The following is a 126,041-nucleotide window of genomic DNA, read 5'->3' on the forward strand; positions in this document are numbered from 1 at the left end:
TGAGGAACAAGAACCCAAGAACGCTGAAAAGACGGAGCGATCAAGATGAGAGGAGATACAGCAGTGGTGAAGCGGCTAAAACACAAGCACAGTGTTCTCCAGCAATGGCTGGTGAGCTAAGGAACACAAAATCAACACACTCCTCTCTCTGGAAGACTAAGGTTGAATTTAATCCCACAGCCACACCCGGGCAGTGCTCAGTGTCGAAGCTCTTTCCAACTTTTCCCTCTGGTGTAAGAGCGCTTTGGCTGTAAACAATGAGACACCTCCTGAGGCCTCTTAACAGGGGCAAGGTATGGTATCTACTTCAGTTTAGACAGGCCTCCACACAGTCTCATCTCCTTCTCTGGTTTCTTTCCTTACACAGAGAAAGACTCTTTCAAAGACTCTTCAAAGTCTCTTCAAAGACTTCTCAACTGGTCTTGGGCCCACGGTTCCCCTCAGTCAGACTTCAAAGTTCCACTTGAAAGAAAGCTCTATTGCCCAAACTTACAATTTTAATCTAAGTCAGTTAACATTTAGTGCTCCTAAAACCCCTGCTTCTGAAGGAGAAAATGATTAGACATTAATCTCAGTTTTTACTGAGAAAAAAAAAAATTTGTTACTTCCCTTTGCGTTTTGGAAAAAAGCTTGAGAATAACAAAGATGAAAATTCTAGGCTCTAAACCAAATAACACACAACATTATTATTTCAAGATACCATTTTTAAAGACCAACATTTCACTCATCTCATGACTTTTGCCCAGAGACTTGGCTGAGGATTTGAGTTTCCCCTCCATCGCACAGGAGTGGACAGGAGGGAGACACCTCGAGGCAGGGACTGGGACCCCCAAAACGCCCAGTGCCTTCCGCCAGCCTGTCCTTGTGACAAACGTGCCCCAACTCTCGACATCCCTGGAAGGTGTCCGGCAAAAACACCGTTTTCCTCCTGCTTCCGTGCCAACACGTGCAGCAACTACAAAAGACAAGACTGGCAGGGGGTCCGAACCCTTCCAGTAGCCAACTTGGGCAATGACAAGATGTGACTTCGTTAAGTATTTAAAAAAATAAAATAAAAGCCAGATCGCTTCAGGAAATTACCGTAACCCTCCTCCGCCCGGTCACCTCCGCCACACTGAAGGGACGGCCAGTCCCACCGCGCCATGCCGAGGCGGTGGGTGCCCACCACATGCCGCGGCCCACGTCTTTGCACCTCCGCGCCACGGAGCTCCCGCCCGAGGACCCACGGACGTGGGGCACAAGGCGGGACCCACCCGCGGGACCCCCACCCCCACTAACCCCCTCTCTCCCCGCCCCGGGCGGGACGCCCGCGGCCCCACAGGCCCGCCGGTGGAGCCGTGCCCCTGAGGCCGGGCGGCGGCGACCCCGGGAAGGCCCCGGCGGCGACCCCGGGCCCTGGCGCGCCGCCGCCCCCCGGCACCTATAGCGCCCATACCCCACCCCCAGCCCCGGGCGGCGGAAGTGTGTGTAGGGGGCAGTATAGGAATTTCCTGTGACGTCCCGGCCCGGACTCCATTAGGCTGCAGCTGGGCTGAGAGGAGACAAACCCAGCGGGCAGCGAGCGGAGCGGGCCGGGCGCCTGGGGCTGCCGGGCGGGGGCTCAGGGCAGCGGCGGCCGCCATCGCCAGAGGGAGCCCCGAGCGGGCGGCGGCGCTGCCTCCGGGACCCCCGGGGGGCACAGAGCCCCGCTCCGCCTCCCCTCACCCCCGCCGCCCCCCCCCCCCTCCCCCCCTTCCTCGCCCCCCCGGCTTCCCACCACGGCCGCTCTCGGCGAGGAAACTCTGGCCTCCGCTTCCTCCTCCTCCGACTCGGACACCGGCGGAGCCTCCCCGCCCCCGCGGAAGAAAGCCCGGGCCTCCCCGGCGGCGGCGGTGGAGGGAGCAGGAGAGCCCGGGGCTTCCGCGGGCAGAGCAGGCCTCACCTCGTCCCAGTCCCCCTCGCTCCCCGCCGGGCTCGCCCCCGCCGCCGCCCCGCTCAGAGGCAGCAGCAGCGGCAGCAGCAGCGGCGGCGTCGGCAGCGCCATGCAGGCCAACGGGGCGGGAGGGGGCCAGCAGCAGCAGCAGCAGCAGCCGCCGCAGGGGCCGGCGGGCCCGGAGCTGGGCTGCCTGGGCGCCCAGAACGGCGAGGCCTCGGCGGGCACGGCCGCCGGCGACCAGCTGGCCCACGCCAACGGGTTGCTGCCCTCGGCCAACAGCGGCGGCGGCAGCCCCGGCGGCCTCAGCGTCAATAACGGGGTGCCCGCCGCTGGGGGCCCCGGCCCGGCCGCCGCGGAGCTGGGGGGCGGCGGCGGCGGCAGCGCCCTGAAGAAGAAGAAGCGGCTCTCGCAGTCCGACGAGGACGTGATCCGGCTGATCGGGCAGCACCTCCACGGCCTGGGCCTCAAGTAAGTGGCCGCGGAGGCCCTGGAGGCCGCGGTGGGCGAGGGGGGAACGCAGCCGGGGGTGGGGGGTGGGGGCTTCTTCCTTTCCTCCCCGGGGGCGACCGGAGGGGCCTCCGTGGGACCGGGGGAGGCCCCGCACCCACGCCCCGCCGCCCTCCTCTACGCCCGCGGGGAGGGGACGGCAGGGTCCGGCGTGGGGCCGCGGGAGGCCGGTCCCCGCGGAGGGGGAGGGCAGCCCGATGCGGGGAGCTGGGGCGGAGGGGGGGTGGCGTGTGGGGGGGTGTTGGTGGCAAAAACTACCCTGTCGCAGCCTGGTAGTCCCTGGCGAGGAGCGACTGGTGCCCGGGTGCGAGGAAGAGCAGTGGGGCAGGCCCGCTCGCAAAAAAAAAAAAAAAAATGGAGCCGGAGATAATGTTTTCCAAGCCTGTGCTGGTCAGCTCGGTGTTTCTGCGAAGGGACAGGCCGGGAGCTTCCTCTGCCAGGGATGGCAATATGGAAGTCGAGTTGCACACCGATAAGGGTAGATCAATACAAATGTGTTAGTGGGGGAGAAGTTATCTGGTAAACATAATGGAGCCCGCAGCTGGGCGTGGGGGGGCGGCTTTTTGCAGATGAGCTCCAAGATTCGGCTTGTCAGCTGGGAGGAAGCGAGCACAAACTGAACTGCCACTTAAATAGGCTGTTTGGTTTCACTCTGAAAGCCTTAGTCCCTGTAAATGGTGAAGGCCTCTGCAGATTTCTGCTGGACACATGATTTTGATAATAATTCTATCTGTGGACTAGGAGCGAGTATGTTGGCTCTCTCTTAAAATCAGAATAGGGAGAATAATTTGCCAGTGGAGTAGGAGAAGTCTCAGAATTTAAGCACAACACTCACTTTGTGAGTAAAGCTAAAGCCAACATGTCATAATTTTGGAAGGAGGCTAGAGAAGTCCTGTAGAGTCTTCATGTAGCAACCACAAGAGAAGTCTTCAAAACACTGTGGAATGGGTCAGTTAGAAAGAACTTAGCACATAAAATAAATTGCCTCTGACACAAGAGGCAAGTTTACAGCAGCAGGCAACTCGTGACTGTTCATAGACGACACCACAGTAAATAAGCTATTTTTAGTGTAAAAGGGGGAGGGCTACAGGTTCATGAGTTTGTTTATTTTATTTTAAGGAGCCAGACTTTCAATACACGATGAAGAAGTAGTAGTTAGGCCTGTTGCAGATGTAGTAGCTCTCTGTGTTCTTTGGGGGGTGGCAGGGGAGGGAGCAGGGGATAGTAGGCAGCAGCTAACAGCTTTCTAGTCTGTATCTTCCTTCATGAAGTTTATCTTCTGTGCAGGGATTGCTGTTTGTGGTGGCTGGTAAGTCACGTACTTTATGGTACTTCAGCAAAGCTTTCAAGCTCGTTGACAACTTGCTTTAGACATAGGTAGCTGTTTACATGTCTCAGGTAACTGAGATGAGTCTTTTTGGACAAGCATCTGAATCTGGTCATAGTATTCTTACTTTAATAAAGTTACTTTTAAATATGGTTAATTGTTATCATAGCAGGCGGTATATTTGTGAGGGTAAAACTGGTCGGGTTTTTTTACACTGTATCTCTCCTGCAGCCAGACTGTTGATCTTCTCATGCAAGAGTCAGGATGTCGTTTAGAACATCCTTCTGCTACAAAATTCCGCAATCATGTCATGGAAGGAGAATGGGATAAGGTAACGTAGGGCTTATAGGACTGTATTAACCACTGTTTATAGTATCTGTGAGAGAATTCAAAATCCACTGTCCTTATATACTTTTGTGTTGTTTTTTTTTTTTGTTTTTTTTTTTTCTTTCTTTCTTTCTTTCTTATGCTGATTTCTGCAGGCTGAGAACGACCTGAATGAACTTAAGGCCTTAGTGCATTCTCCGCATGCAATTGTGGTAAGAGGCACACTTGAACTCTTTCAGAGCTGTATAGTTGGACTAATTGTAGTGGTGTAATCTTTCGCTATGGTTGGTTGTCCACAGTTGTTTTCTTTTTTTGTTTACTTTAAGCAGCTTGCATGCTATCTCAAACATCATACTAATCTGAACGGTTTTTTTTTCTTTTTTTTAATGTGAGATAGGAAGCCCAAAAGTACTGAGGCTAATATTTGATGTACTGAATATTTAAACTTTGTTAAACATACTTAACTGATAAAATATCCTGTAACAGTCCTAAAATAGGTCAGTTTCTGTAGAAACTGCCTATGTTGAATACTAATTTCAAACTTGAAATACTTCTCCCAACCTCTGTGTTCATGGGAGTCAGGTTTTCTTGAAGGAAGAGAAGTTTAGAAATAAAATGCACTGATACTGATGTGGAGTTGGCATTGTAATAGCACATTACAAGAATATAGAGACTGCTATAGACCATGAACAATACTGTTGCTTTTCCAGATGGCTTCTAAAGAGCAAATGCATTTGTATTGCTGTTTGGGATTTTATTTAGAGATTTTTCTCTTTGGCTGGCTGTTTTTTTTTTTAAAGGTGAACCTAGAAATAAAAGGTTGCTAGATCCTGTGATTTGACAATTACAATATGTGTTGTTATGATTTCAGTGACTTTGAGGAAAGTGTTCCTTGGTTTGATTTTTCTATCTCGAGATGAAAATCATTACTTAGCTCTTCAAAAGTCTTGTTCTGTTGTGTTTAAACGTTTATTTTAACAAAATGAAGTTATAGCTACTACAGTCACTTAGGAAGAAAACAGTAGCAATGTTTTTTGAAGTGTCTGTGACTGTAAACAATGAAGAATCAGCTGATGGCTGCTTAGCTCCACTTCTAGCTGATTCATTTGTTGTCAAGACAATTTCCTGTCTGGTGGGGGAGGGAGAGAAAGAGAGAACAGGAAGTGAAGTAGGGAAAACAAATGTTTTAACAAAACATCAGATTACTTCAGAGAAATATACATTCTGTTCTATTAATTTGGTCAAAGTTTGGCACCTCTTAATTACACTAGTAGTTCACTTTCTCTTTTCTCAAAGACTCAACACAAGATTTACCGTTCAAATACTTTAGAATATTGCATGAAGCGTTCAATAGTTTGGGGAGACTGAAAGTATGAAACCACTGTATGTGAATATGAATGGTCATTTGAAGCAAATTTTCTCGTGTTTCTAACTTCTGAAGTTACCAACTTTCTCTGTAGTATTGAAGTGTGTTACGTGTCTGGGAGTCAAGAGGTTTAACTGAGTATTAGCATTGTACTTTTTGGAGAACTTAATTTGAGGAAAAAGGGGATGTTTTCCTTCTGCTGTTTTGGAGGGCTCTGAAAGCATGCACTCTTTAATGCTGCTGTCTAACTGCTTGAATAAAACTTGGTGCAATAGAAATACTTGGTTGAGACAGAACTTTACCTGAACCAAATATTAACTATTTTCTTTTTAAAGTTGTTCTTCTTTACGTAAACTTCTTAATTTAGAACAGGCACCAGCATTAAATGTCTTACGTGTGTGTGTTAGTAAGACAATACTGATTTGCAAGGATAAGTTGAGCTCCTGCATGCTCCATCGACTGCACACTGTCTCCACCTCCTTCCCCATCAGGCTTTTTTTGTACATGGTTGAGATTATGGGTGGGTGTTAGTATAGTCAGCACTTGGAAAACTAGTGAAAGATCATTACAGGTGAGAAGGGATGCTTTATGCTGTGTAGATCATCCCAGCTGCAGCAAAGTCAGAGCTGATGAAGATGATAAATGTCTTGATTAGGGAAAGTCCAAACAAGATGCTGCTGCAGGTAACTCTTTAAAAACAAAAAATTAGATTTTTGGGTTTCCTGAATCCTGACTTGTGACTCGTACTGAATGACTAGATGTTTCAAAAATATGTGCATACAAGAAGAATGGGTACCTGAAAGTTTAGATGACACAGAGTATTTAACAAAGTAGGGTGTGTGTGTGTGTGTGTTTGGTTTGGTTTTGGTTTGTGGTTTGTTTGTTTTTTTCTTCCTTATAGTTAATATGACCCGGACAAAATAACCAGGATACATAGCTGCTTTTGAAATGTCTGGTCAGTGAAGGGGATACATAGGTATTTGAAAATTCTATGCTTGTTTTAATTTATTTCTGCAAAATGTAGCTAACCTCAATCTGTAAACCTTTGATGCTGTGTGTTGGTATGTTGGGGGAGATAATGAGGAGAGTCTGCTGTTTTTGTGTCGGTACAACTGAGTGCTATATAGTGTGCAATTAGTCATGTTTACTTTTCCAGCATGTAAGATACAGCTGTTTTGAGACAATCTGTAGGAAAACTTCATAGCTGATTCAAGCATGTTATTCTGTCTTGAGTAACACTTAGAAAATATCAGCTTCAAGCCACCCTGAGGTTTTGCTTGCTTTAGGGCTACTCAGGCATGTTGTGGCATCTCTCTTGGGTAACTAGTTGAACCTAGGAAGATACCTAGAGATTATTCCTCTATAGTCATGTGGAATATATTTTCAAATCGTCCTCTTTTTATTTTCATTTACTTACATGGGGCTTTCCCCCAGTTCTGGAGATACACAGCCCACAGCAGGCAGTAGAAGAAAAAAAAAAAGCAATTTATGTCTTGTTGTTTGAGCAAAGTGCTCCACCTGCCTGTATGGTGTCTCTCTTGCTACCAGCATTAAGGGCAGTTCCCTACTGGAATGAATTACTCTTTAAGTGACAGGATTTGGTATGGTTGAAACCTTGTTAAATTCTGTAGGCTGGAATATTTTCTGTCCTTTACATATTGAATCTTATATTTATGTTTTGGATGATTTTTAAGTGATTTTATCAAAGTAATAAAGACTACAAAGTAATGAAAACTGGAGTCTTAGTTCTGCAAGCTATAGACAGATAGCTACTGTGTTGAGTTTGTCTTGAAACATCAGCTGATAATTTCAGCATGTCTTTTAGTTACCCTCTTAATTTCAAAGAATAGTTGTTTCAGTAGTGTTTACTTATTTATTTTGAACTCTTAGTATAGTAATAAAACTGTTGTGGAGCTTGTTAAGATATGCATGTCAAAAATAACACCATAAATCTAATCCTAAAATTAGGTTGTTATACGTTTTATTCTTCAAACTTCTGCAGATTTGCTACTGTAACCAGTGATCAAAATGGCCTAATTTCTTGACTGTGATGAGGTAGTGGTAACTGAACAAAACCAGCCAGACTACAGTGCTGAGACTGTTGTGTTGGACTCTTTCATGGGTCCTAGAGAATGGAGAATCTTTGCTGTAAGCTCAGTGATAATGGTGTGTGGATTTAAATTGTTCAACAGTAAAGAGTATAATGATGTTGAGTTTACATTGCAAGCACTGAGATGATAACAACAAATCCTAGACACTCCTATTTGTCGTACATGGTATGATTTAGATTCTGATAATTTTTATATCCTTTATTTGGAAGGTGGCTGAAGAATATGGAGAATGAGTAAGCTGTTCTTGTGGGTGCCTTGCATAAGATTAGTTTTATACTTGTTCTACTTAGTGGGGTTCATGCTTTTACTTTACAGTTGCCAATATTATAAACAGTTCTCTTTCCTCCTAGAACAGGTTGTTTGGGCTCTAGAAAAGATGATGTACTCAAAATAGTCTTGTCTACCATGATAGTGGTATTGGAAGTAATTAGTGGTACTATTAGTAGGGCATATAAGTAGCCGAGAGAAAACAAAGACAAAATTCAGTTGTTAAAGAAAATCTATTTGTCAGCAAAGTCATTAGTTGCACAGAAATAAGTAGTAGGAGGCTGTGAGTGTCCTGATGTAAAACAATTACTTGAAATATGATGTCATTGGAGTGTGACTTTTGCCTTAAGGAGTCTGTATTCGTGCCATTGTTTGAGTATGCTGTAGGGCAAGTTTTGGAGCAGTTATCAAAATAGCTTAGAAAATCAATTTAATTTCCCTATCAACACTTTAGTCCTTGCCTTTTGCTATAGATAAGTTACAATTTAAAACTGCTTATCTTTTATTCTTATTCTCCATTATGTTAACAGTAGACTCTTTCATGAACTGTACAGTACTGTGGCATATTAGGAATATAAAAGCCTCCAGAACAAAGTCACACATGGCACCGATTACTTTTTTTGAAGTTATACTTTCTAACCCACAACTGAAGTTACACTTCTTTGGATAACTTGGTGACAGCATTCTGCATGGTAGTGTTCCTGTAATGCTTCCATAGAATTGTGACTGGTGTTACAAAAGCTGTTTTTTAGGGTTTTCTGTTTTTTGCTTTTTTCCCTAAATTTAATTAACATGCCAAGTCCTGAAAGTAGGGAGGGAGAAAGAGTAATTGGATACAGATATGGTTATTACATTTAAGGGAAGGATTATATAAATTTAATAACTATTACATGCAGTGAGTGGAGAAGGACGAGTTGGAGGGATTGTAGTTTTTATTACAAACGGGAAATGTCAGACTATTTTTTATCTGGTGCTGCTCATCAGTGTGAGGTGACCAAGAAGAGTGAAATATGGTATGTGACTGCTACCTGAGCACCTCCATGCATCCTTGTGAGCATGTGCATAGCTGGGAGAGGAAGCTCTTATCCCTCCTGCTGCTAGTATATAAACAAACAGCGTGAGGTCTGCTGGCCTACTGCATGGAACCAACCACTGAGGTTGTAAATAATTGGGATATCTTTCTTTTGGTTTTCTACATGTCAGCATGCCAAAAAATGTCTCATCTGGAAAAACTGTACAGTGATGCTCTAACAATTCCAAATTCAAATAAACTAAAGAGCTGGACAGGAAATGTAATACGGGTTTGCCTGTCACATGCAGGACAATAGAGTACTAAAGACCTGTTTGAATGTAAGTCATCTTTACTATGTAACGTTTTATGCTTCACAAAGTTGTGTGTTAAATAATAGCACTGGATATGGAAACCATTCTTTCGAAGAACTGAATATCTCTGGAAACTAAAACTGCTTTATGTTTTAACTTTGGATTTTACATATAGTAAGCCATAAACTTTTATGTAAGCTTTACTAGGATGGGAGCGTCTTAAACTTCCCAATTATCCCTCTACTTAAGGAGGCTAGCAATGTGTTTGAAACTAAGTAAACATTGACCAAATATGAGCATGTTAATAGTGAAGTGCACAAGGTCTGACAGAGCAGAGGAAACTGGTGATTGAGCTGGTGGTGTATTTGTTAGAAAAGCAAATGTAATTTGCTACACCTAATTTTCATTCTGTTTCTCACTGATATGCCTAAGAATGTACGTTTTCTTCTAACCTGCTGACTCGTGAACCAGATATGTCTTTTCTCTCCATTAACTGATAGTAGTAAAGATGATGTGCAAATGCGGAATAGTTGGTTTCATCCAGAAACAAACAGTGTTTCTACTAAGTTGGTGTTAGAAATTTCTAGGACTTCAAGTTTTTTGACATAGTAAATGAATGCCTGGTTTTCTTTTTTTATCCACAGACATTTGTTGTTAGAGTAGCAGGCTTGATTATTTTTTTTAAAAGAAAACAACCAAGAACTGTTCAAGATTAAAGGAACACTATGAAATAGCTGTAATTAATTCTGAGAAGTGATTCCTAAATATAGGAATTTTTTTTCTGTAATCTTGAAAAATGATGCAACACCCAAGGAAGACAATTTAACATGGAACTACAAACCAAATCCTCAGGCAGTGTGAATTTGTTATTGCTACATGTTATGCAGCTATGCAAACAATCCATGTCAGCTCCTATGTAAGCAGTATGAGAATTTGCTGGCCTATTGTGTTCAGTGCTGTCATGCAGTCTTAAATATGTTATTAGCTGCTTTTGGGCGCTGTCTTGCTAGAATGTAAGACTGGAAAGCCTGTCTAATTCAGGGTTTGAAGAATGGTGACTGAAAGGGGAGTGAATATGAAAATGAGGCAAATTGAAGGGGGGATCTGAGAAATAAGGTAGAAAGGTACTTGGAGCCCCATAAGTCAGGCAAGAAATTAATGGATAACTTAATTGCTGCAATGTTGTTGAAAACCCAGCAGACAGAAATTGAGTAATGAAACGTTACATGTAGCTGTATTTCTGAAGGGCATAGTAGAATGGTTTCTACTGTTCTGTTTAGGCTCAAACGTTTTCTGAAACTTCAGTCAACCTTTTTCCCCTGACTGCTGCTTTCTGTCATGTCAGAGGATGAAGTTTTTGCTGCTGCAGCAGAAGTACCTGGAATACCTGGAGGATGGCAAGGTCCTGGAGGCACTTCAAGTTCTACGCTGTGAACTGACGCCTCTGAAATATAATACAGAACGCATTCATGTCCTCAGTGGGTAAGTGTTTGGACTTAGCTCTTTCGGTGATACTTTCTAAGGAATTCTATAGCTTTTGATAGCTTACATTGTAAAAACTTAAACTATATTAAAGCTATTATCCTGTTGATTAATAAGTTATAGTGAGATATGCTAAAATGGTGAGTAAAGTCAACTATTCAGTAGATAGTGTTCTGTTTCAGATGCTTGAAAACAACCTGATTATGATTTACTTTTGTAGTACTAGAACCCAAATTAATGCATATGTATGGTCATCTGATCTAGAGAATTATTAGCCTGTTATAATTGAATAAGTAGGTGAATATAGTCTGGTTTATTCTTAGATGAAAATAAGACATTTCTACCTTTGCTAAAATCAGTTTGTTTTGTTTTCTTATACTGCCAATTTGTAGACGTTTGTTCTGAGGCTGAGTGTTTGCGTGGAATAGTTCTCTGCCCTTTTTTGTATCAGTCTCAAGCTTAAATCACCTGTTTCCAGTTCCTTAAGAATGTTATGATATATAGCATGCTTAAAAGTTAAAAGAATGATTCTAGAAAGACTTGGTCTGTTGCTGTGTGTACGCTTTTTTAAACAGGTATCTGATGTGTAGCCATGCAGAAGACTTGCGTGCAAAAGCAGAGTGGGAAGGGAAAGGAACAGCTTCCAGATCTAAACTTTTGGACAAACTCCAGAGTAAGATGTTCTAGTGTTTAGAATTTATTCCTACCTCTGTAGATCCAGTATGTATTACATGACATATCTCAGGGAATTGACGTTAACTGCATTTGCCGGTTGTTGTTTTTGTATTTCTTAGTTAATGGGGATGCCTTTAGCTGCCTTTACCCTTTGGTCTTCTGTATCTAACCTTTTGCTGTCTCTGATAAACTATTTGTAATAGGAGCTCTTATTTCTTAGCTCTGCTGCATGCAGTAATGGTGATTAAATGTGCGGTTCAGAGGAGGGGGTGGGGAGTGCTTTGTAAATGCCAGCTGTACTGAGAGGTTGAAACGAAGTGTGGCCTATAACCACTAGTACTGGTTGATAGTGGCCTCAGACTTTGCTATGAATTATGGTGTCTTTTCTCTTTTTCTTGTGGCCGGTGTAATACTGTGTATCAGAGTTGTAAAACCCATGGTATTACTTATTTTGATAGTGTTCGAGAATTTCTTAAATGAATACTTATACTGTTGTTTCTGCAATTTTACAGTTTTGTTAAATGCTGGCTTTTGAGTTAGCTCGTGTAAATGGTGCTTGTTGGCCAGGACAACATATACTACAACTACGAATACCTTGCATGCAGCTCTGCTTTCCAGAAGTTCATGCTTGTAATTACATATGTATAGCTGTAAATTTGACAAACCGTAGGCATTCTTTTCCTGTACCTTTTAAGCTTTGTTTACTAAGGTCTCTTCCAAAAACACTCAAATCAAAATATGCTCTTACTTGTAACTTGGTTTTGATATATATATATATATATATTTTTTTTTTTTTTTTTTTTTTCTTAATAACTCTTTTAAAGCATACCTACCCCCATCAGTGATGCTTCCTCCAAGGCGTTTACAGAACCTGCTACGTCAGGCTGTGGAACTACAACGGGACCGGTGCCTATATCATAATACGAAACTAGATAGTAATCTAGATTCTGTCTCGCTGCTAATAGATCATGTTTGTAGTAGGTAAGAAACCCTTGCAACTTTTAAGATGGGCAACAGTGTCTTGTCTTTGTCTTTTACAATTAGCTTATTGTACCTACTGTTAAAAGGAACATGAAAACTATTCTGAGTTGGTTTAACAGGAGTTGACTGGGAAAATAACATTCTCATTAAATGAGTAGTGTGGGGGCATAGAGAAGGTGTGTATAGGAGGCTTTGGTTGCTGGACATGGGGTAATGGGGTAAGACAGAAGCTTTAAAAATTTAACCAGATGGGTATGAATAGAATATATTACTAGGCTAATCCTTAGCCACTAGTTTCTTGTAATTTTGGAACACCAGTCTGTTTATTCATCAACATGTGATTGCTGTGTTTTTTTCACTGGAGAATCACTAGTATGTTACTTATCTGGAGTGTCTTCAAGATTACTGGCATGCAGAAAGCCTACTGAACCATACTTCATGAAGTCAACTTTCAGCTTCAACTTTTAATAGTGTGCAGTGAGGTGCTTTTAGACACAAAGGTTCAAACAAACTAGAAATGTTCAATAGACATTTCTGTTTTACACAATATGTAATACGAATGATTTAAAGAACTGTTTTCTCAGAATTGTAAGGTAGTAAGAATTGAATGTCTCTTACCTATATATTGGCTCCTAAGACTATGTAGATAACTTTTAACGATAGTGATGCTGCTTCTGAATCTTCAAAATGCCATACTCTGCTAGACGTGAGGCAGGAAGATGTTTGTTTTTAACAAATGGCTGACTTGAGTGCTTTGTCCTCATCAAGCAAAACTCTGCTAAGGACCTAAAAACTCAGCATAGCTTTTATGGAAAACTGCTGTGCATTGTGCAATAAAGCAATGAGGGCTGGGACACCTAGAAAACAAAGGCTGCATGTGTTGCCCTTATTTTTGTTCATGTAGCAGCCTAATTCTTGGGCTTATAGGGGAGTTCTTTTCATGTTGAGGTTAACTCATCTGAGGAAGTAATTAAGTACTGATAAACTTGCTTATAGCAACTTTTTGAACTCAACTGCTTTGACTTAAATTCTTGGGTTACTTGGAATCTCCTTTTAAGACGCAGACTTCCATGATACTTCACTGCAGCCATCTTAAGGTTTAAAAATTAATATCTTCAGCACTGCGTGTATTCAAGTAACTATTTTAGACTGTTGTCTAGCTTGCAATTTTGCTACATCACATTGTTTCAGCGGTTTTGTGTGTGTGTGTGCACATGTGGACATTTGACTATTCCTCGTTTTAAGAGCTACTGGAAATGATCAGATACTGGAGTTGTGGCTTCCCTACTTCAGAAGTGAGTCTTAAATCAGCCTAACAGATTTAATTTTAGTCTTTACACAAGTCTATAAGTAACACTGGATGTTCTGTAGGGGATTTGATGTGATTAATCAAACACCAAAGAGCATGGTTTACTGAAGGCAGACTAGGTAGATCCAGATATAAAAGATACTATATGCAACAAATCTGGACTTCAATTTCAGCCAATCTGAATCTGTTTGCTGACATAAAAGTATGACCATAGTTTGTTTTGTTTTGTTTTTTACCTAATGTGGTACTTGCTAAGTTTGCATATTTGGTATGTATACATACAAAGATACTGACAACTACTTCAATTAAAAAAACCCCACCAACGAACCACTTCAAAATAAAGGCTTCCATTCTGTCCTCAACTCAACCTATTGTACCTACCTATTGCAGGGGTCTGAGATCAGTATGTGGTGCGCTGTACATGCTGCCATGCTTGGGCATAATGAGGTGAGTTAAAGACAGTGGAAGCCAAATTTTCATTAAACTGACAGAAGTAACGGTAGTCTAATAGCTTAGACAATTTAAGTTCTGTGCTACTTGAATGATAGAACACTGACAACTTTCCCTTTTTTAGTTGGAACTAATCTGTTTTGGACTTCTGGCAATATTTTGATCAAGCATGCTTAAATTGCACTAATAGGTAAAATGTTTAACTAAAACTTAATCACTTCATAAGAATGGGAGGTAAGAGGGAGAAACTTCTGGGAGTGAAAGTGAGGGATTTCATCTTACTGTGCCTGAGATTTGATGATAGAGAATTGATGCTCTTGGGGGTGGTCATTTTTGGTTTTGAGAGCCTTTGGCCTAGTTGGGTGTTTTTTTGGTTTTGTTTTCCCCCCCCCCGTAATTCTTTTGTCCTGTTTTCATGTAAATAAACTTTAGTCTGAGTTTGCAGACAAACAGTGATGCCCAAATGAGAGGTGAATGCTGCTGTTTTCTAGGTATTAGCTTAATGAAGCATTTCCGAAAAAGAACCGTGTGGAAGCCATTGTATATAAAGGGAATAAGAAAGTAGCCGTTTGGTGTTATATTTAGAATTTTGAACTTCTGTAGATACAACAACAGATACTTTTATTAGATACTTTGTATTAGTCTTTGAACAACATTATTCAAGTGTGTTGTGCCAAACAGAACAATTTGTAATGAATCGAAGTTATTTAATATATGCCTTCCTATCTGTGAAGTCAAACTTGCTGGATTGAATGTTTCATTAGTTAGGAGAACTTTCTGCGAGAGTGCTCTGATCTGACTGGACTGTGAATAACATAATTCAGTACCGGGCTGTGTCTGCAGCAGCTGTATTGACTGTGCCTGTTACCCTTCTGAGGAACCTAAAGGCCACCTTACTATGAAAACTGTGTACTCCAGCATTATACTACTTGCTTTTCATGTCTACAAAACCTTGGCTGCTTTTCTTAAGCTTTAAAATACAACAGTTATTGTTCTATAGAGTATTTTTTTAAAAAATTAGGTATGCTGAAAGGGCTTTCCTGGGACACAGTGTGCCCCTTGTACTTTGTATGAGTTATGGATAAAAACTCTTTAACCTTTTAAAGCAAATTGCTGCTCTGAGGAAAAACATTAACTATGGCTAAATAATAATGAAACACTTTTCCTGTAGGCACACATATCTGTGTAAGGGTTGCCTACTTCCCTCTAGACTTCAAGGAAAACAAAGTATTCTTTCAATGGTGGGGGCTTTTTACCTTGGGCTCAGTGTTGTTCCAGTGGCCAGTAGACAGCTCCTGGGCAGCTTAAAGCAGGAGCAGAACAGACTTGTGTTTCTCTATAAACGAGTAAGTAGACATACCCAAGGAAGTCAACTACAAGTATGTATATGTACGTTTTGTTTATCCTCTTTCACCATGAGATAGGAAATGAGGGACTGTATGGTTGTTTAGTGCTGCTCAGTAGTCTTTAAGTATGGACTAGGAAGCATTTTAGTCTAGAAGAAAGTAGACTGAGAGGATACAGACACTATATTAAGCATAACTTTTTCTAGCTTCTGGTAAGTATTTTTTCAGGTGTCTGTCAGCCTGGCTACCACCAAACTGTATTTTTAAACAGTAATGTAAAGGAAGTAAGTTGTTGTGTGGGGTTTTTTTTGGTTTTTTTTTGTTTTTTTTTTAGGCCAGTTTATCTCCAGTGATAATTACAACTGTACATTCACAGAGACTGTTATTGTTACATTAGTACTGTTGTGTCCCATTAGAGTTGTGTTGCCCTGTTGCACTGGGCACCATAAAAACTCAACATAAGACTAAACCACTTCAGGATTCCTGAAGTTCAAGAAAAAATGTCTGTAGTTAGAGGCTACCTTTTAGTGCATCTGAACAATGAACTTGTAGTTACTGCGGTATTACTTATAAAAGCAGTCATCTGCTGTAAAAGCGTACATTTATTTTATCTTCACTCTCAAATTCGTATACAGTAGTCAAGCTATAAATAAAATAAAACTTGTCTCCAGTTCCTACATAACTTAATATTTTGACTGCTGGCTTTTCCTCGGTGTGTAACTAGAATATTAAATGTTAGACTTAAAGGAATCTTTGACTCTTCTACAGTAGTTTATCATATAATATTTTGTTTGATTAAACACTTAACATTTTACAGAATAATGTAGACGTTGAGGGAAAACAAAGTTTTCAAGTTGAAAGCTCATAATGGTATCATGTTAGTTATACTTAGGTATTGTATGTGGTACCCTGCAAAGAAAATGAAAAATGGCACAAAATGAAGGCAAAGGAACATCTAACTTACTGCAAGATCACATTCAAGAAAATTAAATAAGACTATTCTTTTACTCAACTTTTATGTAAGAATCACTCCTAAAGATTTGACAAGATTGGAATCCAAACCTCTTTGAACCCTGTGTTTTCTATACCTCGTAGTAGTGTATTGTAATAAGCTGTTACATACCTGATGAGGTCAGTTTTATTCCAAGTTACTCCACTCACCTAATTTGTTATTTTTTCATATAAGGATAGTTCTACATTCTTAAGATTAGTTATGATCACTTGGTGGTTGTGAGCTTTTTAACAGATAAGATATGTCACTGTGTACTTATTTGAAGCAGCTGTTAATAGATGAATTTTCTAAGTTGTCTAGTCTTGCATTTAAATAAGTTTTTATTTTTACTAGCTTGATTTTTAAAAAAATCTCTTACTCCCTTCTTATTAATCTGTGATTACATCCCTTTCTTTTCCCAGGAAACAGTTCCCATGCTATACACAGCAGATACTAACGGAGCACTGTAATGAAGTGTGGTTCTGTAAATTCTCCAATGACGGCACTAAACTAGCAACAGGATCTAAGGACACAACTGTTATTATATGGCAGGTTGATCCAGTAAGTGTGCAACGTGTTAAGATGTGTATGACTTGTCTTTTCCTTCCCTCTCCTGTTTCTCTTGTTAGGATGGTTTGATTTTTGTAGGACATGTCCTGTAGCCTGCTGACTAGGGTGTTTCCCTGGGATGTTAGAGACTGAAGGTCACGGTCAATGTAAGTTAGCGGAGGAGGACACTTGAAAACATGATGCCTGAGTGTGAGGCTTGAACTGTTGGCTGCTTTGGATCAGGAACTTTGTGCCCCTAACCAGTACCATGGGGTAGAGCCTGCTGGTACCTTCCAGGGAAGCTTCTGAGCTTGGAAGGCCTTAAGAAGCATTGGATGAGAGTGAAGGGAGTATGGCAGTGAGGAACTGTTCTTCTAACTTACTCTTGATAGGAGTACTGATCTATGTATGTGACTAACCCCTTTCTGTTATCTTGTTACTACTAGCAGACTTGGATTTAAATACTCTATCCCTTTCACCATTTATTACTTTATTTCTGAGTAATGAAGTGGTATGTGCTAAACTGAAGTTGTATCAGCATACTGCTTCATGCTAGTTGCTGCTGTAAGATTTGCCTTGGCTTGAGATGAAGATTTAAGTATTTGTCAGAATCCACTGTCACATAGAAGCATACCTATCCATTTTCTTACGGACTGTGGTTTTAGGTTTTGATACTAATATGTGGCACTATTTCTTTTATCTTAAATATTCTACAGCTACAAGATTTATTTTTCCTACCCATATCTATAGTTATGTAAATAAAAAGATTGAGCAGTGAATCTGTTTTAATTTACTTGTAGGAGTGGTACAAAAATATGTCCATATATTTTATAACAATTGAAAACTGAATAATATTGAACATATGCACACAGTATTTGGAGGAGTTAATGCTTGTAAAACACTATCAGAAATAAGATTCTTACGTTTTTTTAACCACACAACTGCAAACTGGTATGCTAAATGGAAGGTGAAATGTTTTTGCAGTTCCATACTGGCTTTCAGTAGGATTTGAGGGCTGAACGTAGTCCTTTTCTTCCACTACAGGTTAGGAAGCCATATAATTTGAGCCCTTTTTGCTCTTAAGAAGATGGGAAAACTTAAAACCGTGTTTCATGTGCATAGTTGTTACATAGCCCCTGAAATAATAGGAAGTGCTGTGGATTTTTCAGGCACAGAACTGTTGTGGTTTGTTTGGCCCAGAGCGTACTGGCTGCAGTAACAAGAGATGCATAGCAGTTTAAGCTGACTTTGTTACTTAGTTAGGAAATGATCTGGGTTTTTTTTTTTTTTGTTTGGCTCTTTTTTTTTTAACAGTAATTATACGTAAATTACGGATCAAATTTTTGCCTCTGACCTGTCACTTGGTTGTAGAAGCACATTTTCCTTTTATATTGATGGGTTTTAATACCCAACATCTTGATTAGCACACTTCATAATGGATTGTTAGCTAATATCTTGTTAATCAAGCCAAATAAATGTTTTGTGTTTTTAGACTAACCCTTTTGGCCAAGGGTTGCTAAACAAAATCTCTAAATAGTTAATGGGGAAGTAGCTTGGTAGAGTTTAACCTTCTGTATTTAAGTATTTAAAAAAAAAAAAAAAATAAACCTTTTCAAGGAGATGGATGTCTAAATAACATTAGGCCATATAACTCAAATAGTTTGTTTTCGTATTTGCCAGAGCATGCTTCTCACACTTCCTATAGCACTTGACCATGTCTTTTGAACCATAAGTTTTATCAAGTTTTCAAGGTTTTAGGTATTTAAAATTATTCTAATTTGTATATATAAACTACAGGGAAGAAACATCCATCAGATTCTGTCTGGGCAAGTGATAAAGGAACACTGCTTTAACAGTATTTCTTTTTCCACACACATTTCATGTGTGAATCCTTCATTTCTCCTTTTTCTTCATCATGCCTCTTGCAGTATAATGACACTGTTTCATGTATTTTCTTCATTTCATACCATGAATTTATTATTTCTTTTCTAAGACTCAGCCACAGGTCTAAGATGTCTTCACCCATGCTTCTGTTCCCATTTTCATTTGTTCATTTCAAAGTTCTTATTCAGACTCAGCAGCACTAAATAATGCCTTGTGTGAACTAGGTTTGTGTGTGGAATGCATTATTTGACTGTTACTAAGTGTGGCAGAATCTCTAGAGCACAGAGGATAAGCACAGTAGGCGGATCACCTTGTCTGGCATGCATCATCTTTGATAGAGCTCTCCCTTAACTTGTTCCTTACAGAAACCTTCATTTTTTCTGCACTTTCTGAAAACTGTTGACAGGTTTTTGGCTTTTCAGCCAAGGAGCTCTGCATACTTAAGTTGATACCTGAATAGTTGTTTCTTCTACATAACAAAAATCTGGGAAGATTTATGTAAGGGATAAAAGTGCTGAGATTCCTTTTGGTGGTGGGTGGGAAGCAGATTGACTAAATTTGTGGACGTTTCCTGAAATACCATTGGCTGCTGTTTTAGAGCAAAAAATGGTATAGCAGCTTTGCTGTATTTGGAGAGAAGTATAGGAGATAGTAACAGCCTATAACAGTAGTCCTAGTAACAAGGTCCTATCATTAGCAGAGGAATATCCTATGTATCTTGCTCCTCATGAGTCTCAAATGTGATGCAGAAGTGACAGACTAATCCTCGTGTAAAAAGAAATAAATCAGTTGCAGGCAAGCTCCAGGATGTGAGTTGATGTTAGACATGACTCAGTTTCCTTGCAGATCAGTTTAGCTACAGACACAGCAGTGTCTAATGCAGACCAGGAACAATAATTAGAATGGAAAAGGGGCCTTGAGGAGGTCCATTCATTTGCCCCTTTTTCTCTGTGCTTTGAAGATTATTCTTAACCCACTTACTTTTGAGGAATTTAGTTTCCCTAGTGAGCAGAACCACCAAAACTGCAGGCTAGCCGATAGTCACCATATCCCTCGCAGCTGACCCTGGGAAACAGTCCTTCATGTCACTGTGTTCCTCTGTTGACCGTGTCCTTTCTCTTTAGAATCAAGAGGTGCTCTGCTGATTAGTACTAAAACAAATGAAAGAGAAGGGGCAATTTGAGAAATCAAGATAGATTTTTCCAAATGAGTCATTCTTTTTCAGTCTTTTTGAAGAGAAGTAGGAGGTATAAACATCCCCCATGCAGGAAAAAAGGAAGGGGAGAAGAGGAAAATCCACTTGCCCTTTTCCAAGAAGCTTCACAAAAATTACTGTCAGCAGTTTAACAAGTTCGGTTCTACCTTCTGTATATGCATGTTGTTGTCAAGAGTCAGTGCTAATACTGTACTGAAGCATGTTTCTGGGTTTAGGAAGCCAGTGTATGATTGTTTCACAGTATCTAGATGTACTATTTATTTTAATAAAGTGCTTGAAAGTGAAGTTCCTCTGACAAGGCAACAGTAGAACAGTTGTAGCATAAAGGTGATGCAGGGTAACTTTGTGTGAGTGAAGTATGCCTCATTCACTAAATCTGGCAGAAAAGATGCAACAGCTTGCTGCAGGCAACACTTGTGAAATAAGAATACCTCTCAAAGAAGCTTTTAAAAATATCTTTCGGTAAAACTTCTTTCTTGAGCAGCACACACAAGATACATTCAAGTTTATAAAAACATTGGCACTTAGAGGTTTTCCCTTCTCAGTGTACATGAAGGGTTTGGTTCTCTGTTTAACCACAACAGGCTTCCAGCATGTCTTTACTTTTTAAAAGTAACTTAATTCTGTAAAATATGGATAATAGTACTTTTCTATTCTAGTGGATGTAGAGAGACTTGATACTAAAGAAATCTATACTAAAGCAAGTGTAATGTAACAACTCTGTACACAATGGTATTTTGTGAGTTCCACATTCAGAATCACGGAAGTTTAGAACAAAAATACCTAAAAATACCTACAAGGGTTCTTGCTCTGTACACTGAAATTTAGAAGCTTTCATTTTATGGTCCTACTCTGTAAACTAGCAACTGCTTTTCCAGTAAGAACCTATTCATATGTCTTGTAAAATGCAGGTGCCAAGTTGCATAAAGCAAACGTGCCATGCTGTACTTGGACACACTGTATATGTGAAATCTAGTAGGAGTTAATTTGCATTGTCTCAATAGAATCTCTCTTGTTTCAGGATTCTCACCAGCTAAAACTACTTAAGACGTTAGAAGGTCACGCATATGGTGTCTCTTATATTGCTTGGAGTCCAGATGACAACTATCTTGTTGCCTGTGGCCCAGATGATTGTTCAGAGCTTTGGCTCTGGAATGTACAAGTAAGTGGTGACTAAGAGTGAAAAATAAAATTTTGTGGTCAGCCTACTGCTTTTGTTTCAATATATAAGTACATTAAACATGAAATAAGTAATTTTTCAAACTTATGCAAAGGTGTGAGTGTAAAGAAGAGACACTGATCTCCCTGTCTGCCCTCAATTTGAAAAAATGACTATGGCAGCCTACAAATTCTGTACTTGGTTTGTACAGAACTGAAATTAGAGTTCAAGTCCTACGTGCCTGGGACTGTGCAGCAATTCTAGTGTATCTGGTTACTGATCCTTTCTGAGAAGGGATGGCATAAATCTATAGGACTTTAGAGAACTACTGAAGAGAAGAACAGTAAATCAATAAAGAGAAACAGAGGGCAGAATTATCATCTAAGGGAAGCAATTGCTTATTGAAGATTTTAACAAGTAGCAAAAGTAAAAGATACAAACTGGTTTTACTTTCTGTAACTCTCTCAGTGATGATGGTGGAAGATCCACAGAGGCTTAAACTTATGATTTCAGAACTTCTTTCAGTCAGACACTGGGGCATTTTGACATTTCCTTCATGAATTTGAAAATCCTTTTCTACGGTTGATTTTAATGGGCGCTTGATATAAAAGCTTCCCCTGCCTCAGTTGCAGGCTGTATAGTTTTTCTTGTGTTGCCTTGAACTCTGAACTAATTTAGTTTCCTAAGCCAAAAATGTTCCCTTTATTCACTCTTGGAATACTTTCCTTCTGTTTAATTGACTAAATTGGCTCAGTGAAGAGCACTAGAGCTGGCGCAAGGGAATAGAGAAGCCCTAACTGTTTTGACAGTGGTAAGCCACTCATTGGCACTGTCTTGTGAAACAGTAGCATTATAAGCTAGGGATGAAAGCTAAATTTTGGCATGGAGAGCTCCAGCTCAGGAAGGAAAATGTTCTAAATACTCTGATACTCCCAACTTTTTACTAAAATGTATTTTGTCATCTCTGTTTTCTTGTTTCCTCCTGCTTCCTTGCTTTCCATGTTTTGTTTTGTTTGTTTGTTTTTTTATTTTATTTTATTTTTTATTGTTTCTCTCCCTTACATGTTCTTCCAACTTCTTTTAATTCCTCTCCTTACTCAGAATCTTCCAGTTGTCTGATACAGCACCTAGTCCATCTCTCTTGATTTGAGGGACAGTAGAAATTGTCCCAAATCAAGTCTGGGGTCCCTGGAGGTGCTGAAGTAGTTCTGCCTTTTTATTGCATTATTCTTAGGTTTGTGTTGCTTTTTAATAAACATGTTGAAATATATGCACTTCCAAACACTATGCATGTCAGGTATAGTTATTGATGCCTTTTTGGGAAAGGGTTCCAGTATGAGGCCTTGCTGCCTTTGTCTATTTTCCAGACTGGGGAGCTGAGGACAAAGATGAGCCAATCTCATGAAGACAGTTTAACAAGCGTGGCCTGGAATCCTGATGGGAAGCGTTTTGTAACAGGAGGTCAGCGTGGACAGTTCTATCAGTGTGTAAGTTCTCTGCATCTGTCCCATTGAAAACAAAGCAAGAAACTAAAGTTTTGTCATGATCACATCTGAGGGTTCATGTTTTTTCATGCGTGTGTGTACACTAAAACTTCTGATCCTTTGTAATTCAAAGCAGCAATACATTAATGCTAGTATTTCAGCAGCACTTTTCTGTGTGGAGCAGTTAAAAAGGCTCAAGCATCTTCTGTCTGCCTTAAGGAGGATTTGTGGGCTGGGAATGTTTTTCTTAGCTGCTCTAGAAAATACACTAATAAAATGTAGTGCCTTTGTTGACAAATATTGTTTATTCCATAGAATTTTGCCTGTGTCTGTCTTGGTTTTTGCATGCTGTCTTTGCATAGTGTAAACAGAAATTTGAAACCCTCATTACTTGACCAGTGTTGATTTTGGGTGATGGTCTACAGTCTCACCCTACTCTTGACTATTTGTCATCTGAACCGGTGTCCAAGATAATAGTGCAGTATGCAGGCCTCACTCACTGCAAAGGTGAGCGCTGTGACATGACATAGATGCATATGTCATGCATGAGAAAATATTCATTAAGTCCTCTCTTTCACAGGGTAAGATTGCTTTCCATTAGCAATTATCTGACCAGAAGGTGAAGAAGTTACTTGTGTCACAAATCCTGAGAAATCTGAGACTAACAGTTCTTTATTTTTTTCCCCTTTTTCTCTTCTGATCAGGATTTAGATGGTAATCTCCTTGACTCCTGGGAAGGGGTGAGGGTACAATGCCTTTGGTGCTTGAGTGATGGGAAAACTGTTCTAGCATCGGACACACACCAGCGAATTCGGGGTTATAACTTTGAAGATCTTACAGACAGGAACATGTAACTACCTCTTTCTTTGGTTTTGAATTCCTGGTTCTTAGTGTCAGAAGAAGACTGAGGAAGGGTTTGTAAGGCAGGATGGGAAATAAGTTATTAAAATGCTCTCTGTATTAAAAAAAGAGGAGAATAACATGGGGCAAGAATTAGTGAATTCTAATGGCAGCAAGAAGCATTAGATCAAGTAATAGAAATAACTTCCTAAGCACTGGAGTAGGTTTCTGGTGGATATTTTGACCTTTCTGTCATCAAGAGTTGTTGTATTCTCAATTCCTTGCATATTTTAGTAGATCCTGCCTTGAAGTTAGGAGTTGGATTTGTGGTTTGAAGTCCCTTTTGGTCTTGAGATTTGTCATAAGTATAAGCAAACTATTGCAGACCTCACTTGTAGTAACATAGAGGCATATACCTAATTTCAAATTCAGAACTGTCTTTCCCTGATAATGCGGCAGAGACAGGACATGCCTTTTGTCTTGGTGTTGCATCATTGTTTGGTTAAGTGTGTTCTTAACACTGTGTCTTATCATTTCAGAGTACAAGAAGATCACCCTATTATGTCGTTTACTATTTCAAAAAATGGCCGCTTAGCTTTGTTAAATGTAGCAACTCAGGTGAGTTGATGATAAATGGAAATGCAAATAAATCTGCGTGCAACTGCTACCTCTTAAAATATTTTGATGTGGATTAGAATGCTTGATATTAAGCAGTTGTATATCATGTAATACGAAGGCCTTAATATTCATAAATATAGCATGTCATTCTCTGACAAGAAGGCAATCTTATTCTTGAGACTGACTTTTTTTTTTAATGATTTATAGTCAAGAGTTTCATACTATGAAATATGTACTATTAAATGTTAATACCCGGATATTGCATTGAGAAGCCAGGTACAGCAAGAACTGTAGCAGATTGACATGTCTGGGTATGTGAAAATTAGGTTGTATTTATTTACTTCTACTTTTGGAACCTTGGGTAGGAATAGGAGCTTTCAAAATGGGAAGGAACATAAACTGGAAGTTTAATCTACTAGTTTGGTATACCTTTACTCTCTTGATTTAGTAACAGTACTGAAGTTGGCTGAAGTAATGTACTTACATCATGTTTGGGGGTTTTTTAGTGTTTCAAAAGAACGTAATGAATAATGTTTAATGATAAAATAACATTCTTATACTTCTTATTCCCAGGGAGTTCACTTATGGGATTTACAAGACAGAGTTTTAGTGAGAAAGTATCAAGGTGTTACACAAGGATTTTACACAATTCACTCGTGTTTTGGAGGTCATAATGAAGATTTCATCGCGAGTGGCAGTGAAGGTAACATCATTGCCCTTTGTGCAGAAAAGTGGAACACTGTATCCTTCCTATATCTTAGTTATATAACGATGATGTTAGCAACTGTCATCTATAAAAGCAAGCAACTGGCTCATTAAATAAGTTTGAGGAGCACTGAGATTGTGGCATACTTCAAGAAATAATTGTATGCTAGCAGAAAGAATCTTTTGAGAGGATGGTAGTAGTAGGAAGAATTAATGACTCTTTTGTGTTGCTTCTCTAAGGCAAAAGCATCATCTGCACAGTTTTAATTAGAAGTGGGTGGGGTGTTCTGAGGTTTCTTTTTGTGGAATGATGCTTAAGCATATGGTTTGAATCAAAAATACTTCTGGGGAGTAACAGCTTCATCTACCTGTTGGATATAGGTGTGGTGAAGTTACTTTAATTTCAAAAGAGTCATCTTAATTACGGACGGAGTAGTCTCAAATTAAGCAGTTGTTGACATAGTCTGGTAGGGTTTCTTGGTGATCAAAGGCTTTGTGGTATGTTTGTATTCAACTATCTGTGGCAAGAATAGAAATTAGTTAATGGTTTATATCTTGACATGGTTTAGTTCTGTCACTGATGTAGTGCCATCACCTCCCATGGAGGTCACTTAAGAGTCAAAGATACGCAGGGCTAAGGATTACTCTTGGAACATGTAAGTGATTACTGTTAGTACTGTGTAACTCACAGCTGTTAGGAAATAAGGTTGGCCAGGATACTTACTACTAGCCTCTTCTGGAAAATGCTACCTATTTTAGATAGTATTTTCCAGAATATTTTATTATGAGTATATCTAAAATAAAACCAAACTTCACCCTCTAACCAGACCCAGTGGAATACAATGACCGAAGGAGAAGGACAGCACCTTCAGTCTTCCAATCCAGTGTGAACCTCTTTTCATGGTTAAACAAGCTTCTTGTTTTGACATCCCCGTACCCACAATTTCAGGATTTGTGTTGAGCCATACTAATGTGCATACGTAGGTGTAGGTATTACAGTGCACCAGTCCTTGTTTTCCCCTACTTAACTATTTTTTATTATTTTCATTGTCTAAAAACTACTGATTGGTAATTGAGACTGATGACATTTATATTAGAACTGTCTGAAGCTGTTAGCTCTTTGCACTGAATTGTTGCAAATGTGGCTACTGAGAAAGTCTGTGGTTTTTAAAAACAAGCAAACAAAAATAACCAATTGCATTGTTACTGCTTTTTTAAAAAAAGCAATAGATCGATTACATTGTCATAACCTCTTAAAGTATGTTGTCAGCTATGTAGGCTTTTTTCTGACATTTGCAATAATAGGAGAAAAGTGGAGTTGTCTCCCCAAAAGGGAGATTGACTACTGCCTTAATCTAGCTAACTTGTTTTTTCCAAAACAGAATACAGGCATTCTGACAAGCCCCAAAATATTGGTTTGTGTTTAGGCTTTCTTTCTCCCAGACAGCAGAGGCTTGTGTGTCCAGTGTTTAAGTAGAGTGAATTGTATTGTTTGAGTAGTCTCTTGAAATAGTAAGTGGAATGTAAACACAACCAGAACATTTGCATCAATACAAGCATATATAAAGGTGTTGTACTCAAATGAGCTGATTCAGCAGAAGACAACTGAGTTATCACATGGTTCCATGATGCTATTCTAGCAGGTAGGTCAGAGAGCAAGTTCTGTTTTGTAAGGGATTGGGAGGAGGAATAGAGGAAGCGTGTTTTGTTTGCTGAGCTTTTGGAATAACATCTACATCAAAACCTCTCAAATAGACTAAAATACTTTCATTTGATACGGTAGACCTAAATACTAGGCTTTTGTATGATACTAGTAACACATACTTGTTCAGTTTGTATAGCTTGGTGTCCAAAGACATTCCTAGAGAAGTCAACCCGTGAGCTTGTTAAAGGCTGCTAGTCTACATTTGGGGGGAAAAAAGCCCACAAAAACAAACCAAACCAAAACACCTTAACATGCTTGGTTATAAAGCAATAACACTTCTCTAAAAATTGTAGTGGAGTGTCTGACTAGTTCACTATTCTATTTTTAGCACACTGCTAGAAGTAATTGAAAGCTTCCTATCACAAAGTAAGATCTGTATGGTTGTTTATTGCATCTACTTTAATATGTGCAAATTAATATCTTTAAATACCACACCAAAATTAATTGTTGTCAAAGACAGTAATAGCTCACATTTGGAGACCTTAAACTGCTTTGCTCTCCCTCATTTGTTCTGTTTGCACTTTCACTGGAATGTTCTAGGTCTTTACTATCAAGATGTATTTCATAAGCTATAGAGCTGTGATCTTATTTAGAACCCACTGACAGGTGGTGGTTGTAAATATTCAGCCTTAGCACTCATGACTTTTTATAGTGCATGTACTAATCTGTAAATCTGATTGTTTAAGAAAAATAAATAATCTGCAAGACTTCCTTTTGAATAAGATTATAACTCCATATCTTTAATTAAAGAGCTAGATTGGTTTCTTTCTTTAGCCATGTATGGGCTTATTTGCATTGCAGTCAAAAATATTTTTCTTCAAATACCAAGTATAGTAGACCTGCAAGCCTTAAAAGGGAATGTGTCTCCTAGTGGAAGAGCTCTACCCATATTCTCTTGATCACTTCTAGAAAAAGAACTTTGTTGAATGTGCAATAAGCACCAAGACATGCCTTGTACAGCATTAATGGGTTTTTTAGTTGCTAAGAGCTTGTGTGGAATTGCTATTTGACATGACAAATCAGTCTCTGCAGAACAGTGTTTCTCATGTTTTTTTTTTAATGCATGTTTTATTTAGATCACAAAGTATATATTTGGCACAAGCGTAGCGAGCTGCCAATTGCGGAGCTGACAGGGCACACACGTACTGTTAATTGTGTGAGCTGGAACCCGCAGATTCCATCCATGATGGCCAGCGCCTCTGATGATGGCACTGTTAGAATATGGGGACCAGCGCCTTTCGTAGACAACCAGGATATTGAAGGTAAGAAACAGTGTGTGTGTATGTTCTCTCATCACTAAAAGCTTACATCAGAGGCACCTGGTTCAGTGGATCTTCTTTACCATAAATAGGATAGAAAAATGCTTTTAACTCTTGAGATAGTCATTACTTTTACTAAAAAATAAGTTACTGATTTTTTTTCTTTTTTTTTTTAATGTATGGGTGTTGATTTTTAGTGAAGTTATATATGTTTGTGGAATAAAAAGGCAACAGCTGGTATTTCCAAAGTTACATTCAAATTTGTGTCATGGCCCCATAGAAAACTAGTGTCACGAAGACCTCAGGATTTTATTAACTTCATTATGTAGACTTCTTAAAATCTTGCCTCCAATGCTTGTGGTTTAATAGCATACAGTGTTATTAAAATGTAAATAATGCATTCTGACCACACTGCAAATTGAATAATAGTATTACAGTGCTTACGAAAGGAATCTTCAATGTCTGGAGAGAGTGAAGTTTCCCACCGTAGAATCTGTGCACAGCTGATTCTTTCTTAACCATCAGCGATTATTTGTGTCCAGGAGAGGCACACAATGGAGCCTTTTTCACTGCCAAAATGCACACTCGTTCCCAGCCCTTACTACCAACCTCCCCCATCCCCCCCGATTGTTAACGAGATGACCATTGGGGGGGGTGGTTCTGCAGTTTATAGGCTTCTGCCATTACACAGTCAACCTTTCGGTAAAAATTTACAGTAGACATTAAGATGACATACAGTATTGCCACAGGACCTCCTGGGTACTAGGTGTGGACATGAGTTCAAGGGGAACCTGGACAACATGATCAAAGAGAAATCCATTGAGTGCTACTAGATAGGTGAACACCTCTAGTTCAGAAAGTCCCTTACGTGTAAATAGCTGAAGGTTGTAAGGATGTTGGAAGGAAGAATTTCCTCCTCCCCCTGCTCCTGTGCTTTCTTACACGTCTTCTTCTGGTCTTGGACTAGGTGGACCAGCCTGGCCAATCTCCTGTTTGTAACGCCCTGATTGCACCCATAAGGACTCAGAGCCTGTCCTCCAGTTGGTTTTACTCATGGTTTTGTTTGTTTTTCTCTAGCTGCTTGCTCACTCTTAATTAGTTCCTTCAGAAAATGATCTAGTAAACGCCATCAAATTCAAAACAATAGAAAATGGATTTCTCACAGCAGTGCTTCCACAAGAGGTGTAGGTGCACGGAATAATACCTAACAACTTAGGAGTCTTAAATGGATGATAGCCAGCTTTGTAATTAGCACACTCCCCTGGAACTTGAATGCAAATGTGTGTTATTTCTCTTTGGAAGAGATGCTTTTTGTGTACCAACACCTAACATGCTAATTTAATCTCTAAATTATTATGAATAATGAGATCTAAAATACGTAAACTTTAGCATGGGATTTAGCTACAGTATAAGATCCATTAACTAATGCATGTTCAGTAAAACTTATGTAAATACACTGCAGTAATAACCTTGTAACAGAAATATTAACTATTGATAAGATCTTCGAGATGTGATTTCTTTCTCTTATGTTTTTGTTTTTGCTCAGAGGAATGCAGTAGCATGGATAGTTGATGGCGAATTTGGAGCAGACGACTTCAGTTTAACTTAATTAGTCGTATTTTAAATGGCTTGGGATTTGGTGCAAACAAACATGATTGATAGCTGGACAGACATGCTCGTCATGAAAAAGAACCATTTCTGAAGCCCGGTCGGGGCCAAACATTTACCACCTTGCTTCATAGTAACCAGTCAAGATGAAGCACGTCGTTAGAACGTTGTTGGACACCGTGTTGAAATTACCCCCCCATCGGTTGTGAAGAACTGTGCTACATTCAGGCTAACCATTGAACTCAGTATATATATTTTTCCCTCCTGCCTTTTTGTCTGGCAGGCTACTGTTCTTGTTGCTCTTCTGTGTAATGAAGTTTAAATGCTTGTTTGGAACACTTTATTTAACAGTTTAGAAGGCTTGATAGAAAGAGTGCTTTAGTCTGAAGAGTATACATTGGATAGGAAAGTATTTCCTTCTCTTGTTTCTCAAGTCTCTCTCCGCCTTACTTAGCTTGAGATCTTTGCAGCTTGGTTCATGGATTCTAGCCTTGCCCGTTGCGCAGTATATATAAATTGAGATGATAAACCAATGAACTATGTCAAAAGCACTCTCAGTATCGCATTTGACAAAAAGTTTTGTACTTTTCACATAGCTCGTTGCCCTGCAAAGGGGTTAACAGCACAATTTTTTAAAAATAAATTATTTATAGGATTAAAATGACTTCATTTGTATACATTTGGAATTAAAACAATGCAAGAAGTGTCGTGAAACATGGTATCACTGATGCTTTTCTGGAGTGTCTTGAGACCCAAGCAAAAGCAGTGGCTGGAAGGAGCTTTACGTAGGCAGTGAAGCTTGCTTTAGGAGGAGGAACTCGCTGTCCATCTTAACAGATAAACTGTATTATTTAGAAAAAAAAGGCGTTCAGAGTGCACCACCAGACTGAGAGCTTAAACAAAACAAGGTCTTTTGTTTTTTTTTAATTACATAAATATATGCAACAATGCTGGTGTAAAAGGTAGACTCCACCTTGAGGGAAGAATGTGTTGAAAGATTCCTTTCTTCACAAAGTCAACATTTTGTAAAAGCAATTAGCATAAAAATCATAATTAAACACTTGTAATATGGTGGAAATTTCTGTTTATTTGATAAACAAAGGTGTATAGATTTTCTTTTTGGGAATATACTTTTAGGTTTGCAGATTTAAATGCATCTCCCAGACCTTGTTGCAAGCTGGTGCTGTGATCATATTGACACATCTAGGAATAGTTCCACTAATAACCCATGTTAAGAAAAAAGAAAGACATTTATAATTTAAATATTTATTCCTTTTGACATAAACAGATGGCCTGGCATCTCTATGCTTCTGCACTACACACAAATTCATTATGCGATGGCACTGGATTCCCTTTCGCCACGTTGGGTGGAAAGGTAGTGTTGGTACTGCTGTGAAGTAAAGAGGGAGCAGGGAAAGGCATGCCACTAAGAATCGATGTGAACAGAAGTGTGGACTTCATCCTGTAATGAGATAAAAATCTGGTGTCCTTATTAGTCATGTGTGGAAGAAGAAGGGTGGGGGAACGTTTGCCAGAGTTCCTGGGAAGAGAAGTGTAGCCACTTTGATGAATGGGAGTGTGGTGTTTAACATAAACAGTCTTTTTTTTTAGTTTCCCAGGAAAACAAAGGGAAGCTTGGCAGTTTAGATTTTTTTTTTTTTTTTTTTTTTAGATTCCAGCCATCAGGTGGTAGGCATTTTTTTCTTGCCTTGTGTGTAAACATAAACATGATCTAAGATTCTGCTACTTTGAGACCAGCCCTGAATCTGACATACTCCTCTCTTAGTACCTCTAAAATGAAGTAGGAACTTAACATCCTTATCTTCAATCTAGCACATTTGTCTTAAGGTGAATTTCTTTGATAGCAATTACTGTTCCACAATACTGGGCATACATGTATGAATGTAAGACTACAGATCGGTTCTTTCTTCCATTAGCTAGTTCTAGAGGAAGCTGTTTGTTTCTCTGCCTAGTTCAGACAGTGTAAGATAAGTTGGTCTTGTTCCTGTGGCATCAGTGTTGCAGGGAGACTGACAACTTCCTAAGGTCGAATTTGAGTGAGCTCAACCTTTGGGCTTTAAATAAACGATGAATACATGAATTGTAAACAGTGTTTTGTATGTTCAAAACATGGTATAATTCATAAGCAATGCCAGTATGTGAATCTTTGGAAGTTACCCTAGTATTGTCTTACTTTGGAACTTACATTTTCAAACAAAACATTATTTAGGGAGAGTAAGGAGAATAATCCTGGTTTTGATGTCACTTAACAATGTCTCGTACAATGGTCTGGCACTACTTGCTTACCTCGTCCTCATGGGACTTCAGTGGGAGCTTTAGGGAGGTGGTGAAGGCTGGATCAAATCTCAAGTTTAAAGTCTCCTATGTGCTTCAACAGGCATTTTTAGTGTGGTGGCCGTATCTAAACAAAGTGAGACTCCTTACCTGGTGCAAGCTGTGTGGGGGAGTGTATGGGCTGATGCCTACGTTCCACTGCAACGTGGTAAAATTAGAAATTTAAACTTAGTATTTTTGCCAAAATACTGCCCCTCCAATCCGAGGCTTCTCTCCAGACTGGATTTGTACCTCTAAAATACATTTTGGGTATTTAGAAGCAGAGTTGGGGAGAAGCATGTGCTCTGATATCTCCACTTTAGTTTCATGATGCAACTATGCAATGTAAAGGAAAGGCCCGTATAGCTGGCACTGTTTCAGAGCATCTCAGTAACGGCATTTTGCATAGCTGTCTGCTGCTTGCAGGTGGTGAGCAGAGATGAGAGAAAGGTGAGAGTATTCTTCATTTCACCACACTACTTGGTCCCACAGCAAACTGACATTATAGATCTAGCAGCACTGACTACACTTGCAACCTGCAGATTAAAGAGGAACCTAAACTATTTCTAATGTGTCACGTATTCACAATATGTGAATTGAAAAGTACCAATACTTTTTGTACCCAGACTATAAAATGAGACTATGGGGGGTGGGGAGGGAACCAAGTAAGTTTGCTCATTTGCAACACGTTGATTTCCATGTGCTTAAAAATGTTCATAGGCTGGAGTCTAAAGCTGGAACAAGTACACACCCGCAATAAATTACTGTATTTCTACTTAACAGACCTATGGCTTTAGAGAGGAAAATACTGTAAGCGTGTACTCCTTTTGTAACTTTCTTTGGTCAGCTGTTGGCTTAAAATATTCATGGTAGCCCTAGGTTATTGTCAAGGCAGATCATTTAAAAAAAAAAAAATAATATGCCAATGCATTTCATTATCTGAATGTTCTTTAGCTGTTCAGGTAAGTAATTTTCAAGGCACAATGGAGCACAAAAGGGAAAATGCTAGATCTGTCCTTGTTCTGGAGGGGAGGGTAGTGGGGGGAGATGACACATTTGTTTAAAATTCCCTCTGTCTTTTCTAAAGTTCTCCAACTTCAGTTAACTTCTTTTTATGATTAGAGCAAAGATGCAAGCTAGAAATCTATCCAGATCTTGCCAGTTACTTCTCAACTGGGCTTCAAACAGGTAATGTTTAATAAAACTCAGTATGTTGTTGGGAGTTTGTGTCTAGTTTTATACTTTTACACTGCGGAGTGCTACTACCACCCAAAGCCAGTTTTGAAGGCTTCCTTAGCAGGAAACCAGGACTTGTACAATTAGCTGTAGTTTGAGGGGGGAGATGTTGTAGACCCAAATGGGGAGGGAGGTAGAGGAAGAGGAATAATGGACATAAAGCAGGATTTACTGACCAACAGACAAACTACTGTAACTCAAGGGGGAGGAAGAAAAATGCACTTTCAATAGTTTGTCCATATTTTTAGCTACAAAATACACTTGTATCTAATTTGAGACAACTATTAAGAGGAACACCCATCCCATAAATGGCTAATCCTCCTTTTGACCTCCTCCTGGCTTTTCCACATTGGCTTGAGTCCATTTTCAGCTGCCATACTTAATTTTAAGAACTGCTACTTTTAACATGTTTAGAAAGAAAACAAAAATAAATCATTAACTCTGACACTTTTTTTAAACAGGGTGGACTTAATTGAAGTGTGCAGTGTTGAACTACTGCAGTAGCTGCCTCTAGTTAAAGAAATAAACTGTAGACAAGTTTTCTGTCTATTAATCCAGATAATCTGGATTCAGTAAAATGTCTGTGAGAGTGTTCCTCCCATCTGGTGTGAATGTGCGTGTGCATGTGTTCCATGAACAGACAGAGAACCAAATGTTCTAGGTACTTGTCATGTTTTATTGCATACTTTAAGTTGTGTGTATGTGAAGTGTCCTTTGACCGGAAGGTTTTGGTTAATATCAGTATATTTTTATAAATTTGAAATTCATTGTGCCCCATCTTTTTTCTTAAACATTTTTCATTGTTAGGGTATATGTGCTAGATTTGGATCTTTAACATTTTTAGGCACAGAGGGAAAAAGTTATTGGCTCCTTGAAAACTTATGGGACAAAATGGATCCTCAAAGCATGTATGTACTTACAAACCAAGCTGTAGAGATCAAGAAAAGAACTTTATTGTTGATCTCAAGATTTCTAAATTGTCAAGATTTATATGGAGTTGTGGTGGAACTAGTTAACACTTAGAGCTTTTGGTATGTAATGACTATTTGCTATGGACTGATATTAAATGTTTCAAAGGATTGCGTTCTTAAACTTTCTGGATTTTTGTTACTCTCCTCGGATTATATTAAGTAGTTAAAAATTTCTTTGCTATATTACATTAAAAGCATAAGAACTTTGGGTCTCGTATTTATTTTCACTTGTTTTACTAATTATTTACAGAACACCGTTTTAACTTTTTTATTTTATAAATGTGTAGTATTTGAAACATATCTTTAAAAATTGTTCAATTGGAACTACATTAACTTCTGATTTGTTTTTATTAGGATTTTTAAAAAAAAAAAAATACACTTTTTCCATGTTGGTGCACAGCACTTAACAGAAATGTTTGTATTCCCTTTCTTTCAATTCAATAAACAGAATAAATAACTGGAATGGATAGTTCTTAGTTTCCCTAACTTCACTTTATATGACTGACTTGGATGCTAATTTCTTGATCATTAATTGTAGATTTCTTACGTATTTGTAGCATTTTACTTCCTTGCTAGGAAAATTAATTTGTGGCAGTTTAGCTGAAGATGAATTCACTCGGTGTTGGGTGCAGGCTTTCTAGTCTTTGATGTTTGGCTCTGACCTACCTCACGCTTGTGTGTTTGCTGTACATTGAGCAGTCGCCTTGCCTGTGTCCCGCTCCGCTTCTCTGACTTGTTGAACGTCGGCTCCTTCGAGGCTCCACGGAAGCCTCAACTCCCTAATGCTGGAGCTTGCTTAAATACCACACACGGGTTGCTTTAGGTGCTCGGTGGGTTTTGCGGGATTTTCTGATACTTCATATGAAGAAGGTGCTCCTAAAGAACTTGCATCTCTTGCTTAGACTTCTCTTAACCTGGAGGTCAGGGGCCTCCGGACTTCTATCTGAAGTTGACCGAAGCAGCCTCTGTGGCTGACAGCTCTACTTCTCAGCTGTTGCCTTTGTTCCCTCCAGCTGACTCTGCATTCTTGTCCCTCTTCCCTGTGCCTTAGAACAGAACCTCATCTTCGTCGGGCATTTTTATTCAGCTCTAGCTAATGTTCTGTTAAACTAAAGGTGATATCTAAATTTGCCCTCCCCTTCCTCTAGCTTTTTCAAACTCAAACCTTTTGCTGAAGTGCATTACACTTTTAAATGTTTTGAGCTTCTCTATTGATTAGAAAAGGTCTTTACTCCCTCCAGTAGCACCTTTGTATTAAATTGTAAGGCGGGGAATAAAGTTAAGCAGTGTGTAGATAATTATGGCTTAAATGCAGCTGCAATCAGAAGGGGCACGCCTTATTCCTTTCCATGTGCTGCTTCCCTTGGGTGCTCATATTTGCAGGAGGGTTGTTAGATTGCAGACCTGCTTCAGCCATAAATGAGCCACACAGCAGATGAAGGAAGTTAAGTTTTTTGGCTGGGTTTGCTACTGTGCTTCATCTGCTGTCCTATGTCTGCCTTCAGCTGGTGAGAAGAATGCAAGAGAAACAGGTATATGATTTCTATAGAACTGTGAAATTTCAGCGTATGTAAAATTCAAGTGTAATTTTTATTTTTTTTATAAACCTTTACGATTATTTAAAAGAAATTACATAAGGAATCTGATAGTAGATGAGCATTTAATAATTGGCTTAAATCCAAACTCTGCCTCGGGTAGGGTACTTCTCCAGAGGCACAGTTTCTGTTTTACTCTCTTTAGCCCTTGGCCTGTGCTTTCTGTGCTGCCTGATGTGCCCCTCTCTCACCTTGCCCATGCTTAAGCTATCAACTCTTTACAGAAAGACGGCAGCCCCAGTTGTCTCCCCGCTTTGAAAGATCTATAGCGCTCTGGAGAGTAACCACTGATGTTTAGATGCCTCTACACTTCTGCCAAAGATAAGGTGGTTAACGCACAGTGGTCTATATAGCCCAAATTTTTCTATTGCTACCTACACTCTCAGCGTTACCATATCCTCAGAGCCAAAAATGGTCTTTTCTTAGCACTTGTACAAAATCCTAGAGAGCTTCTTGTGAGAAAAAGAATCAGAATAAAGCAGTGCCAGGACTGAACAGATAAAGATATGCTTTTACGGGCTTGTCAGGGATTTAGGTGGACTGTTAACCTGCACATAGAACTGTTCCTAGGGCTACTCATCACACTATCATTCTCACTGATCTACTATGTTGGATGATACAGGACTAGCCTAGAAACACCCAGTATTTCACTAGGAGGAAGACAGAAGTATATTCTTTAATAAAACAGGCGAAATTACCAACTCTGTAATGATTGATCAGGGGAAACATGCTATCATACATATTTTAACTAATCCCCCCGCTCCCAGGTGCAGTACTGTAACAGCTATCTCATGTCTCTGAAAACTATTGAACAACTGCTATCTTAGCAAGCTGACTGGGCTCTAGAGTGTGGGTTAGGAAAAGAGTTTAACCTTGGTTAAAAGTTAGAATCCCTGTAGGACAATGTCAGATTTATTTTCCTGGATTAAGAGCTTTCTGTAAATCATAGCTAATCAGTTGAAAAATAAGTTAATGGTCCCCTCATGAAGTTACACTGGGACATCTCAGTTCCCAAGGGAAATATATTCTGGTGAGTAAGAGGGAATCTGTGTTTGGTCTCACAGTGATTGATAGCGATAGGTCAATTTTTATTTAAAACCACTGAGGTTTGTAATTGTCTTGAATTCTGTATTGTAAGCTTGGATTTAAACTACCCTGTTCTTCCTTGATGGAAACCCAGAAAATAAGGAGTTTGGTTTGATTTTTATTACTGTAAAGCTTCTGTGCTCTGCAGATCTCCCATGAGATGACTATAGGATCCCTATTTCTAGCTAATGAACTACACTTTTAGCAATTACAAATATATTTTCCTATTGCTGATACTGAGCTCTATTAAGGCAGGAAATGACCCTGTGCAGTAAGGAAGGCTTCAAAATTGCCAGTGTAATTACTCAGCAGAATTGAAGTCTCTAGAGCCTGCTACTGAGGTTTTTACAACTATTATAACGATGTTAGAAATGAATGAACAGAGGATTTATTTATATAAAAAAAGTGGGGTGGGAAGTTTGCATTCATATAAAAGTAGATTTTGTTTAATATTTGACAACCACTGCTTTGAAAACATACCTGCATTTTTTTTGTTGGTCTTCATGGTCAATAACTCACCTTGGGAAGGAAGTGGGGAGGAATCCACAATACCATCCCTCTAAGTCAAAGATATCATTTAAGACATATACTACCCCCAATCTTTTTTTTTTTTTTCAGATATGTTGTTCTTTTCCCTTATCCTTACCTGTCCTGCTCCCAGCTCTGAGGAAACACTTCCTTTAGTAGAGGAGAATAGAAGCTTTTCATAGTGAGTGATAAATTTTACCAATTCTATTAGGGAATGGATCTACCCTACCTAATACCATCACTGCAAGTCTGAGGTGCTAATAGCTAGAAATAATTGAAAACAATGTATCTTATACACATTTTCATTATTAATAAAGCTCTTATCTCAAAATCATGCCTTAAACTAGCAGTTTTATATCTTATGCTAAAGTGGTGGATTTATAGATTAATGATCATGTTTCTCAGTGTGAATCATCATTAATGACACTTACCTACTGTTAGCACTACAGCCAGGGTTTAACTCAAGCAGCTTACCAACACTGCTTGTTCTTCTAATAGGTAGCACCCAAAATATGCAGGATGTTTTTTTCACAGACAAATAAGATAACTTAATTGCCTACCATATAAGCTGCTACAAAAGTTACCGACTCTCCTCTTTTAAAGTTTTATTTACTCTCCTTTTTTTCCAGACCTATATCCTGTCAGGGTTTCAGCTTTGTAAGGCAGCAGTACTTTCTGTAGTTTGATTTTTGTGGTGTCAGGTAGTCAGTGGCATGCAGCTGTGGTAGAGATTTCATTAGTTATTTCCTAATGAGCATAATTTTCAGCAGTTTTTCATCTTTGCAACAGCTGAATTTGGACTCCATCCATCACAAATTTAAAGCCAGACTTTTCCTAGAACAATGAACACAAGGTATCTAGAGAAATCAAGCTTCAGTGTTGTCTTTTCACTGCTGGCCATGAAATCAATCTGTTAACTACAGCTCTACACCAAAGAACAAGGAGTACTTAAGAAGGAAAAGCTCATAAACTTTAAGACTTGATTACAGAACTGTATTTTTTAAGTGTTTCACTTTATGTGTTTCTTTCAAAAAACCTGCTTCTATGCACATATAAAAAAATTAAAGACAAGGATGATACAAAGTCAGGTTTATATACTTATCGCTGATGCAAGAGCTGCACAAAACCAACTTAGTTTGCTGGTATCTTTGAAGTAGAGTCACATCAGCATTGGGATAACTGGCTTACCAGACCCCTTCCCTGAGCTAAATACTCTTGATTCACCTCCCTGGATATGGAAACAGCAGGTTCATGGAGTAGTGGCTGTAGGTAGGCTTTTGTTCTGCAACCAACTCCAGTCCTGGTACAATATGATGTTTACTTTATATGGAGGTTTATGATCTGTTTCAGTGACAAAATAGGAGTTGAAGGGAAAAAGCAAGTATTAATCATTTTCCTTATTTATCTGTTTTTCACTCTTACATACAAATGTCACTTTCACCAAAGGGACCTTCATCCATCCAAACACAAGACTTATAGAGATTGCTGGAGGGAAGGGTGGAAAGGGGGAAAAGCATAACTTTTATTCCATTGCTTTTTAGCTGGAAAAAACACTGACACAAAGATGCAAGCTGTGCTAGTGTTCCACTTCACGTTCCAAGTGCTGCTTCAAACTAGGCTCTAGTAGGACAGCTTGACAGCCAGAGGCACATCCTGATGCCTTTCTGCAAGAAGCAGACAGAGCTGCACTTAAATTTCTTCTGGAACTACCACTGTTATCAGCCCATGCTGCAGAAATAAGTTTCCCTTATCACCATTTAAGTCCTATGAGATCAGTTCTGTAAACAAGGATTTAATCTTACAAAAACAGCAGCTCCAGCAGTTTGGGTTGTAAAGGAACAAAAACAACTGCTACACAAATCCAATGTCTTTTGAAAATATTTTATGTTAAAAATACAGAAAAATATTTCTTGTTCAAAGAGGAAAAATATACTGCATGACGACACTGATCTAGGTATGTTCGGAAGGTGTCTGTGGCTCCACAACCAGTCACTGGAGTGATGACCCAATTTGGCAGCTAATGGTTCTTTTTCAACTTCTCAATCATTTATCAAAGCCAGAATCATACTGTGACAAAACAAAAAACATTATAGCAGTGGATTACTGAAGCATGTGCAAGTAGGAACAGCTATCGCTTTCATGAGAGAACTGCCCTTGATTCTGAAAGAGAAAGTCAAGGCAACTATGGTATGTGCTTTGATTATGAAGACAGTGGCTGCAGAAGTAACACTGTAGTAGAAGAACAGTAGTTCTTCCATCTCGTAGTATGTGGCCCCACCACAAAACTCATCTGCTTGTAACTTGGCGAGATCAACATTATCTGCTAAAACAGAACTTGTAAAACAAACTTGGTCCTTGAGATGATTTACATTCTAAATAGGCCACTTATTCTGGATGCGAAAAATCATGTAGCTCTTTATATTGTGCTTATGGTGCATTTGAGATTAAGGAGTAGTCTGAGTTTCCAAACAATGTTTGATCAGAAAGAATGAAGGCGTGTAATGAGACTGGAGATAGCTGTCCAAATATATTATTGAGGCTTAGCAGGATGCAAAAGAATAAGGCACTTATGAATACCAGCAATTACAGTAGCAGAATAGAAGAGATAAAAATAGCTGGCAGATAATTCCTTTGTTCCTTGGGAGCAATTTTTGAAACTAACCTGTAAAGGTACATGAAGAAACAGAGCAGATGAAAGCCTAGTTTAATCATGGCTTCCTTCATGTGTGATTTCAGTTGTCCTCGGTTATGGATCTCTGTGGGATCAAATACGCCCATGTTTCCACTTGGCACCATAATGTACCTGAAAGTTTAAGAGAAAAAAAAACACAACAGAAGTACAGTCATCAAAACATGAGGGAGTATCAGGAGAAGGAGAGGAGGAGAGCTTGCACAGAAGGGACTTTCATCTAAAGAGCTGTTTCACAGTTCAACATAAGAGCGCTCTTTAATTCTGTTTCAGGATATTGTGTATCTGCCATTACAACCCAAAGAATAATAGGACAAGAAGTCCTAAAAGCATCAGCCCAGCCTCTCATGTATAAATGGGAGAGTTTCCAGGTAATAGCTGATTCTAGTTCATTTTATTTGCTGTTAGTTGTTAGTTGGTGTTACGAAGCAAACGTCCACCCACAGTGGAAAGATGCGTTAGATGAAAGGGACTGGAAAAGAATTAATTTAACTAAGAGTTAATGATTTATTTACCAAAAAAACCCCACACAGATAATCACAAACTCCAGTGGTCAAAATGAGATAGCATAAGACAAAGTATCTGTGTATTATTCCCATCTTTGTCACAACCATCCTGCGTTATTCTCAGCAGAGACACTGAGGCAGACAGGATGAGAGACCAGGCCGAACTGAAGAAGTGCTGCTGTCCTACCCTACATATGAACAAGTGCTGAGTGAAACAAAGTGAAATAAGCAAAAGAAAGAATAAAACCAATAAGACAAATGTCTATGTCCTGTGAAAATTCAACAAGCAGCATGTTCTTTTGTCATAAACATTTCTCAAGTGAGAAAATGCAAGCACATGAGTTCTCACTCCAGCAGAGCTCAGTCTAGAACAGTATTACCATTTCACTTAAATGACATAAGGGCTCTGCCTTCCTGGAATAACACTCTTTCTACACAGAAACTTAACTCGTTATCTTACACCTAGAGCAAAAGCAAAGTCTCAGAACAGAACACCTTGATTTTCTTTATATAATCAAAGAATGGCACCACTTGTCCTCCAAAAGGCACTCCCCCACCCCTTACAACATTTATTTCAATAATAGGAGGAGAAGGAAGGGAAGAAGAAACAAGGATGTTTTCTAGCAGCAGCAGGAGACAAAAAAAAAAAAAAATAAAAATGTTAAGACCACAGTATCTGTCTTTCTTTCAGAGACATTAAAAAGCACTGCAGTATATTTGGCTAATAACAAAGACAACTATTTCTTATTAAAAATAATTCATATGAAGTAATTACAACTTGAAATTCTCTTCTAAATTTGAAGTTTTAAGCAATTGTTCTATTTTTAGTATTATAACACAAATTATTGCCCATTTACTGGGAATGTAATGCATCTTATTGGAATAAAAAGAACACACGTTTCTTGTACCACTTTATCCTAGAATGCATAATTTTCTTATATCTCTAGGATACGAGTGCAATAAAGGTAGCGTCTACTTATTTTGCTTTTTAAGAAGAATGATAACACTGAAATGATGCAACTTAGTTGCAGAACCTGAGAAGTAGTTTTTCCAAGAGGCCCACAAGCTAGTACAGCTATTATACATCTGAAGAACTGTACTCATGGACACAATGATGCTAGATGCTGACAAACCCAACTGAAGCCAGTTGTCATACTCTAAACAGCAAAAAAACCTTCTGCAGCAAAACCACAAAGAAAAGTGTCTATATACATTAGTGCCTCCAGCATCTCCATTCAGTAGAAGCTGCTGCCACAGCAACAGGATGTTTGCCTCTAGATTATGCAATTTTGTAAAGGATGTAGAAGTCCTGCTTCACTGTATTTTAAATATTAAAACAAACAAACAAACAAAACAAACACTCTATCCGTTTTAAGAAGGGTATAATCTACTTAAAGAAATGGCAAGAATCACATTATTTGGATCTACTGTCTCAAGCAGGCCTATACGTAGCAAAGAAGAAACGGAAGTGTTAAACTTTAGAAGTTGCTTTCATCTACTCACATTCAACATTTCCTTTGTAATTCTTGCATTTTTTACATAGTAGATCTAAGACATACTTAAGAACTAAAAAAAAATGCCTATTTTGAAATATGATTAGTTTTCAAATATGCTGCTTCAACATCTAGTTTTAAAACAAGGAGAATGTAAGACAAAACTATGTCTCACTGGAGACTGTACAAGACACTAGAAAATTCGGCAAAATAAACCAAATTTAATCTGAGTATGTTGAACAAGAAGGGCCAGTAGGATGTTACAATAAACACGCAACTTTGAACATCTCCCTCGCTGTTTTTGACCAATTTTTCCTCCCCAGGATTTGATCCTGATGCCCCTTTCACACAAAAACCTCTCTACTCTCACTGAAACCATTGAGACAATTAGTAAATTAAGCCAGTAATGCCTGTAACTGCCATTTACTCAACAAGATTAAGCAGGTGTTAAAGAAAACAGAATAAGGGATTATTATCCTACCTTTCCCTCTATTATCGCTTAAGTATATTACAAAGCACAGACTTCTTCAATCTCAACACAATTATTTTTATTTCTGTACTCATCTTGAAATAGAACGATAATCTTAAACCTTTCTGAGTTCATATGCAGCAACATTTACTCCAGAAATTGGTTCTTGAAATACTATAACGTAACACTACGACTCAACCACATTCAGCTGATGTTGGAAGTTTGCAGCTCATGATAATGGTTCACACTTCATCTGTTCTCACTTAATCCTCATTTAGTAACTGACACCTTCTCCTCCCTTCAGTGCATTCAAACTACTTTACAGTCCACCATTTTTCTGACTACCATACCTTTTGCCCACTGAACACTGGGTCAATTATAAATTCAATCCCAAATCATTATATTTCCTTTATAACGCTAAACAACACACTTGCTTTTGCAGACCTCTAACTCCTTCACTATAGATGAGATAGTCCAGGCAATTAATGTGGGTGAAACTCCTCCACCCTCAGAAAGAAGGCAGGATTAGCAATAGAGGCTTAGAATTTTGAATTCTTGTAGCAGGCCATGCAAACTACCATATTGTCATAATCATTTATTGCCTACACCACACATCTAAAATTGAGGAAACAATCCCGCATTTTAGGATATTCAGAATGTCTACCCCATGTATGACAAATATAAAACGAGAGCTGTCAATTCCAAACAGCAGTGAAAGCTTACTGCCTGAAGTGTGTAAACAGAAGTAATTGTATCTTTTAAAATTCCCTCTGACCAGGTTTAGAAGGGAAAGCAAGTGGCTACTTTAAACATTAACATAAATAAGCAAAAAAAAAAGCAGCAAAGGAGTAACCAGTAGGAGAAATCTTCAAAGCTTCAAATCCTCTCTTCAGTTTCTCTGTAGAAACATCTAGCCTAAATGAAACATCAAATGCAAAACATCTACTTGTGAGCAGATACCAAAGGGAATACTGGTCATTTTGGTAACAGTGTATATAACACAGTTGTACATACCAGTGGCCAAGCAAAACTATCCCCATGTGTGCGCATTTAGGCAACATTTGTTTATTAAACATAAAAGTTACACCGTCTCATGTTACTCCAATCTTAGGAACATTTGAAGGCTTTGCTAGCAGTTTTGTAGAAAACAAGGGTGATTAATGCATGGTTATTTTGCCCAAGAAGAACAAGGTTATCAGTAAAGGGATCTTCAACGCCTTCTTAATAAGAGATATGAAACCTCTTGTTTAATTTTACCAGCACCTTGACCCATCCCTGCATACTGTTAGCCCTAGCAGGTTCAGGCAAACAAGAATTACAGCCAACTTTTCATACTTGTATCTTAAACATTTGGTCTTTTGGACTTCCCATTGTATAGAGATTAGAGATAATTCCTGACAAATTCAGACCCAGTTTTCATTAGCATAACACCTGTAAAGGTTCAATTCTCTGCACATCAAATGATACAAAATAAAAAGAACATTTCTGAACTGACAGTCCCAATGTTGACACATGAAAACCCCTACCAATAAGGGAACCATTTCAAAGCAGTGGATGGCCCAGTGTACAAAGACCAGTAATACTGACAGTTGTCATAAGATGAAAAGTCTGGAAACCTTTCCAAGTACAAAGAGGGAAAATGGGGGGACCAAAACCAATGCAAATAAGGGGGAGACAAGACAATAAATGAAGCAGGGTACAGGGGATAACACCACAGCCTGATGGTTTTAAAACAATCGGTCATGCTGACCTAAGTACTTTTATGCTGATATCACTATCAGGCATGTAGGCACAGCATGAAAAACATTAACAACTATGTGTGCAGTACAACTGTAGAATTCCATAACGTACTACTATTTCCTATGAATTTGAGAATGACTCACAAATCAGGATTCCTGAGCACTAGAAAAAATGCACAGAAAGGCCAAAAGTTTCATACCCTTTACACCGTTGGATTTCTTGTAATTTTAATTGCAAGGAGAAGACAGTTTTATGTTAGTTAGATCCATGAAGACTACTAGCAGCTCAAGAACACAACTGAAACATGTCATCATGTTATATTATTTATCTTCTTACTACACTTAAAGCTAAACTTGTAACAGTGGGGAAAAAAAAAGCACACAAACCCCTTTGCACTTACCTATATATATTCCATGTTGCTACTGGCAAATTAAGGAGAAAGATGAACCAGTGCAATGAAATAAGCATTAATACAGTTACAACAGCATGGCCAATCACCTCAGGGACCACCCACTGTAAAAAGGGAAGAAAAGAGTTATAAGCACAAATGTAAATTCCTTTCTGAAAAAGAGAACTACATGGCGTTATCATCTGACTCTAATATTGTAAAACTCAGACAGAAAATTCATGGTAGAAGCATGCAATTTCATCACACCGTGGGGAAATTAGTATCTTTGGACAGATTCCACACAAGTAAGCCAGAATCAGATATTATAACAGAGGTATTTCATCCAAGTATTACAAAAATGTCTAGAGAGAAGCACAGCAGCTGTTTGAACACAACTATACTACACAAGCACTTAAGAAATTGAGTTATAGAGTGTTCATTTGAAATCACTGCAGAGAAGGGTGGATTTAGGAATAAGAGAAGCAGATAATTAAAATCTGCACAGACACAGGACATACAAACACCCTCGGGCTTGGAACAGATAAGAAAGTTGATCAATATGAAAACTGGCATAGTTAAATTGGGTCAGCCCCTGACAATAACACATTTTTGGCTTGATAGTATCCTGTAGCATTCTCTCTTACATTAAGAAAGAAAATACCTTTAAATCAAAGTGAACACCCATGGGGGAATGCCACATCGATTTAATTAAATCACGTTTAAGCAGATTTGGTTAGTTTTCTTTATCATAGCAATACTGTTCAAGAAAGGTTAGAAATTAAACAGAAGCATAAGAGGAAGTTGCTATAAAGGTCTGAGAGTTCAGTCATGAGTAGACATCCTTGGTGTCCCACACCTACAAGAATGAAAGCACAGAACACAACAGCTTTGTGAAGAGTTAAGTCTCAGTCCCAGGAATTCAGATGAGCAGCCCATCTCAGAGCACCAAGGGTTGGAAGAACAGTTTTTCCTGACTGAACTTGCTGAGAGATGGCATCCGAAGCAGACATGCAGACTGAAATAAAGCATACAGGCAAAATACTGCCCACCATGGCTCTTCAGATATGTATTACACCTCTGTTACTTCTGATGCTAAGATTAAGGACTGTTTTCTTAAACCCTATTAAAATGCAAAGAAGAATAATTTACTTTATTGAGTTTCGAGCAGCATGATCTAGCATTAATGTAGTCACATTCCAAATCTGACAGTGTAATTATCTGAGGTCCAAGATAAGGAAAAATTGTATGGTAACTCAGAATACACAAAGCTTTATTTTTATCCATTAAGTTGTAGAGAGCACCTTGCTCTCAGTGGAGACTGTCTTGTTCTGCAGCTGATCTGCCAAAGGCGTATTTCAAATAGTTACAACTCATTCCTACTTCAGGAAGAAAGTTAGACCACATTTTATCATCAGGCCAAGTGGTTTTATGATGTTTTTCCAACAGCAAGTGTTGCACAAGTGCTAAAGTTCAGTTCAATACTTAAAAGAGACCAGGGAGGCAAACTCAATATTTTTCGGTATCATAATTATTACCATTAGCACTTAAAACAAGAACTTAGAAGGAAGAAAAAGTTAATGTAGTTTTTAAACTCTCCTCACAATAAAGCTAAATAGTGCAGTTTTAAGAAGTGGATCTGCTTTTTCTACATTTACAGCAACACTGAATTAATTCATACTTTGCTAGCAAATAAGAGGGTAACATCATTATCAAATGAACTTTCAGCAATTTAAATGTGAAAGTTTTCACCAGAAAAGTCCTCCCAAAAAAGGCTTAGGATGCACACGTGAACATCATCATCCAATGTCCTGTAAAGCTCATGCTCCTTTTCTCCAAGAAAAGGAAAAAGCACAAGATTTTTTCTATCCCTAAAAAATAGGTAAAGCCTTTTCATTTTTTTCAATAAATAATCTATCCTTCTAGAATGGATTTATTTCAAGCATTTCTGTACTTTCTTCTGTTAGAAGAACTGGGTAGATTCTGAAATCACACCAGGACTTGAAAAAGCATGAGAGCAAATTCTTTTATTCGTAAAAATAAGAAACCCGAATCAGTGCTTTTACATTCTAACAATGCCAGACAGCAGACTGCTGGCAAGTTTGTAACAAAGAATATGAAGACTGTGTTTATAAAGGAAATCGAAGTCTCCCAGCTACGAGTTCACATCTAAACTACAATAAGGTGTCCTTACAATTAAAGGACTACCGCGTGGCCGTATTTTCTTAGGCTCGTGTGGTTTCTGAGGGTGTGAAGTGCGCTTAGACACCCCTTTCTCTACACCAACGCCACGCACACGCAGCTTGTGCCGAGGCACGGCACGTTTCCCACAGCACCAGCCCGCAGCCCCCCGAGCTCCAGCGCTCGAAGGTGCGAACGCGTTTGGGGGACCGAATTACGACCCGTTTCCCCACAGCGAAGCACTCCCGCCTCCCCAACCCCCACCCCTGGCTCCCGGGGGCTGCCGCCCCCCGGCCAGCAGCCGTTACCCGGCCCAGGCCCTCACCGCCCGCCGCTCTCACCCCACCGACATCCCGCCGGCTTCGGCCCCGCTCGCCCGCCCTCAGCGGCGCCTCAACGGGCCCGGCCCACCTCGGTCCCGCCGGCCGCGGGCGCAGCCCCGACCCTCCCCGCCCCGGGGCGTCCCCCAGCCCCGGAGGAGAAGGATACGAAGTAGACGGAGAGGAAGATGAGGGCACAGCAGTCGATCAGCGAGAAGATGAAGACCACCGACTCCATCCCGCCGCGGCCGCCGCCCTCCCGGCCGCCGCACGCCCCGCCCCCCTGCGCGGGCGGGGCCGCGCCTCGCCCCGCCCCTCTCGGCCGCTCAGCATGCTGGGAAATGGAGTCCGCCGCGGCAGCCCCGTGGGACGCGCGGCCGGGCGGTGGTAGCCATGGCGTATCCTGCTTCTCATGTGGGTGCTGGGATGCCGGGCGTTTCACGCAGCCCCGGCCGGGGAGGACATAGTCTGAGCGGCCCGGCGAGCCGGAGGCGGGAGCGCACCCAGAGCGGGATTCCGCTGCTGGGCTAGTCTGCCGGTACAGGCGGGCCGTTCGGAGGGGGCCTGCGGCAGCGCGGCTGAGGCGCCCAGGTGCTGCCTGCGCACAATTCCCGCCTTCCCGGCAGCTGCCGGCCGCCCGCCCGGCTCAGGCGAAGCGGTCGGGCAGCCCCAGTGCCGGCGGGCAGGGCCTGGGCCGGGCGGGGCAGCGGACAGCCATGCGGGTCCGGGCCGGGCGCTGCGTGGACCCGCGGCTGAAGCAGCGCGTTAAACAGGTACCGGCCGTGGGCAGCCCGGCGGCTCGGCCCCCGCGGGGCGGCAGGCGGCGGGGGGGGGTCCCGGCGGGGGTCGCCTGTCCCCCTGCGCGCTGCAGGGAGCTTTGAGCATCCGGCCTGCCCGGGGGCGGGGGGGAAAGTTAGCGGGCGCCGGGGCCCGGCCTTGGCTCCCAACGGCTGTAAAAGGGCATTTAAAAAAGTATTTTATTTTTATTTTTTTTAAAAAAAGCTTACTTTATATTTGTTCGATTTGTTTTTTCCATTCTCTTCAGCACTTATGGTCCTGAAGCTGGCAGGTGTTTCAAGTATGAAATGAGTAGTTAAAGAAAAAATGCCTCACTCTGGGTAGACACAGGCCCATTAGAAGTGTTTTCACTTAGAAACGTGTACATCGATTATATTGAATGAAGAAAGGGAGAAAATGTTGCTATTCCCGTAATGTACATGTGAAGAGTGGGGAGGACAGTGATTCCTTCAGGTGGCATACTGCTGTGTTTATATTTTATGAATATTTATGGAAACTTTGCAAATTAAACCATTTTCCTGTGTGTAAATGTACTCTGTTACTAATTCCTTAGAATGTGAGCAGCTGGTTGAGGAGCTTAATTATTTTCCTTTGCAAAGATTTCAGTATCTATGTCATGACTATTCTGAAACGAAAGAGCGAGAGGGATTTATGGTAGATTGCTATTTTCTGTAAGTCAGTAGGTACACATGAGTGATGTGATGTGTAATATTATTACTTGAAAAGCAATTGTTTTCAATTTTAAGCAATTTGATTGATTTAAATAGAGAGATTAATTTCAATGAGATCTTGAAATTTTCCTTGCTGTGACATTTGTGATACCGTGACTTTTAGGGAGATTCTCTATATTCTTTTTATTTTTTTGAGAAGGAATCCATCCTTACAGTATTGAAACCTCCTTCTCACTCCTAATTTGGAGAGTGAGAGAAGAAAGCAAATGGGGCACAGTTGTTACATGAAATTTAGTACGTTTTCTTGCGCTTTCATAACTGTGGTTTGAAAATGGGTTGGATCAGTTGCTGTCGGGGGAAAAAAAAAAAAAAAAGGCTTGATAGAATTCACTTTCATTTATATACGTTTCCATAGTATTATTTAAAACACCTTGCAAAGATTAAAGGTCTTATTATGATATTATCCATACTAATTGATGTAGATTTTTTCATTTTTAAGGTAGGAGATCTAAAACAAAAGATTAACTGAGAGAAACCAAGAACATTAGAAGGACTGACAAGAAGATGGTGTGTGGGTTACACATCATCTTTCTTACTAAATGAAAACAATGGAGTTGCACCTGCAGAAGTCACCGAAGCACGAAAATACAGTGTGCTGCTTTTCCCTGGGTAACGTAGCTAGCTAATTCTCTGTGTCTTAAGAAGCATTTTCCATTTCATTGGTGCCTCAGTGACTTCTGCAGGTTCCCATTTCATGGGGGAATGCTGTCTAGTGTGTTCCAAGGCAGTTCAAAGCTGTTTCTGATTTTCATTTTGACTTATAAGAAGAGTAGAGTTTGAAATAGGCATATTTGCTCTAACTGTTCTGCTAAAGTGATTGACAAAGATTTTATTTGCCACTTAAAACGCTTCATTTCAGTATCTTGCAAGTAGTAAATGTGGCCAGTATGTTGACACTGGAGTTCTTGCATCTGATTTGCAGAAAACCTACAGGTGAGCAAAGATTTGTATTCTTATATTCTACATGCAAAATATGGAATGTATTATCTTGTTATTTTGCATTTCTGTACTTTTAATAAAAATTTTAATTTTCTTTGTTAACTTCATTACCAGTTGTTGAGGTTGATTGAAACAGTAAGATCATGGCCACTCCAGTGTTTTCCTCTGCTGATGTATATAGTAACTCAAATTTTATTAATGCATTGGCACTGCAAGATCTAGTTGCGGTTTGTTTTTGTGTGTTCCTATTTTTATTTTAATTAAACAGTTACACATGCATTACAGCATGTTGATCCTCACCCCAGTGAACTTAAAATATGAGGAAAAATATCACTTCAGTGCAGGCAGATGGAGAGATACAGCATTCAATAAGACACCAAATCTTGCTCAATTGCCCAGCAGGACAGTCAGTCTTGCCTAATTATTTTTATTTTTTATGCTTTTCTGGGTGGGGAGCAAGGTTCTGTTTCAGCAGATCATTGGTGGGTGTGAGGGTTAATGAAGGTGAAGTATATTCATTTGTGGTTTCATATTCTATTTATTTGTGCTTTGTTAGAGAAAGGGAGCCAAAACTCTTGCTTAGGATGCTTGCAGGTCTTGGGTTTTTGTTTTGATTTTCCTCTGCCAGCTATTGTATAAAAACAAATAAAGTACACCCTCAGGAAGTGAAGGTAAAGGATTGATTAGTTTTGTTTGCATTTAAGGCTGCTCATTGAATCAGATTTTCTCACAGTGACCGTTATTAATTAGCACAGTTATTCCTCTCTGGACTGTCCTTTCTAGACCGTAGTCCTGTGTCCCTATGTTCTTGTTTTAATTGAAATTCAAAAATAGATAGTATTATGAAATGGAATCCAGTGTGCTTATTCATACATTGCTGCTTTTCTATATCGGCAGTTAAAGAGGACCGTAATAATTTTTATTAAACATCCCTTTAGAAACCAGTATAGTTCAGTGATTTTGTCTCATCCCAGTGATTGAGCTGTTCCAGGTTTAAGAAAAAAGTCATGTTTTCACATAGTTGTTTTTTAATAAGAACTTGTGTAGAAGCTTACAATGTATTTTTTCCACTGAGAATGACAATATGTTGAGGGAAGAAAGCAGTTGGTGTAACCTGTTCATTTTGTTTTGTTTTTTTTTTCAGTGCAGAATATGGACGAAGAAAAAGAAATGCTTTTAGAATACAAGTTGAAAAAGGTAGTTCTGTTAGTATTATGTCCAAGATGCCAAATTCTTTGATTATACTTTGGCTGTTTTCTTACCATGCTTGAACTTTTTCTTTCAGTATTTGGAATAATCAGTAATGAAAAAGAACGTGAAGATTTAGCAGCTTTAGAAGCCGAACATGTGGCAAAAAGAGCAAGACAACAAGAGAAAAATGAGTAAGAAGAATTTTTACGATTACTTCAATGATGCCATTAGTATTATAATTTCATTAATGCTTTCTGTCTTCATATTATTAAATTTTGGTAGTTTCAAGGTTACAGACCATTGATTACCCATAGGCTTGTTTTGATCAGAATAATGGAAGCACTTTTGTCACTGAAGACAGGCAGATACTAGAGCCAACCATTATTTTTCTGTCACAAGGAACATACAGCCCTTAATTAGTGGATATCCTCGGGGCTTCCTTGATAGTTTTCCACATAAGGCCCCAGTCCTCATGTGATTCAGTTCCTTTGGTTTTGTTTTGTTCTTAATTTTTCTTGGGTGTGAGGGATGTTAGCTAAATCTGAGCAGTAAGACTACAAAACAGGCTATTCATAGTAAATACCACTGGGTATGAGATTGGAATTAAGATTTTCTGACTTCTAACCCTGTGGTAGTCTCACAGACCGTTCTGGCTTCTCTTACCTGTGATAGATATTAAGGGTCTCCTGGGAAATTAGGATATTGTTGTCAGAAGGACTAGTCTAGCTCAGCAGTGATTTGCTACTACTTCTCTTATGCCAGCTTTGGTGAGTGTGTGGTCTCGGTGAACTGAATCAGATTCATCCTACATCACTTTTCTTAGGACTTTCAGCCAGGTTGCCAAGTTGATCCAACTCATTGCAGACTTGGAAAGGATTCATTCTTTTAACTCTTCATGTTAGTAAATATAGAGCATTTGAGTCAGGAATTTTTCTCCAGTCTTAGGCTACATATCATGGTTGTGGGGAACAACATTGTGGAAATTGCATTTGTTTTGATTGTGGGTGTCTCACAGTTCCTCTCTAATACATTAATAGTTTTTGTCTTCCTTCCATGTGAAGGACTTCAGCAAGTGCCACAGATGACTCTGATTATGATGATTATCCAGAAGATCTAGTAAGTTGTATTTTATTATGATTCTATTTGCATAACACATGATTCTGTGCTGTGAAATTGCAATGCAGTTGAAGAGTTTAAAAGTGGAGGTGACGCTGTGGTATAGTGAGAATTGGCAATTCCAGTTGAGAATCTATAGAGCCTAAAGGGGGCTATTTTCTGAAGAAAAATTAGGACTCTGTGGTGGGGAATCACTTTTGAGGAAAGCACACTGAGGGCGTGAAAGACGTGGCTATCGAATGAAATGATTGAAGGAACTGACATATCCCAACTATTACTAAAAGAGGTGACTGTCAATTAACAGGGATCATTTCAGGGTAAATTGAAAAGGCTGCTGCCTCTTTAACCAGCAGATGTAGTATTATATGCAGTCGTTTGATTTGGGGAGGAGTGGATTAAAAGATGCATGACTCTTTTCTCCAGCAGGGATAATTCTAAATGGTGTTTATGAAATAGCTTTCATTGGCCTCCTAACATAAATAATTCAAGTTTTAACCTGTATATTTTTTTTTTAAATACATGAATTGACAGTCTACAAATCACATGAACAGTTCCCTGCTGAGTTTATACAAGAAAGGAAATCCTGATTCTGTTCCAACCACTCCAAAAAATGAACCAGTGGAAACCCTTCCTCCTATGCGAGCAGCACCTCAAACAAGCACCCTCTCACCAGGAATGCGAGTTGAAACACGCATCTCTCAAGGTGGCTGGTTCATTGATAAAACTCCATGTGGAAAGGATTTTTTCATTGACCTTTCTGAGGATGGAGAAGGAAGTGAAAAGAAACTGATTTCTGAGGTATTGTGTTTTACAAACCCAATGTGATTTTAAGTAGCAAGTATGAATATAATTTGCTGTGTAATTTGACAGGCTTTTGAAGGGTGATTCTGTGCCCATACTGAGAGAAAGATAAGTGGAACTTAGCTATTTTTTATTCCACTTGCCAGTGACCAGCCTATCTAGTCAGGAAGCATGTGGTCTCCCTTAGCCAATGGTTAAGTCTTAGTGAGCCTGGGGAAAGCTGAAGTTTTTTGGGTGGACAAAAGTTGGGGAAGTTGAAAGGAAATTGCATTGATTTATAAAGCAGTTAAAAATAGGTCATGCTCCCCATACAGACATATTGCCCATCTTGTGATCACCTCGTTCCCCCCCTGCCCCATTTTTTTTTTTCTTATTTAGAAAAAACAACTTTGTTTAGCTATTGAAAGCTTTCCATTTATCTGTGGGCGATAACATTTATGTTGTTTGGCTGACCAGACATTTTGTCAGGATGGTGTTTTTTTACATGAAGGAAGAATTACATTTACATCTACCTTTCTAATTGCACAAAATACTTACTAAATAGGGAGGTTTGAGAAGTCATCCCTTTATTCTACTAGTTCTGCATCCTCTTATATAGAGAAATTGAATAAAAGGCAGGTCTTCAAATGGTAGAATGTTTGCAATACTGTATTCTAAAAACAAAAAACCAAAACAAAACAAATTTTCATCCTTGAGCTTTCATCCTTGAACCTCTTTTTATTTTTTTTTTCCTGTATCAGTCCTTTTCTTACATGCAGTTAACTTTTGTCAGCACTGAATAATATGTTCTTACAGCCACTCATGACTTACTAGTAATAAAAATTGTTTCCATTGACGTAAATGCATTCATACAGTTTTATTCATCCCCAAAGTTAACTGCTCTATAGTATGCAAATAACTGGTGTCTGATTTTGGTTAGGGTTGGGGGGGGTGGGTTTAGGGTATTTTTTGCTTATAAGTATGTCCTCTTTGCAAAAAGCGATTGGTGTAATTAACCCTTTAAAAAAAAGATCATTACTAAGTAAAAAAAGTATTTTCTATGAATTAAGGTTCAATTCCTGCATTGCTTGTCTTTATTCCTATAATATGTGTAAGTTAAGCATTATAGACAGACATTTTATTCTTTTAAGTATTTGAAGAAATTCACTGACTTGGAAGGTTTTGTATATATAATTCTGGTTTTATGCCCTAGAAATCCACAGAACTTTCTGTCTTGGAGAGTAAAAGAAAGAAGACCAAGGGTAAGAGAGCAAAAAGAAAAAAAGAATTTCCAGATGTAGATGGGGAAATTGATTCCATCTTACTTAAAGAGAAAGGTGAGAAGTTGGTTTTGGTGTGCTGCTCCAAACAAAGAGATGGTATTTGACCATGGAAGTTGTTACCAGAGAAGTGTTTTCTGAGGTGCAGAGAAGTGACCTTGAGCAGTTTTTTAAGAAATTTAGCCTTAATGTTGTACTAAAAAAAATATTCTGGTCCTGTGTCTACTACCAAAACATAATTCTACTCCATGTACTTAGCTAATTGCTTAGGCTGAGTACTCTTTTGTTTGGTGTTAGCAACTACTATTATGCCATGTCTAAGTTTGCATGACTTTTTCTTCTTAACAGTTAGAAGTAAGGGACCAGATCTTTACCACCCTTCAGTGAAGTTTGAGGATGTAGGAGGCAATGATGAAACTTTAAAGGTTAGTTAAAATTTTATTTGTGGGATACAGAATGCACTGAATAAAATGTTGCATGAAAAGTGACAAAGAAGAAATCTCTCAGAATTCATCTCCATGGTACTAAGAATAGCTGCTTATACCAACAGCGACAAAGTTTGGGTTTATTTTTTCCTTTGATTAGTCTTTCTGGAAGCAGTCACTGAAATTACATTAATAAACAGAACTTGCTTTATTTTGGCCTGTCTATAATATTAGCAATCTATAATACTAACTTCTGCAATTTAAATGGAGGTGTCTCTTGTTCCTGACAGGAAATATGCAAGATGCTCATTCATGTCCATCATCCTGAAGTCTATAACCACTTAGGTGTTGTTCCACCTCGTGGTTTTCTTTTACATGGACCACCAGGATGTGGAAAGACACTACTGGCACAGGCAATTGCTGGGGTGAGATAGCTTTAAATTTACAGTTTCTTCTTTTTCTGAATTATATTTAGAGAGAAAAAAAAATAATTCTCCTTCATGATACACTAGATCTTTCCTCTTTTTTTAATCTCTTTTCTCTCCTTCCTATCTTAGTTGAAAATACATTCATCTTTACTTCCTTTGTTTAAATTCCATCTGAATCTGTACTTGCTAGAACCTCATATGAAGAGAAGGGACATAGTGGCAGGGTTTTATGTTTGATTATTGTTTTGAGGCATTCCCAGGACAATAGAATACGCATGGGTATTGAGAATATACTTTTGGTTAGATTTACCATTGTGTTTTAAGTCTGAACTCAACCTTGCAATCTTTTATGAGGCATTTTTTTCAGTTATTTCGTAATATACGTTGAAACAATGATTTCTGAATTCCAAAAGTGGTTGTTGCCTTGCTTGTGTCAAACTAATGATTTCAGAGCATATGACATTATTGTTATTAATAGTTTGATGTGCAGTGAGGCTGCTGTGCTTCCTTCTGCCTGTTTTGGGTTTAAATCTAGGGGTTATTTAGGGCTATTAAGTGATACCTATGGACATTTATTTTCTTTATTAAAGTTGTTCCTTAAATGTCATAAATTATAACCTTGAAGTTAGATACATGTAAATTATTAACCTTTGTAGTGCAGATTTTATCTTTGAAAGAAAATACTGATGTTTATTCCTTAAATGTTAGACCATTTTAATATTATGTTTCAGATGTTTTAATTAAAAATATTTGGGTGTTTTCATTTTAATGCCTTCCTGTAAAAAGGTACCCAGTGAATGAATCTGTGATATTTAATACTTCAGTGGATACTTGTATCCTGGAAGGATATTAAATTTGGGGAGAGAAATATGACACAAGTGAAAAATTTTCAGAGATGAGATAAATTTAATGACGACTACTTTAAATAATTTTTCTTAAATAAGAGATTTTTCAGTAGTGCTATTTAAGGCAAATTATCTCCTTCAGGTTCCAGGTAGTGCCTCTGGTGGCCTTGATTTATGTAAATTTGGATATTTTTTTTTTATGTAGTTCAAAGAGCTTGAAATAGGCTGCAACTACTAGTGTAGCACAGTAGTGCTACAGTCTATCAAAATTACAATTTTATTTATTTATTTTTAATACCAAAAACCTTGAGTGTGAGCTTTACAAGTATCTTGCTGTGCAGTACCATTGAGGTATTCCTGGAGCAAGATTAAGGGAACCAAACGTGGTGGGGACATCTTCCACACTGCTAAGCAATGCTTTGTAACAGATGGAAATAAACACAGTTCTCAAGAAGGGAGCCCAAGTGTGAACTGAAATGTGTGTGTCATGAAGGATTGGGTTGGGGACCAAGGTGCAAAACTATTTGATAGTGCAGCCATTCTCTAACTGAATTAGGGAAACCTGTTTTTTGTATCCATTTCTGTTCACTTGGCCAAATAGCTCAAACCCATAAATTGGAGGATGCTACTCATCTCTTTTAAAAGCTCTTTAAGATTTAGTCATGATTACATAATATTTTGCTGTAAAAGATGTTGTATTGAAAAATATTTTTTCTCTAGGACAGCCAGAATTTCTAACCTCTGGATATATCACTCAATATTCCTTGTCTCTTTCAGGAACTTGAGCTCCCAATGCTGAAAGTGGCAGCAACAGAGATGGTGTCTGGAGTGTCGGGAGAATCTGAACAGAAACTGAGAGAATTGTTTGAGCAGGCTGTGGTGAGACACCCATTGGAAATAACACTGAATTGTTTGTCCTTTTCTTTGTAAAGATTCATACTTTATTGCTGTGGTTTGAATTTGAGTGCGTATTAGTGAGTGAATCTTTATACTGCTGCACACAAGTCATAGTGTCTCCTCTTCTGTGACTAGAATTCCTTTGTGCTGTCATAGAGGACAAAGATTCTGACTATTCTGAAATCTTGATTAAAGATACTTCATCATCTCAATGTAAAGAGAGCAACATAAATTATTTACATATTTGAAGCCGTTTGGCTTGATACATAAAAATAAAAAATATGTAAGAGCAGTTCACTGTGCTTTTTTGTGCTTACAAGGTCTTTTTGCTGGTTTTGTATACCTTGGAATTTGAATGAAAGTGAGAGACTTAAAACTTCGGGGGTTTTGGTACAAAGTAATAAATTTGGGACAAATATACAAGTAGTAGTCAGGTTACAGTTGAAGTCTTGCTTTTGTGTGACTTCCAGACTTAGGAAGAAGTGAAGAAAACCAGACAGGTTGAGATAATTTGAATTTAATCAAATGCAGATTTTTCTTTTTTCAGTATGTGGTTAATGTTTTTTTTTTTTTTAGTGAGGACAGTTTTCTGTGCCTGACCTTTAAGAATGTCCTGATTTTCCAACTTTATTCCATTTTTATACTCCCCCACAGCTGCATATAGGTGTTAAGAGTATATTCCTGTAAAAAGGATCGCTAAATGACAAACAGATTGATTGTGAAGCTGCTAGATTATTATGTTTCCAGTTCTTACTACATTTCAATTTTTAGAAAGCCTTGTTAAGATGTTGCTTAGAATAAAATTAAATAAGTGATTGCCCAGAGTTTTTAGAAATTACGTACCTTTTGTATGTATAGTGATTGTGGGGAGATTGTTGTAGAAGTTATTTTTGAATTAAATGTATTCCATAAAATTGGTTGCCTTTCTTATAATCCCTCACACTCACTTAAGTAGCCTTTTCACTGAGTTTTTCTACTAATTTTTGTGCAGAGAATGAAGACATTGTTCCACATTATGCATGTGCTGTGGAAACTTCATAGCTTAGTTGCATTTTTCCCCCTCTGTCAGGTAGCAGAAAAGTCAACAACTAGATGGCGCAGTTGCTATCCGAGAACACAGAATGCATGGGATGTAAAATACTATTTTTTCATATGGGACATTTTTGAAGGCCATTCTAATGTTTTCCTTAAGTATTTCTTTGCCTTACTGTGGCTTTTTGAGCATATTAATAATCTTATGTCAATTAAACACTATTCTATTAGTTACATGAATGATTGTTCTCAATTAGTGTTGGCTTTTTATGAACATGAAGCACATGGAATTTTAGAACACTTGTAAGAATTGCTCATTGCTCGTTTTTATTCTTTGAACATGGTCAGGCTCTGTAGTAATCATGAAGTTGGCAAATCATTTTTCGTGACCACCTGCTGCTCCTTTTGTTGCGTTCAGTAATAGTGGCTCTTGAAATTTCACAGCTCTAGTGTCACTAACAAAACAAAAAATTACATCAGACCTTTGTCTGATTTTCTTTTTTTGGACTTAAGCAAGTAAGCAATCACAATGGAATATTTATGGAAAACATAAAGCAATGTAAAGGTAGATTCAAATTTTAAACAATATATATAGACATTTTGAACCTCATGCCTTACTTATTTCATAGCCTCAGCTTATCACAGTTTTACAGTCTGGTGACTCTCCAGATAGTCAATAAGAATAACAGAGTTGTACTGGGACAGGTTGATTGTGCAGCAGACTTAGAGTAATAATTATAGAACAGAAAATCTGAAAAAATATTTCTTGTAATACACTATGTCAGTGTAATTTTCTAATTATTAATATTTCTTGTTCCTAGTCCAGTGCACCATGTGTCCTTTTCATTGACGAGATTGATGCAATCACCCCCAAAAGAGAAGTTGCATCGAAGGACATGGAGCGGAGAATTGTTGCTCAATTCCTGACTTGTATGGATGGTCAGTACTAAGCTAAACTGTGTAATTATCAGTCTCGCTCTCTGCTTTCCTTCAGCAGTGACTCATGGTTACTTTAATGGAGATAGTGGTAATAATTTTTCATATTTTGGCACAGTTTACTTGGGGGGTGGTGGGAAGATTCTAACAAATTTGAGGGGATATTATTTTCACTCTGGTCTGTACAGCATTATATAAGCCAGTCTGTTGTATAAACAGATATCATGGGAAAATATGTCTGATGTCATTTGAAATGCTTAGTTTTGCTTGATTGTTCAAAATGCAAATGCTATGTAGTAGAAATAAGGATAAACAGTTCAGTATGACTGGTTAGTTTTTCTCTGTTGTTCTGAGTATTACTGTGTGCTGCAGAAACAGTGTCCCATAGATATCAGAACACAGTTGAGATGATGAGTATGAGTACTAACTTCCTTCCTTCCTTCCTTCCTTCCTTCCTTCCTTTAGACTTGAATAATGTGGCTGCCACTACCCAGGTCCTTGTTATCGGAGCAACTAACAGACCTGACTCACTGGACCCTGCACTGAGGCGAGCTGGGAGATTTGATCGAGAAATTTGTTTAGGGATCCCAGATGAAGCAGCAAGAGAAAAGTATGTGTTATAAAGCTTAAGCTTCTTTTTGATTAATTAATAAATAAGGAAATAATGTGTAAGTTAACATACAAATTAAGGAAAAGTACTTTATTGTGCTTAGTCCTATTTGTGCTGGTACACACCTGTGGATCACCACACGCTGAAAAGTGTAGAAGGCATTAAGTGTGCATCTACTGTTTGTCTTGATAGCTCTGTCTACATTTGAGGTGGTTTCCTTCCTTGTGTGCAAGTCTGCTTTTAGAATTATGTTAATGGGTTTTCAAGTGCCTTAACAGTATAGATGATGGAATTAAATATATCTTTTCTGTTATTCAGTAAGTTCTGTCTTTGGTGCTCCCTGTGTATCCATTAATTTAGGAACTTAAATTAAGTATAGCCTGTTTGTTAGTCCTCTCAACCACATACCTTAAGCAACAGGCCTAGATTCTTTCATTCCTTGTGGAAATATACCAGTGCAGGCATTAAGCTGAACTGCAGTCATCCTGTTTTGTGTAACTGGCCCTTTTTACTCGAAAGATCTATGACCATCAGACTAGATTTAAAGAAAAAAAAAAATTTGCTTTTTTAATTAAAAAGGAGCTGCTACTCAATTCCACAGCAACAGAAAACACAGGAAGGGAAGTGTGAAAACAGCTGTGGCTTATCTTGTTACAAGAAGGAAAGAAAGGTTGAAGGATAAGTTTCTTCTAGCTCAACTTATCATATTTCTATGTTGAAAAGGCAAACTATTTTGCTTGCAGTATTGCTCACTTCGTGTTGACATCGCTACTGGCCATTATTCCACCCTTTTGCCCCGCCCCAGCCATGCCTCCACTTTTTTTTCTTTTCTTCTTCCTCCAGATCTGCAGCCCTGTAGTAATTATGTTCAGGAAGAAAAACAGTATATGTAGAACACAAATTTGGAATGAGCCATTTATAGTTCTTAACTTTTATAAGTTGAATCACTTGATTAGCTACAACTGTTGTCAGATTGGAAAATTCTTGAGAACCAAACTAGTATCACTAATAAAGATTTAAATCAGAAATTATGGTAGTTGGGAGGGCAAACATATGTAAGGTATTATAATTTCAGAGTTTTTAATATTTTAATAACGTGTTATTTTTATAACATTTTTTGTAATTACATTACTTGATCTGGAAATAATTTAAATCCATTTTCATTGGAATTTAAATGTACGTTAATGATTTTCACTTCTTTTGGTTTGTGCTGCCTTTTTAAAATATTTTCCCACTGAAGGGATGTTTTGCTGTTTTAAAGAAGTTGATTTGATCTCTCTGAGCAGAGTTGTTCAGCACCAGTATTTGTGCAGTGACATTGGCTTTTGTCATCCTTTTTTTGTCTTCTTTTTACTAGTCATGTAGTTTTCAGTTGTCCTTGGCTTAGAAGAACAGCAGGAAGTCTTGGTAGACCTTGAAAGAGGTTTTTAAAGCTTCAGCCTTGATACAGAATGAAAAAACTCCCATTTTAAAAAAAAGGTGTTAAGCATAGCACTTCACTGTCAGTTACACAGAGCTGTTTCGTGTTAGTGATGGAACTGCATAGGTAGGTGTAACTTTAACTTTTGAATGAGGATGAGGTAACCCGAGGTGTACATGTAAGCGGTGTGTTGCCTATTAGAAATGTTACTGGGGATGCAGGAAATACCTGCAGTTGTATTCCACCGACAGTGGTAAGGGGAAGATATTGAAGATTAAAAGACAGAGCTCCTCACACAGTCTGATTTCATTTGCTCCTTGCAGAATAGTTTGTTGTGGATATTCTTCAACAAAAAAATTAAAGTGGGATGGAACACTCTTTCATGTGGACTGAAAGAGACCTTAAATCAGTGCTGTTTGTTTTCATATGAAAACAAAAAAAAAGCCACCGCTTCATCTTTATTTTCTTGTTCTTTTTCTATGTACTTGATAAGAATTCTTCGGACTTTATGTCGAAAACTTAAGCTCCCAGAGTCCTTTGAATTTCATCATTTAGCACGGCTGACTCCAGGTTACGTAGGTGCTGATCTGATGGCACTTTGTCGTGAGGCAGCTATGTGCACAGTGAACAGGGTCCTGATAAAATCTGAGAAGCAGAAAAAGAAACACATACACACTGGAGGAAACACAGCTGAAGAAGGCATCATAGCAACAGACATCCTGGTGGAAGAGGATGGCAAACAACTAGAACTTCCTCCTAAGGTATTTGTTCCTTGAAGCATGTACCTCTAATATCTTAACAATATTATCTTGAGCTATTTTATAGTTGTGAAAGTTGTTGCTCATAAATCCTTAAACACCTATGACCAACATATTATTAAATTTAGAATTATAAATATCAGTTCCTAAGCCAGAAGCTAACTCCTAATGACTCATAAAATGTGTCTGAATAAATGGTTCCCCAAACCCCCACCTTCTAAAAATAGTGCTAACGTTTTATACAAAGTGTTTTTTTAGCTTGTTTTCTTTTGTTGTTGTTTGTGCTGTGTTGTTTTCTAGCAGGCCATAGGTTGAAATAGTGGATATAGCTCTCTTCAAAAGTCTGTTGACTGTAAGAGAATTGTAATAATATCACTTGCACTGAGTTTTCACCAAGCTGTTTGCTGTGCCCTCAGTGAAATATTTATTATGATACCTGGGGCTCTTCCCTGATCTGGTGTAGTTACAGTTAGCTGGAGTCTAGAAGCATTTATGCAGTCTACATTTTCCCTCCAGCTACGTGATTACTTGGGGTAAATTGCATGTTGTATCTAGTACCTACAGCAAGTTTGAGAAAGAGGTATCCATCTGGCAGAAAAATTGGGTTAGCAGTGAGACTTGAGCTGCAGAGAAAGTATCTGTTAATGTGCAGTACATCTGGAACTCTGTTGCAGAAAATAGCATTTCCAGTTCCAGAATTATTCTGTGGCCCAAGTAACATGCTGTGGTCAGTGAACTAGAACATCCTTATATAGAATTCTTGGCCCTACTTCTGAAAATTTGGAGTGTGTATGTGCCTTCACTATGTGTAGGATTCCTAAAGATTTTCCTGGAGAAATAAAACGAAGTGGTTTTAAATCTACATTGTACTTCAATTCTGGTTTTGGAAAGACTGTCAAAGAAAATTGTTACTGTAAAAAACATTGTACAAAGTGTAGTAAGCCTTAGTATTAGAGTAACATAACCGTACTGCATACCTCCCTGTGTTTCCTGGGGCCCAATGTAGCCAAAAGAAAGTGGGGAGGGGCAGGTAGTTGCAGCTTTTATCAACATCGCCATGATCAAAGGGGTTATTGAGGATGAGGAAGTCTAATCCTAACAGAGCCATATTTTGATAGCTGGCAGGAGGCTGACATAGTCTAATACAGGGTATTGTCACTAAAACCGTTATATTATGTTTATAATGGAAACATAAACATACAAAACCTTTAAAAATCATTCACACAATTCAACTAAACAAACCCAGTGGTCTTGGCTATTTCAGAGTTTCTCTTAATGGTTCTGTTAAGAAGAGGAGGGAGGACTTAAAAGGAATATTGGGCACTATAAACACTTCTGCTATCTTAGTTGCAACAAATAAGAAGTGATACTTTTCTCATATACTGGTGTAGGAAAAATGTGGAAACTTAATGGAGTTTTTACTTTTTTTTTAACCCCTCTTTTTTATAATGAAAATCCTGGTATAGTTTTATTTGTGGTGCAGTATCAGTTTGTTTTGATACTGCCTTTCCATATTAGAACTGGGATGTATTTATGTTGTGAATGTATAAAGTTCTTTGATCAACTACTTTCTCAGATAATTTTCCCCAATCAGGAACTGATTGGGGAAATTGGAACATACCTGCCTGGGGTGCTGTGGTCTGCAAGATGGGACAGTGTTGAAAAGCATTCCCCTGTATCTCTGTTCTGTTTGCCCGAACTTCATCAGGGCCTGGTTTCAAAACCAGGTCTGATCAGCCTGAGGACATGAGTTGGTGATTTGAAATCATCACATAAAAGTGTAGAATCTAAAAGTGAGTGTGTGTGTTTTAAGAATTTTAAAGGTTTATATGCAACTGAATATTCTGCGAAGTGTTGAAATTGTGCTGTTCGGCAGAGTTGTTCACTTTCTCTTGAGAGCACTTCCTTATTAAAAGCAGAATTAATACATATTTTGGAAATTTCGGCATGGATAAAGCTTTCTCCAAATCACTGTGGGAGAAGCAGTAGGAAGAATTTGAAGACAAAATACATGTGCTAGCTCTGTTTCTGAAATATCTGAATCAAGACTGTACTCAGTCAGCTTAGTGCTTTCACAAGTGTTAAATGTACATAGTGCTTTCCTGAAACATTTTTATTGTTAATGTTAATTTTTAATGTCATTTTACATATTTTATGTATTGTACATAATAATTTGTTTTATAGTAATATTACAGTTGAAGACAGTATTGCTTTGAAAAATCCCTAAAAAAAAATGGTTCTTAAAATCTAATCCAGTGCATAATGTTTTGGTCTCCCTTTCCATGTACCCTAAGGATGAATTGCAGAGACTTTTGGATTTGCTGAAGAAGCAAGACCCCTTGCCTGAGGACCAGCTGCAGAAGCTGTGCATTGAGATGAATGATTTTATTGTTGCACTGTCATCAGTGCAACCCTCTGCCAAGAGAGAAGGCTTTGTCACGATTCCTGATGTGACATGGGCAGATATCGGAGCCCTGGAGGATGTTCGGGAGGAGCTGACTATGGCAATATTGGTATGTCTTAATCTCACTTTCAGAGAGTTTTTGCACTTCCCCCTGTGCAAGAAATAAAACTATGCTTGTTTGTTTTTTATTTAAGGTACAATGTGTTGCCCATGCATTCTAACAAGCTACAAACTAGAAATTTGCAACATCTTCATTGAAAACAGTCAGACTTCTATAAGTTACTTTCAGATTTGTTACAAGTCTGGTGCATGCATTTAACGCTTCACTTACTCGTGCTTTTAGTTTTCAGTATGTTCATTATTGCTGAATCTTAAGTATTCTACAAGTTTTGTACCAATAACCTTAGTTACACAACTGCAATACAAAGAATTGGAGACTGTTTAGCTGGAAGGTTAGCAGTCTCGCTGCCGGTCTGAGGGATACTTAACACTAACACCTTAAGATGAGAACTTGGGTAAATAACATCTGCTTCTGTATAATGATACTTGTTCTGTTTTGGGGTAGACCATAAGATGCTGATCGATTGTTTATTCTTTTAGCCTATAAAGAATTGGACTAAAGAACTCACTTATCAATGATTTTTTCATCCAACTGTAACTGAAATGAAAAGTTTTTTGTCACAGATAACTATGATGATTTTTTTCTATAGGCACCTGTGCGAAACCCAGAGCAGTTTAAAGCTCTAGGCCTGACTACTCCAGCTGGTGTCCTGCTTGCAGGACCTCCTGGGTGTGGCAAAACACTGTTAGCTAAGGTAATACATCTTCTAAATATGTTTAAAAATACTGGAGAATCTTCTTGAGGTGGATGTTTTTGTAGGAATGACTGAGTCTGGATGATACTGCCAGAAGTTGGGCTTTTGTACCACTTCTTATCAGAAAATTAAATTTGGGCCTCTGTGCTAAAGTTACTTGTTTTTCTTGTCGTAAAGTTACAATTTTTCTTGAATTGAGAGGGGATTACTGCAAAATTTGAGGGAATTAAGTTGGTGAAGAAGAAAATGGCAAAGGTGGGAAGAAACTGTTAAACAACCACTTCTATGGAATATTTCACTATAACAAAATTGTATCTTTGGAAGTAGTTTACACTCTGTGTTTTTATTTATTATATTTACCTTCCTGAAAATACTTCTCTTTTCCGTCTTGAGCATTTCAGTTCTTATGACCTTCCCATGTAAATGTAAATAATCATGCAAGTTTCCAGATTGAAACTTATCTTTGTCTTCAAATGCTCCTATGTAGTTGAATAACTCTTTAAGTCCCACTAATTATTCAGAATTCTTCAGCTAATGTGGGGGAAGGGGTGTGTGTGTGTGTGTGTCTGGAACATTGCCTCATTAAAGAGAGAGAACACCTTGCAAAATTCCCTGTCCCCCTCCCACTTAATTGCAGATAATTATACTTTGTACTGTTCTCTGTATTTTACACACATTTGAAAATTATGTTTCTTCCCTTAAGTTTGTTTATCACTCCAAGGTCAGAACCAGAGAAAACATGAAAAAATTTGGTTTATTTATACATCTGTCTTTCCCTTTTTGATAGGCCGTGGCAAATGAGTCTGGGCTGAACTTCATATCTGTGAAAGGTCCTGAACTGCTAAATATGGTATGCACTAACCATTGTGCTTTCATCTTTTATGGGATTCTTGTCCAAAGCTTGGGGCAAGCAAAATTCCTGATAATTACACAACTGATAGTGGTGCAACTGAAATTGCCTCATTTTAACCTCTGCTTAAAGTTTATTAGCAATGAAGTTGTTCATGTGAAAAGGAAAAAGCTATATGTGTAGTTTAAGTATATATCTTGGTTTAAATTACCTGGCAGATGGAGCCTACTTTGGCCAACTACATGCATGATTGCTTTTATGTAAATCAGGAAGAAGAACAAAAATTCAGATCTACAGTGAGGACAGTTGGTGATTGGTAACTGCAAACCAGCTGCTTTCGCTAAGCAAAACAAAATTTTAAACTTTTAGGTTTGGAAATGTGTTTTGCCAGTCATTTTAGCTTCTTAGTGGAAGTTTGAAACTTTGGAAAACAATGTGTTTTTTATAGTTGATCGAAATGATTTTTAAAGATTTTTAAATGTTAACAGGTAAGTGCTGTAGTCTGAGTTTTTGAAGCACTGGACTTAGAACTGTTGTGATATAACTTTGGTCACTTTTAGAGCTAAGAGAATGTGTCGAACTGAGCAAGATGGCTGCAGCCCACATCTCAGAAGACCATGGCAGTTACCTGTTTATCAATAATGTGGAAGCTAAAGCGAAAATACTGGATTTGATTATTCTTTTCCCAAACATTTTTTCAATTGTTTGCATTTACAGTTTGGCAACCCCTGCCTGTGTAATTCACTATTCAGAGTGAAATTCTTGCTTCCTTTTCAGTTCTCTACCAACTCCTCTGTCTTCAAGCAACTACTATATGAACTTCAGATGTTCGTTGTGTTCAAAGTGCTCGTTGGTTTTGTTTATGAACAGTTGAAGAGCAACAGGGTCCTTAATAAAGATTATATTTGTTAATTTTCATCAGAGAAAGATGGCAAGTTAGATTCATTCCCCAGGAAGCAGTAATTCTATTAAACTCTGAATATACTGCCAACTCAAAAGTGTGAGCTGGTGACAACTAGTTGCCATGTAAATCTTCATCAGTCAGGAAATAAAGATAATAGACTGTTATCAGAAGTGAACTGGTTAGCAGGTTGCACTTCTCCCTCGCAAAGCACCTCAAATAGTTTTTAAAACTCTGATTTTTATTTTTTTCAAGCAAAATCTTAATGACTTACATTGTTTCACTGTGATTTGTCATTTGTTTTAGTATGTTGGTGAAAGTGAACGTGCTGTACGTCAGGTATTCCAGCGTGCCAGGAATTCAGCCCCATGTGTTATATTTTTTGATGAAGTTGATGCTTTGTGCCCTCGGAGGTCTGACCATGAGGTGAATCTGTCTTAAAATATCTCTGTAGATCAGTTCTCTCAGTTGCAGCTTTTGTGATGTTATGCTGGCAATGGAAGTACCTGGAAGGGTACTACGTTCAGTATCTATCAAGAAAAACAATCTGATAGGTTTTCCTCACATTTGAGGACAAATATGTTGGTCAACTTTTATAAAGCTTAATACTTTTTTTAGTATTCATATACAGAAAAAAAATATCTGGAGAATGTGTGTATATCCATGGACTGGGATGTGTAGATCCATAAGAAAAGATGGAGTGCAGTTTAATATCATGTTTAATTTATGGCCAAATCCTGACACCTGTATGCAACTGTTACACATGCATGAAGTATATATTTATTTGGACAGTGTGAACTGGGTCATGAAATTACTTGAGGCAAGAGCATAAGTGTAATGCATTAGACTTTAGAGGTATTCTGCCTGTGAAGTTTTCTCTGTCTTGAGTTCTGTTGTTATTTTGGAATAGGAACTGCCTACACCTAGAGAATAACTTCTGCTTTTGTTGGGGTGGTATTAGTGCAAACTGTTAGTGTGTGGAAAGGAAAGGCACTCTGTTTTTTATGCAGAGGAAGTCCATCTGTTTTATGATACTGTACTGGTGCATGTATGTTGATGACTGAAAGAAAAGATGCTTTTTTGCAACAGAGAAGTTGAGTACAGTACTGTTCAGGTATTACCACCAACAACTTTAACTGAAAGACTATTGTAGCTCCAGTCCATAGGAGAGAGAAGTTTGATCAACTGTTTCTGAATTGTAGCTTGTCTTCTGAATTTGCATACTTCACATCCTATGAAAACCAGCCAAGCTGAAAAGTTCAGACTTGACTTCTTGAATGTCCTGAGGTGGTGGTTCTCACAGAGCCATAAAAGAAGGTGTCCAGTACTAGGTGCCACAGTAGGCATGGATGGTAGCCAAAGAGGGGGAACAAGTGTGCTTTGACCTTGCTATATTTCACTTCTGTGGCAGCAGCAGCAGGCAGCAACTTGGTGCCTAGAAGCCCACCCCTGTTCTTCACAGTAGAGGCACTGTCTGGGCAGGAGACTGGTGACTTTATTACTCAGGCTGTGATACTGGTGACAATACTTGGGATTTGTAATTGAAACTCGGGGGTGTTTGGTGTTTCCATTGTTTTTTTGAGACCTATGTGCATTTTCACCACGTATTCTAACTATCCATAGGTGGATTTATATTTTTGTGTGTTTAAAATAAAACAGTAACACATAGAACAACGTTCTTCAAAATCATCAGGCAGTTTTACTGCATAATCAAGTTCTTGTTCTCCAGCTCCTGTGCTTTCTCTCTCTTTGTCTTCCTGACTAGAATGAAATTCAGATTAAGCTATTGAGTTTGGTTATAGGATGTCACTACTGTGGAGTTAAATGTTAACTCTGAGTAGCTCACCTGCTGAAACGGTTGTTTCAGAAATTTAAATATTTGGAGAATTAATTTACCACCACCCCACCCCCCAAAAAACCTGAATTTTGAGAAGTTTTGGGTGTTTTTGCTGAGGTAGATGTGAGAATGATTAGTATAAACATCTATATGTACTTCTTTAAGTGAGTCCTTCATTTTTAATGGGAAAGAAAAGGCTTGCCGCATGTTAAAATGTGTGACAAGTGTATAAGTAGCAAGAATTTGGAGTGGAAACATACTAAGAATATGGTAGTAGAAATCCAGAATGTAGCTACATTGAAAGTGTGAAAGATAAACTTTTTATTTGAGTAGTAGTTCAGTGCAAGAAACTAGTAAATCTTTCGTTTCTTTTACTTTGAAACATTCATATTCCCATTGTTTCCTAATCTTTGACAAATCTTTCCTTTTAAAGTCAGGAGCCAGTGTCCGAGTAGTTAACCAGTTACTCACAGAGATGGATGGTCTAGAGAATCGTCAGCAGGTTTTCATTATGGCTGCCACAAATAGGCCAGGTAAGGACCCAAAAATCACAAACAAGAGAAATCAGACGTCCTTGGTTCTCTTCTAATGAAATCATGTGTTCTTACATATTTGAGTTCTATAACTAACCTTATTCTGTATTTAAAATGACAATGTCTCCTCAAATCCATACTTTTTCTGATCAATTCATCTGTTCCACATTCTCGTGACTGAGAATGAAGCAACATCTTTAAAATGTGTCTTAATTAGCACCTCGTACCATTTCTGTAAAATGTCGTGAAAGACCTTTGGCTGAATTGGACTTTGGATTATCTCCTTGGAACATAAAAGAACAAAAGATAAATAAAACAGATTTTTTTTTTTTTTCTGCTTAAATTGATATTCTATCCAAAGCAATCTTCTAGTTTTCTGCTGTTTACGTTTTTTTTTTTTTGTCTTGAGGCATCTATCTCATGTTAAATCATTTTTCCATTTGCTTATCTTTTCCTTCCTGGGCTTCATGTTCGAACTCAGTTGCCTCAGCCTGAAGTTCTTCTTCTGTTCCCTTATGTTCTATCAAGCTTTCATACTGACAGCTGTCTGTGCTCTCTTGCTGGCACTTCAGTTTTTGGTAACTTTTGCAATTCCTGCAGCATCTTCTTAGTTAATAAACTGAACACTGACATCTACTTTACAACCATAATGTGTTTTACAACCAACTTTCTGCCTCTTTTTTTTGTATTATGGAGAAGTTTTGTGTTTTTATACATAGCAGTAAACTTGTCTCTTCCTGAATTTGAACTCCATCTAGAAGCTGAGAGTTAGAAGTAAAGGAATTTGTTGTCAGTATAGAAAGAAACATATGCGTGAAGATGTTACACTTCCTTGGTTATGAGCATTTTTCTGAATACTGCAAGGGAAATTAAATACAGGGTTAGTAGTCTATCTTGGTAAAACGAAGTGGGTACTGGAATTTTGGAAAGAACCTTTGTGCCTATAGCATGTGTTTGGCAAATTACTGGTAGTGACAAGACAGTTGTTTCATACTTGAATGTATTAAGTAAGGACAAGATGTAGAATTCTAATTAGAAGTGGTTTAACGGGGAAAAAAAGTAGCGTATACTTTGGATAAATTGGAAGATGAGAAAGTTAAAATACTTGACAGATTGCTTGGGTCCTATAGATTAAGGAAAATTTGGTCTGAAATCACCTAAAATAGGCAACTGTGAGGTGGTTTTGGCTCTTTCCAATGGTCAAAAACCTCAAAGATTTTGATTTTGAGGAAAATTTTCCTGCCACTAAAATTCTTTCACCATGACAGACTATCAAGCCTTCTACATGGTGAAGTGGATGCTTAAATCTATATCTGCTTGTAGAAATTCTTTTATTTAAAGTGGTAAGTGTTCCTGACATGAGCTTGATGATTCTGACCTATCTATTCCAAGGTAGAAAAGAGAATAAGGTTATACAATGTAGCACATCTATATATAGAGACAGCTGGATGTGCCCAAGGTGTTAGTACTAGTGTCAATTGCCTTAGGAGAGAGATGTCTCACTAAATTAGACACGCTAGTGCAAGTATTTATATCAAGCAGCCTTATTTGTTAGTGTTTCTCGGGGGCTTCATATCTAATTGCTGATTACACAATAAACTTGTAATTATCTGTGACTGGTAGCTTGGGCTGTGAACTCCAGCACTTGAAGTTGAGGAAATCACCAGCGTGACTTCCTACAGTGCCCCCTCAGATGTTCCACGTGGGGATAATACTTTTAGGTCCACTGTTCTGAGCTAAAGACTCCTCTCATAGAGGCAGCTGAATGCAAGTGATTTAGTAGCTTTACAAGGACCCGTTCAGAGTAAATGTTGCTCAGACATTAATTTCAATTTATGAATCCTTGTGTGGCAGGTTTGTCCTAATTCCCAGATTTGCTGGGTTTAGATTTACACCCATCCAATACTTGGTTATGAGTCTCATTTTCATGAGTATGAAATACACATCTGTGCAATTGTTAATCCATCCCTCAATAAGCCTTATACTGGATGCAGTTTTAACATTATGTTGGTGTAAAGAACCTCTGTAATGGTTTGGGGAATCTCTTTTTTTTTTTTTCCTTTTAAAAAGTCACTGTTGCCTTGTACAGCTGCAGTGGTAAATGTACTGTTTTACTATATCAGAATAGTTAAAATTACAAAACTTTCCTGAGTAATGAGGGTTTAACTAATATTTGAGGGAAGCTGGGAAATTTGTAAGGCATGAACTTGGTGTATTACTAGCCAGTGACCTTGATTAAAAAAGTGAATATGAGGTAAAGATGCCAAACATAAAGAAAATGCAATGGCATTGATAGCAAATATAATCATCAAATTGAAGGGTATAAATGTATCTGCAAATTCTGTAAATGGAAACTAATTGTATCTTGATAAAGTTGTTTTGCCAACATGATAAAATATTTTTTTTTCTGAATGGCAAAGCTTGGCACATCCAACTTCTGCTAGAGGTGGCAATTATCTATGCAGTTTGGATAGGATGCATCCCTTGCTTCAGAAGGATATCAGCTGTGTGTATGAATAACACTTTGGATAGGTTTAGGTTACAAATTTTTGCTGTGTTATCTGCATTTGTCAGTGTAAAGAAATCTAGTTTCCAATTCATGCAGCTTTTATCAGAGTGGTTAAATAGAATAAACTGATTTTTCTCTTGTGCAGTTTATTCACTATTTAATGAAGCTTAGGAAGACGCAGTGTTAACCAAATTAAATTTTGCTAGTATGGTGTGGGTGTTTAATAGGGGCACACTGCAGCTAGAGAACAGTGAAGTCTGTGCTAGTAAAGCACTCTTACTGCCATGAGAATGAAACATCCAAGCAGAGATCTGTAGGAGAACTATAGTTTATACTGACTAGTATGTTTTAATGATTCCCTCAAACAATAAAAGTTGTGGTACCTGAAAAGCTCTTTTACTTACATGTCTGACATTTGTATGAAAGACTTTTCTGTCATAGTTATGTTGAATGGAAGTGCTGGGGGGTTGTATAATATAAAACTAAATAATATATGTCTCCTAGCAGAACTTCCTGAAATATTCTACTGGGCTCGTACTGTGAAGTGTGAGATCTCATCTTTTTTAATCCATGTTAATATAATTTAGTGGGAGAGAAAATGGCTTTTCAAGATGCTTCTTTTTTGGAGTGGTTGCATGCATGGTAGCTTTTATAGTTGGTTGCTGGTACTGTTCATGATTTGGTGTATGGTGTCAGCATTGTAGTCTCAGAAATCATTATGCCAGAAGAAGTCTTCTCATAAAAAAATGATTATTATAAAGAATAATAGTACTAGCAGTAGGGCAGCAGTGGCTTAACCAGTTTGGGCATCAAGGTATGTACCTGGCACAGTTGTTCCAGTGAGGCATTGGCACCTGTGATGAGGTATTATTGTGAAATGATGGTTTTATATACCCTGTGGCTGAAGACTGCCAAATTCTTTTTTTGTAATAGACTTAAAGGACTTGGAACACTCTTAATTCCCGTTTTGCCAGAAGGGCAGGCACAATAGGTTGGTTCCTTTGTTTATCTTCTACAGTCTGCAAGTGGTAATTCTTATTCTGGCAGTGCTGAAATAAGCCTTTGATCTGTCCTTAAAAGTAGGATGTTTGAATGGTTTCTGCACTTACTCAGTGACTTTGAAAGTCCTCTGTAGATCTTTCCTGACTACTACTAAATTAGCAGAGATGCAGTATTCCCAACTCAATCTCTTTCCACCTAAACGCAGAACCACTATCAAATTTTGTCTGAAGAGGATTAAACTTCTAAAGCACTCAGTCATTAAAAAGAGAGGGAAGAAAAAAAAAAATGGCAGAGATGTCATGTCCTGTTAGAAACTTTATGGGTCAGAATAATTATATTCTTTTTCAGTCTACTTCCTTCCCCAAATCTGAGACTAAATACTTAAAAAAACATCAAGCATTACTGTTAACTAAGGTTGTAATTTTCCACAATTTTCTTATTATCAGTGGGAATTTCAGTATTGGATCCTGCTGCTTTCTGCTCTTTTCTTACTTGCCCAGACTTTGAACATTTTATAAACTCTTTAGAGAAATGCTGACCAAAGAAAGCATCAGTGGTATTTGCTGTGGGATCTAAGGAACTGTATGTAACCTGAGGACACAGACAAAGAAATCAGTGAAACACTACAAACTGATAGTGATTTAAACTTGATGTAAATTATGGTGAAGTATTTTCTTTTATTCATAGTCTTTTTCTCTAGCTTTTTTAAAATTAATTCTTGCAGAATCCCCCTTCTACTGTTATCTTAGAGCATGGTCCTAGTTTCAGTGAGTTCTTGATTTTTATTTTTTTTTTTTTTAGCAAGTTTATGTTCATTTTCTAAAGTTATTCACCTGAACCACATGCTTTGAAATGCAGTAAAAAAATAATCTTCAGTCTCTGACAATGGTTACAGTTTTGGTTTGGGTTTTTTGTTTGTTATGTTTGTACCTGTTTATACATGTTGCTGAATTAAAGGCAAGATAAGATCTAATAAAAGCACATAATGTGTGAGGCACGGAACAATTTCTTTCATGATAGTCCTAATTCACACAAATTATATTTCTGCATTTCACCAGCCCTTGAATATTATGTATCTTTCACAGTAGCTTTAGTGGAGTTGTTTGTTGTATAAGCAAAGTTGTTAACTGCAGTATTCATCTGGAGTCTCAGAAAACCTTTCAAGGCTTCTGAGTCTACGTTCCAGAATCCCATGAATGCGAGGACCTAGATCTTGTATACTTAAAATACAATTTTAAAAGCTGTAGTGAGTATAGGAGAAGTTTGATGGACTCAGCATTGTTGCTGGTATGCACTGAACTTTCATAAATGTTGTTGACTCTTGTACAGTCGAGGTAAGACATGAATAATCAGCTGGAAACGAGCGTGAGACTAACCGATTTCATTAGAGGACAATAGATTGACACATAGGGATTCATGCAAAGATACTTCCCATGAAACTTAATGAAGAGGATAAAATTTTGCAGTAGTTTGGAGAGCAGTGTAGCAAACTGAAATATTACATAATTCTCTGGACACTAATACCTGTTTTAACCTTAAAAAAACAAGGAATGAATGTATACTAAATGTCTTCCTATGTAATTTTGCCAAATTATTTGGAAAATAGTACTACTGTCTTCTAACAACATAGTCAACACTATTGACTAAATCAGAAAACCAAGACAGAAAATTATTAACCAGTCATTTCTGTTAATAGAAGTATATTCTCTCTGAGACAACTGCTTGGAAAAGAACACATTTCCATGTTTCGCTTTCAAACTTGAAAGATAATAATAGGCTTTGAAAGAGTTATCTATGACAACTACCTTAACTTCATTAAAATGTTAAATGTATCTAAAATTAGTTTTGAAATAATAGACACGGTGAGAACATTATGAATCATCAGAATGGAACGCTTTGAAATGCCTAAAAGGGGAGGAGCATCATTCAGTTCTTCAAACAGATATGAAGTGCATCTTATGAGTGAGTTTGATCAATGAGTAAATTCTAATTTCTGTGTTACATGACTTGAGTTTTCAACAACTTCGGGTCAAGTTCTGAACCAGCAGAGTGAAGCGAATTGATTCATAAGGAGATAGGGAACGTAGATCTGTGTGTTAAACTTTGGTGTGGTCTTCTCATTGTAAATCACTATTACTGCAGCTTATTGAGTTAGTGTGAGTTGTGTTGAGTTGTGTTAACTCTTTGGATGCTGGCAGTGTAGTCATTTACATACAAGTGGATGAATGCATCTTTAGTTGGTATTGCTGGACAAATAGTGTGGCAAGTGCCGTGTTCTCAGCATGCAAAATGGAGACAGTATTTTCCATACTGTGCTTAATGAGCTTTTGAAACTTCAGAATAGGGACGTTACCAAGTGCATGGTGTTGTAGTGCAATCCCTATTGAGAGTATTTGTTTTGATGTTTGTAACTGATCTGTTGAGTGAACTTTCTGATCTGTAATGTGGCAGGACTTCCATCCATGGAGACACAAAACCAGGAACGTGCACTTCTGCCAGAGGCAAGATAAAGTATCATGTAGCACTGTGCACAGATGTGTAAGAAAGATGTTTTTGTCTGGGCCTGCCATGGCAAGGATTCTGTTTAACCCTTGTTTCATTTGGTCTGGATTAAATTAATATATCAAGTTCTTCCTTTTTTTCTCAGCATTCTCGGTGCATTCATAATAGCTGACACTTGCCTATATAGATGCCTTTGGCCATGACTACTGTATCTTGGAAAAAAAAAATACTGCTTTTGTCCAAGAAAAAGATAGTGGAGCAATTTTTAATGTATGCATCTCATTCTACTTTTTGTTCTTTAAGCATAGATGAGAGAGTAACTTGAACAAAACTATGCACATCTTTAAAAAGTGAGTCAAGACTACATTGTGGTAGGATCAAGTAGTTTGAGCCTTGACACAGTTAAGCAAACTTTTCATTTGCAAAAAAGGGATAGCTGTGCTTCCATGCTATTGTTTTGGGGGTTGGGCGGTGGGTTTTTTCTTTCCCCTTTCCTCTTCCCTTTATTTTCAGTACAGTAAGGATTAACATCTTAACTTTTCCCAGTTCTTCACCTTTAATATACATGAATGCATGTAGTTTCTGTTAGCTACGTTTTGTCAGGAGGATGTTACAACTGTAAGGGTGTTGACAGCATCATTTGGAGGCGGTGATAGTTTCCAGTTTAAGACCTAGGTGTAACTTCAACTGTTACTTTTGGGTAAGGTTCTTGCAATAGCTACCTAACACATCTATATAACTTACAGACTTGAAGTCTGTTATACTAAAAGTACAGTTTTCTTTATATCTTCTGGGGGTGTTTTTGTGACTTTGCTGTTCACAGTCCTGTAGTATGTAGGATATCATAGAATTGTAGAATTGTTTAGGTTGGAAGAGACCTTTAAGATCATTAAGTCTAACCACTAACCTAACACTGCCAAGTCCACCACTAAACCATGTCCTTAAGTACCACATCTACACATCTTTTAAATACCTCCAGGGATGGTGACTCAATATAACTCCTTAGTGAAATAGAGCAGGTATTACTGTCATTGGTTTTTGGTAGATGGGGAAGTGGGGTGTCAAGAAGCATTTGGAAACATCATCGAGGCAGTTTGTACTGAAACATGGACAGGAATTGAGGTCTTTCCCAAGTTATATGCCCTGTTTGTATCTCTTGTTATACCAATAGTCCTTAGTATTTATCTCCTGACTTACTGTTTGTGGAAGTTCAGTAGTGAACCCTGTGGTGCTAAAAGGCTGCTAGACATTTCTATTACATTTAAGCATAGAATCTTTCTCTAGAAACATTTGTGATGATTTCTGGTTTCTTACTTCTCCTCACATAATAAAATGTGGACTCCGTACTTCTTCCTGGGAAACAAGTTCTGTACTTTGCAGTTCTGTTTTACCATTCAGAAAATTAATATGTAGTAGAAATGCAAATGACCAGTGAAGTTTACATATGGACACTTATGAGTGGCCCTGTGTACTTGTTATTCTTAATTTGTCACTGTGCCTTTCAAGCAGATTTGCAATGGTTAATATGTGTAGAGTTCCTTACAATTGAACAAACTGGAAGCATTTTTTTCCCTTGTTTATGAATTACTCTGGAATTCCTCACTTGACCATAATAGGTATGACAGTAAACATTTTCTAGTACTGTATTGACAAAGATAGAGTTGTATTCATTTGTGAAGAAATGAAACTGGTATTTATGAGCCATCTTTGAGCAGATGTGGCTTAATGTACTGGGCAGTAGAGGCTCCTACTTGACCAAGATGAGACTATTTCAATCAGCTATTTTAATTCTCAGAGCTTCACATCATGACACAAATGCTTCTTTGAATCTTGGTACAAGTATGCATATATTCCTTCTCACGTGTACAGTTTTGTAAAGGTGTATCTCATTTCTGGGTAATTTCTTATTTTTCTCTTTTTTCCCCCCTCCATAAGATATAATTGACCCAGCTATCCTGCGTCCTGGTAGACTGGATAAAACACTCTATGTGGGTTTGCCACCACCTGAAGATCGACTTGCTATTTTAAAGACCATCACCAAAGTGAGTATTTGGAAATAAATCCTTATCTTGAAGCTTGATGAAATGATTTAAGATAAATCAAATTTTACAGAGAATTGCAGGATCCTGTCTCATGAAACACCTCCAGATATTACATGAGGTCATAAAAATAAACCATCAGCCTCATCTGCTGTTAAATTTGCTGTGAGACTGCAAGAGGTTGATAAATCTTGAGTAAAACAAACCTGTTAAACATAGAAGCTGCTGCCTTTGTAGTCACAGTTTGAACAGATTTAATTAAAAGATTCCTATCTGTGTGAGTAATGGGCCTAGAAGTGTTTTGTAAGCTTTTTTGCGGGGGTTCCACACATTCACCAAAATGATTCACAGGCTCCAGTTGCATTTGTTCAACAGTAATTGTGATACTTAGTTGCCTTTAGCATTAAAGGGAGCTTGTGATGATAAAAGTCAAAGGTCAAAGTAAATGTGAAAATGTAAAATACCTGCCTTCATGGGTCCTCTCTGTGGTTAGTGGCACATTCTGCCTCATCAGAGAGTGGATTACTGAATTCTATTTGAGTATTTCTCTAAGTATGGTACAGCAGTAATCAAGGCCTTAAAAAAAAAAACAACATACAAAACATTCTGAATTACTCAGATATTTCCTACTTTTTCCAGTAGATCAACACTAATAGTTAAGAGCAGGTATTCTATCAGATCTTTTTTGATCTGCAAAGGCGACCAAGTCTTCAGTATAGAGGAAAAATAGCACTGTATTATGAAAAGTGTGGCCAAAATTATTTAGCAATTGTGTAAAAAAGATAATTCAGACTTGCGTAAGCATAAAGTTGTGACGTAGGCAACAGTTAATCCCATAGGAGAATTCACAAAGAGAGAACTAATTCAAGCATGTTCTTTCATGCCAAAATGGTTGTTCAGAAATCAGGCTGTCATTACAAATTAATGATGTTAGACTTTCCTTCACTTGTTCTGTGCGTTACTTCATGGAGGAAAGAAAGTATGCCCCCGTTTGCTATTAGCAGTAGATCAGTTGATTGTTTCTAAGCTTTATAAAAATATTTCAGTTAAAACTGTTTACAGTCTTCTTCATAAAAACGTTTGCCTTTTAAAAGACCTAGAGAGAATTTGAGTGTAACATCCTTTTTCAAACATACTGTAAGGAATTATGGTTTTTATTTTAAAAATTTATTTTTAGAGATAACTCAGTCTTCTTTAAAAATTGGGCTTATATGATTGTTCTGACTTAATACAAACACCTTGTTCTTCTGGAAGAAGTGGGTAGTAAAGGTCAGTCACTAGACTGGTTTTTTTTAACATACAGGTGTTGATCTTTACTTTCCCTAATTTTTGCTGGAAAATCTTTGGAGATTTGTAACTGTCTCGTGCTCTCACTGTAATCAGTGGTGTAGGAAAATGGAGCAGCAAAGCTTGGTGCAAGACCTCATGAGAGGAGAAAGTGGTATTAAACAAAACTGATTTCTCTCACTCTCTCATAGATTTCACTTGCTCACACACACTTTCACAGCACCAAGTTGCAGGCATCCAAGCGGTAGGGCCAGGATCGCTTGTGTGCAACACTGGGGATAGAGAGCTCTGTGTTGAGGCCTCACTTAATCTCTTGGCTTCCTCTTGACTGGTGATGACAAACTGATTGCTAGAGAAAACTGTTTTCTAGATTCCCCTTAAGAATCAAAGAGGTTGATGAGAAGTGTCGTTGCTCCTTCCTCCTGGGAATCTTTGTGTCTGCAGTCTATCTTCCTCTTGGGGTAACACCAAGAGGAGTGGCACATCTGATGTGGTAATGCTGTCATTATCCTGCTATCAGAGCATACTTGTCTTCTGCTGACAAAACATCTTCGCTGTGGCCTTATCTGATAATGGGCTTTATTGTGATACAAACAAGGCATTGCATAGTGTTTACCACTTGGTTCCTGTGGATCCCGTTCTTGGTTATCAGGGCATGTTATTTTTGGAATGCCAGATACTTCCATGTGTACTTAATTCATAGTAGCCTTAATATTTTGGTTACAAATCTTTGTAGTGAATGAGGTGTTGTCTTCAATGGATTTTTTATTTTTCTCAGCTCTTAATTAAGAGGCCAGCAGAAACGAGACACAAACATTCTGAATGAGTCTCTTCCTTGTGTGTTTCCCTCATTCCATGAGGAGGCTGCTGTGGTTCTCTCTTTACTACCTGCAGTCACCAGAGTTCTCATGGAGCTAGGCAAAGATTTCTATTTCCAGTGTTAAGAACAACAAATAGGTTGTTGTTTTCTTTAAAAAATATATAGGAGTTAACTGCAAGAAGAACATGGGGTACAGAGAGAGGGAAATATGTTAAATTAATTGAAATACCTTACTTTCCTGTAAGACTTCATCCATGCATTCTAGTAAGGAAATTTTTAAAATATGTGTAGAGGAACACTTGCTTAACTATGTGCTCAGGGCTAGATAAAACAATGTTTGGTGCAGATGTGAGTGGCTTCTGGGTGACAGTATGTGTTCCCAGAAATTCCTGACAAACACATGCAGAGGATGTGGAAACAGAATGGTTGCTGAGGGAAAACATGGATGCTTACAAAGGCCAGCATGAGTAGAAAAGGGAGATGGTGGGAGAATAGGTTGTAAGACAGACAGCATAAACATAGGTTGAAGCTTTGTTGTGAAAGAGTTTTATTTCAGTTAACTTGTACAAATCAGTCATTTTCAAATTGCATACTAATTATGCAAGAGAAGCATGTCTTCACATGTTTAAGTTACTAGCATACTTACATTCCTGCAAGCTGCATCAAGCTTCTCTGGTGCACATACTGCTGAGCTTGTGTCCAGAGTAGGCAGATCATCCCACTCAAAAAATACCCAACCTACATTGCTACCCAAAGCGATAGGTAAAAGATTTATTTTTACCAGAAAAGGTGTCTCTGGCTTGCAGTCTTGTACAACAATTACTAAAGTATCCCATATGAAATTGTATGAGGTTTCCTGTTTCCAGGTTAAAGTCAGCTCAAAATCAGGATGTTCCTTTGTCTATTTATTGGTTTGGGGTTTTTCCCTCCGCCCCCTCTCTAACTGGCATTCTACCACTCATTCAAGATTGCTCCCTTACTCTGTCTAGTCCTTGATTATTCTACTACCTGTTAAGTATTCAAGGGTTTTAACTTGCCAGTTACTATACATTTTTTTTTTTTCACTTGAAAGTGTTGGAGGCATGTGGTATATTAGTTCATCTGAAGAAGTGTATTTTTGTCAAATAAGTTTCTGGCAGAAATATGTCAGTTGTATCAAAAAATGTCCTTTTATGTCTAAACACAGGTCTTGTTTGATATTACAGACATCTAGAATCCCTGTACTACCATGATACTACTTTACTGTAGTCCAAGGGTAATAGGGAGATCTCCACACTTACAGTGTTTGAAAATTTTGTTGGCTAGCTTCAAAGATAATCTATAAAGTTCAATATTTTTTGCTGTTGGAGATGCAGAAATAATAACAAACCAATTCTGGGATCTTTGTGGAGGAAGCAGTAATAATATGGAATAGTACCAAGAATTCTACAGTAATGTCTACAGTATATGTAAACTTTTATGAAATCAAGAATGGAAAATTCTAAGTTTGAAAATGTGACTAGGACATAAAAGATTATACAATTAATTCAGTCTTAAAGGTGATGAGATAGTATTAAATCTACGTGCTTATTGCTTAGCTATTTGATTTCAACACATAGTAACATTAGAGGAGGTTCAGCTAAACAGTGCTGTCGACATAACCAGCTACTTACGGCATGTCCACATATGGAACAGTGTCAGTGTTACGTTGTGCTGTGACAGGCTGGCCATCATTTTGTTAGAGCAAATCTAATCTGTTGGTGGGAAGTTAAAATTTAGCATTACTTATTATCTCATAATTAAATGTTTTTAAGGCTGGTCGTCCTTCTTGTCAGTTTGAGATTAAAAATGTTAATAATTGTGGCTATTTCAGAGAATTTGTCAGACCCCTATATGATTCCTGATTGTTGAAACTTAATCACTTTGGGGATGGCATGTGTTTTAAAAATAAAAACACAAAAAAACCCCAACCAATCAAACAAACAAAAAAAAAAAAAAACAAAAACCCAAAAACAACAACAAAACAAACACATGTTCTTACCTTCCTCTTTTTATTATCTCAACTCCTTTAGGATGGCACCCGGCCTCCACTAGATATTGATATAAGCCTTGAAGAAATTGCTTACAGTCAACATTGTCATTGTTTTACGTGAGTAGCTTCTAGTTTTGACTTTAAATATTTAATGTGCTGTGCCAACAGTCTTCTGATGAGTGATAGTGTTTCTCATGTTGTTATTATTAAGAGGATCTCTTTAACTTTTAAGGTTTATAAGCCTTCTCTTTTATGCTGTTTTCACTTGTGCTTTTTTCCAAGCAGTTGGTAGGAATATATGGATGCTAAAGTCTTTTTCATCTGAAATAGTCCTCTTTGCGTTGTAAATACAGATCAGTAGAGTTCTCTTGGTTTTGCTTGGGTTTATTTTATAATTATTGCATAATCTGAGGATAAAAGAGCCCTCTCAAGTTGTGCACCCATGTACAATGATGATGAAAGCAAATTGGTTAAACAACCATAACCAGCTTGTTCTGTCATACAGCTGAAAGCAACGTGCTTGACAAAGTAATGAGGACCTATTTCAACTTGTACTTTGGGAATACCAAGGTGTGTGTTTTAGGAAAGCCTGATAGCCATCTCAGAATAATTTGCAATTGCGTTCTACAAAATTTAAAAAAGCTTTAATATCTTAAATGATTTATTAATAGTTATTGATTTTTCTGGAGTTCACAAAAGATAAAGTTTATGACACACTGCTTGTCACAATATTGCTTTTGAATCTTCGAAATGGAGGCTATCACCACCAGTAATGATTTTTAGTTGGTCATTGTTTCCTACTTGGGAAAGATGAGTACTTTTTCTTTCTTTGACTCTTTCCTTCGCTGTCTTTCTTGGGGGTGTGTGTTGGTTTTGTGGGTTGTTTGTTTTCTTTTTTTTTGGGGGGGGTGGGTGTTGTTTGTATTGTGGGCTTTGCTTCTGATTTTTTGTTTGTGGGGTGTGTGTGTTTGGTTTTTTTGATTGGTTGTTTTTTGGGTTTCTTTAAATATGACAGTATTTCTGGCACCCCTAAATTAAGCACGGGGAGTTATTTGTGAAAATTTTTTTTGTCTCAGTAACTTGCACCAGTTTGAAGGCTTGTGAAAAGTTCAACAGCTGGAAGCTGGAAACATATATTTAGACAGACTGATCTGACCATGTTTTGTGGATACTGTTATTTTAAGAGCATGTTAACTTGACTGTTGATGCAACTTGGAGCATGAGTTTAATAATATTTTTATAATAATGGGTGATTCCATTTGAATCTTTCATAAGACTGATACAAAAAAAAAAAATGTATCATGTTCCCACCAAGTGGCACAATATTAATCAGTCCTTTGGCATTCTTAAGTATTCTGAGTGGGTTTTTGCCTCTTCCCTTGCTTCATATTTATTTGATCTTAATCTGTGGCTAAAATCTGGAGGTTGTCGCTCCATAACAAAGGTTGCAGCGCTCTGTAGTCCTCAGACCTCTTTCCAATGTTCTTAAGATGAACCTTTATGACAGCACGACCAGTCTCTTACCATCATTTGCAGTCTTGCCTTCCTATATGCCATCAGCAAAAGACGAGAGAAATTTATCCTAAAATAACCTGTTTATATCTGTAGAGGAGCAGACCTTTCCGCTCTAGTGCGTGAGGCTTCGGTTTGTGCCTTGAGACAGGAAATGGCCCTGCAGAATACTCAAAGCAAGAAAGGTAAGAAAGCTTTACAAAAATCTGAACTGAACAGTGAGAAGAGAAACAGAATATAAAGTATTTAAGATAGTTCAAGACAATCATAAAGGCATGCCTGCTGTACATAAATGATTGACAACTTCTGAGCCAAACAAAAATTAAGTCAGATTTGTTTCAAGAACACATAAGCATCTTTGATGTAGATGTAGGGGAGAGCACAGGAAAAAAATGGGTATCTTGGAGGTTCAGCATAAGTTTTTTTTCTAAAAGAATTGAACTTTGTATCTTAAAGAAAAAAGGTTATGTTAAGTAGTAGTATAAACTGACTGAGAATATACCAGACTGAATAAGTCTCTGCCAATTTTCTACATTACTATCAAAGACTAATTCTACTGACTTATTTGCAGATTTGAGTACAGTTGTAACTGCACACCTACTGATCACATACCTTTGGCACACAATTGTATTGTGTGACTGAATACATGCATCTAGTAGTAGTAAAGGCGCTAGGAAAATCTGAGTGCCATGTTTGACTCATCAGTGGCTCTTGCTAGGACTTTAGCAGGGAGTTACAAACTGTTTCAAGTACAATGTCTGCACTTTTGTTTTAAGTTGTATCCTGCACAGATAGGAAAATGTAATTGGAAATAGAAAATCTTTTAGATTAAAAATGTATGTTTATCTAGATTTTTTTTTTCAAGTAATTTTGTTTGTTATTTTACCCTTAGGTCAAAATGCAAAGCTAAAATGGAATTGTGACTTTTCAGATTATGTCCTTGGACAATATATTAGGCTTTCATTATGCCTCTGATTTCTGAGAACCACACTGGAATTTTAATGGTTTTGAGTCATTCTTTTTGATCTACTACATATCCAGTCTCATCTGGTTTTTAACAACAGTAGGTTAACAGAGCAGGATATTTGTATTTGTTTTGAGGGAACTACCATGTTCATTTAGAGGAGGGGAAAAAGAAACAGACTATAAAAATCTTCACTATTATATGACTTGCTTACCCAGTTTGCTTGCTGTAGATGAAAGAAGCTCTTGATTTAAGATGGAAATTTCTGAGTTTATCCTGTTCATTTTTATAATTGCCCAGAATACAGCAGGCTTTATTCAAAGACGGTCATCCCTTGAATTCAGCCTTCACATTTAGGATTGCAGCCTGAGCACTTATTGTATGGATGTGTTGGCTGCCAGCAAGTCCATAATGTATGGATAGCTTGATCTGCAGGCTTATAGCAGCTGCTTATTTAGGGTGTTCTTGGGTTTGTTTTTCAAAGGTGTCAGCCCTGGCTGGTATTAAAGTACATAAACTGGTTTTGATTTGAGACCGTGCTCATTTATATCTTCAAAAGAATAGTGTGTGTACACAGACTGGAGAATTTCTTCCTTCAGTGTTACCACAGGACACGCACAACTGACTCCCCTCCCACACTCTGTACATGACTAGATGGGTGCTGTGTGTCTGCATCAGTCAGTACTTTGAAATTACCTGGCTGAGATCAGTGCTGCTCCCTTCTATTCTGTAGAACCTCTGTTGCAACTTCCTTGTTATACCTAGTATTTTCCCTCTAGAATAAATTCAGGGATGGGGCTTTTTTAACACTCAACAGTGGTTTTCTCAAAGGGACTTTTTCTATAGTGAAATAGAAAGGTATCCATTTTGTGATATTTCTTGTAAGAATCCATAAATTCTACTTCCAACCTGAGCAGTCCTAGGAGAATCAGATCATGTTAGTCACTGTTGTATGGGAGTTGCCAGACATTGCAGTTTGTCTGGAGGAGTAGGGGGGGGATTCCTAACAAAAATTAGGCAGATTTTCAGTTTTATGATGTCCCTCTGGAGTTCCTCATCAGTGGCCCAGCATTCAACTGCCCAGATGATTCAATATCGTTTGCAAACTTGGAGTTTCCACTTCTGGCTCTCTTTTCCAAACCACTGATGAAGCTGCTTGAAACTGATTTCAGCACCAATGCCAGAGCAGGACCCTACTGCTGCCTGTTCCCTGTTCTGAAAAGTGACCATTAAGCCTTAGATGTTATTTCATATATTTTAATCAGCTTTCTGTCCACCAGAGGATCTTTCCTACAGTTCTCTGGAATTTACCAGTCCTCTGGTGGCTCTAACAAGTTACATGACTTAGCCAGCAGTTCTGCAGTTTTATAGACAAGCTCCTTCAGAACCTTTGGGTAAACACCAGCTGGTCCTGATGATTTACTGTTAACATCCTAACTGACCTACTTTAGTTTAGTACTTCCTGTATACTTACTTCAGATAGATCTAATTACAAAGAATGTATAAGGTATGAGAATCGACACATTCAGTTGCAAAGACAAAGGCAGAGAATTCATTACACCTTCTGAAGTATGACTTTATTCGAGTGTCCCTTTTTGTATATTTTTTTTTTAAAGATAGCCAGTACTTTTTGGATTTCATAAAAATGCACCAAATTGTCTCTGACATACTTTGTGTATTTCTATCAGATACCTGTGCAGAATGTTAACATTTTAATGAATCTGTATAATAGTGGTACCTTGGCATTCTTAAGTGTAGATTAAACAACATACTTGCTTGTGAGAGCAGAGGACTCCATGATTTTTTTGAGCTCCGCTTACATTTCAGTGTACTAAAAAAACTGTTCAAAAGGCTGTGATTAGGAATAATTACTGTGGACAGCTGCATTAAGGTCAAAAAGGCAATTTGCATAAACTGAAACACAGGGAGTTGTGAAAGTCAAAGCCTGCATCCTTCTGGGTAATGCCAGACAAGGCAATGGTATGAAGTCAATTATTTAGGAATTTGAACATCCTGTAGTAGAATGGGAATAACAGTTTTCTAAGTACTTGCTAAATAACACTCTGTAGGGAAGCTTAATATTAAATATGTATAGAAAATAAAGTCCCGAACTGGAAGCAGCAGGATTTGAGGCACTCACTTCCAGAAGGGTTAAGGGACTTGAATTCTAACGGGATCTGATGTGAGCTGCAGTTTACTCAGCGTCTTTGAGAATGAAATTATCAATCTGCAGATGGAAACTCTAATACCTAAAATAACTTTCTGAAACACTTAAGTATTCTTTGGCTTAAGGTGCAAGGGGTAGAGGGATTATGATCTTGCCTAAGATAATAGACAAGAGGCTATGTCAGAGTTCAGGTGTTTAGATCACTACTGAATTAGATCTCATCCAACTGACTAGCACATTAGGTTTCATGAATGCTGCCTTGAAATACATGCAACAATCACTTGATTGCCACATGCCTGCAATTTCAGTCATTTATTATGCATTGCTCTTTAAGGAGAAATCAAGATTTCCCGTAAACACTTTGAAGAAGCTTTTAAGAAGGTGAAATCTTCAGTATCAAAAAAGGTAAGACTCATTACTCCCCTGGGAAGGATTCTCTTTATGCTGGAGACTGGTGGGAATAGTTAAGGTTGCAGTATACTTGCATGTATTTCAAACTGACACTACATGTTTCTGGATTAAACAAACCTGATGTTTTTTACAAGACCAGAAATTTAAGTGTCCCTGTTCAGCTACAGGTGATGCATTGCATGTAGATGGATGACCATGCTTTTGAGGTTGTCTTCTAGTATGGCATCTTGGAATTCTTACTGACATTCCCAGATTAGTTATTGACCTGGCCCTAACTTGTGTCTGTAGAATTTTCAGTTAAAAGTCAGGGCCTTTAGAATGGACTGTACCTTGCCACCACCTTTTTTCCCCTCAAGATGGATGTAACACCTAAAGATGCTCAACCCTTTCTGTTAATGTGCAAAAGACATCATTTTAAGATAGGACATAAAACACACTATCATCTTACTTATTTCTTATCATTCCTTTCATTATTTGCATTTGTCAAGGAAGTTTGTCTTAAAGGTTTCCTTATGGCCTGTTCTTTTAAACAACTGAAAGGAAAGCTGTGCCATCATCCTAATTACTGTAATTAAGTAGTTAATATATATGGGAATTGTTATTGCTGCAGAGCTTTTGTGTATAGGCGTTTGTGTTGCCAAGAGTATACTGCAGCTAAAATACATTAATATATTCACTTTGAATACAGCCAGAGAGAAGTTAATTATTTCCCTTCATTATTATTGTATGTTGATGGTTGGTGACCTTTTCAAAAATGGCCCATTAAAGATGGCATTGGTGGTTCTTTTCTTCCCCTTTGCTAATCACTAAGCAAACAGTTTAGAAACAGCAGCCACAAATGCTTAAAACATCTATTCTAATACAGTAGGCACTGGCAAGTATTAGGGTATCCTCCTTCTGGCTCTTAAGAGTTAACTAGAAATGTAATTTTGCATCTCAAAGACAGCTTAAATATCACATATCAGAGCCCTGTATTTCAGTTACATCCATCTGAAGAATTTTCAGTTAAGTATTTTGAAATAACTTTTGGAGTACAAGATATTCGTCTCCCATTTCCAGATACTACTTCCTATCTAATAAACAAATTCCATCTGACAAACTCTCTACAATCCTTCCTTTGAATACTGGAAAATAAAAAAAGCTGCATCTGATTTAGTGCTTCTAATTCTTATTCTCTCTCCCACACACATCTGAGTTCTGATAACTTGCTTTTGGTTTAATTGACTTGAGACAAACTAAAGTATGTTGTTCTTACAGACATCACCTTCTGAAGCCAGTTTTCTCAGTGGAAGTTAACATCTCTGTTCTTCAAAACTAAAACTAACATTTTTAGTGACTAGTGAAAAGGATTAAGGAACAGTTAGTTAAGTTACACTAGTAAAAGGTCTTGTCTGTTCATTTTGGTAGAACTGGATGGGGAGTAAAGTGTCAATTCAGCAGCTCCCCTGGTAAAGTGGGCAGCTGCAATTTGAGCCTGGCATGGCAATATTAAGTGTAAGAACTCTGCCAGAGTCTCATGTTAATTACATACCATTGGTGGCTATCACTGGAGAGCCTCATTTATAAGCCAGGGTGGTGGGCTTTTGCTTCATTTAGAGTTTTTCTTGTAAATGTTTTAAAATACAGCTAGTGGCTCATATAGCTTGTTTGTTTCACTTTGTTAATACTACACATAAAGTCACTTTTAAACATTGTATTATTTTTAACTATTGTCTGAATTAATTTTTCCTCTTACTTGGCACTGTTAGGACCAAATAATGTATGAAGAACTGCATCAGTCACTGCACAGGTGATACATTTGGATAATTCCCAAAAAAACTTGTTCTGCATTGGTGGAAAGTCTGCAATACCTGTGCCTGATTTCAAGAGACAGGTTGGAAAAGAAGCTGTATTGAATCTCTCTCCACTTTTTCAACTGTACCTGAAAAAGGTCATCATAACCTACTGTTCTAAACCATGCTTAGTTTAACTGTTTCCAGAATAAACGATGCAGTACACCCTTCCTGCATATCACCATTTACTTCTTAAAAATGAATGCTTTTAGTGCTGAAGAGCTAATAACCATTCTGATATATTTGGTGCCTTTAATCAAAAATCCCTTAGAGGCCAACACTTCAAAGTGTTTACATTGCTCAAATAGCTGTTTTCAACCTTAGCTATTTTCATTTATGTTTTTCAAGGACTCTGGAAGAACTACTGGGAGAAAAGAGCTGTGAAAGTAGACTGGGAAAGTGCTGCACTGTATGTTACCATACTATTACTCACGCCTTTCCCAAACAGAGTGACACATTATGATTGTGCCAGCACAGGTTCTCAGACAGCTAACAGCTTGCTTTCACCTTATCAACAGAAACTATCCACAGATGGCAAGCTGTCTAGAAAGTTTGGAAATCTGCAAAGTGCTGCAATACTATGGTTTGACAGCCACCTAAGAAACCTTTGAAACAGTAAGAGTGATCTAACAAGCTGGCTCTTTATTTTTTTTTAAACTATAGATTTGAATTTAAGTGTTTTGATATCCTCTGGAGGAAGAAGAATGTTACTGTTTTATGAAACAGGCCAAGAGCCTCTTTTTTAAAAAACAAACAAACAAGAAATTCCATCTTGGAAAGAGGGTCATAACTTCCAGCATCAGCAAACTTGGAAGTATCTCAGTTCAGACAAAACACGGAAATGTGCCAGAGCAACTAATCTCAGAAGCCTACAAATCTTAATGGATTTTTTTTACCACTGTCAGCGTTCTACAAAATTCTTTAATCATTAATCTCAGTTCCTATCTTGAATCAGTCTTATTCATCCTAAAACCACTGCAGCCATCAGCCAAGGATCAGAAGAGGAAATGGATCATATCTGCTAGCAAATTTCACAGAGTCTTAAGTTTGATGACACCAAACTTGAAAAATTTAGTCATTAATTTTCCATATAAAAAAACAGTAAAATAGTTGTTGTAAGCAACATTTATTCTGTAAGCATCTTCCCTACTTTACCACTTAAGAGGGAAGAGATCATTTAATCTCCTACTCAAGTCATAATTCATTTAAAGAAGTTGTCATGCTTTGCTAGATGTGACTCTGAACAACCTGATCTAACTTTAAGACTGACCTTGCCTTGAGAGGGACTAGTGCCTTGTATCTTAGATTCTTCTCTCTGAATTGCCATCTGACAAAGATATTGCACATTGTTCCCAAGGGTAAGTGTGGAAGGCTATTACAAATATCTAGTCACCAGACTTGTGTTTTAAAATTACTGACACTCACGGTAACTGGTACTTTGGACAATATGGTCTAATATTCCCAGTGACTCGAGTTGTGGCCCATCCCTGCATGTAAAGCAGATTATATGTCTGCTTTTAATTGTAAATCAGGCTTGGAGCTTCAGGAATTACTGTGATTCCCAGCAATCTAAGATGAAGGATCACCATTTTATCTCACGAGTATTTTCACTGGTGGATTTTACATTACTGTGAGGCAATGCAATCAGTACATATCAGTTCAGTGACTAATTTTACATTAAAATCATACCTAGATGTCATGTACAGAACTATATAAGAACTATCTCTGTTACATAAACTTCTTCCTGATTTAGCTCTAAATCTACAACTTTACAGGTTTACCACCCTTCTTAAATAGAAGTGTTTTGCTTTATAGGAAGCTACAATTGTGTGAAAGTAAGCTGTAAGCTGTTTTAGTACAATACTCACTTTGCTTGAGTGTTCAAGAGCTGACCAATGGAAAAAAAATCAAGCAGGAGCCCCATGAAAACAGTATATGATACCTCAAATACCAATTTTTAAACTGTCACCCATTCTGCCTTTAGATATGGTAATTCTCAAATCAGGAATTTAACTGTCTAACAGTGATACAACTTCAGTGATAGGATTTAGAAATGTTTGTCATCCTTTCTTGGAAAAAAAAATGTGGCAAGCCAGCCCCTCCTTACAGTTGAAAATAACCACATGAATGATTTCTCCTTTATGGATATATTGAGGAAAATCCTGCTACCATACCTAAGGATACCTGCAGCTGAATTTATGAAGGAGTGAAGTCCTCAAGCCCTGGCATATTCACCTGAGAATTTTCTCCTCCTCACCTCTGAAGATGATGTTACTCCTGTGTATATATACGGAGCAAGAAAGCAAGGTGGGACTTGCAAGGCAAGACTAAGAAGGAAATACTATTAAGTAGTAGTAACAATATTATCTTGTCAGGAGTTCTAACACAAACACGTTTAACATACAAGGTGTCTGATGAACATTCTTAACATGTGATAGTAGAAGAGGAAGTGGGGCACAGGAGGGCTTGAATTTACAAGAAAATCTTGAAGGGCAGAAAAAGCCAGATCAGTTAAGTGTCCGTGTCCTGTTTGCTTACCTTGTCTGGGCTACATATGCATCAGGGAACACACATGGGCAGGCAGCTGAACTCTTATCAACTGTTCACGCAAGAAAGTGCTGCATCCACACTGCTACTTGTTCTTGTTGGAAATTCTGCTTAGGTTATAGTACTTATAACTAAAAACCCAACTTGATAAGAAATAAAATGCAAGATCCCTTACACTTCTACACAGAAAATGAGAATTGTTTTAAGTAACAAGCTTTTTCATGCAGTAGAGACCACTACTTTGTTCTGCATCTGCAGCTAGTGCCCCTCCTAGCAGACATGCCTGAAGGAGGTTTTCCTTCTAGGCATCTTGTTTCTGTTGTGAAAAGATCAAGAAATTGTTTATCATGCCATTCTTCTCTCCCTTTTCCTCAGGCTAGCCACGTAACTAAATCACAAAAATGATTCTGTCCTGGAGCATATTAGGTGCTAACTTAAGCGTGGGTAAGGGGCAGAGGCAATGCAGGGAACTGTCAGCAATAAAAAAATTTCTGTTTTCATTCTTGGCTCAATAAGAAATTTTTTCCAACATTTTTATCCTCACTGAAGTCTTGTATACCATTGTAGGCTTGATTGTGAAATAGAGGATTTTTGATAGAGACGAGCTACTTGTGTGCAGAGTTGCAGGTTGCTATACTAAAGACATTTCTACTTGATTTAGACACTATTTGTCAGTTGGTTTTCCTAGTATGTTGCAGAAGTAATCTTGGCAGACCCAGAAGCAGCTCCTGGGCTTTGTGATGTGCAAGCTGAAACAGCAGAACTTGCTTTGCCTTAAGTCTTTTGAGACACTTCCAAATTACAGGGGAGTACACTTTCCAAAAGCCATGTCTTAGACCACTTATCATGCAAGATTGCTACCTGAAAGCGACTTTTCTCCTGTTTGTCCAACAGGGTTAGTATGGCAGCCTGCAATCTACAGCACTGACATTATTGTTTGTTGAACCTCACTAAGGAATGAACAGCTTTTAATTTCTACTGTGGCATGTCAACTCAGATGATACAAGAACTCATGCCAAGGAGGCAGAGGGGAACCACTGAGCTCATTATCTAAGTGTCCACTTACCTAGAACAGATCCATTTCTATACATGTGTAGACTCTAAGTATGTGCTACATACCTGCTGGCTACATTTAAATACTTCAGAGGAATTCTGAGACACAGAACCAAGTCTTAACTACTTTTCAACTGACCTCTGGTTCCAGGTATGAAGCCTTGCCCTGGATGTGAAGTAGAGAGCTCTGTAGCCAGAAAGATGCACCCATTTAACACATGTTAATTGGCCACTTGTGGAACAGACAGGTTCCACAGCGAAACAAGAATGCTAGAGGCAGGAGTTGTTTTGAAAGAGAAATATACCCACACCTGTCCTGTGAGAATGCTCATGCCTAGTATGATCAGATTCCAAGATGCATTACTTACTCTACTTAAGTGGCTTCACATAAGTGTGGGGGGGTGAGGGGAGATGGTGTTAAAAGCCATGTAAGGCAGTTTATTCTGAAAACTATGTTACTCTGAAAGCTCTGAAGGGGATTGAGCTCTGCACAATTTAATTGCAGCTAAAATATTTAGATGGTACATTTAACACAGCTGACCCAAAGTCAGCAGCGTTTTGACAGTTAAACTCCTGGCTAATTTCACATAAAGGAGAGGTTTGCCAAACAAACTAGTAAGATGCTTTAGGTACACAGAAAGGAACAAACCCTAACAAGCATGTAGAAAGGACAAAGTTAACTTATTTCATCTGAATAGATTCATAAAAAAAAATATAGTTAGGTTAACTGTCAGGGTTCTTAATGCTCTTTAGGTTTAATTTGTTCTTCACTGGTTAGTCACAGCTCCCTCCCAACTTCCAGATAAAATATTTCAAAAAGTATACTAACCTATTTCTAACAGATATTTTAGTAGCATTAATGAAAATTATTTAATTCCTTAAAAACCAGTAACTAGATGGTTCACATGTATTTTTAAAAAATTTAATATTTCTTATTTCTGTGACATGCCTTTGGACTAACCACATTATAACTATGACTGGAGAAAATTAGTTAATTCATTTAAAAAATATCAAACCCGTCCAGTAGTCCAGCTACTCTTAATGGTAAGCCCTCAACACTGAAGAGATTTAATTCTACCTTTTGTTTCTTAAATTCACCAGTCATGCAGAGGTGGCTTAAAAAGAAACTGTTTTGCAGCTTAAGCCTATTCAAGTCTTTCAAAGTCAGTTTTCATCCAAATAGAAAGGAAAGGCAATGATTCTTTACAGTTCATCTATACCACTATTGAATAGAACAGGTCTTACATCTGCTTTAGAAATACCAAATTTCTCTAAAGCTTAAGTCCTTCAGCATAAAAGGACCCGTCAAAAATTCACCCAATATTACTTTAATCTTTGCTTTTTAATCAGACATAAACAGTATTGGATAAAGTATATTTTGACATTACACTCTACCCTGAGCAATATGCTGGCTAGCTAGCCTGTTATTGGCTTCACAATGAAGTCACTTTAAGTGGTTAGCACACTTTCATACCACTTCTATTGCTTAACCACAGGTAAGGGCCCACGCTTAAACAAAACACACATTAAAAACAGGGCTGCAAGCAAGCAAGGGTCAAGATGTACCAACATATTCTTGTTAGGCACTCAGCTGCTTCCAAAAAAGTCACAGCCACCAAAACATGAATTAAAGGCATCTAAAAAATAAGTTACAGCAGACCAGTGTGGACAGCAGCTAAGACTTCCACCTTGATCAGATTCCATCTTTCAGATAAGTGAAGAACATACCATAGGATCACCATTTGAGATTTAAGGGCCATCTGTAGCCATCTTTGACAGCTTAAAGCCATCATCAATGCATTAGATGATAGATGGCAAATACACTGTGCTGAGGTATGTAGAGATTCTTCAGTGTTGAAGAAGTCTATCTTTTCTCTGTTTCCAATTTAAAAACTTAAGCAGGACATTTGATCTCACCACATTTTAATATATAAGGACAAATGTTTATGTAGGGTACTGTAGGTTTATGGAGCAGGGGGGATGGGGGGCAGAATGGAAATCAAGATCATTTAGCAAAACCCTTCTGTGTACCCAAATGATTAATATGCTTAATAGGTAGAATTGTCAGTGGTTGTAGCTAGCCTTGTTTGCCAGAACAATATCTGATTCAATTGACTAATTTTTCCATACAAGTCAGATTTCCAAATGAGTATAAATATTTATAGATTGAACATTTAAAACCATGGTAACAGCAGAACCAACTAGGACAAGCCTAATCATTTTTCTTTGCAGATGTGAGAAACTCAAATGTAACAATATTTTTACCATATGAAAAACCTAATCAGTCACATTGTTACCTAGTGGCTTTCACAAGAGGGTTCTAAATGCTGCCTGCTCAAGCTGTATGCTAACACAAGCAGCTTAGGCAGTAGGTGGGGACCCACAGAGCTGGCAATACCCTTGAATTCCCCACCTTTTTAACAAGGAAACCACACAAGCCATCTCAAAGATGCCAGCTTCATTCTGATAGATTGTTCCTTTAAGGTACTTTCCATAGAAAAGGCAGAACTTTAACAGTGCTTCAAATGACACATTACATATTTAAACAAAAGCAGACTTAACATTTCTGTGCAAATTTAGTTCTTCCACCCCTAAGTTAGGAAACAGGTTCAACAGAAGGCTGAAGTTAACAAATCATGTTAGTTTAGAATTAACAGGTAAGTACAGCATTTTAATACTACAGTCATCTAAACAGCATTGTGGGCAGTGTACTACATTGAGAACTCATAAAATAGTAAGAGTCAGACAGGCATTTTATACAGAGTTAACACCTGCCAAAGTAAATTCTGTAACAAAGTGATTTAGCATTATGCATATAACACTGATCCTTAGGCAAACATACACACATGAAACCAATAAATCTGAGGACTGCAAGGAATGTTATGTTATAGCTGGTGGGAGTCTGCTACAAAATCCTTAAGGATGCATTGCTGTGTTGCTGTAGATCTTAATTCAGGACACTGGTGAACTGCTTTAGCAAGAGACCTTATACCAGCCACTTTAAAGCAAGCAGACATTTCAAAGTTTTTTGGTTGGCAGAAGCTTAATCTTGCTTCACTTCACCCTTTAATTGCCTTTTCATACGTGAATATGGGCTGATTGTGTCATCCATCACGAAGTCATACAGTACTTTTATCCAAGAGTTATATTGTGGCAGGTTGTCATAGTATTCAGCTGCTATCTTCTTCACCTAAAGAGGAGATATGAGGTTTATTTGCTGTTTATATTAGTGCCAATCATGACAACTTGAGAGTCCTCAATCTGTAATGCAATGCAAAGCACTAGAAGTTTCATTTTAGATGTTGGATTGTACAGGAAAGGCTACTAGCACCACAGTGTGAAGGTTTCTTGAAGGAAAAGGCAACTCCTTTGCTGGTGAAGTAAACTTCACATGAAACCTTTATATTGAAGCTAACCAGAACTCTGCTAACACTCTGAAGTCTGCTCACTGTGCTACCTACGAATGATGTAGCTCACAAAAGCAAGCAGTTTGGTTGCTAGTGGAAGTGGGTGACTCAGTTCAGTGCTGACTCACAGGTTTAAGAGTATCACTAAAAAGGATGTTGCAAGTTCTAGGAAGCAATGTTTAAAACAAGCTATTTTTACATGTAGTTTCAAGCTTCAGCACTTGGAAGAAAAAAAAAAAAAAAAAACATATTTCTGAAGAACATCTTGTTTCTGAAGACAGACATTAAAGAATATCAACTGCTTCCAAAGACTTAATTCTCAGATATACATGCTGACAATACCAGTTTTAAACTAAGAGAGCTGGAGTTTAAGTTAGATATCGTATCCTTACTGATATTTAAGGCCAACCACCTAAAGCCTTAAAAAGGTAAACAGAAAAACTTTTTTCACTAAATTCCATAGTTTTAGACAGAATAAAAATATTAATCTGTATAAGCAAACAAACCAACCCAAGATATTTGCATGTCTGATTTGGAGCTGAAGATCGTTTTGATCTGTTATCACACCTATAGATTAGTGTATCTAGCCAGTATACTTTTATTCATCAGTAATTACTCTCAGCTCACCAGCACCCCAGCTGGAATCAAGCCTTCAGTACTTCAGTGATCTTTAGCACTCAGCATAGCAGAGTCCAGTCCAATCAAATTAACTACACTGTTGCAAAAGAAGGCTTTGTTTTCTTATTGGAGCTGTGGATTAAGAGTTCTGTAGCAGAGCTAGGTATTTACCTCTGCAATTAAATACTTGAAAAAAAATCATTCCATATTTACAGCTTAAGTACTGGTACATGAAGTGAAATCCTCATTCACCAGCACAGATCTAATCAAAGGTGAGTTAAAGCAACTTTAGCTGTATTGAAAAGATGAAACCAACAAATAAGAAATCATCCATCTTTTTCAAAAAAAACCAACCCCCAAACAAATAAAATACAAAAACAGTCTCAAACCAATTACAGAATTTAACTTTCATGCTAAAGCAGCACTGGAGTAGTTATTTCATCTACAGTTCCACCATGGACAACAGAAATAACAAATCGAGTTTAGACTTCACCAGCCACAAGCTTACAAGGTCTTACTATTACCAAGTGCAGTAACAAAGCTACAAGACCAACACCACCGCTAGTGTCAAATTTCAAATTTAGTGTCTGATGAAAACCACTTTTCACTGAAGAGGAGTTTCAGGTGTAGCCCTGGAAGCCTGTGTTCCCATGCTCCAATTGGGAAACACTTATGCAATGAGAATTGTGCTCCTGCTATAACAGAAACCAGCAAAGATTGAAGTGGGGAGAAAATAGTTTGAAAAGTCACATCTGCTACTCATACACATGTGATAGGTCTAAGTCTTAGCTTTGAAGCCTTAATTCTGTCAGCATACAGCTGATACTTATTTAGGGTTCAAAGGTTCTCACTAGAGGAAACTGAGCTGCTCCAAAATAGAAAGCTATTAAACATTTGTCAACAGAACAACAAACACTAGCAGTATCTCAAAACCCTTTCTTTTCCCCACCAGCAAATGTCAGTGATAGAGACTGAAGGATAAGCATGGGTTCCAATATTGTCCTTACGATTTCAAAGACAACAAACTTCTGAAGTTAGCTGTGACTTCTTAACTAGTTTTCTGCATACTTACAAACTGAAGAAATCAGAAGGCTGATAGTAATTACAGAAAACTAAAGTTCATGCAAAGCATTAAGACACGCATTTCCTCCCCTCTCCTTTTATGGAAGAGGCTTGAGCTGCCAGCACAGTGGACACTTGTTCAGGATACCACTAAAATGCTAAGTAATAACTCCCTTCCTCACTCAACTAAAAAAAAAAAAAAAAAAAAAAAAAAACCACCACACCACACAAGAACAATTTTTATCTCCCAACTTCATCTCCTAACTAACAGTGTTCGACCTGATTTGGAAGTTAAAGGGCTTATTTTAAGAAAAATTAACAACAACCTTGGAAGTAAACTTACCAGTGGAAGGCTCTTGCCAGGAATATTGGGGAAGTCATGATGTTCATTGTGATAGCCAACATTAAAAGTGAGCAAATTAAGTGGCCCATAGTAGGAATATGTCTCATGCCCTTTTAAAAACATATAATGTTCAGCTATGAAGTGTCCTGAAATCGGGTGCAACCCAAGTCCAAGTACTGAACCAGCAAGCATGTAAAATGTGGATTTGACCCCCCATAAATAATATATCACAACATCAAAGGAAAGCTGAGCCAACAAATTGATTATTTCAAGTCGAGTAATGGGCTTGGGATTGATGCAGAGAGGTCTAATCGCATAGAAAAAAGGCTGCAGGACAATCCATATGAACTTCCTAAAACGGGTACAGAAAAACCAGCCTTCAAAGTTGGTAGGAATGTCCACATCAATTCCATCGCCTCCTAAGTAACGATGATGATCCATGTGGTATCTCTTGAAAGATATGGAGTATGGGAGACCAAGAGGGAGGTTGGCAAATATTCCAAACCATCGATTCCACATTGCTTTGCTGTTGCCAAAGGCACTATTGTGAGAGATCTCATGAATAGCCAGAGTCATGGAGTGGCTAATACAGCTTCCAAAAACATACGCCCAGAAGATTACCCATTTCCAGTCCAAGTCTTTAACTAGATAAAATGCAGTCAACTGAGCAAGAACCATCAGCACAACCACCCAGATCAAGTTGTAGTCTGGCTTCATCAATGCTTTTATCTCTGGATGTTTAGCTAGATGGGAAAGAATTCAACGAAAAAGGAATTACTCAGAAACTCTCCTCATGGCCAGCTATCCCACATAGATTATAAAAGCATATATAGTCATTTCTTCCCTTCCTCCGAATTGGGATTTGTCTGTAAAGGTAATGAAAACGCACCACCTTTCCACTTGTGACATTTATTGCTATAACAAATCCTCTAGCACTAAATCATTTTGGATTTGTTCTGTTGCTCAGCAACTAGACACGCATATGGCAAGCACCAGTACCACCTCCGAGCTACGCGGGAAGGAAATGGCTTCGAACCGACAACCCACCAGTAACTCAGACGAGCTCAAATAAGCTGAGGTCAGATTTAGTCTTCTTGAAAACGCGGTTAATTCACCGCCGGTGTTGGGTGCCGCGGTGACCTCTACGCACGACGCCACTTATCTATACTGACCCGCAGACGCCCGTCCCTTCAGCTCGCTCCGCACTCGCGGGAAGGGCTCCGGGGGGGGCGGCAGCTCCGGCAGCCCCCGCCGGGAGGGGTGACCGCGCCGCCCGCACCGCCGCCCGGCAGCCTCCGGCACGGCTCGGCGCTCGCTTCGTCGCTCAAAATGGAAGCGCGGGCCGCCCGCCCCGCGTTTTGGGGCTCAGGCTCTGCTCCCCGCTCCGCTCCCCTCCCCCCCCCCGCACACCCCGTTCCTTCCCTTCCCCTCCCCCGACAGCGCCGCCAAGGCGGCGGCTCCCGCCCCCACGCCCGCGGCCAGCGCCGCTCCCCTCACACGGGCCCGGCCCGACCTTGGCCCCGGCCGCACGGAGCGGCCGCCCCCCCGCCGGGGCTCCCCCAGGGCCGGCGACGAGGGTCGGGCCCTCCGCCGCGGCGCCTTCCCCGCGGCGCCCCCCGGCGCGGGTGGCTGGCAGCCATTTTGTGGGGTGTCGTCCTTCAGTCCGTCGTCCCCCCCCCGCGCCCGCCACGCAGCCGGCGGCAAAGGAGCGGGCGGCACCGTCGCCACCCTCCCTCCTCCTCACCCAGGATCTCCTTGCGGCGGTCGGCGTGAGGCTGGTCCGTGTAGACCCACTCGAAATCCTCTCTGGCAACGGTGTTACCCATCCCGACGCCGTCCGTCTGCCTATCTCTCTGTCTATCCGCCCGCTCGGCTCCGCAGCGCCCGGCGCCCCCCAGCACCGCGCTTTATAGCGCCGCGGAGGCGGTTCGGAGGGCGTCCCGCCCACCACCCCGTCCTCTCTGCCCATTGGTTGCTGCCGGTTGTCAGGGCTGACAGGCCCCACCCCCGCCGGCGGGGGCCTGGCCGGGCGGGGCGGGGCGAGGCGCCCGGCGAAGCCGTCGCCTGTGGGGCCGCGTGGCGGCTCCCCTCAGCCCTCTGCGCCGTCCCGGGGGAGGAACGGGCAGCAGCCCCTCAGCGCCCGCTTCCGCCGGAGGGAAGTCGTGCGTGGGTACGTGTGTGTGTGTGTGTGTCCCACTTCAGGGGACAAGTCTCACTGCTCCGCCCGGGCAGGCTGCGGCTGAGCTCCCCGGCCTTCCCGCTGGAGGCGGCGTGGTAGGCTTGCGACCAGCGCCAGCCGCCCCGCGCGTCCGTGGCGGCCGCGTGGGGATGGGGTACGAAGTGTGGGATGAGGGGCCGTGACGCGCTGAGGGGAGCAGGGCGCGGGGAGGCACTGAGCGCCCCTCTCAAAGCGGCAGGGTCGCTGCCTGCCTGCGCCGCGGGTGCCTTTAGTAGCGCCGCGTGCGTAGCTAATATTTAAGGAGGGAGAAGGAAATTCTCGGCCCGTGGCGCCGGCCCTGCCTCCGGGAGCCCTGCGGCGCCGAGGCGCTGGGGGAGCGCGAAGCTCCTTCACCCGCCACCGCGGCAGCGGGGCGGGGCCGGCCTGCCAGAAGCCGGGCGGGCGAAGCCCCCGCAGCTCATCCCCGCCTCCCGCCTCCCCTGCCCGGCCTCCTCCCGCCCGCAGCGCGGCCTGCCGGAGGGATCTGCCCCTCTCGCTCGCTGGGACAACCTGCCCAGAAGCCGCCGCAGGCGGCCGGGCAGTCTCATCCGACTCGCTTTCGCGAGACTGGAAACAGAAACAGCATCTTACAGCGGCTCTTTAATATAAACACCTTTTCTTTTCCAAAGGTAAGAGATGTGTGGTTGTAAGGACTAGCTACCATTTGCCCAAAATCTACATTTCTATAAGCTGCCTAGAGATACTGAACTACAACTAAAAAACATCTGTGCCAAGGTCTCCCGTTTTCTTCACTTTCTGTGCTAAGATATTTTAAGAACTTCTTTGACAAATTCCTCTGTAAGAACTAAACTCCATTTAATCTGACCCTAGATCTGTTTCTCATATAATATTGACTGTGGGCAGTTCAGTTACAAAGATTACTTTATGTAGAAGTTGAATGACTACTTGCTTGGAATTTTAGTTGTCCATAAATCCACTAAAATTAAAATAATCTGAATCTATAATAGTGATAAAAACAACAGAGGAAGTAATCGCAAAGTAAATTAGACCTTATCTACTAATGTAATATGAACATCTCAAGGTTTATGTTGCATCACTTAAAATTTATTAGTAATAATGAATAAAAAAGGCTGATAAGTACTAGCTGCTAAAAGCCCCATGTACAACTGGGGGAATGTAGGGGAAATACAATCCCTGCTTGAAAATGTTTACAGTCTAAAATAATGGACAAAGCACGGGATCTATGAAACGTAACAACTTTGTGATTTTTTTTTACATGCATTTTTAATCTGTGTGTATCAGGATGTGAATTAGCTGTGAAAAAGGGAGCAAGTGGAGATGAAAAAGTTTATTCACAGCTTTTCTCTCCTTAGCCACATGACCTGAATTTTATAGACTTTGTGAGGACGGCTACAGAATAAGAGACAAAACAGATGTTTAGATTTTGTCAAGGCATTTTCTCCTTGCAAGGGATGTTCAGTTTTACTTTTTGCTCCGTGATCACTTCACAATAAACCAGGAAGTGCTTTTGAGTTACCACTGCAGAAGCTGACTGCAAAATTGCCAGGATCACAAGTGTTTCACTCAACTGCACTCTAAACACTGTACATGTTTCTGAAAATGTTCCCTTCTAGTTGTAGCTGAAGTATTAGCACTGCTATCCATCCTTGCGCTGAAGACCTTCTCATGCGTGGGAAACATCCTGCCAAAAGAACGAATGAATGCTTCTGCAGATAAGAAAGATTGCAGGAGTCAACAGGAGCATTGGAGGAGAGACAGAATATCAAGAGTTCAGCACACAGAGGCAGGTTTACAGCACTGCAAATGTACGGAGGTTTCTAAATGGTCACAAGATTCGGTAGGGTAATTATATAGAAGATCCCAGATTTAGAAATTAAACATTCCACAGCAGCCAAACAAGGCTTAAACAACTAAGAAAAATATGAAATGTGAAAGTTTTGGAAAATGTAATTGCTCAAGTGTCCTGGAGTGCAAAGTGGTTTTTCCTATTTAATCACTAAGTCTTTCTGGTTTAAGCAGTCCACGTAACAAATCCACATTTCTTAGATCTTCAGCAAGCTGACAGTTTTTGCATCTGACCGTCTCCCTTCCGAAGACAAAGAGATCCTGTACCTAGCACGACTTAAGCTGGCACAAAGCTAGAACAAAAAATCCTAGAGCATGCAGTTATACATAAACCAAAGCTGGCTGTGCACCCCCATCCAACCAGGAAGGTGAAATCCAGTAAGCACAACTGCAAAAGCAGAGCACAGAGACAAGTGAGCTGGTCCATGTACGGTGCAAAGCAGCACTGGAATGGAACTGGAGACAACTCAGAACAGTTCACAACTAGCAGACATGTTGTTATAAAACACTCCAAACTGAATTTACTTATGAATGAAGTAACAATCTATCCTTGTAATTTGCCAATTACCTTCTTAAAACCACCAGGAACACTAAGAAATCACGTAGTCCTCTCCTGTCTGAAGACACATTTAACTACATCCTATGTCATCCTACCTTCAAGGGGCTCTAGATGTTGAAAATTCCTTAGGCAGCCTTAGTGCTTCCCACAATTAACTGTTGTTAGATCTCAGTAAGACCAACTAAGTTTCTGCTCAATATGGTCTGATTTTTTGTGTTAAGAAACTGTGAAGGCATCCTCGTAACATTAGTGAGCTATTGTGATTAATTTAATGTGCTATGCTGAGAGTGTCAGGGACTCAAGAAGTTAACATTTGTTTCTATCTGTTCTTTAATCTGAGGAATCGATCTTGCTAAGCAGGTAGTCTTTGTTCCTTCAGGGCTTTCATGTATCACATCCATTAGCCCTTGTTTAGAAGGTGCTGGAACGCTGCATTTACATAGAAGCTGTTCAGTTTGGAAAGCAGGACCTGGTTGCAAACAGCTTTTCCCTCAAAAAAGTACCACTGTGGTATCTTCTGATACCATTTTCACCGTGTTCACTAGATAATCAAATTCATAAATAATCCTCAACCCTCCTCTGAAACAAAAAGCAGTTTACAAAGCAAGTTGCTATTTTTAGAAAAAAAAGGAAAGCTTGAAAAGGAAAGCTCACCTCAGTGGTTTTAAGGTGTTTTAAGTAACTGTAACAGATAGGTACTATCTCTTGCAACCGTGAGCCATTCCGTTTCAGCCCTTGCTAGAAGTACCAGAACTGTACACTGCCTGCAAATAAAACGGTTTTTCACATAACTTTGTAAACTACATCTTAGTCTCACTAGTTTGAGGTTCTCCCTTGAACAGCTTATACAATCACTAGTGGCTACTAACACTGTACTTTTTGAGGCCAAAATACCAACTCATGTAAACTTGCATAGAAATTTATAGTTAAAAGTGATGTAGTTTTACTTCAGGTTATTTATCAGCTTGTTCATATATTGCTAAATGCATATTTTTTTATTAAATAAGGGACACGGTGTCAGAAATTAATGTTTCAGCTATTTTTTCCAAACTATTATTTCATTCTGTTTTGTACATTCTAGCTACACCACTAGTGTATATTGTATATTCCAGCCTGAGAGCTGTCTGATAGTCGTGTCTCCCTCCCTCCCTGGGTAGTGAAAACAAAATAGTAGTGTACTTCTGTTGTGGCATTTCTCAGAGCTTGTTTGTAACCACCCCTTCTACCTCTTAAGTTTCACGGGCCTCATTCAATTTTACTATAGTTGGTAGCACACAGAGGATCAGGATGCACCTGCAAACTAGTGGCACATGGTACTTCCTTGAGTTGAAGGTTCCAAGCTGGCACTGTGCACAGAGAATGCTTCATGTAACAATAGGCCGTTGTTCTTTCCAGCTCAGTCTACGCATAGAGATTCACCAACATATAAATAAATGGTACTCTTGAACAACCTGAAACTATTTGTATATTGTGAAGGGGTGGGGGGGAGGAATTGTTTGCATCTTCTAGAGGTGAACAAAGAAAATAAAGTGAAAGATGTTGAGATGTATGACTAAACATTTTCAATAAATGCAATTCACAGGTTTATACTTGTTTAGAAGTATTTAACCACAAATATCTTCATGTAAATAACATTACATGAATTTGTCATCATGAATGACCATTAAATGAATTTGTATCACATGATACACAGTAATTATAGCTATCATGCTGACCCCATGATTCAAAATGAATATTTTTAAAAAGAAAGTATATGCCAGTATTTTTAAACTGAACAGCAGATATCTACCTTAAAGAGATCTTTAACAGTAAGAAAATGCCGAGCCATGGAACACCAGTAATAGCAAACGCTTCTTTACCAGTTTAACCTTTCCCCCAGATAGCCTTTCATCATTTCCTTGGTGCTTTTCTTAAGAAACATGCCTTTTTTAAAAAGACTCAAACTACCCAACAAGTTTATTTGAAAACTAAATGTCTGCCAAAAATTAGGCATTTGCAATGTTACTTCTGGTATGAGCTAATATATTTTAGAAATAAAAATTGTAGCTGAAGTTTCAGAAAAAATGTCAGTTTTCCCACAGTTATATAACATTTGACCAGACAGTTTCTGATTTGTTTAGTGATGTAAACACAACCACTGCGTTATACTGACAGCCACACAAAACGTAAGAGAAACTTGCACTTTAACCCTTGGTAATAATATCAAGATTTTGAACAGCTACGGATGCATCATTTGCATTTTCAGTGCCATACCAAATTGAATTTAGCACTGCCTAAACCCAGAGCTGCAGCTGATTAAAAAAAGAAAACGTAAGTCAAATGATAAAGCTACATAGTTTAGTACATCAAAACAAAACCAAGGACAATGGTATTTGTATAAGGTTCCAAAAATATACAGATGGGGGCAAAAAAAAAAAAAAAAAAAATCACTGTACACAACTCTGAGGTTGTTAAAGTGACCAGAGAGACTGAACAGTGCAAGACATGCTTTTCCAGTTACAAGCTCAAAACAGAAGTGCAAAAGAAATTAAAGCTTTGTCTGAAGTGATTTACCTTTTAGGGTAAGGAAAGCTTAGTCATCAGTGTTACAGAGAAATTTCCATCCCACCCCACCCCCAACACATAGACACAAAATAGTTTAAGTTTTTCCATAATACAGCATTTCATTCAAATGATGTCCCCCTGAGCTTGGTTACTGTAGGGACAATTTCTCTGATACTTATTAGATGTCAGCCTACGAATCAAGCAATGCATAGGCAGCTTCTCAATTCTCCAGCTTCAGCTAACGATACCTGAAATTCACAGACAGTGAAAGTGGCAGATAGCCCGGGCTCACACTCTCCTGCAACTACCTTTGTAAGACCACCTCATCATAAGAAAGCAGTTGTGCTGAAAGCCGATGCGACGTTATGGCTGAGGAACAAATTGCTTTACAGGTCTCTGTGCTCTCTCCCAGAGTTAAGAACGATTTCAGGCAAGTGCTTTTAGCAGGCTGGCTAAGCTGTACATGCATCTATCCATGCAAATGTGGAATACGGCTCCCAACACCTAGAACCAGGGGGTGTGCACGTGAAGACTGGAGAGAAGGCCCTTCCTCCTAAGTTTACAAAAATATATAGCCAATACTGTAGTTTAAGAAGTCAGTTTTACTCATTACAGAGATCCCCAAAAAGTATTAACTACTTTTCAGACATTCCAGACAAGGTCACTTGTAACAAAAAAGATCACGTTCTCTAAAACAAGATTTTAAAAGTGGATCTTTCCTTCAAGTGAATAGGACATCTGTTTTTACGCTTAACTTTTTAGTCAGTTAAGACTGAGTTTATTTAAGATTTTATGTGAACATATGCATAAACACAAATAAGTTTACTTTAAACACATCTGCACAGAAAAAAAGATTAACCCTTCAAAACATAACAGAGCAGGTCTGGTTAGTATGTAACTATTGCAAATCTTAAAGATTCTGTGCATTAGGCCCACCCATACAGAAAGCAGGGGAAAAGTCTCAATGAAAGAAAATTACTGTTCAAGTCTAAGTGGTGTTTTGAAGAGCCAGCAGCCTAAGTGACACCATGAAGCTAGTCACAGTATCCAAACAAGCAGACTTGCTTGGGCTACTAAAGCAGTGTTTCCTCCCAAAGGTGTCATTTACTCCCAAATTATTTTCTGTTTCGAAGGCGTTTAGATTTCCTAGGACAGTCTGTGGATTCAACCGCCTTCCTCCGTTTTCTAGGAGATTGTTCATTTGAGCCAGAACCTGAGGAATTTCCTACTGTACTCTCCATCACCTCTCGCAGCTTCCGTTCGAGCTCAGCCAATCGGGCATTCTGTTCACCTATGATTTGGGTTTGCTCAAGCAGTTTCTGATCTTGATCTTGGAGTTGTTTCTGTTGCTCTTGCACTTTGATGCGAAGCTCTGAGATTTCCCGCTTTAGCGCTGTCAAGCCCGTGCCATTTGCTTTTACTTGCTGCTGGAGTTTGGTAACTTCCTGTCTTGAAGGGTTCTGCTTGGAGAACAGCTGCATTGTTGTCAGTGCTGCAGAAGGCCCTGGAACTTCAGAGAAAACAGTGATTAACCCTCTACAACTTCAAGACAAAGGCAGAAATTGTGTCCTAGTTTTCGTATTTCGCTTATCCCTACTCCCCAAACATGAATCTGAATAGTGGTTTCAAGTTATGTGAATGTGTAAACAGATTTACAGCCATTTAAGTGTCTGACAAGAGCATATGGTATCTCAGAGCACAACTAGTTTCTTTTAAAATACCCAGATATTCAGTAGTCTGGAAAAGAGCTCATCATTCATATATTGTGTATAAGCCCCTCTCCTTTTGCTGTATCAAAAACTGTAGAGATATTACCTTGTCATCAAGACTTAGTGTCACAGATGCGAAGTCAAAACCCCACAACATGTTTATAAATTACTTATTACAGGATAGTTACATTAAATAAATATATTTCAATCGAGCAGTACAATTTTGCTGTCTTAGTTGTAGACAGCTAACGTTCTAAATTTTTGTGGTTTGGGGCTTAACAAGATACTGAGTTTAACTTACTTTTTAGAAGAAAGGAATTTATTTTTCATGTTTCTTTAGAATGACTCTTCCTAAGTACTAAAACCATACTGGAATTTGAGCTTGGGAACGTTGATTTTAATAAAGTTCCTGTAAATCAAGGAGACTAACAGCTACTGTATAATTTCTTTCACTTTTCCTATCATAAAAGATAGTCATCACTTCTTACATCACTTTTCTAGAAATGCTACGCAAGATGCAACTTTTAAGCACTACAAAGACAGAACTGTGTGGAACAGCCTACAACAGTCATCCTCCTCCTTTTTTTATTCCTTTAAGATGCCAGCATATCTACAGTTAAAGGGTTGTCATTAGATAGGTTATGCTCCTCCCCCAACACAAGATAAACATTTCTATGACACATAAAGCCTTGGCCTTGAAAAGCCGGTTGATATCAACCATGGTTTTGGGCAGTACTTCCTCAACTAAGAGACTCAATGGAATTGAGGTACAATTAACAGGATATAATTAAGAGGTGGTATACACACCTACGGCTAAAAGGATGGACAGGACATACCCAAAACAAGGAGCTCCTACAGTTAGGCCTATCATTTTTACTTAAAATGATTTTTGTTTTGGTTGGGTTTTTTTTGAATTAAGTTACCCTTTCAGAGAGTTAATTTCACAGTTTCTAAGGAGCATGAAGATGTTCAGCACAGGAAAAACACTACAGTTCTACTAACCTCTTGCTTTTGCCCATTATATGAGGCGACTACCTTAGACTCTGGTTCACAAAAGTTCTGGCAAGTCTGACAGTGTGTATGAAGGATCAGTTTAACTGTTTATTTATAGACTGTTATTTTAATTGCCTTTTCACTATTACTGTTATTTTAATTGCCTTTTCACTATTACCCGTAAGTATTTTGCTTGTTAGCATATACATTAGTGCCCCAGGAAAGTCAAGAAGCTATGTACAAGTATGTTCTAGCTCTCTACGTACTACAACAGCTTAGGCTAATTCATCTGCTGATTGTCCTAAAAATAAAAGGCATCGAGTCGGCATCGCATGTGCCAAATTTCAACCAAGTGCAATGATAAAGTCTCATTCATTGGAGGCACAAAAGCATTTGTTTAATGAATACACACTATGCATAATTCTAACATACATTCAAGTGACTGTTCTTTTGGTAGTACAAAGGCTTAAAGTTCAAAGCAAATGAATTTCAGTTTGCATTCTTAAGAAACAAGTATCATCAATATTTATGTAATAAAGCTCAAATTTAAGGGAGGGAGCTTTAAAAAGATACAGTGCTGTTAATTTTTACAGAAAAACTAAATAAAAAACTTAACTATATGTTGGAATTAATACCTGGGGCAGTTCCTATCAGACGTCCCGATACATCTGACCCAGGCATCTTTCTTTTCAGTATTGGAACAATCTTCTCATCAAAATATTCCATAGCCATGGAGGAAATGTCCCTTAGTTCTTGAAGAACTTCATGAGCTCTCTGAGGAGCTCTTGTAGAGTTTACATACCTTAGCACACGATAAATTTCATCTATTACCTAAAACATTTAAGAAGAATTAGGATTTTCTGATAAAGGCAAGATTATTTCAGATCATTCTAGAAATGCTGGCATATTCAGGGGCTTTTACTACATAACTGTTGCATACCACTGTGTGCTTTAGTTCTAGATCAGCTTTTTGAAATTAAGTGCTGTTTGTGATACATCAGAGAAGCTGTTCACTTGATCACAACTCTCTTCAAACTCATGAAATGCTCATCGTGTGAAATTTTACTACATCTATACTTGAGTTCTAAATTACATAATCTATACTCAGCAGAGCATAATTGTTTCTTTTTGGAGAACTTGAAGCAAGCAAGATACTCTAAGCCACACTGAAGAGCAGTCACTGCCCCAGCCAGTTACAAGGCATACAAAACACATCAATGGAACAGCAAGAATTATCGTCATTTAGGCCTGAAGAGGTGTAAATATTTACATGAGTCCACTTGCATTCACCCAAAATATTGAAAACTCAGATTAAGTCCAAAATATATTAATTTATAACACATCAATCCACTGCTGACGGAGGACATAAGCACCCTCTTAACAGGTCTGACAAACAACCCCTTTGGTTAGGAGAGATACAGAGAGATGAAAGGTGTCTCACTAATCTATGAATTATAGTCTGAGGCAGATCAAGATAGGTGTGCTGGTCCTCTTATCACCGAATCTACTGACACAGATATTTTGCACAGGATTAAGAATGGTTGAAGAGTCTCCTGATGAACACAGATCTTAAGGCCTTAGAATCACAGGTGAAACAATACAGTTGCATCTTGTGTTTTAATAAAGGAAGCTTAGATAAAAGAATTGCAAAAGCTAAACAAGACTGAAGTGTCTCATCATGCCACAAATTTAGTGAAGACTTCTCTAATTTTACCCATATTATATCCTGTTAGCAACAACATCCTCAAAGCATTGTCCTGCCATTCTTGATGTAAAATCGTGCAGTAGCACTCTGCTATCACCAAAAAGCTCCACCCAGTACGCTGAACCTCAAATCAGGATTCACAAATTCTAACACATACTCACTTCCTGTCAGTTCTGTGGCAACTTCATTCAAACGAAATTTCCTGAGGGGAGCAGGGCAGGTCAGGGGGGAAACCACAGACTGTAAGTGAACAATAAGCCCTGAATCTGCTTGACCAAAATAGAATTTCCTGGTGAATTGGTAAACGTGCTGAAAGAGCAGTGGCACTAGCAAGCTCATATACTAAGTAAATAATTAAAAAAAACCTTTTAGCTGTTATATCAGAATACAAACAAGGTCCTTATGACTCAGTGCCCACAAGGAAAATGGCTGGCAAGCTCACATGCCCAACTCCTACACACCCCAGGTCTAGATTGAGTATTGCCTTTCTATCTACTCTTCAAAAAAGAAAGGCAATATTTCTATTAAGTAGTCCATTTACTATGTGAATATCAAGGACTTAAGTTTATTTGACTTTATATTATCTTACATTTTTAAAAATATATGGTATATATAAAAATATAAAGTCAAATAAGCATAAATATATTAAATTATAATGATTTCATTTAAAATTAATTAAATATCAAGTCAACAAGAATGTACAGAAATCAAGTTACCTCTTCAAGATAAAAGTACATTTCATGTCAACAGCCTATCCTATTGTACTGAATGTAAAAATGCCTGCTATGCTTCATCTGAATCCAACAGCCGACTTTTCCATTCATCCCAGTGCAAATTGGTTATCTGCCCATGAAAAATTAATACCAACATATCCAAACCTCACATGGAAAGATTCATGAATAGAGCATTAGGCTAATGTTCACAGATCTTGTTTCAACCCTGAGCTGTACCAGTCTTCCTGAGATCATGATTTTGTCAATGCCACATGCACTTCTGTTTTCACAGCTTACAAAACATTGGTACCTCTGATGTACATCTGGCTTGCATAATTTATATTTTATATTGGGGTAGTATTCTGAAACACCAGAACTGTTCAGTGGTATAATGTTTAACACACTTTATCTACATTTAAAACTAATTCCAACTACTGTATAAAAATACCCCATCCACTGTAATACTGAACAGTGTTTCCACATACTAGATACCTTAATTCAATTAATCTGAAGTACTCAAGCCCTTAAGAAAGGTGCCTAATATATTCCTGATTGACTGAGTCCTTAGTGTTATACGTAGTCTAAATTACTACATCTTCTGATGACCTGGCATCCAGCTGTTTTGTACAATTAACATTCATACTTAAACCCTACATATCATGTGTTTCTTGTAAAAGGCTGTATAGTATGTATATGCCACAAGTCAAACATCAGAATTAAGAGAGAATATAATGGAAAATGGAACTCAAGCTTAAAACAATATATACATAGAACCTCGTTCATTCATTTCAGCATGCTATAGCATAGTTTGGCTTGTGTTTGTTTGCAAGTATCTGAAACACAGTTTCAGTATATATATATACGTATTATAAATTTGTCCCAGCTGTCCCAGGTTAAGTTACAAAATCAGATTTTTTAAACACAGATACACATTCACATAGTACAGTCTACTACATTTTACCTTTCCAGGTATGAAGCAACAGAGATTGGAATCCACATACTTCATGAAAGTCATATTTAACAGAGAGAGTCTCGTTTCTACAGCAGCAAGGATGTCTGCATGACGAGCTAATGAATGGTTTCTTCTTTCTGACTCCCGTCTAGAAGACACACCATTAAGTGACACTGATTAACAACGAGTCAACAAAATGAAACTAAAATCACTCAAGTTAATTTCACCCTTAAAACCCTCTGAGGTTTGAAAATGTAACCACTAACATTAGTTCTGTCTTTATTGGAAAAAAATGATACAGATTGAAAACCAGCTAGTAATAGCAAGCTACACTTTCTTAGACAAAATTTGTTCTCTAAATAGTTAATGCATCTTATGCGATCCATAAACTCTGTATGTAATTTAGGACTATTCAGAAAGTACTAACTAGCAGTAGACACTGAGTCAGTGCAAATATTTTTATCCCCCTATATTCCTACAGTTAGTACTCCAATGCAATTGACATAAATTTATTATTAGTGTTTTCTACAAAGTTTAGGTTGGGATATAAGCTCTTTTGACAAGGGATCTCGACAGTAAGTAGCATTTAGTTTCTTCACTCTGACTAGGAAATCTGACAGGATACAACAGCAGCTGCACTTACCGGAAAAAGGAGAAAAGACATTGCTTTAGTGAGAAACTAGCTTCCAGTAATGCTCACATGTCAAATCCCCCTCCCTTTCCCCTGTTTAATCCTTGTCACTGGAAAACCTTGCTTTTTTTTAAACAGTCGTAGATAAATAATCAGTGAAGGCAATCGGTCTTGAAAGGGAATGGCATTTATTCATTCCTAGGAGTCTTTGCTCGATTTGCCAAAAGAGTTGAGTAATACAGGACCCACTCTTCTTTTCTCTGTTTAAAATACCAGAGACACTTTCCAATATTCCAGTTCATAGTATATGACTACTTACATTCATCCACACCATTATTCTGTAATTAGATCTTAGGTTCAAGGTGCTTTTGGGAAAAATGAAATAAAAACAAATGTGACTCAGATTTTCAAGATATGTAAGCGGAATTATCCAGCAAGAAATCCTTTTCAATATTCTGCTTAAAAGAATCTAGCACATATAAGTTTAACTACAGTTTTAATTGGTACATACCTCGGAAGCTGAGCTTTAACTTGCTTTTGACACAAGCTGTGGTATCTTTCCACTTTCAGAAATCCCTGATTTAACATTCTCTGGCAAACCAAGTCCATTCGCTTACAAACCTGTATTTAAAAAGAAAATGTAGGGCCACAAGTCACTTTTACTGTTATCTTATCCATACCTGCTGGGTAGTAAAAGATACTCTTACCAGTTTTTGCTCCAATTCGAGAAGCAGAAACTGTGGTTGAGCTTAAGGCAACACCATCTCTAGCAATGATCACGATACTCCAAACAGGAGAAGCTATGTTCCACACAGTGCACAAATTAATCTCCTGATATTGCCTAATAGGAGACAGTAGGCTGAATGCCACCCATATATAAGCAGATACAATTTCCTCTGATTTTATGGAAGTTGCAAATGCCTTTGCCTGGCTTTTAACTTGGTCTCCAGAGTGATTCTCGTAGATCAAGTTAATATTTTGTAGTCTCAAAAAAGAAGCCTTTAAAGACAAAAAATCATGATGGTTTTCTTTCAGCCTTTAAGGCTTATGTATTTGAAGACGGCTACAATTAAATTTAAAAGCTTATGCAATACAGTGCATGGGAAACAAGATTCCTTTTTGTGTAAAAAAAGTCTCCTCTTCTCTGTTTAGCAGATTCCTTTATTTGCTATGTTGGAAACCCATAGCCTCAATTTTTTCCACAGATTTAAGGAGAAAAAACATTAATAGCTACAGAAGATATAATAAACTGCTAAATTTAAACCTTCACAAAATAACCAGTTACAAGACAAAGCCAACTTGTACAAAAGTTTAAAGTAATTGCAATTCAGTTCTGAAGATGCAAGACCTTAGTGAACCAACTGTCCTTTGAAATTGTTTTGGGGTGTTTTTTTGTACTAAAGTGCACAACTTCCACTGTGATCCCACTTTCCAACTCATTAGCTTTGTTGTTTGTTTTAAATAAACACTCATTCCCTCCATACACTACTCATTTCATAATTCTAAAGTCTATGTAAGTTTGTACCTTGAGGAAGAAGATTCTCACTTCTCCCAGAAAAGCCTGCTATTATTTTCTGTTTATATGGAAGCCACTATTTAAAGTTCTACTTTCTGTGAGTCTTTCTCTAGTCACAGCTAGTTTCAGTTCGGTAAGAACTGACCATTTTCAAACAGACCTGCATTAACAGACCATTAAGAAATTGCTGTCAATCTGTCTGTGCTCCTTTGTGTTAGATCTTCCTTGTTAACAGTCAAAAGAGAAGGATCAGACAGGCTAACTACAGAGGGACAGTCTCAGCACACTCTTCCCCACATTCTCTAAATGAACTAAATCATCTCCAGTGTATATAAAAATAATGCTGGCCCTTCAACTACAGGAATAAGGAAATTGTCACCTTTCCCCTGTTAGCTGCATTAGGGATGCCTAGATCTGATACCATTTTCGAGTACAAGACCTTACAGCTGACTTGTGGTTCTAATGCTACCAAACGCCTGACCGAGGACCCAGTACCTGCACAAGGGCTCCGTTAGCCACGCCATTATTCAGCACAAGAGAAAAGCCAGCCTAGGTACAGTGTTAGGTGCAAGTTCAGAAGCAGCACCGAAAGGGTGCTTTTCACTGTGGGGACACTGACACCTGGTGGCAGCAAGGACCTTTCCCTGTGCTGAAGCCCTCCCACACCCAAGACACTAAGTCACGATGGGTAAACACAACTGCACTCCATTTTTAAACGCTGGATTTCTGAAAATCTTAACTCATTTGCTTACGCTGCACAGCATGAAGAATTATTTGCTCCAGCTTCTGGACATTACCCATATTTGTGCCAATAATCAGTCTAGAGCCCAAACACCGAACAGATACCATCAGAAACCAAAAATGTTTGCAACTTATTTTACTAATCATCTCTTAATTTTCAGCTGATTCCTGATGTCACCATTTAAACTATATGGCACCTGTATTTATAGGAAGAAAATGTCTCTTATAGACTGCACAGTCAGCAGTCATACGCAAAGCAGCATTATTATACTTTTAAGTGTTCATATTAGTCTAAACAGTTTGATACTAGCTATTCAATGGACCATAAGAAAGTAAAAAGTTAGATTTGCTCGTATTTGTCACAGTGTCATAAAGCTGAAAGAGCCTGAGTTTCCTCAAATGTCAGGTCCAACCAGACACTGTGTTCAAATTTCAGTGTTTGAAAGTTATTCCAAGTCCATGTGAAAAACCGAATGAGAAGTTAGTGCTTCTTAGCATGCTGGCTTATATGCAGTAACAGCTTCTATGAAAGAACTAATTTTCCAGTTCATTTGTAAACAAACTAAACTGACACAATCTGCTAGATGACTACTACCAGCTTCCCTTTCCTCAAGCACGTCTTACTTCTTCCAAGCTTCACTAACAGATAACCAATATCAAACAGAGATAAAAATATCCTAAAGTATTAGATGTAATATATGTTCTTTTTCTTAGAGGCTACACAGACACCATGTTTCATAATGCCTTTCTGGGGTAAAGTCTAAGTGATAAAACGTTGATGACTTCAACAAGAAGCTTTAAAATAGAAATGCCTGTAAATACAGCTTTACTGAAACTGTGGGAAGATTAAAGCTGTGCTGTCCAAAGGCTATCAGCCCTTATTTGTGCTGTGCAGAAAATAAGCACAAGTTTGCTGCAGAATCTAAGACACTTCTGATGTGTGTCAGAATCAAAGATAACCTTCTCCTTAGAGTGTTCATGGAAGGAGGTTACAGATTGTTTTTAATCATGCTTGCTGTAGTAATAGACTGAATGGAAGTACATTTCCAAGCTCAGCCATGGGAATGGAAAGAAACTGGAACATAAGAATTTCATTATCCCACGCAGGTAAAAACTCTAGAGCTTCGGTAGGTCATTAAAAAAATCACAGTAAAAGCAGCCTTCAAAATCTGGAAGCTAGCTAGCTTTCATTATCAGCACACATACTAGACAGCAGCTTGTCCAGAACATTACAGCTTCAGATATAAGGATCTTCTGGGTCTTCTGCGCTTCTCTTACACTGACATATCAGAGGAAGCAGATGAAGTAAATACTCAAAAGGGCTGAAGGTAAACTGCTGCTGCTTTTCCTCTCATTCACTTTACCTGAACAAAAGTTTCCTAGCTCAAGATTTGCACTAAGGCATAATTTCAGACACAATTGTATTCTGAATACCTATTGTTTAGTCTCCATTACTTAAGATCTACTTCACTGCTTAACCAGTAGATGCACAATGAGAAGCCCATGGTCTTGCCTTGCCTGATGGCAATCATCATAAGCAGGAAATGTTCTTTACCTCTTCCTTTGGTGACACAAAAAGACTTATGGATCTTGAGCCTTGGATTATGTTCCTCATTATGCTCTACATAAACAATGCAGGTCCCTATCTCTATTTTAATATGAAAACTTGCTGATGTTCTATGTCCTCCCACCCAGACACCTCCTTAGTCTGTCATCTTATACACACTCTAGATCTAACAGCAGTTCAACTCAAAGGTTTTTATTTTGTTTGTGGATTGGGTGGTTGTTTTGGTTTGTGTTTTTTTTTTTGTTTTGTTTTTGATCAGTGAGCTAAGGTGATACCAGAAAAAGAAAGAGATTAAGACATTCATTTCCTTCAATGCTGGGATCCAGCGAATGCATCACAGTGATCAATTTAGGGAATCCACATTTTGTGTCTACACATGTATGATCAAACTTCATTTAGGTTGACTGGTGTCCTGGATTATATCTTCCTACCTTCCTCAGAATGCTTTATTCCATGGAATGTCACATTCTAAGGGGTTAATGCAGCTGCTTTCAGACATATTTTTAATATGCATGAGACCTAATCAATATAATCTCTGTCATTCAATTAATGTGGTCCTGCAACATATCTTTAGCAGAATATTACTCATTATAAGATACACACATTTATCTTTGATAAACAGCTCAAGTCAGTTCTCATAGAGAAATTTGCCCTTTGTGTATTCCTGTCCTATATTGCACAAGTGTCTCCCAAGGCTACTTCTAGCCTTTCAAAATCTGAAAGTGATGAAAGTTCATCGTGAATATATGCCTAGGCATTGTTCTGTTTAAAGGCTACCTTAATTCTCTGTCAACGGCATCTGGAGTTACTCAAAACACCCAGTTTCTTCCTCTCAGTGAGCTGTCAGAACACCTTCAGTTCTGAACGGCCATCTGAAAGACCTAGCAGATCAAGCTCATGTGGCTATGAGCTACACTTCTGACTAGGTCAAACCAGAAGGGCTCTGATTCTTTACATTACCGCTGGTTAACAAAGACAAGTACACTTTCTTAGAAGCATGCTCATAATGCCTTTAGATGTGCTTAAGGGAAGAGTAAGGCATTTGAAGGAGATTAAGTTTCTTGACTGTCACTGACTCAAACTAAAACCAGGGAAAGAGCAACTGAATAGTTTCCTTCATTTTGCCCCTAGTATTGTTCCATGTGTGTGTCAGAGCTGGTATTTATCCATTCTGGTTTTGCACATTTCTGAAACTTCAGAAAGGGGCAGTCATCTTCTGGGAAGATGAACTTGCAGGTGCTACATAAGAGAGCATAAAAGTGTTGCATTTTACTTCTTAAGTAGCACAGAGTTTAACGGCTGGTTTAGTCCATATACTATCATGTTTCCTATTGTCAACTTCACTGCTGACATAGCATTGCTTACAAACATGAACTTAGCCTTACAGGAAATAAAAACCTTCTATTGACTAGTGATAGCTCCCACGGGCACTACCATTTATAAAATGAAATGGGAAAGTTGAGCACAGGGCTGTGTCTAGCACTGCAATTCAGACCATGCAGCACTAAGCATACTCAAATAGTGTATGTTCTTCTCTTCCCTTCATTCAAGCTGTAAGTAGTCAAAAGCAGAGGCTGCAATCCAAAAAAGCAGTACTATATCTTTTTCACAAATCTACTACCTACTCTCACAGAAAAGGCAAAAGTCTTTAGTGGACTGACAGCATGCTAGAAATATTTAGGTACTGGTGCAGTATGAATGAGAACACATTTTCTGCTTGAAGAGCTTTCAGTTTAAAGTCACAGTCAGGGTGCAACACTTCAGGTTGCCAATCCAACATACATGCAGTCTAATTTTCTGCAGAAATATACTTGTAATATTATCTAGTTTAGGCTAATAGAGTTCTTAAAATAGAAAGAGTACAGTACATGCAAGTTTACTGAGGGTTACATAAGCTATGCATTACTTCCCTCCCCATTATTCCATTTACAACATCATAAGAAATTCAGTAAGATAGCAGCTTATCATATTATGTCATAGTTTACATCAAGCTCCATATGCAGGCAGTTTAAGATTGATATACACTCATTTCCTCACTGACAGCTGCGCTTTTATTTGGCATTATAAAGTTCAGAGGTAGAGGTAATATCTTTTATTAGATCTACTACTATGATTGGAAGAAGCAGGCAGCCTTTCAGGCAGACAAGGGTTTTCATACATCTTTTTTTGCCACAATTTCTAGATAGGGTAGGGTCCCTCGAGCAGCAGGCTCACCATCTCCTGCACTTATACGCTTAAGCTCTATAAGTAAAAATAAATACATGCATGAGACACAATAGAGTAGTTCCCCAGGAAAAGCATTCACCACAAGAAGTAAGCCTCCAGCAGCCCAGCAATTTCTCACAGAGGACGTCCGGAATGAAAGAAGCAAGAGATGATACAAGACCTTTGGGAATGCGTGTACGGAGGCAGACACCTACACGGCTGTACCCGAGGCTCGGGGGCGGCTGGGGAAAAGGTGGGAAGCCCCATCCCGCCCCTTCCCCAGCGAGAGCAGCAGCGCGACGGGGGGCAGCAGGGGCCGCCGCCACCTCCCCACCTCCTCCCAGCGCTGCTCCCGGCCAGCCAGGCGAGCTTGCCCCGGCCGCAGCAGGGCTCCTCGCCCGCCCCGCCGCCTCCCCTCCCGGGCCCCTACCAGGCGGAGCTGGCTCGTCTCGTCGTAGGACAGGAAGCCGAGGATGCTCTCGATCGCCACGATGGGCAGCCCCATGAGCGTGTTGCTCTGAGGCGGCGGCTCCAAGGGCGCCAGAGCCTCGGGAGACTCCGAGACCGGGGGCGGGGAGAGCCGCGCCGAGCCCAGGGCGCCGCCTTCCCCCTCCGACAGGAGCCGCTCCTCCGGCGCCGCCATCTTGAAGCCCGTCCTTCCTCCGCTGAGGGAGGGGAGCAAGCCTTCCTATGACGACACTTCCGCCCCCGTTTGCACCAGACGAGCCGCCCCGCCCCGCCCCGCCCCGCCCGGCCGCGAGGGGGCGGCAGAGGGCGCGGCCGTTGATCGTCCCTCAGCGGCGTGGCCCCGGCGCTGCCTCCCCCGGGGCCGTTGTCCTCACCCCCCCACGCCACCCCACACCTCTCCGTACCCCCCCGCACCCCCCCGCCGACCCGGGCAGCCCTCGGACAACGCGTCCCCCGGCACTGAAGCGCCTGCAGGGGCGGAGGACTGCGGCCCGGCAGCCCCTTCCGCCGGCTGAGGGTGGGGGGACCGAGGTGTGGTGGAGGCTGCTCAGAATTCCGCCCCCGCTCCAGCCAAGCGCTGAGCACCCCACCGGGGGCTGATTTAAAACAAAGGGCTGGAAATCAATCCGTTGGACCGTGTGGAGTGGAAGGTTGAGGCTCGCTGGCGGTGAACGTGGTGGAGGATAAATGCACAAGCGGGGTTTGATAAGGGTGTTAAGACGCACAGGAAAACCACCACCGCGTGCCTGGTGGGTTCCTTACACGAGGTACATAAGCAACCACCACTGGCTGTGGCTGGAAGCGGCGCCCTGAGCTCCCCACACCAGCAGCCAGACACCCCGCAACTGGAGTTTTGCAGGTTAGTTTTACATGTGTCATTGAGAAGCTACAGGGCTTTTTTCTCCCCCACTCTGTAGAAGAAGTAAAAGTAAGGCAGTCGAGGAGGCTGCAGGAGCTCATAGAGATGTAGGCTGTCCTAAGGTGGAAGGGGCCCACCAGGATCATCCAAGCCTGCTCCTCACTCCCCACAGGACAACCTAAAAGTTAAATCATATATTTCTATCCAAATGCCGACTGGCTTGGGGCTGGGAGCCCTTCCCCAAGGAGCCCACTGTTCCCATGCCAGACCACCCTCTGTATGAGGATCTTTTCCCTAATAAGCAACCTGAACTTCCTCTGAGGCAGCTTTACACCATCCCTCTCCATGCCCCCTCCTGAGGAAACTCTGTGAGAAAGACCTCCAAAAACTTAATCGCTGCTGTTGCTCAGGGGTACAGCAGTGCTGCCTCCACACGGCAGGAGCAGTGCCAGCTGCACAGGCGCAGCAGCCCCCCAAGAAAATATGGTTGAATTACAGTTTGGCAGCTACAGGATGGAAAATTACTTCTGGAGCTCTTAAGTGAGGCACACCTACTTCTCACAAATGTAATCCAGGCCTTTCTATTCTACATATATATGGGTGAGCACCCGTCTTTTGTGGCCCACCTGGACCTACCCCTGCCTTGGCCAGGGTGTGCAGGGGGAGCCCCAGCAGCTGGGGTGAGAAATGGGTGTGCACATCTGCTGTTGGCATTTGGGGGCCAGAGCCAGCTGGCAGAAACTACAAACCAGTGCTTGGAACCAGACATTATTGAGAGGCGAAATACCTAGAATAAAACAAACTCTGCTCCTTTATTTGCCTTTAATCTTGCATATTAGGGAGGTTTCTTGAAAGTAATAGCTGGGGCAGCAAAGGGATGGGACCAATGGCTGTTTCTAGAACAGTGCCTGGTGCTTCTGAGCATGGTCACAAACACACCATAGTTTCACAACCGTTTTAGCCTGACAGAACTTGGCACAGCCGTTGAGAGGAATGATGCCAATCTCCTCTGCCTTCAGCTGCTGCTGCTGCTTTTTTCACATCAGTAGCACTAGGTGTGGGTGCTTGATTGGGGAACTGGTGCTACTGAAGACTGACTTGCCAAAGAAAATCACTAGGCGAATGCCAGAAGTGATGGTAGTAAAGTGTATGGGAAAAAGCCATAAAATGTTTGGGGAGAATGGAACCACTTTTCACAGTACCTGCACCAAGGTCATACAGCTTAAAATGTTACAGGACTAAAGCATTAGCTGTCTGCATCATCCCTGTACATTTTTTTCAGACATACTTCTTTTCTTTGAAGGTTTATCTTAACCCATTTCTTTCATGTGCAAATTCCTCCTTTCCTCAGAAACCTACCTGCAACCTCTTTCTTAAAAAAAAAGAATTTGCAACTGGGAAAGAATTAACTTGGGAGCAGGGCAAATGCAAGGGTAAGCCTTTATGTGTGTCATCCTAATGGCACTCCAAAAATGTGCACTGAAATTAATATTTCCTTTTTGGGAGCAGGACACTGTGTGCCTTGTACAGATCTGGAAGTGTTTTGCTCCCCTCCACCCCAACTCATCAATGCCATTGTAAAATGATCTGGCTCTCTTGGAACAAGGGTTTTATTATTGTGCATGATTTTAAGACCTGATCTCCTTTTACATGCCCACTCAGCAATTTAAAACACACTCGGGAGAATTCTTTATAAACTTGTGACTTGGCATGTGAAGTTGGGGCTGGCAGTCCATTAATGATTTAAAAGCAAGTGGTTTTTTTCATCCTACCCAAGCATATATAATTTAAGATAGTTTCAAGAATGCTTTTTTGTTTTGTCATATAATTTGAAAAAATTGAGTTTTTAAGATACAGGTTTACATTTAATTAATATAAGCCATATGTTCTGTATGTTTATTGTATTACTAAGTAGAACATGTTAATAATATGCGCAATATATATTTTATGTTATTAACCGAATAAATAGTTTTATAGTTAATAAGTCTACTTCAGTAAGTGGGTTAATTCTACTGCCTTCCAGGTCAGTATTCACATCCTAATTTGCAAAAATGCAAACTGCATGTGCTTTCATAAAATCCCCATGACAGACTCTCTAGTGCCTTAAATTTTCAGCTACTATGGGATAGCGTAAAGCCAGACAACTTGATAATACTTCCTAAAAGGGATGAAATAAACTTATACAGAGTCTATTGCATGTCAAGTAACATGCAAACATTTTGTCGATATTTTACAGCTCATGCAGAATACATACTCCATTTGCCTTATTTGGGTTACCAATCATTTCGATTTCTGCAATTCTTGTAAGATTAAAAAAATCTTGAAATAGCCTTAGTTTCAACTATGCCATATTAGAATTATAAGTATATTTGAACTGAAATTTTTTGGAAATGTCTCAGTGACTCACAGGAAGAACGTTAGGGGAAATGTATTGTTTTGCCCATCTCTAAGCAAAAATTCTCATAATCTTTTTATTTATTTTTGGGGAGATGACATTTTGATGTCTCTGTACTTTGGACTAGGAATATGAGGTTTACAAGGAAGGCTCCTTGAGCCAAGGATATCTGGTTTGCTTTCTTTGTAGTAATCTGCAAAAAATGCTTATGTCATAAGCCTTTGTAAAATCTAATTACTTGTCTTAAAATATGGCAGTGAAATTCTTAGATGTATCTATACTGAATAGATACAAACTCTCAGTTTACTACAAGCTTGTAAGACTGTATGTTTATCATGCTCCCAATTGATTTGAGTGTGGTCTGTTGAGGACAGCAGAGACTGAAATTTTACCAAAGTACATGAAATATTTTGTTTGGACTTTGTGTGGAAGCAAGCAGCGCCAAGAGCTGTGGTGAAGAGGAAGGAGCCTGGCTCAAATACTAGGGAAGTTGTAACTATGAGACATCAGAAAGGAGAAGAAATTCAGGGAAAGGGGGAAAGAGAGAGTGAGAAGCAGGAGCTAACAAGCAGACGCCTGGGAAGATAGGGATGGGGGAAGTAATCTAGCAGCAGGGGTTGGAGATGAAGGAAGGCGTGTAACTAGGTCAAGAACTACTGTGTTAATGAGGAATATAGGAGCAAAGAGGAGTAAGTGCTCAAACACTGAGGATAGGAGCAGAAGTTGGGTGGGAGGAGAACAGATTTGTTTTATTAAGCTAGTGTAATCAATAGAAAAATAGAAAATGCCTTCCCACATGGCACATTTTCTTCTCTGCTGTGCAGCAGTTTGCTCACTTTATGAATATTAAGGATTTTTTTAAAAGGTGCTACATTTGAAAGAAGTCTGGTATATTCACAGAGCTATATTTTCATTCAGACTGCTGGACACTGAGACAGAGTAGTCTTGCTTGCCTAAAAGTCTTTTTTTTGAGAGGCATTAAAAAAGAAAAGGAAAAAAAGCCATATTAAAATTTCCTTTTAGAATGTACTTAACAAATGTAGACAGGAGTGTAAATTTGCACAGATTCATGTTTTCCAGCTGAGACTTTTGATCCATTAGTAGGTAACTTAGTTATTATTGTGTGGAGTCAGCTTCAGATATGGATATAATCCCAGTTTAATTAAATCAATATAAATATTTAAATGAATCCTTTGTAGCTTAACCAGTTTTGAGCCCAGTAGTTCTGCATGTTGCATAAAAAGCTGGTTGAGAAACCACCTCTAAAATCTACATCTACCTCATAATTTACTTGTAATACTGTACATTAGGTATCTGATAGTAATCACAAGCTGAAGTTGAGAGGCAGAAGAATGTGATGCTCCCTGGAAAATAAGAGCTAGAAGCAAAAGGAAAACTGGTAGAAGACAAGATGAAAGAAAATACAACCTCTGTAGATTTTTCTCAGTTAAAAGTATGAGGACCAGACTAGTTTTTGTAGGCTAGACATGTTGCACAGTCAAGCTTTCATTAAATATGTTTTTCTGTTTTAAATTTCAATAAAAGATTTAACTAAAAGTATTTTAAAATCCACAAGGAAGCCAGGGTTTGTAGACATGTAATGTATTAATTAGGTAAACTGATGTACCTGGAGGATGAAAAGGACAAGGATTTAGACAAATAACCTTTCTGTTTTCTTGGAGTGAAGATCCACTCCCTGAAAGAGGACTGCAGGATCAGGTACTGGATAGCATGTTATCATGGTCACATTACGTATCCTCACACAGCTGTACTCAGAAGTAAGCTCAGTGAAAAAGATTATATAAACAAAAAAGAGGTTTTAATTAGATTACATGACTTTTGCTAATTCCCTGTATTATTTTCTTGTAGGACATTTGCAAGCTCTAGGAGAGAGAATGTTTCCACCATTAGTAGGGGCTCAGTTTTGATGTAAATTCCAAGGAATCGATTTGATTTTAGAATATTACTGCCTATTTACACTATGATAAAGATAATTCAGTGAAGACATCACTAATGTTTCTCTGTCTCATCAGTTCAGCTCAGTGAAACATCACTGACATGACAAACTGCACCAATAATGATGTATAAGAACAAGACAGCTCCCAGAGTGTCTGTTGTCACCTATAGACCATATACCTGTGTCTGCCAGGGTTATCTAAAGCAGCGTTTAATTTGCTGAGGCACAGGACTACAGCTCTGTGTGAGAAGGTGAAAAGAAAATACATAAATTAAGCAGGATGGTACACTAACAAAGATGTGGTCTGCTCAGTCCTGCAGCCACTTTACAGAAAAGAAAGCGTGGGGGGCCTGATCTTGAAATAATTCTGTATTTTCTGAAATCTTCTGGTTTCATTCTCTGTTGACTCCAGAGGGACTGCTAGTATAAACTAAGGCTGGCTTCTTGGCAGCTGAGAAATAGGGATGAGGCAACAGTAAAATGGCAGTGTTAATTTATCTCTCCACATTCTCTAAACATCCAGCTAGGGATGAAAGTTCAGCATCACTGTGTGGCCAATCAGTGTCTTAAGGTTTCTGTTAGAGAATAGGATTTTGATCACAGAATTCCTGTTTGCAATGGCTGAATATATATGTGCTTAATGAATGTATTTTTTAGTTCCTTCCCTGGTCTTTCTCACTGACCAACTCCCTTATGGGGCTGGGTGAGTGGCTGCAGGCAGATGCAGCTTTCTCACATTGCTGTAATTGCCTTAAACAGATGTTTTGTTACAGAGCGTCTTCTATCAGATCTGTGCTGGGATAAATTGACAGGGATCCAGAGTGAATCTGGCGAATATAATTTGGTTATTGAGAAGAATGGCAGCTGTGTATGGTGCACACAAAATGCTAATTTGTGCCAGCCTACATTTTTATAAATGTTATGTTGGGGACTAATGGAAGAGGAGGTTTATTTCTCCTCTCTTTAAGACACAGTGCAGACTTGCTTTACCTGGCTGGTTGTTAAATTACCTGTGGAAAAAAAAAAAAATCTGAATTTAAATTACATGGAAAAGAATGTTGAGTGAGGAGATTAGCATTTTCTTCCAGCAAGTAACTGGAGAAGTTAGAGAAGCTTTAGTTTACTGAAGTTACATAATTCCTGGTTGATCTAGAATAAATGGAAGACTTTTGTTAACTGAGTGATGCTTGTGTATGGTGGTATTAATGTCACTTTCTGCTTTTATAGAATCATCATTTGAAACTGTTGTTAAATTACAGCTTAATACCTGAATAGGATGCAGCAAAATTGATACAAAATTGCTAAAGTAGTTTGAGTGCTGCTGATTTCTGGGTGCTGCAGGCTCCATATAATTATTAGCTTACTGAGTAATGTGATTGAGTATGTACTTTGTGCACTGAGTGCATGTGTGACTCGCACAAGTTAGATAATGGAATTAGTTTATGGGGAGAATGCAAGTTAAGCAAGAAATACTTTAAAATTAACTTTAAGGTTACAGAGTCTGAACCTCTGATGTCTCATGTAGTTGCTTGCATGCATTACCAATTCATGTATACAGTGACCAATTAAGTTTATATTCACTTTGTACAGAAGGAAGTGCTTTACACAAAGCAAGAGCTTGGCTCTCATGCCTCTGAGTGAGGTAAATGTAACTCAGCACTTCTTCGTGTTGGGAAAATTTAGGTTTTGCTTCAGCTGTGGCACAAGAATATGACAAAATACAGTTGTTTGTTTACATTTTAAATCAGTATCATCTGTGTGTGAATAAGGAAGTATAAGTCATAACAGAAATGGACTTTACCTGACAGCAAAACATACCTTTCAACAAAACACAAACCATTCAAGTAAGAGCCTGATGATGTTCTTCATTAAGCATGCATTGATGTGATAAACTCCCTGAAGGGGATTGCAGCTGAAGAGAGTCGTTTCTGTTGCCAGATGCAATGTTTTAGAGAGGAGTAGCTTATCACCAGAAGGAAGGTATATCTATTATATCCCTCCTCAGTGCTGAGGAAAACCTTTACACTTAAAGAATTGGACTTGACAGAAGTTGTAGCAAGCCACTGTGTCTTAATTTAAAATGTATACTAGCTAGATGCTTCTTAATGTAGTCTTTTGAGTGTGGCATAGAGCAAAGGCTTTTGAAGCAGCTACTGGGATAATATGTGATGTCCTAGCTGATGTGGTTATCAGGTTCCTTTAAGTATTTAATGAATGTCAGCTGTAGATTTTGGAACTAGTGAACTTATTTTTTCCAGCTGGGAGGCAAACTCAGTTATTGTTGTATGTTTTCCCCAATAATGTTTCCACTGCAAGGTCTGGTATCTGATGTTTTTAAAACAAATGAAATAGTAAAAATGCAACATTAAATAGTGAAAATGAATCTAATAACTGCTGGAGGACAGTTGGTGGATTAGCAGAACTGTATGAAGATGCTGAAGTTATAAAACGATCAGTTTTCTCTTCTTTAGCTACTTTGTTTCTTTGTGAGGAAATTCGACAGCATTGACTACTTGAGGCCTTTGCTTTGAATCACTGTATAGAAAGCCTTCTCTTGAGCTGGAGACTGACTGCATAAATTAGGTGCCAGAAGTTCAACTTCACTGGAAAGAATCCAAATTTATGAAGCTGCTGTGCTGCGCCCCAGCACGCTGAGTTTAGGTGAGCAATTCTCTTGGCACGTTCCCTTCTTGGTTTTTTGTTTCCCCCCCCAACAATCTCAATTCCAAAGCTCTCCTTTCTGTGTTCTTAAACCGTACTCCTCAGAAACTATTCAGAAGCTTGACTGGGTGGAGCTTTAACAGTAGGTGGCAGTGGACAGCAAATCTAAACCACCCGGCCTCCTGCTCCTCTTACATTGATGCTGTTGTGTTGATTTATGATAAATTCTCTGAAATTACTGTCTTAGAAACAGTCTAAGAATCAGGTTCACCATCATTTTGCTGAAGAATTAAAGGGTTTGTTACAGTATAAACGACTGGTGGGTACAGCTTTTCTTTTAATTATTATGAGGTAATATTGTGAAAGAGATGTTGCCTGATAATCTTCCTAATTGTGTCAGGACTGTAAAAGAAGACTTGACTGGTCTGGAGGCAGTTTTAGGCAGACTAATAGAGACGAGGACGAGAAGTTACTGTTAAAATTATTTAGTTACAGCACTGAAGGAATTAGGTGAAGATTTGGAGTTTTAAGTAGTGTGCTGAAGGCATGATACACAGCAATGTCTTCCTAGCCCCCTTCCCCTGATCCTAACAGTATGATGAGACTAATGGCAAGAAAAGATGATGCTATTTATTTCTACTGGCTATCATTACCACTTCTGTCTGCAACATCCTTCTGCTATTGCAAGTGCCTGTGGTTCAGACTGAGTGGATCTCTCGTGGAGAGAAGAACAATTCTGCTACATTTTTGTTTGGTGTTTTTTTGTTTTGTTTTGTTTTGTTTTGTTTTTCCTTTTCTTGGGTACTTTTCAAGCAATTCCATGAGAATTAACTTCTCCTGGACCCTTGCTGTGACTGCTTCTAGGGAACTGCATGGGGTCTTAGTCAACTGCAGCGTGTTCCGGACAGGCCGCCAAGCATAGTAGGGATGAGGGAAGAGGTGCAGAGCTTCAGCTATCTGTGCCGTTGGCTCCAGCTCCTGCGGATCTCGTCTTCTTTTCCTTTTGGGGATAGCTCTGTATATGCAGGACTGAGAACTGCTGCCCCTTGCCAGTTCTCCTGTGTGTGACTTATCTCTGACTGCTGACACTCTGGAGATTGAACCTGTGGTCAGAAACCCTCACATGTTTCTCCCCACTGCGGGGGGGAACCATCTACTCCCTGCTCGTAAAACCAAAAATCTTTCCTGTAATTAGTAATCTGTTGTGGGCAATTCATGGCACGCTTATCTCGTGAAATCACGTCTGAATTGCTGTAAGAGGCAGAAACGTGG

General features: G+C 39.0%; 5 protein-coding genes across 10 annotated transcripts; 2 read left to right on the plus strand and 3 right to left on the minus strand.

Annotated features, from left to right (window-relative positions):
• The first annotated feature begins 1,550 nt into the window (after positions 1-1,550).
• Positions 1,551-34,408, plus strand: WDR26 (WD repeat domain 26). Of its 2 annotated transcripts, XM_032989117.2 has the most exons (15): positions 1,551-2,383; positions 3,981-4,080; positions 4,232-4,288; positions 10,489-10,625; positions 11,201-11,298; positions 12,125-12,281; positions 13,981-14,037; positions 16,800-16,938; positions 21,048-21,188; positions 22,553-22,672; positions 23,374-23,519; positions 24,049-24,127; positions 24,701-24,830; positions 27,614-27,799; positions 29,343-34,408. In XM_032989117.2, the coding sequence occupies exons 1-15, from the start codon at positions 2,022-2,024 to the stop codon at positions 29,366-29,368; spliced, it is 1,935 nt and encodes a 644-aa protein (XP_032845008.2). In that variant the 5' UTR covers positions 1,551-2,021; the 3' UTR covers positions 29,369-34,408. The 2 variants fall into 2 exon arrangements, with proteins under 2 accessions (XP_032845008.2, XP_032845009.2); XM_032989118.2 differs by lacking the exon at positions 13,981-14,037.
• Positions 32,674-47,483, minus strand: CNIH4 (cornichon family AMPA receptor auxiliary protein 4). 2 transcript variants are annotated; one of them, XM_042789263.1, is made up of 5 exons: positions 47,107-47,472; positions 45,589-45,657; positions 44,452-44,564; positions 39,817-39,957; positions 32,674-39,221 (listed from the first exon to the last, which is right to left on the minus strand). In XM_042789263.1, the coding sequence occupies exons 1-5, from the start codon at positions 47,173-47,175 to the stop codon at positions 39,194-39,196; spliced, it is 420 nt and encodes a 139-aa protein (XP_042645197.1). In that variant the 5' UTR covers positions 47,176-47,472; the 3' UTR covers positions 32,674-39,193. The 2 variants fall into 2 exon arrangements, with proteins under 2 accessions (XP_042645197.1, XP_042645198.1); XM_042789264.1 differs by lacking the exon at positions 39,817-39,957 and having other exon boundaries at positions 47,107-47,483.
• A 142-nt stretch (positions 47,484-47,625) lies between these two features.
• Positions 47,626-90,566, plus strand: NVL (nuclear VCP like). Of its 4 annotated transcripts, XM_042789568.1 has the most exons (23): positions 47,632-47,710; positions 49,326-49,399; positions 50,550-50,602; positions 50,691-50,787; positions 51,658-51,712; positions 52,244-52,510; positions 53,706-53,829; positions 54,121-54,197; positions 54,488-54,622; positions 56,248-56,349; positions 58,221-58,338; positions 58,801-58,945; positions 60,859-61,126; positions 63,418-63,636; positions 64,238-64,342; positions 65,130-65,192; positions 66,400-66,519; positions 68,364-68,463; positions 76,412-76,518; positions 80,674-80,750; positions 82,242-82,330; positions 85,611-85,681; positions 87,436-90,566. In XM_042789568.1, the coding sequence occupies exons 1-23, from the start codon at positions 47,654-47,656 to the stop codon at positions 87,478-87,480; spliced, it is 2,568 nt and encodes an 855-aa protein (XP_042645502.1). In that variant the 5' UTR covers positions 47,632-47,653; the 3' UTR covers positions 87,481-90,566. The 4 variants fall into 4 exon arrangements, with proteins under 4 accessions (XP_042645504.1, XP_042645502.1, XP_042645501.1 ...); XM_042789570.1 differs by having other exon boundaries at positions 47,626-47,710; positions 50,555-50,602; positions 85,611-90,566; XM_042789567.1 differs by having other exon boundaries at positions 85,611-90,566.
• Positions 90,567-93,562: 2,996 nt separating this feature from the next.
• Positions 93,563-98,455, minus strand: DEGS1 (delta 4-desaturase, sphingolipid 1). Its single transcript, XM_032989465.2, has 3 exons — positions 98,294-98,455; positions 96,550-97,292; positions 93,563-94,309 (listed from the first exon to the last, which is right to left on the minus strand). Exons 1-3 carry the CDS (start codon positions 98,373-98,375, stop codon positions 94,163-94,165), a joined length of 972 nt encoding a protein of 323 aa, XP_032845356.2. The 5' UTR covers positions 98,376-98,455; the 3' UTR covers positions 93,563-94,162.
• A 4,636-nt stretch (positions 98,456-103,091) lies between these two features.
• Positions 103,092-117,093, minus strand: FBXO28 (F-box protein 28). Its single transcript, XM_032989427.2, has 5 exons — positions 116,860-117,093; positions 110,912-111,021; positions 109,779-109,917; positions 107,035-107,230; positions 103,092-105,207 (listed from the first exon to the last, which is right to left on the minus strand). Exons 1-5 carry the CDS (start codon positions 117,070-117,072, stop codon positions 104,813-104,815), a joined length of 1,053 nt encoding a protein of 350 aa, XP_032845318.2. The 5' UTR covers positions 117,073-117,093; the 3' UTR covers positions 103,092-104,812.
• Positions 117,094-126,041: the final 8,948 nt, after the last annotated feature.

The sequence above is a fragment of the Tyto alba genome, unplaced genomic scaffold (assembly GCF_018691265.1).
Source record: "Tyto alba isolate M040663 unplaced genomic scaffold, T.alba_DEE_v4.0 Super-Scaffold_16, whole genome shotgun sequence".
NCBI classification, from domain to species: domain Eukaryota; kingdom Metazoa; phylum Chordata; class Aves; order Strigiformes; family Tytonidae; genus Tyto; species Tyto alba.

Excerpts from the sequence above, each read along its gene's own strand:
- NVL (XM_042789567.1), top strand. The coding sequence starts at position 47,654 with ATGCGGGTCCGGGCCGGGCGCTGCGTGGACCCGCGGCTGAAGCAGCGC. Across the intron at positions 50,603-50,690 it reads TAGAATACAAGTTGAAAAAG|TATTTGGAATAATCAGTAAT; the intron begins GTAGTTCTGTTA and ends TTTTTCTTTCAG. Across the intron at positions 65,193-66,399 it reads GTCCTGAACTGCTAAATATG|TATGTTGGTGAAAGTGAACG; the intron begins GTATGCACTAAC and ends CATTTGTTTTAG.
- CNIH4 (XM_042789263.1), bottom strand. The coding sequence starts at position 47,175 with ATGGAGTCGGTGGTCTTCATCTTCTCGCTGATCGACTGCTGTGCCCTC. Across the intron at positions 44,565-45,588 it reads GCTGCTCGAAACTCAATAAA|TGGGTGGTCCCTGAGGTGAT; the intron begins GTAAATTATTCT and ends CCCTTTTTACAG. Across the intron at positions 39,958-44,451 it reads GCAACATGGAATATATATAG|GTACATTATGGTGCCAAGTG; the intron begins GTAAGTGCAAAG and ends TTAAACTTTCAG.
- WDR26 (XM_032989117.2), top strand. The coding sequence starts at position 2,022 with ATGCAGGCCAACGGGGCGGGAGGGGGCCAGCAGCAGCAGCAGCAGCAG. Across the intron at positions 2,384-3,980 it reads CTCCACGGCCTGGGCCTCAA|CCAGACTGTTGATCTTCTCA; the intron begins GTAAGTGGCCGC and ends TCTCTCCTGCAG. Across the intron at positions 4,289-10,488 it reads ATTCTCCGCATGCAATTGTG|AGGATGAAGTTTTTGCTGCT; the intron begins GTAAGAGGCACA and ends CTGTCATGTCAG.
- DEGS1 (XM_032989465.2), bottom strand. The coding sequence starts at position 98,375 with ATGGGTAACACCGTTGCCAGAGAGGATTTCGAGTGGGTCTACACGGAC. Across the intron at positions 97,293-98,293 it reads CCGCCGCAAGGAGATCCTGG|CTAAACATCCAGAGATAAAA; the intron begins GTGAGGAGGAGG and ends TTTCCCATCTAG. Across the intron at positions 94,310-96,549 it reads CTGGCAAGAGCCTTCCACTG|GTGAAGAAGATAGCAGCTGA; the intron begins GTAAGTTTACTT and ends TCTCCTCTTTAG.
- FBXO28 (XM_032989427.2), bottom strand. The coding sequence starts at position 117,072 with ATGGCGGCGCCGGAGGAGCGGCTCCTGTCGGAGGGGGAAGGCGGCGCC. Across the intron at positions 111,022-116,859 it reads AGACGAGCCAGCTCCGCCTG|GTTTGTAAGCGAATGGACTT; the intron begins GTAGGGGCCCGG and ends TTTTAAATACAG. Across the intron at positions 105,208-107,034 it reads TCTGATAGGAACTGCCCCAG|TTCCAGGGCCTTCTGCAGCA; the intron begins GTATTAATTCCA and ends TTTTCTCTGAAG.